Source organism: Thamnophis sirtalis, unplaced genomic scaffold (assembly GCF_051295495.1).
Source record: "Thamnophis sirtalis isolate CommonGarterSnake01/CBP01778 unplaced genomic scaffold, rThaSir2_p1.2 scaffold_1, whole genome shotgun sequence".
In the NCBI taxonomy this organism is placed as follows: Eukaryota; Metazoa; Chordata; class Lepidosauria; order Squamata; family Natricidae; genus Thamnophis; species Thamnophis sirtalis.
In genome coordinates, this window is record NW_028261381.1 from 134,480,516 (window position 1) to 134,610,424 (window position 129,909).

The window sequence follows — 129,909 nt, forward strand, 5'->3', positions numbered from 1 at the left end:
AACTTCTGTTGACTTCCGGCTGCCTGCAATTTGCCAGTTCAAATCTCACCAGGCTCAAGGTTGACTCAGCCTTCCATCCTTCCAAGATCGATAAAATGAGGACCCAGATAGTTGAGGGCAATATGCTGACTTTGTAAACTGCTTAGAGAGGCTGTAAAGCACTGTGAAGGGGTACTTAAGTCTAAATGCTATTGCTATATTTACCCACCATGCTCAATGCTCAGAAACTATTAAAATATTTCATCCATTATTTGAAGACTTCCAGTGAAGAGGAACCACCTTTGCACAGAACTGACTGACAGCTGCTGCTATAAGGAAATTCTTTCTGTTATCTAACCTGAATCTACTGGGTTGTAGTTTAAACCACCTGATTCAACAGTTGACGCAAAATTCCAAGGCAGAATAGAATGGGTTGATTACTTACTATGATCTGCACTCTATGTTGTTCATAAAGTACTATATATACTATGTTCTTGGCTCATGTTCAACTAGGACACCCAGATCCTTTTTACATAATCTAAACCATAAAACATACCAGCTCTCAACCAGCTCTCCCTTCATCCAATATCATGATGGTTAACCTATGGCACACGTGCCATAGGTGGCATGCAGAACCCTCTCTGTGGGCACGCCAGCCATCGCCCCAGCCCAGCTCCACTGCGCATGTGTGCACGCCTCCTTCTGGCCAGCTGGTCTTCAGGTCTCTGCCACCCATGCATGGTGGTGGTGTGCATGTGGGGGATACGCACATGTATGAACAGAGGGTGCGGCATTCACATTGCATTTTGGGACCTTGCATAGGGCCCCCGCACCCAGTTTTGGCTTCCAGGTTGATCCAGGAGGCTTTCCAGGCCCAAAACGGGGTGTGGGGGAACACACATACGTTAGGGTGACCAGACTTCCCGCATTTGGCAGGACAGGCATGCTTTTTCATAATTTTTCCTGCATCCCGGGCCATTCTCAAAAGATCCCCCTGTCTGTTAAGAACAAAGCCCACGGTGGGGAAGCTGCTTGCTTGTGTGCCTGGGATTCTTTGGGGTGTGTGTGTGTAATTGTCTCCAGCTGAAGGAGCGGAAGCGGGAGAAACGAAGCTCGGAGAAGCCAGGGAAAAGATGCAAACCCCCCCCCCAAAAAAAACTTCCTGCATGAGTTAAAGTATAGCCTCGGGATGCCTTCATATGGAATCTCCCCCCTTCCTCTCGGCTTTGACCTAGGGAGATCCCAGGCGCTCCCGCCACCCAGCTGGAAAGGAGGAAAATTGCAGGGTTGGGGAGAATCAGTGAGCTGGAGAAGGCTGTGGGTGTCTCCGCCATACACTCAGGCACCAGCCCTGCTGCTGCTGCTACTGGGCGGGAGCGCAGGGGTGGCGTCCAGCCAACCTGCTGGAAGCCTGGCAACTGACAATGGCAATCCGTCTTGCTTTCCCACTCCGCTCCTCTTTCCCAACGCAAAGGTAGACAGACGGAGAGATAAGGCAGAAGAAGGGAGGGCAGCCAATGCCTCGACTGACAAAAGGCATGTCCTCCGCACCCTTAGCAGGACCAGTCCAATCTGCCCCGCCTGTCCCCGCCAGTGCAGCTCCTGGCGCAATCAGGCTGCAATCAGCGGCTGTCCCTGCTGCAATCCGCGCCGTCTGCCGCATCAGCCGGAATCTAATTCAAGAGATCTTAATCTTATAACACGGGGCGATTGATGATAGTTTGAGCGGGCGCGGCCAGCGCAAACTACCGTCAGTCGCCCCACGCTCATCAAAACAGGTCCGGGGAGAGTAGGTGTTGGGCAGGAAGGCTGGCGGCTCCCGGGCCACTCGCCGCTAGGTGGAAAGCCAGGGAAAAGATGCACATGCTCAGAGGCCAGGGTGACGCTTGCAAAGGAGAGATGCAAGAGGCGCTGGGATTAGTTAGAATCAGATGAAGCTTGGCTTTGGAAAGGTGGGGGGGCACAAGCGAAAGTGAAAGCCCCAGACAGTGACGCAATCAAGAAGAGTTTTGCAGTGTTCCACGGCCTTCCCCCCTCAGGAAAGGAGGGTTGGGATCACAGGCACCTGACTCTATTCGCTTTGGGTGTGCATCATAATGTTGTAAGCCGCCCGGAGTTACCTGTGTGTGAGGTGGGATGCCCTATGCATTTGCGTATGTGCGCTGGAGAGAGAGTGAAAAAGAGAGGGAGAAATAATTATATTTATTAGATAGATCAGTGTTTCTCCACCTTGGAGACTTGAAAGAATTCTGGGAGTTGAAGTCCACATACTTTCAAGTCTTCAAGGTGGAGAAATACTGAGGTAGATGATAATGAGATGAGGGAGGGGCAGGGAGAGAGAGAGAGGGAGAGAGAGAGAGCATAACTAGATAGACAGATAGGCAGGCAGATAGACGGATGGATAGAGAGAAAGAGAGAGAGGTAGGCAGTCAGATAGACGGATGGAGAGAGAGAGGGGGAAAGAGGGAGAGGGATACCATAACTAGATAGACAGATAGGCAGGCAGATAGACAGACAGACGGATGGATGGATAGAGAGAGAGAGGATATGTATAATTAAGGTGACCAGACGTCCCTAGCGAGGCCGCGGGCTGGCAGTAACCGCCGCGGCCTAGCTCCCTCCCCCCCCCCGGGTCAATGGTGTCCCTCTTTACCAATCTGAAAATCTGGTCACCTTAACATACGTCCATGCCCCATTTTGGCTTCCAGGTTGGTGCAGGAGGCTTTTCAGGCCCAAAACGGGGTGCTGGGGCAGTGCAAGGTGCCACAGTGGTTAGAGTGCAGTATTGCAGGCTACTTCAACTGACTGCTAGCTGCAGTTCAGCAGTTCAAATCTCACCGGCTCAAGGTTGACTCAGCCTTTCATCCTTCTGAGATGGGTAAAATGAGGACCCAGATTGTTGGGGGCAATATGCTGACTTTGCAAACCGCTTAGCGAGAGCTGTAAAAGCACTATGAAGCTGAATATAAGTCTAAGTACTATTGCTATTCTCCAGAATAGCAGAAAGTCCCCAGAAAAGGGGAAGCTAGCACTGAAAGCACAAGCTGGTTGGTACCTGCTGAGAGGATTCCTTGTGGTTCCTGGGGACTGGCTGAAAAAGGTCCGTGCTGAATTCAAAGCAGGATTTTGGCACGGAGCATTTGAAACACAGGGCATTTGCAACCAACCCCTCCTTCTCAAACCAGGAGGAGACTTTTTAACTCCGGGGACAGGCTCCAAACACCCTATGTTCTAAACCAGTGGTAGTCAACCTGGTCCCTACCGCCCACTAGGGGCATTCCAGCTTTCATGGTGGGCGGTAGAGGTTTGATGTAATCTGTTTTATAAATTTTATAAAATAAAGTTACTTCCCTACTTTATAAATCACCATCACTGTGGAACCGGTGGGCGGTTAGAAAGTTTTACTACCAACAGAGATACAAAAGTGGGCGGTAGGTATAAAAAGGTTGACTACCCCTGCTCTAAACATTCCATGCTTCAAACACTATTTATAAAATCCTGGTTGGATTTTGGATGGAGCTTTCCAGGAAGCCCCTTTGAGAGAAAGAGGGTTGCCTGCTGGAGGGATTCAGCTCCACACAGGACTGAGTCCCCCCGTGGCGCGACAAAACCACGGTCCACTAAAGCGCGCCCGATTAAAGCGCGTACCTGACGTCATCAGCAGCGCGACAAATACGACCACGGAGAAAAAAGGGCGCTTTAAAAAGTGCTTTTAAAGCAAGCCGATTCACATTAAGGTAAGGGTTAGGGTTAGGGTTAGGTTAAGGGTTAGGGTTAGGTTTAGCGTTAGGTTAAGGGTTAGGTTTAGGGTTAGGTTTAGGGTTAGGTTAAGGGTTAGGTTTAGGGTTAGGTTTAGGGTTAGGTTTCGGGGGGGTTAGGTTTAGGTTTACGCGTTAATTTTAGCTTTACCGCTCACAGCGTGCTTTTTCGTCACGCTGTGATGACGTCAGGTACGCAGTTTCGTCGAGCGCGCTTTAGTCGACCGCGGTTTTGTGGTGGAACCGAGTCCCCCTAGCAGGCAATTCTTTGGCTCCGTTCATTTAGTGACCCAAAAGATCACTTAACAACCTCAACCGGAATGACATCAAATGACACCTTGTTTAATGACGGCTTTGGTCAATGACTGAAGATTCAGATCTTAATTGTGGTCGTAAGTGAAAGACTATTCTGTATCAAGTGATATGCAATAATTTTCCAAGGATTACTAAAATGAATAAACAAGAAAACAAGACCAGAAACTCAACTAAATTGACTAAAGCTGCTCTATATAAACTTGATGATATGGATTTGAGAGAATGCTTATCCAATTTGCTGATGATACAAAGTTAGGAGGATTGGTTAATAATTGGCAAGGTGGAGGGGGGACAATGAGCAGAAGGAAATATAATGAAATATAATACGTAGAAATATAAAATCATGCAACTATGTTAGAACAACAAAAGAAACATACAGAACGAGGATAATCTTCTCAAGGGTTGAACATGTGAGAAGGATTTAGTTGCACAGCAACACCTTGAAGAACATCAAGAGTATCACACAATTCAGATTGTGGAAAGTACTTATCCCACTCTATCCTGCCTTAGTCAGACTTCACAGAGTATTGTGTTCCTTTCTGCACACCCCTGTTTTAAAAGGGGCATTGATAACCTGGAGTAACTCCAAAGAAGGCCTACCATGATGACTAGAAATCTACAAGGAGGAGTTAAAAGACTAGGTATGTTTAGATTGCAGAAAAGAAGATTGAGAGGAGATAGCTTTCTTCAAACAATTGAAGGACTATCAAAATATAGAGGATTTGAGCTTATTCTCACTTCTAGAATGAATGGGATGAAACTTCAAGGAAATAGGTGCAGATTAGATATTAGGAAAAACTTCTTGATAGTCATATCTATCAATCAGTGGAATAGTTTAACTCACAGAATGTTTTCTTCACTGGATGTTTTCAAACAAAGGATGGATAGTCATTTATCAGGGATGATGTAGTGAATCCTGCACTAGTTTGGGATAGGTTGGACTTGATGACCTCTTGGGTCATTTCCAGTTTAATTGTTCAATGATTCAATGATTTGAAGGGGTGGGAAGTAGCAGAAAATGTATACTATGCTTATATTAAGTGGAACTAATTTTACTAGGTTGAAAGTTGTTAGAAGCTAAATCAAGTAGTATTTCTCCATAATAGCATTGTGTTAATATTTCAAGGTTGCTTCCAGATAACATTAATTGATGCTACCCTAGCAAAGCCAACTTTTTTCAACAAATTCACAATATTCAGCTGTTTGGAAATGACCATTTTTCTCCCTTTGTACATTTGTTTGATCATTTGTACATTTGTTTCAGAATATGCCAATTCTGGAGTGACAAATGCTTTCACATTGATGTCTACAAACCTTGCACACCTTCATTCCTGGCCCTCCTGAACACTTTCTTTTATTTCCTGTATATGAAGTACAGCAGCAGTTAGTTGAATCATTGTATTCCTTGAGTTGGAAAAGAAAGATTTAGGCCATCATCCAAAACATTGCTTAGTGCAGAAGTCAAAATTAAAGCAATAGCAGATTTATTTATAGAGATAGTTGTGACAGTATTCTTTTATCATCAGAAACTTTAGCTCAAGGAAGAAGAACTTGCAGCCTATGGGACTATTTTGCTTGTATGTCTTCTCCCATTTGACTCAACACAGCTAAAAAGCTTTTCATTGCTGTTCTGATTCTTCTTATATATGGTTCTGAGTACTGCCAAAGCATAGGAGAATATAGTATATTAGTTTTTTTCCTCAGAGATTTTTCTTGCCTTGTTATGTAGCCAATCCTTTATGTAGTTCAATAATCAATCCAGCTTTTGTTCGCTTAATGCATTTTTTTTAAAGGAAAGAAATGGATTTGAATTCATCTGCCAGGTTGGGATGGAGGGGACGACATATTATTATTTCATCACTTTAAAAAATGCTTTGAAATTTTGTGAAAATTCTCGTTCTCAAAGTAGCTCAATAACCTATTAAATGTTTTCTTTTTATCTTGCAGGCTAAGTGGTGGAATTTTTAACTGAACAGTTATAATCCAAAGAATGGGAATCTCGGATCGTCTCTCTTGCTCTCCACCTATGAAAGCCATGAAAAACACATAAACTCCTGTGCTTTTCCTTCCCAGTTGAGTCAGCCAGTATTAACAATGAGCATTGGCTATAATCGTAACTGCAGCTTTTATGAGAAACTAGATGCAAAATTGTTTCCTTCTTTCTACAGCATCCTGATGATTATCAGCATTCCTACTAATCTATTATCACTTTACATTTCCTACTGTCAAATCAAGAAAAAAAATGAGTTGGGCATTTATCTCTTCTGTTTATCATTATCCGACCTATTATACACAATGACACTACCATTATGGATTTATTATGCTCAAAACGGGGATGACTGGACCTTCTCCCTACAGCTTTGCAGGTTATCTGCTTTTCTTCAATACCTAAATTATTACACCAGCTCAGGATTTCTTACCTGCATCTCCCTGGATAGGTACTTAGCCATAGTTCATCCTTTGAGGTTCCAGACTTTGCGATCAAGAAGATTTGCCCTGCTGATGTCCTTTTTAGTTTGGGCTTTTGAAATAATGTCAAACTTCCAGATTTTATATAGAACTAACTTCTTCTATGAACTTTCAAATAAAACCATACATATTTCTTGCTATGACACATATCCTCTACAAAAATGGCAAGCTTACTTCAATTTTTACCGCATCTGTGTGGGGCATGCATTCCCATTAGCTGTCATGATCTTCTGCTACCTCAAAATATACCAGGCTGTGAAGCATAATCAAGCAACTCAAGACTGTGACAAAAAGAAAATCAATCATTTATTACTAGGCATCATCATAACCTTTTTTCTTTGCTTTACACCATATCACATCGTCCTATTTCTGCGCAGTATCTTGGAGCCAGGTAGCTGCAAATTTGTTAAGTATCTATTTGTACCGTATAGAATTACAACAGCCTTGACAAGCATAAATTGTATAGCCGACCCAATTCTTTACTGTTTTGTGAATGAAACTGGAAGAGCAGATATCTGGAACATACTCAAATGCAGTTTTTTTGTCAGCCAGACAGAAGCACAGCAATCCAGTGTTTCACAAAACAAAACCATAAAAGCTTCAGAATCTGCAGAATTCTTATAATCCAAGAGTAAGTGGCTTGCGGTCTTCCAAGTGTTGCTGATCTACACTGGGAGATATGATTCACCAACATGTGGAGTATCGAACGGTTTCTGTCCTCAATATATCTTTAATGTTGCATTCTGCCAAAATAAAATGCAAGGGAAGTTTTATTTGTCCTGACATCAACCAAGAGCCAGATCCATCTTCAGATCAACACAGGGACTGCTTATGAGGATTTGCCGCACATTTTTTTTAAATTATTGAGTTCTGCATTTTTTTTCCCCTTTGTTTTTCTGTCAGGAAGAAGGAATCTAAATACGAAGAAAGCCCCATTCCATCACCCATTTTGTTAGAAACCATTGTATAAATTGTAAACCCAGGCTATAGCTTTGGAATGGACTTATGGTTTGCATTTTTTTATGCTGTGAAACTAAATTATTTGGCTTTGAGAAAGGCTGGTTTAGATCTTGCGCTACATCATTGTGTTAAAAAAATTATGGAATTAAATTGAAAGATATTCCAGTATTCAACTATTTTGAGGCATAATTGGCTTTTCCAACAAAGGGACCTCCAGACATTGTGGACTACAATTTTGCCTATGCTTTCAAATTAAATTCCCTTCATTTCAATATTTTAATATTTTTTTAAAGAATGCCTTGTCAGGTATGTAGATTTCAATATGCAAAATGGCAATGAGCCATATCTGCCTCTCTAAAGACATGCTGGTAATGTCACTGAAGGATCAATTCCTAAATGCACAACTTTTTGAAAAACTTTTATATGTACATTTCAAACAACCATGCTATAGTACCCAAGGAGGGTAGCTCTATAATGCTGTCACAAGAGTGAGTGGAGAAGATAGGGACTGCTCACTAATCCTTACTTTCTGAGATCTATACATGCAAGAGCAACAGACAGCTAGAGGGAGGGGCAGAAAAATTGGGGGAGGGGGTACTTAGATTGCAAAAAATACAGTATATAATTATGTTCAAAAATTATAATTAATACATTCCCAGCTCCAGAAACTCTACAGCACTCAAATCCCTATGTTGTTCTAGATCAGCCAATTTTACCATTTTCTAGAAAAAATAGGAGTTATCTTTGTCAAAGAGGGCAAGTTGTTCTAAAGTAAGGGACCCTCACAAAAGTTGCTTGTTTTAGAATCCCCCTGTCACATTGCACCTCTTGATAGGTGGAGTCCTTCAGGAGGATTTCTATGTGCTCCTGGATTCGAATTTATGGGATAAGGTAAAGGTAAAGGTTCTCCTCGCACAAATGTGTATGTGTTAGGGGGCAATGCTCATCTCCGTTTCAAAGCCAAAGAGCCAGTGCTGTCCAAAGACATCTCCATGGTCATGTGACCAGCATGACTAAATGCTAAAGGTGCATGGAACACTGTTACTTTCCCACCAAAGGTGGTGCCTATTTTTCTACTTGCATTTTTACATGCTTTCAAACTGCTAGGTTGGCAGAAGCTGGGACAAATGACGGGAGCTCACTCCATTATACGGCCCTAGGGATTCAAATCTCCAAACCGGCGACCTTTCTGATCAACAAGCTCAACATCTTAATTACTGAGCCACCGTGTCCCATTTATGGAATTGGTGATCTCAGAGATACCCTGAGTCATATAAGTCATATAGATAATAGCCAGCACTTTGAGTAACATTTTGAAACATATCAGTAGCGAGTGCAAATTCGACTATCCAGTAAGAATACAGGGCTACTGTACAGACAAGAAGCTAGGATGAGGACAGAAACAAGATGAGAAATGCCTCTAGTACTGGCAGTAGAAGATTAGTAAATTGTTGGGTCTCAGTTCCTTCTCCCACAGAGTTATCACTCTGTACAATTAGTACACTGGTACTACTAAAACCATTTTCATCTTTCTCTCCTCCCTTCATGTCACCTGTAGCAAGATTCTCCAGCTTATTTCTCTTCCCTTGCAATAGCAGCTGCTTGCAGAAAAATGGACACTAATCACTGTTTTTAAAATCTGGCAAAGTTGCCATGGCCAAATATGAGTAGGACAGAGAGTGGGTGTCTGAGAAGGGTACCCAAAGGGGGGCAATTTTCAAGTTGCTCAAGTGATAAGTACCCAAGTACACAGGTTCCTCAAGTGACAAGTTGTTCAAATGGTGGCGTAGAAATGTTCCACACCAGTAATGTATCATTTCAACTATTTCTGAACTCAGTTCTACTGGTGTTTTGTAACCCAAAGTGATAGGAAGAACAGTAAATCTATCTACCAATCATCACTGATAAACCTCTGCCCCAAGTTATCTCATCTGAAAGATCGCTGTGGTGGATGAATCTCCCAGCTATTATCCAATCTGTTATTCTGTCAGCTGAGATATTCTTGGCCAAAGGTTAATCAGTCATCTAGCAGACTGCTAGATAGGTTTACCATTCTTTTTTGTCATTTGGACTAGGAGGACTGACCAGCAAACCTCTTGTCAATTTCATCCCAGTTCCCAGATATCTCAAATATTGGGAGAAATGCTGACAGAAAGTGGCTCTAACAGTAGGAGGTATCCCTTGGAGTATACAAAATTGTGTTAGAATAGGCAGAATGATTCTGCCTTTCTGCGTTGACACAAAGGGACAATCATGTGAAAGCAACTGTCATATTATCCATGTACAGAGAATGAAATTCTTGAATTATCCTGTGGCACATATAGGACCTAACCTGCCAGAGTTGCAAAACACAAGTGTGTCATGGTTCTGAATAATGGGCCCAATCAATTCCAGATTCTGAGGCGGTTGATTTTCTCAAAGATCCATTTTATTGGGTACCTGATATCGGCATGTTCAAATGTGAAACCAACTCTAAATATTTCCTGTGTTTTTTTATAATAAAAGGAATTGATATCACCCACACAACCCTAGTGTCACTCATCACGTTAACCAACCAGTAGCTGGCAGGCTGCTCAGCTACTCCCTCCGGCCGTTATACGCTCTCATTGAGGTGACCTTGATTTCCATGGGCCTCATCATTGTTGTGTCTGGCACCTGGGAAGAAATTATTCCACACCCCATAGTTCCCCCTCACCTCATATGTATGGCAACTAAAAAATGAAGAAAAAAAAACATGGCTTCACCTAAAGTCATTTTGAGAGTTGACAGAGTGTTTTCAAACATATAAATGGGTCAGAGTGTTTGGGACTCTCAGAACATTTTTTTGTAAAAAGACATCTGCAGGCCCTTTTCTAATGAAAAGTGAATCACATCTAGACTTTACATCGGAAGGATTTATCCTGAAAAAATAAGCAGACATGCCAACGGTCCAAGATGAAATGGCTGCCAAGGGCAGCCAGCAATGAATGGAATTGGGAGGGGGGATTATGCTTGCAGCAGAGTGCACTGTCCAACTGGAATGGAGCATTAGAGTTGTTTTGCAGAAGTGGAAATACCACTTTTGAAATAGAGCAACAAATGATGGGTGGAGCTGCCTTCCCAACAGGTCAGAGCAGGTTGATTACATTACTGTCTTTGACAATTGTTTAATGAGGAGTCCTTGACGCTTTGTGAGCTTCGAGATTTCATTACCTGACTGGGTAATATCATCAGTGCCTGTAAGTGCGGGGTTTGCTCCCTGTTTACATAGAGTAGCTTGCCCTGCCTGTATAATTTAATGAGTAATTAATTTAATTTAAATTAATGTAACTTAATGAACTTAGTATAATTAGTTTAATGGTTGGACGAGGCTTCTCTCTACCAAGATTAGGAGGATATTTGAATAACCCTAAGTCATTTAGAAAGGATAAAATAATCTAACTTTCAAGGTAGCAGCTTAGGTATGTACACGTATTTTTGATGTATAAAAAAGTAATGCTTTGGGAAATTTTGATTGATTCTAAGAAATTTTGGCTTCAAATTGGAGCAATGTTCTGAATTTTCCTCTTATGTTTCAGTAGAATACTTCTTTACATTTCTCATAATTAAAATAAAATTAAAACATTATATAAAATACAATGATAGATATCAACACAGATGGTTTGAAAGATGGAATAGACAAATTCAGAAAACATAAAACAATTCAAACCATTAGTAATTTACTTAGGATTAGAATAGAAATGGCTGAACTATCTCCTCAGGCAACATAGATATTCTGGGCTATTTATTTTTTTATTTATTCATTTATTTATTTACATTTTATTAATTTATTTAAAATTTAATATCACCTAAGATACTAAAATTCACACAAAACTATCCTTTGTTTCTCTTTATCCCAATTAAATCTATAAAACCCCATTCATTTAAAATGAGGAGAAATTTCCTTGCCCTCAGTTAAAATCCCTGTTAATAAAGTCCTGCTCAGGTCTGATAAATGTTTCTCTCTAAAGGAGCCCAAATCCTTGGTCAGGCAACACTGGGAGCTGTAAAGGAGCTAGAAATCAGTTTCAAAGAAACTGTAGATGAACTTTTCAGTCTGAATTCCACTATTTCCTTGGAATCTAAAAAGCTACGAGAGTTGATTTATAAATTGCACACTAGGATAGACAGGCATCTGAAAGTAATAGTTAGATTTTTACTTGGGTATGGCAGCTTGAAACTGGAACAAGTATTTAATTAATGTACACTTCTATAAAGCTCACTAAGTGCTTACAGGTAGTCCTTAGGTTATGACCACTCCTTCAGCAACTGTTCAAACTTATGACAGTGATGAACAAGAAGGGTTTATGACCAGTCCTCAAATTCCAGCTGTTGAAGCATCCCATGGTCATGTATTGATGCTTAGGTGCTTAGCAACTGGATGGTTGCAGCAACTCATGATCATGTGGTTATCATTTGTGACCTTCTCTGTGAGCTTCCTATGAGCAAAGGCAATGGGAAAGCCAGCAGAAGTCACTTCAGGGAGTTGCTCTGTTGCTTTTTCTTCCAAAGAATTTCTGGGTGGCAGGGCGAATGTGGAACCTGGGTACCCTGCCCACATTTATGCTGGGAGAAAGCATCCCATCTGCCCTCATTTGGAAGCTGACAGAAAGTCGCAAGTAACAGTCATGTAAGTCCTCACTTAACCACCCACAAATCCTGCGAGTACCATAACTGGTACAGTTATGTGGCATCACACTATTAAGCAAAGGTTACCTATACAATTCCCACAGCAAAGCTTGAGAATCACCAAACCTGATTAAGGAAGGGACGAAGGAAAGAAAGTCTATGTTCTTGTGGTTACTGGTAGTCTTCGTTTATTTATGTTGTAACCATTTGCAGTTAAAGATGAAAAACTAACCTTGTAACCAAACCTCATATTTACAACTTTGCAAGCTTGTAAACAAAGGAAAACCAAAATAAGATCATAGTGCCACTCATGGTTCCAATTAACAATAACTTAATGACTGAGTTATTGGCCGAAATTGTGGTTGATAAATAGCAATAGCACTTAGACTTCACAGAGTTTTACAGCCTTCTCTAAGTGGTTTACAGAGTCAGCATATTGCATATCCTCATTTTATCTACCTTGGAAGGATGGAAGGCTGAATCAACCTTCAGCCGGTGAGACTCAAACTCCTGAACTGCTAGTAACCGGCAGTCAGCAGAAGTAGCCTGCAGAACTGCATTCTAACCAGAGGTGGGTTGCTCCTGATTCGGGCTGGATTGGGTGAACCAGTAGTGACGGCAGTGAGAGACTCTGCCTACCCACTCGAATGCTTCTGCGCATGCGTGAGCACAAGTGAAACGGTAGCGCTGGGATTTGCAACCCATCTCTGATTCTAACCACTGCACTACCATGGCTCCTGAGGACTATCTCTATTTGCACAGAGGATTTACTTCATTAGTATTTTTATGCCTATTATTGTTACAGCCTGTGAGAACTACTTTGAAACAGGAAGAACAAACTCTAAATTTCTTCTAGATGAAGAAAAAAAATTGCTTCCTTTGATCTGATTGAAATGAAACCAGTTTTATTTGCACTGCAGAAAAGGTTTCTCTAACCTTTGTAGAAAGTCTCAAAATGTTATTGTTTCCCATGCACTCAACCTCTATAATGTCACGTTAAAAAAAATTAATCTCATCGTATTACTATGCTTCAGATATTTTAAGTTGATTGACAACTCATGAAGGAAGTTTACCTGGAAAGGACAATCTCTAGTTTTTCTTTATTCGAAATTATATCTGTCATATGACAGAACAAATAACTCGTTTGATTTTCAGCTTTAGTATCCAATAAACAATTTTACTTCTATTGCTTTACAAATTCAAGTATGCCAAATATATATGACAATACATACATATGGGATTCATCACGCATCCGAAAGCTTGGAAGACTAAACGACTGGTCCTGATGATTAATCCCGGATTGGATGCTGCTATGTTATAGTTGCCTGTTTTATTATTTTCTTTGTTCAGTCAAGACAGGAAACCAAAAGCGTTGATAAGACTTAAATATGGCAATTATTCATTTAGTGGGACTGACTGACTCTCCTTTTTCAAGACCAGGTGTACTGGAGAGGATGATTTGCAGACTTCTGATAACGTTTTGGAACATTGATGGCTAAGGCAGAGCCAATAGAGAATTAACTTTTACTTCATGAAAGATGCTGGCAGGAAAACTTTAAAATGTTGCTAAGTGTGTTCTCATCTTAAATAACATTTCTGGGATAGTAGGCTGATTAAAAGGTAATAAAATCCATTTTCAGTTTTGAAGCCTTGGAAGGCATTCAACAGAACATAAATCTGTCTGTTGGCAGTGAAGAAATTGTCCTAGGGAAATTACAGATGCTTTCCTAGAATGCCGATGTCAAGACTGTTCAGAGAGATACAGAGAACAATTTGTTGTGTCAGAAGTAAATAATTAACTTGCAGGGAATGGCCTCTTTTGTATTGAAAGTGTAAGGAACCATAATTCTTTGCCTTGTCGGGGAACGAGGATTAATTAATACGAACATTTTTCTGTTGCACAATTTGGTCAGTTTGTTTTACTTTAACAGCTTGCCCCTTATCAGAGTGCATGTCAAGAATATGTGATTTAGCCGGAGTTTCTCCATAGGCCTTAATGAAATTGGTAGGTCTGTCTTTGTAATTTTGTAACACTTCCAAGTACTAGTAGAACGGATTCCTGTTCCTGTTCCAGTTCCTAAAAATTTGGAGAGATGCTGCCAAGGTGGGTTTTTTCCTTTTATTATTATCTACTTGTATGGAATTGGTATGAGGCAGTTTTCTTGCAGCAATAAGAAGAAAAGAATACAGTATTATCACTTATTCCCAGAGTGTGTGTGCCTAAGGATTTGGTATGCTAGAATAGTTAAATTTTAGATTAGGTTAAGAAACACTAATCCATATACTGTTTTCACAATAGCCAAATTAATATTTTGGTGTGTGTGTGTGTGTGTTTGTGTGTGTGTGTGTGTGTGTGTGTATGAGAGATAAGTTTCAAAAAACTAATTGTCTAACTTATCTTGATTCAACGCTTTAAGATTTCTATTAAAGATATCCATATATAGGAGCAATAGTTTTTAAAATAAATGACCATTCATATATCATCAGCAGAAGCAATGTTAAGTCATGTCGAGATACAAGATTGTGGTCTATAGATAGGAGAGGTGACTGACCAGCTTAAAGACCCTGGATTTGCCAGCAGAGAAGGTCAACTGTCTGTACTCCAGCAGTTTGAACCCTAGCTCCATCACTCACCTCAGCTTCTGCCAACCTAAAAATAAGACCTATACCAAAAATAAGCCCTAGCATGTTTTTCCATATGCGCCTAATAAGCCCTCCCCCCACAAAACCCCTATTTAAGAGATTGTTCTGACAGCCACTGCCCAATCCGTCTGGTTGTTTGTGGTGCGGCCGTGAAATGGGAGATGGAGCTACCCCATGTGCCCAGCATTAGCTTACCTCAGTGCCCCTGCAGCCAGGCTAGCCATGCCCCAATAACTGCCTGGCAGTGGCAGCACCAGCAGTCATGTGCAGCAGGAGCTGTGACCACTGGCCCATGCTTTGTTTCTTGTGGCCGCAATGGAGTAGGCGGCCAAGTGGCGCACTGTTGCCACAGCTGTGAGGCAAAACAGATGTCGGGACATAGTTGGCCTGGCTATGGGAGCCCTGATGTAAGCCAGTGGGTGGTGGGTGGGGATGATCCACCAACCCCCCCCCCCTCCACCCTTGTCTCATGGCTGCAGCACCAGTGTGTTGCTCAGCTTCCTGCTCCATTGGTGCTGCAAGCAAGCAGAAGAAGTGGACTGGTGGCCACACAGGGTCCTGCTGGATGGGGTTGCTGGAGCCACTGCCAAGAGCAAAGGCAGATATCAGGGCCCTGATGTCTTGGTTGTGGGGCTCTGAGTTAAGCTGGTGTGGGGCTCCACCCCTCTGCCTCATGGCAGCAGCACTGGCGTGCGGCGCATCCTCCTATCTTGCTGCAAGCAAGCAGACCAATTGGGTGTCATGTACAGGGGGGGAATAAGACACCCCCCCCATCAAAGAAAATAAGCTCTACTGCTTATTTTGGGCCCAAAAAGAAAATAAGCCCCAATATTATTTTGGGGGAAACATGGGTAGCAATTTGAAAGCATGCAAATACAAATAGATAAATAGGTACCACTTCCATGGGACTAATGGTGGAAGCTAGAAACCAACTGGCACCTGACCAGCCCAAATGCAAGACTGAAAACCAGCAAAGAAAAAAAAACTTGGATAATGCTGACTTTCCCGCAGAATACCATTAGCTGCCGGAGCTCATTTACCCCCTGTGGTGCACCCTGGATAGCGTGCGAGCATAAAATGAACGAACTAGCAATCTTAGGCAGCCAAACTACTACTTTGTAATAATATTGTGGACTCTTGGCTTTCACATACCAATGCCGTATGCTAAATAAATAAATAAATGTGATAGATACAGAGTAGCATAAAATTGTGTTTATTAATTAGACATGTATATTTCAAAGTTCTATAATTTACAATTCATAAATGTCAAATCTATTAATGTTTTATCCAAATATCACAAACAACACATAGTAACATAAAAACAGCACAAATTAGAGTTCAAAATAAATTATTATAATTTGCAATTCACAAAAAATCCAAATCTCTTAATTATTCATTTAAGGTAGTCATAAATAACTTCAGATAAATGCCTGCACAACTGAAACAACAAACACATACATTAAATTAATGTCTAAATTGCCCTGGAAAAACTTGACTTCCATTCGTTAAACACAGCATCACTCTCCTACATTTAGCTCAGTTCAATTCAGAATAAATAAGCTGTTGTTATATGGCTCCCAGGTTATGTTCATGATCTACCTGGGTTTTCCAAGTATGTGTGACTAGAGAAGACAGGACAAACAGCCCTGGTCAACAGCCAGGAAATAATTAGAGAGGCACACAAATCATTTTCAACTGAACACTCGTACTTTGCAGGTTCTTTGTAGACCCACTGAATTTAAAGTAACAGCAACACTTTACTGGTTACATTGCACACTTGCTGTTTCTCTCACAGAACACACTCATTCAAGGTTGAAAGGTGGGTCCTTGATGCTCTCTGAGCTTGGTTGTTTTCTTGCAGATGTTTCATTACCAAAAGTAGGTAAAATCACCAGCACTGATTATGCTACTTAGTTTGGGTAACAAATAGCAAAGCTCAGAGAGCATCAAGGAGCTCTCCATACTGAGAAAGAATGGGGGACAGAGAGCACTTATATACAATACAATAGCAGAGTTGGAAAGGACCTTGGAGGTCTTCTAGTCCAACCCCCTGCGTAGGCAGGAAACCCTATACCATTCCAGACATATGGCTATCCCACATCTTCTTAAAGACTTCCAGTGTTGGGGCATTCACAACTTCTGGAGGCAAGCTGTTCCACTTATTAATTGTTCTGTCAGGACATTTCTCCTCAGTTCTAAGTTGCTTCTCTCCTTGATCAGTTTCCACCCATTGCTTCTTGTTCTACCTTCAGGTGCCTTGGAGAATAGCTTGACTCCCTCTTCTTTGTGGCAACCCCTGAGATATTGGAACACTGCTATCATGTCTCCCCTACTCCTTCTTTTCATTAAACTAGACATACCCAGTTCCTGCAACCGTTCTTCATATGTTTTAGTCTCCAGTCCCCTAATCATCTTTGTTGCTCTTCTCTGCACTCTTTCTAGAGTCTCCACATCTTTTCTACATCGTGTCAACCAAAACTGAATGCAGTATTCCAAGTGTGGCCTTATCAAGGCATTATAAAGTGGTATTAACACTTCACGTGATCTTGATTCTATCCCTCTGTTTATGCAGCCTAGAACTGTGTTGGCTTTTTTGGCAGCCGCTGAACACTGCTGGCTCATATTTAAATGGTTGTTCTCTAGGACTCCAAGATCCCTCTCACAGTTACTACTATTGAGCAAGGTACCACCTATACTGTACCTGTGCATTTCGTTATTCTTGCCTAAATGTAGAACCTTACTCTTTTCACCATTGAATTTCATTTTATTAGATAGTGCTCGATGTTCAAGTTTGTCAAGATCCTTCTGTATCTTAAGCCTATCCTCTGAAGTGTTGGCTATTCCTGCCAGCTTGGTGTCATCTGCAAATTTGTTGAGTTCCCCATTTATTCCCTCATCCAAATAATTGATGAAGATGTTGAAGAGTACTGGGCCTAAAACAGAGCCTTGGGGTACTCCACTGCTTCACAGTGCTTTACAGCCCCCTCTAAGCAGTTTACAGAGTCAGCATATTGGCCCCAACAATGTGGGTCCTCATTTTACTGACCTTAGAAGGATGGAAGGCTGAGTCCATCTTCAGCCGGTGAGAATCGAACTACTGGCAGTCGGTAGAATTAGCCTGCAATACTGCATTCTAATCACTGGGTCATCACAGCATAGATAGATGATAGATAGATAGATAGATAGATAGATAGATAGATAGATAGATAGATAGATAGATAGATAGATAGATAGATAGATAGATAGATTTTAATTTGTGATTTTTTAAAAATTAATTGATGTAATTCTGTAATATTAATATAAGCTTGATATCCCAGAAATAACAATGCTAAAAGCCAGTCTATTTTTTAAAGAAAACTGAACATTTAAATTTAGTGATCATAGCAACATGAATTAAACATAGTATTTTTATTTTATATTTATTTATCATACTTATAAGTAATACTTATATAATATATATATATATATATATATATATATATATATATATATATATATATATATATATATATATATATATATATATATATATATATATATATATATATATATTACTACTAACTAATATACCAAGTGACTCTGAATCTGTACTATATCACTTGTATCTCCATAAACTCTCTTCTCCGTTTGTTTTTCTGCAATGTAGCTCAGGAAGCTTTTAAGCACTTCTTTCACTAGAGGGCAGCTTAATATTTGACTATAACATGAGATTATGAAAATATTACTACGGAAAATGGAATGGCATAGTCTCTTGATTGCAGTAGTTAAACTATATTTTCCTGAAGAGGTATGTCCATAAGGCCTCAAATATACTTAAAGAAATAAACAAACATTAACTTTTATGAATCCACATTAGAGTAAAAGAGGCATGTAGATCTTAGATCTTCAGCAAACTGTCATTTATATTTTAATGCATTGTTATTATAGTTCAATTTCATGGATATGAAGTGATGCTCTGAAGACTTTCTGTCTTGATTGACAAAGGAACAGAGCTAATTTAATTCTTATACATCTTGATAGGAGGATAGAATGGGGGATCACCATACTGCTCAAATACCAAGAACAAAAAGTCTTGTGTCAACACTGTAAAAATAACAACAGTTTGTATCATTCTATTATTCCCAGAATTCCTGATGGAGTGACTTACATGGCTGGAAGCAGACTTCCAGACTGCACTTTGACCAAGTATTTATTTATTTGGCTTCTGTAAAGATTACAACAAACTCAGGGGACAAAATGTAAACATACAAACAAATAGGACAGGTAGACTCGAACAGATAGTGAGGACTGAAGAAAGAAAAATTGCAACCAGCCTGACTTTCATAAAAGACCTATATATTGCACAGGTCAGAATGAGGGCTGGGAAAATATCTACCCCTCACATCCTCATCATAAACTTTTAAACTCCTCCTCTTGGGATGCCGCTATAGGATTTTGCATGCCAAAATAACTAGACACAGAAATAATTTCTTCCCCTGTGCCATCACATCAATTTCTTCCCTGTGAACACGTAATTCTCACAGTACTGTGGCTGTACTATTATTATGTTTCCTTCTTATTATGTTCTTTCCTCCCCCCCCCCCAATTCTTTTATTAGTATTAGGATGGTGATCACTCTTCCTTTGCAGGTACAATGACAGTGTACAAGTCCTTGTGTTTCTAATCACATTTGGCCAAATAAAGTATTCTATTATTTATTGTCACAGGTAACCTTCCATTGTTGTGACTGCATGTCTTGCATCCTTTGGAAATCCCAGCTCTGATCACACCAAGAATTTCTACTAACATATACAATGCAAAAATTGCCCTAGATATCTTTAATGTAGGGATAAACACCCATTCTGTAGCAAAAGATTGAATGTGAGGAAAAGATATGACAGGGATGCATCAATGGAATTAGCCTGAAATAGTTCTTTCTTTGGAAATGGAGGGCTGGTTGTTGGTTTTGTGTGTGTGTGTGTGTCTCAAAATCAACTGGTGGGTTAAACTATTTTAACTTTTAATTACTATCAAGATTTATATCTTAGAATAACAGACTTGAAAGCCATCTAGTCCAACTCCCTACTCAAGGAGGAGACCCTATACCATTTCTAACAAGTGACTGTCCAGTCTCTTCTTGAAAGTCTCCAGTGATGGAGCGCCTACAACTTCTGAAGGGAAGCTGTTCCATTGGTTGATTGTTCTCACTGTCAGAAAATTTATCCTTATTTCTAGGTTGAATCTCTCTGATTAATTCCCATTCATTTTTTTCCTTTTCTGGCCTTCGGGTGCTTTGGAAAATAGGTTGTCCCTCTCCTCTCTGTGACGTTGTATTTGAGAATACAATGAAAACTTATTCCAGCAACTTGCCACTTACCGTAATTTCAGAAGCACACACACGTGGGAGTATAGGGTCACATACAGCCCGAGGGATGGTCACCCTTCCTCCATCGTCTTAATGTTCCTTTATTTAGACTTCCAGTTTTATAATAATGTGTAAGTAGTCATTCATTTCAAATCCCTTTTAAGATGTGATTCCTCAAATGATAATTATGAAGCTTGATTAAAGGAAAAAATGGTTAGCACTACCAACCAGCCAAAAGGTAGAAAATATGCCTGCTTAATATTCCATGCCATGCTCCTTAGAAGGAAATATAACCTTGTGACCACTCAGCCTAGCAATGCAAATCCAATTAATGTTAAGCAGAATAAATTAAAACATTTTTTACCAGAGAGCAGCTTAGCATCATGCTAGGAAAGGTATTATATTATTTGTCAGCCTAATTAGACCTCATACTTCTAACAGGCATAAGATCCATAAATGGGACCTTTGACATATAACATTGATCTAGGGTTTAGATAAGTCTCTTTCAAAGTTCAAACCATGCAGAGTTTTTCTCTGCTTAGAAGTGCAAGATTTAGAAAAGTAATTACAGCTAGCCCCTGATCATATTGATTTAATAGAGCATATAAAAACACATTTTAGTACCATGAGATAGGATATCTATCATGGAAGAGATATAGACACACCAGTCAAGAAACTAAGCAGAAACTATTTTATTTTCCTTAAACAAGAAGACTAAAGCAGCAGGAAATCATTGCATCTACCTGCATATATAATAAACATCATTGCCACATACTGGTTAAAGTATGTAATTTCATTATTCAGGTAGTAATTTTTCAAAGCCCTTTAGTATCACAAGATGTCTGGCTTAAATCTGGCACCTTTAAGCAAAAAAATATTCCATTTAGGATAGATATACTGTATATCCTGCCAACTTTCGGAAGGAAGGAAGGAAGGAAGGAAGGAAGGAAGGAAGGAAGGAAGGAAGGAAGGAAGGAAGGAAGGAAGGAAGTTAATAACATATAGAGCAGTTTAATGCTTAATGACTAAAGATTCAGTTCTATTGTTTAAGTGGACAATTCCAGTGAGAATTTTTTTAAAATACAGCTGCCAGATCTCTTCTGCACAAACTGCTGTGGACTATATACAGTACAGATACTAATATATCACCTGCACCGGCTCTAATTTAACACTTGCACAGAAGTTCTGTTCACCACTCAGGAGTAGGCATAGTTAATAATAAAGTTAGAAGATAGGCCAAATCCTCTGATTTTACTCCCACTATTATGTGTATCTGTTTAGCTTTTTCCGTGACCACATTATTCACACAACTCTGTTTTTCAGGAAGATTCTCTGTTCATATACTTTTTTTACAGTTTCCACATTGTATATCTTCTACTTTTAAGCTACTAATAACTTTACTGCAGATTTGAAGTATATTCCTATATTATTTGTCTTCTGGAAAAAAGAAATTGATGATATTTAATGTTTTCCACAATACTATATGTCGCATTTGTGGTATTCCACTAGGTTGGAAATCATTAGATAAGAAACTGGTGTTTAGTCATAATAAAACTAGGCAGCATGATACCAGTATGATGGCATCTAGAATGGCTTGATAACAATTAGGAAATGAGTCCACTGTATAGCTTTTGAATTAAAGCTCAGTATTAGTTTCTAATTTTCGTGTTCTTTAATAATTAAATCCGTCTACAAATTAGTTAATAGTGTCAGTTATTCTATATTATGGAATCCATTTCTGGATTCCATTTTATGGAATCAAATAAAACATTCTTTGAATTTGGAGGCAGATATCAGATTTATGCTGATGAGTAACTGGGAATGATGAGATTAAAAACTATGCGGAATAGACAATGGACTCATTTGAATATCTGTGGAGTTGCAAATATTGATTTTCATCAGCATTCTTGGGCTATTTTTCAAAAACCTTATGTAGTCTCTGTCAAGACCATTAAATCTAGACTGATCTCCAAAGTAGTTCTTATGGATATCTGCATGGTTCACAAACTGGACATGAGCAACCGTGTGAGGGAGCAGCAAAAAAAAGCAAATAAGGTCATTATCTGCCTCAACAGAAATACAGTGTAAACATCAAATATCATTTGTATCTACTCTACAGCGGGTAGATCATGCCTAGTATACCACAACTGGTTTTGGACACCACATTTGGAAACAATATTGACATACTGAAATGTTAACCAAGATAATAAGAGAGCTGGAAGAAAAAAATTATCAGAAACTCTTGGAGCTATTAGATATGTTTAATATCTGATGGCTCCAAGAATATGGACTTATTATAGCTCTCTTCAAGTAATGCAAGGGTAGTCATGTAGGCAGATCTCAAAGTTATTTCAGAACAGACAACATGAAATTATAAGAAATAGAGGAAGACATCCTAATAGTAAGAAATGTTCAGCTACAGAACAGTCTACCTCAGGCAAGGGGGCTTCTCCTTTGTTCAATGATTTTAAACAGAAATCTGATAATCAAGATTACACTAAAGGGAGGTGTGATGGCAAAAAATGTAGGAACCTCTGATCTAAGGATTTCATGAACACTGCTGCACTTGAAAGCACCACTTTTTGACTCCTGACCTAGGAAGAACTTAGGGAAGGGCAGGCCTACTCTTCTTCAAATTCTTTTAATTTAAACATCCTAATTCCACAAGGCTTTAGGGGGAGTCCCAGGGGTGAAATTCAGCAGGTTCTGGAGAACCAGTAGCGGAAATTTTGAGTAGTTCGGAGAACTGGCAAATACCACCTCTGGCTGGCCCCAGAATGGGGTGGGAATGGAGATTTTGCAGTATTCTTTCTCTGCCATGCCCACCAAGCCACGCCCACAGAACCAGTAGTTTAAAAAATGAATTTCACTACTCAGCAGTCCTATCTCACCAATTACTTTCTGGTCTTGTAAGGACAAATGGGTTTAATTCTGAACAAATTTTAAAGATTTTAAAACCAAAAATTATTTAACTGAACTGCAATGGGCAGAATTTCTGGAAGGAGGTAACCAAGTATTGAGCTTTATCCTAAATTTACCCTGCTAAATATGAAGCTTAGTGACCTGGAATTACAGGAGTAGAGTAGCAAAATCACATCGTCTGACATTGTGCTCTTTTGGGAATCTCTGAGCTTTAAGTCTATTTTTAAATCTTATGTGAATAGGTCAACAAAAGAGCATATTTGACTATAAGTGTTGGGAGACAAAGAAATGTACCAACTGCAATTGCAGAAGCTAAACTGCTCACATAAATAATTCTCCTCAATAGCTTTTACTGGTAATGAAAAAAGTGGCACATCTTTTTTTTTTAAAAAAAAAAGCATGCACTACATATGATTTAGCCTCTAATGTCTCGTAGTTATTTTGTGAATGAATCAATCACTGTGAGATTGTTGTCTCCAGGGTAACTTTCAAAATAAATGGTAATATCATGAAAATAAATGATCATTTGTCTTTCAGTATTCGCACATGTGCTCCACATTTAAATAAGGGCAATTGGTCCAATGGAATGTAGCAGGGTCTTGTCCGCCTCAGCACATCTGTCATACTAATGGGTGTATTTTGTCATTTTCATAAGGCTGAACGCGGGAAGTGGGGGAGATGAAGAGCAAGCAACTCTTGCTGTGATCTACATCCTTTCATGGACAATAATACTTCCTTCCTGACTTGCTTGACAGATCTGTCCTATTTTACAGGCAGCCCTCTTAACTCAAACAGCTATTTATTATCAACAGCAGCTACATAATAGGCTATAGGAACCTACTTGGAAAAGCTTGTCTATATACTTTGAAAAGCTTGTCTACATAGACAACATGCTATTGTAGGACCTAATAATGTCAGACTCAACATTAAAGATTCACTTGTCCACATTCCAATAAAATACTGCAAACTTTTAGTAGTTAGCACAAATTTAACATCAGAATGGAACAGCAGAGTATAATGAGCAGGAATCATGTGGGGGCAGGATCTGAATTGATGAAAGCAGCCATGCCCTTATCAGGATTGTGCACCTATGCGCAAACAGTTTTTAGCTCCTACAAATGCCACTGATCCCCCAAAAAAACACTGACACTGACCTTAGAAGGTTATTCTCAAAGAAAGGAACTTGCACCAGAGGATCCAATGTATAATTAAGAACTTCCAAGAAATTAAAATGTCATGCATATTATATATTATTAGAGACAGACAGACAGACAGAGACAGACAGACAGACACACACACACATACACATACATACATACAGTCAGACAGATATCACTTAAATTATCACACTGAATACATTACTGTTTAGAGTGTAATTTAGAATGTTGGGATGTATTAATCCTGACTTTGTGAGAATTACGGGTAGATTAGATTATTCTCTAATCAATCTGCAATACACCTGGCACCTAAAATTATTTCATCTGTTCTTCTATAGGTACTATTTTGATAAACTGCATTCCAATGGTCATTATTAGTGATGACTAAGACTCTATCTAGGCACGTTTTCTGTGGATATTTTTCAGCTTGTGCAAACTCAGAGTATGGCTAATATTTTAGCAAGAAATTGGATGCGCTTTAAAAAAACTGGACAATATTTGGCAGCAGTCTTGAAAACTGGATCCAAGGACACTAAATTAAATCATATGAAGGTGACAAAATCTCAGAAGGTAACATGATACCAAATTCTCATGATAGGGAACTTAATATACTAGGGCTATACTGCAGGTTTGTACTAATATGAGGAAAAAGAAAACATTTGGAATGGCAATCCACAATTTTTCACGTATATGACATAAGGAACAACAGGATGAACTTGAAATGTCAGCTGTTATTAAATGAATCTCTTGTTTGACATATTGGAAGCGAAAGGCATTAGCTGCTCAAAGGATATAGATATCCATGGGATGACCAGACATGGAAATCCAGTTGAATCCATCTGGGTAAAAATTAAAAGATGGGAAAAGAACAGGAATATTATGTGTTATATTTTAAACCATCAAGCCTGGCAGAATAGTGGGATGGTACTTTAATAATTCAGATTGTTAAAAGTTTAGCAGTAATAGGATACTACTCTATTTGATGGAAGCCCAACTCTGCTTAAATGAAATATCTAAGTTCTTGACTTGTTCTGTTGACAGTTTCATCTTCCCCAAAGCAGAAGAATGCATCTTAATCTGATCACTGGGAATAGAATAAGATGGCTGACGAGATGAAACTAGTAAAAATCCATGGTTGAAATTGAACATATCATCTTGGGATTTATGATACTGAGGAAGGAGAAAGTTGAGTACAATTTCAGAAGAGGAAGTTATGTGGCAATGATGCAAAGATACAGATCTCTTACAAGTAAATTTACTGCAAAAACTAAGAAAGGCATTTCAGTGATGGCTAAAAAGAAATCAAACTCTGAAATTCTTGTGTTTCTTTCTCCTGCTGCATGGCATAACAATCTCAAGGTTTTCTTTTCCTTTTCCATTTTTTAAAAATATAAAAATATTTTTAAACTCTATCAAATCAAAATAGTTATTATAAAAGCACTAAGAGCAGCCCCATTGGGATTTCCAGCCAAGCAAGTGACTAAGAATTCAGGCACCCATAGAGAAACAGGGAGACTGCATTTGAAGTAGATAAGCAAGCCTGCTAATAATGCAATTCTTTGAGGAAAGGGGCTTCAATTACACCTGGGAAGTTGACAAAACCATCTTCTGTAATGATTTGCCACAAGTTAATTGATACATTGTGCAATCCCTACAAAATGTTGCATTGCTTCATTTGTGAGTCAATAAGCTCTGAGAAGAAAAACTGTGTGTGTGTGGGTTTGTGTGTATATGTATACACATACACCTGCATCAATAGTGGGATAAAAATTTTTTACTACCAATTATGTGGGAGTGGCTTGGTGGGTGTGGCTTAGTGGAAGTGGCTTGGTGGGCATGGCAGGGGAAAGATGCTATAAAATTTCCATTCCCTCCCCACTCCAAGGGAAGGTTACTGCAAAATCCCCATTCCCTCAGCTGGGACTTGGGTGTCAGAGAATAGATGGGGGTGGGGCCAGTCAGAGGTGGTATTATCGGTTCTCTGCAAAATTTCTGCTACCAGCTCTCCAGAACTGGTCAGAACCTGCTGAATACCACCGCTGACCTGCATGTACAACATCCACACATACAGAGAGTTATAGTATTGAAAAATTGCACTTCTACATTCTTATTTTGTTCAGATGTGATATTTTTCTTGGATGATCCTCTACTATCTTCCAAAAAGACATTCTGCTTATCTACCTATACAACTTTCAATATCAGAGAATAATACAGGACTGCATATCTAGTTTACAAAGACTTCTCTATTTAAAGTGTTATTTTTGTCTGAAGATGTCCTCTCTCTGAACTCTGATTTAAAGTGATCATTAATGGTTTGGACTTGGACAAAAAATTAAATAAACTCTTAGGTCATTTGATCAAAGTTTCCCTATTATAGAAATATATAAGATATTTCTAATTAATAGCAAACAATTATGTCTAAATTTACACACACACACACATTTATCCATAAAAATCAAGGTCATTTTTATCTTTCTTTTTCTGATGAACTTCTCTTTCCTGGTAATATATCCACAATCACCCTAGAAAAATAGATATTCTCAAGAATATATAAAAACTAACACATTCATTTTTCACAATAGTATTGCATCATTCTATCTTAACCATTCTTTTTCTCTTTCAAAATTAAACTTTAGATAAAATGACTGAATCCTTATTTCTTCAGTGGCTGCTTCAGATTGATTTTCTATCATCTGAAGTAGAAATTCAATTGTTCTCTTGTGATCCCATTTTACCCATTATGCTAGCAAAGCTTAGATTTTCAGGTTATCCATTTTGCCTGAAAGGTCAATAACGTGCTCTAGAGAAAGTGTGAAATGGTTATATGGTTTCCTACAGTGCTCTTATTGCAAAATATATGGTCTCTGGTATCTGTGATTAGTTCCACTGTCCATATCTTACAATCAGAATGATACAACTCTGCTGAGAAGAATTTATAAATCTGATTTAGTACCCTATTGAATAGACAAAGACAAGGAGATAGTAAAAAAAAGAGTAATGCATAATATATAGAACCCCCAAAGTCACAATGAGAAGCATATGGCTATGGCTCCTATCTCTGACATGCACATAATATAAAATGAGGGTGATCATTAAAACACAATGGAGAAAAACACCAACTTCTCTACTCTATCCCTCACCCACAAAGTCAACATTCTGTTTTAATGGTTCTTCCAAACAATGCACCCTCTACATCAGGGGTGTCAAGCTGCCATCATCACAATGATATCACATGGCATTTCGTGACTTTTTCCCCCTTCACTACACAGGGTATGGGCATGGCTAGCATGTGATGCATCCATCCCCAGAGCTGCAAGTTTGATAGCACTGCTGGAGATGGATTTTGAAAACACAACAGGAACTTTAATTCCTTCTGATATAAGGAAAATATATTTATGTAATTTGCAATAGTCTCCTTGAGAACAAAAGCAAACAGTTTTTTCTATTATTTCAACAGCAAACAGTTTTCTGGTCCTGGATCAGTCAAGATTCAGTCTTTCAACAAGGCATAATATAATGCTATGTAATAATCCGATATTTTATGTACTAATCTAAAACTTACATATTGAAACCAAAATACTGATCTCCATATAAAAAAATTGACCACATTATCAGTACTTATAGGGAGGCTTTCTCTGGATAGCTATAGCAGAAGCATGGGTAGTCAAAACAGGTAGAGTTTAGTAATATACATAAATATAAATCTAGAATGTTTTAAAATAATATAGAAAGGAAATTCTGTGCGAGCTCCTATTGGAACCAGAGCTATTCATTTCAGGCTTCTTCCTGATACCAAGACTTTTAGTCCAAGATTTTAGAGATTAAAGAAGAACTGCCTTAAACTGCCTTAAAGTACTGCAGGCCACTTCAGCTGACTGTTATCTGCAGTTCAGCGGTTCAAATCTCACTGACTCAAGGTTGACTCAGCCTTCCATCCTTCCGAGGTGGGTGAAATGAGGACCCAGACTGTGGGGGCGATATGCTGACTCTGTAAACCGCTTAGAGAGGCCTGAAAGCCCTATGAAGCGGTATATAAGTCTAACTGCTATTGCTATTGCTATTGCTATGGGGCTGCCCTTGAAGAGTATTCGGCGACTTCAGCTAGTCCAGAATGCGGCCGCGCGAGCGATTGTGGGTGCACCTCCTTTCACCCACATAACACCTATCCTCCGCGAGCTGCACTGGCTACCTGTCGACCTCCGGGTACGCTTCAAGGTGCTACTTGCCACCCATAAAGCCCTCCATGGTAGTGGATCTGGATACTTGAGAGACTGCCTACTGCCAATTACCTCCACACGACCTATTAGATCTCACCGGTTAGGCCTCCTCCGAGTCCCATCTGCCGGTCAATGTCGACTGGCAACTACGTGGAGGAGAGCCTTCTCGGTGGCATCTCCGACCCTGTGGAACGATCTCCCTGTGGAAATTCGTACCCTCACCACCCTCCAGACCTTCCGCACAGCCCTCAGAACCTGGCTATCCCGTCAGGCCTGGGGTTAAGACTACAACCCGCCCGAATAGTATGAATGTTGTGTTTTAATTATGTATTTGTCTTATACGTTAAAAGTTTGTCTCCCCCCACCTTTTTAAGTTGTAAGCCGCCCTGAGTCCCCCCAGGGAAAAGGCGGCATATAAATAAACTTTAAATCTAAATCTAAAATCTATTGCTAAACAACAAAAACAACAACAAAATATCTTGGTTGACACCTAGTATGCTGGCAGTAACCCGTACCAACCTTCAGCGCCAGTCAATGATATTTGTGATACATTTTTAAATGTTCAGTTGTAGGTGTGACCTGCTTTGTGGGAATGGCTTGCCGGCCATGTGACTGGGTGGGCATGGCCAACTTGTAAAAACTCACTTAACAATGCTCTTGCTTAGCAACCAAAATGTTGGCTCAGAAACTCTGGCATTTGAAGTACGCAAGTCTTAAAGCTGTCAAGTTACAAGACCCCTACACCCCTAACCCTTTAGAAAAAAAACCCAGGGGTGTTCAAACTTTACAGCTTTAAGACTTGTGGACTTCAACTCCTGGAATTTTTTCTCTCACTCTTCATCTTGATGATGTATGGACGGGTGGGGAGAGAGAGCTGGAACTGGTTATAAATGGCACTGTAGATTTGTGGAACCTCTTCTATAGAAGAGGTTAGAACTGGCAGGAACCCACGCTTGCTTTTGAAGTATACCAACTTAACTCCAATTAGTGAAAATCTGAACACATGGGGCAACTTTCACATTGTAGGTCAGTTAATAATATAGATAATTTATTAACATGAATTTTGAATATAAATGACAACTTATGATTTTTCTTTTCCAAAGAATTATTATATTAATGGTAGTATAGACCTGAATATAATACATCAAAGAATAAAGTAATATCTTATTAATATAGCGTATCAGATAGATATAGATTAAACCAGGGGTCCCCAATCCCTGGTCCGTAGACCGGCACTGGTTCGCAGCATGCCAGAAACTGTGCCACACAAACAAGCAAAGCACCATCCACAGGATGCAGGCAGCACGCAAAATCACACCCCCTCCAGGTGGACCAACCTTTCTCCATGGAACCTGTCACTGGTGCCCAAAGGTTTGGTGGCTGCTGAATTAGATACCTAGAGATGATTAGAGAGAGAGGGAGGGAGGGGGAGAGAATGAGATTGAGAAACGTCTGTGGAAGCCTAGAAGCTACTTTATGTTGAGTAAAATCTTAAATTCATCTAGTAACATCTGCATTTATTGCCTAAGACTCTCCAAGGGTTTGTACAAAAGAACAGCAGATGGTCAACCTTGGGTAAAGTCAGAAGCTAAGCAGGATCAAACTTGGTTAGTAACTGAATAGTATTCCTTTGGTTTTATTCATTTGCTAGTCCTCTTGGATTATATCAGAGATCCACCTTTCAGTCATTCTGTTATATTTAGCTAGATAACCTGGGGCATTATATGTTTAATCAAAAATCCTTCCAATTTTGGTGGCATGATAAGATATTTTAAATTTCTATTTGTGTTTCAAGCTTCCATATAACAGGATTGTCCTATGATGTGTACCAAATGTATAAATGTTTTGTTCTTTTTCATATACAGTATATACATTATTTTAAATCAGTATCCATGCACCCATTATTTCCTAAATAATTCTGTCAACTTTGGGATGAGAAGAAATGGATCCATCCAGGCGTTCACTAGGGCTGACATGATAGCAGTGTTCCAATATCTCAGGGGCCACAAAGAAGAGGGAGTCAAACTATTCCAGTTGCAGCTGAATTATAAGAATGTTCTTGAGGAATGTATGTTTATTGCATTTCTCAAAGGTAGTATTCCCCCAAATACTATTAGAACAATTAGTCAAGCAGAAAATCTACCATTCTTCTATTTATCTTCAGTCAAAGGAGACTAACATATTGGATATGCGTACCTTCTCCTAAATCCTTGGTACCTGAAGAACTAGGATTTTAGAAGTGGGAAATTAGATGAATTTCTACCTCAGCCTATGTGTGCCTGCTAGACTGGAGGAAGACATAATTATATTATAATGCAATCAGTGCCTTATAGTCTTTCAGACCAAGCTGTCATGAAGGATAGCAGATTAACAATTCATAATCCTATCCATCTCAGAATATTTTATGCTACTCTATACACTCCATCACCCTCTCTTCATTGAATGCTCAAATCATAAATAAAAGCATTAAAATTCTATTGTACTATCACTTCATCTAGGTTAGAAGGTAAAGCTGAATTGTGGAGTTTTGTTGCACATGATAAATAGACTAGGAAGAGGAGAGAGGGGGGAGAGAGGGAGAGGGAGAGGGAGGAAGGAGGGAGGGAGGGAGAGAGAGAGAGAGAGAGACCCATAATATCTTCCTAAACAAGGCCAGATTCAAAAAGACAATGCTAAAAACAACAATACTTTCCACATATAATCTGACTATAAGATAAGATTATTTTAGGGAATAAAAACTCTTATTAGAGTGCAAGATCTATGAGGTCAAAACAAAAATTTAAATTTGTATTATGGAAACTGGTTGGCTTTGTTGTTCCACATTACCTGGTCATACCTTTGCTGATATACTCATGATTTTCCACATCATTATATCAATAATGTATAGTTCCTTCCAATTTGCAAGATATAATTTTTAAATTAATCAATAGAGCAATAGATTTCAATGAACTTGTTACTAAAATCATGGTAATGTTCTGGAGCGATTAGGGTGTTTAGGAGTGAGACTTCTCTTTTCTGTATGATTGGTTCCCATAGTTGATTGGAAATAAGAAATCCTACGTAGGATTCTTCACATCTCTCCACTTCTTTTTAAGAGATACAAGAAGCAGCTAAGCAAGGTCATTTGTTAGCATAGGGTCGGCTATCATTAATACTCTGATGATACTTAGCTTTACATCTTGACATCTGGCTGGACTGGCAAGCTCCAGATCATATTACTGAAATGACACCATTTTATGGGACCCAGGAAATATGCTTTCTCTGTTCCCATATCTATCCTAGGAAATAGTATCCATCACAAGGTCCTCTTAGTGTTATATGTGGTGCCACTAAGTAACAGAATAATGGAATAGATATGATTTGTACCTCCCAATCTCATTCATGGTTGATTTCTATTGTTTTAACCCTTTTCTTTCCACCCAAAAAACTATTTCCATTTCAAAAATAAACATAATTTAATCTATTAAATACTAATACTAATACAAAATAATTTGAATAAATATAAGAGATGGGGCCCTTCCTACAATGAAGCCAAAAGTACTTAAGATTTGATAAATCTATCAGCTGCCTATCTTCATCTTATTTGAAGCTTCCTAGCAACTTCCATAACTGGGGAGGGGGGCATTTGGAAGGGGAGGTGTAAAAGAATGCTGTAGGAAATTGGGAAGTATGGACACTGACAGGAACCAGAGGTGCCAAATGGAGCCGTCTTCCTGCCTTCAAGGATGCCGACTCTGGGAAAGGAATTTAATACAGTGCCGGAGGCACCAGGTTCCCAAAACATTGTAACAGAACTTGATTGGACTATTCTTCCAGTGGGGAGGGGGTTGGATTTTTGCATGTTTTTTCTTCAGAGCTTGCCTCATTCACACTGCATTCAGCATCTTTCGTAAAAGTACCTTTTTTTCTAACATCTATGGAGTCAACGATCATTCTTTCCTAGGGATTAGTTGTGGCAGTATGATAAGGAAAATAGTATTGGGTAGCTTGTCAAGACCATAGAAGCTTAACATTAACGCAAGAAGGTTAGGAGGGTGAAATAAACAAAAGATATGAAAAATGTAGAAGAGAATTAGTGAGGTATATTTCAGGGCTCATCACCTTTTCAGATCCTGAATACCAATGCACCCAAATTCCCTCCAAATTCACCACAAATCTTATAAAATTGCTAAATCTCATGAGACTTTAGTAACAAACCTTAAAATCTTGCACAATAATGGAGAAATCCTATGAAATTTTGGATGATATTTTGATTACTTTCAATGAGGTCCCACATAGCAGAATCTTGTGACATGAGCATGAGAAACTTAAAATCACACAAGATTTGGAAATATTGAAAAATTAGAGCCATTTATTCCCATCCAAAGTAGGCACATAGTTGCAGGCAATAGCTTCTCTTAAGTACCAAGCAGGGAAGAAGAATGTAGCTGAAAAAATGACCCTCAAAAAGTAACATGGGAACCACTTATCCCTGTGATCCAATTCAGTCATGCTCCATCGTGTAAAATGGATTCCTCTCAGGAAAATCTTTCAAAAGCTTAGGAATTAAAAATTATCTAGTGGGACAAAGATGCAATGAATAAATATTATGGTATGTGTGCTTTAAAGAGTATTACCTTATTTGCAAATCACATTTTCTTCACTTTCTGATGGCTTTACTTTCTAAACACTGAGCCACAGAGTACCAATATACAGTTCAACATGATCCTTCTCCAGTGCTCTCAAAACATTCTGCTGATTCTGGTGAACTTCTACTACCAATCAAATTGTTTTGATTTTCAGCTTTTAAGAAAAGTATAGCATAGAGCTGCTGTTTTTACATTAAATTTTAGTTTCAACAAATTATAATCCTCTTCTTACAAGAGTTCATTTAGTGACCATTCAAAGTTACAATAGGTCTGGAAAAAGTGACTTATGACCGTTTTTCACACTTACGACCATTACAGCATCACTATGGTCACATGAACAAAATTCAGACACTTGGTAACTGGTTCATATTTATGATGGCTGCAGTGTCCTGTGATCAGCTTTTGCAATCTCCTGACAAGCAAAGTCGATGGGGAAGCCAGAATCACTTAACCACCATGCTATTAACTTAATAAATGCAATGATTCACTATGAACAACTGTGACAAGAAAAGTTGTAAAATCATGCAAATGTTTCAACATACATTTTGGGGCTCGGTTGTGGTCGTAACTCAAGAACTACAATACCTGTATATGAAAGTGAGGGTAAATTAAAAAGAAAACATGTAATGATCCAACCAGCAGCTTTTTAACTGGCTGTTGTTGTTTTTTTAATCTATTGTACAGGAAAATCAAATTATTCTCATGTAGTCCTGAATAAGTCCAAGTTTTCAGCATAACCAATTTTCTCCTGATAACTACATCACCTTTATAGGATAACCTAATCTATTTGAGGTATCGCGTTCTTAGCTTAATTGCATTACTGTAAAATATAAACAGTACATAGCAGAGCCTAGGAGAAAACAGGTGATTCAGATCTCAGTGGGCAGTTTTTTAAAGTAGGAATCATAAGTATCTAAGCTGGGAGAGGGGGTTGTCATATAGTTGACAATCGGACAAAACATCAGCAATATCTTTGATGGCTGGGATACTATATACCAAGGTGGTGCAGTGGTTAGAGTGCTGTACTGCAGCCACTTCAGCTGACTGTTATCTGCAGTTCGGCGGTTCAAATCTCACCGGCTCAAGGTTGACTCAGCCTTCCATCCTTCCGAGGTGGGTAAAATGAGGACCCGGATTGTTGTTGGGGGCAATATGCTGACTCTATAAACTGCTTAGAGAGGGCTGAAAGCCCTATGAAGCGGTATATAAGTCTAACTGCTATTGCTATATACATGTCCTCTCATGCTATGGCAAGGTTTGGAAGCACCCATATTTGGCCATAGACTCCAACAACTTCAATCTTGCTCAAGAATTCTGAGAATTGTATAATAGCAATAGCACTTAGACTTATATACTGCTTCATAGTGCTTTTCAGCCCTCTCTAAGCAGTTTACAGAGTTAGCATATTGCCTCCAACAACCTGGGTCCTCATTTTACCAACCTCAGAAGGATGGATGGTTGAGTCAACCTTGAGCCTGGTGAGATTCAATCTGCCAAACTGCTGGCAGCCAGTAATCAGCAGTAGTACTGCAGTCTAACCACTGTGCCTCCGTGGCTTGTAAAACTCATTGACTGGTATTTGGAAAATAGTTTTGTTCTTAGCCAACCAACCTAAATATCTGTTTCTTGCCAATAACTCCATGCCACTTTGAACATAACTTATAATACCTCAAAGAGCTATACCTTGCCCATGAAAATGACAAATTACCCTTTGTAATCAAAATGTGCAGAGCAAAGCAAACCTTGAAGATTAGGAGAATGTTTTAGTGGTGTTCCAATTGTGTTTCTGAAGAGGCAGAAATTCTGGTGAGGAATTATCTGCTGTCTGGATTTATTCTATATAGATGCAATTTCCGAAATCAATGTGCACAGTTAAAAGGATCTGCACAAAACATCACTTTTTAAAGATGGTTTAAATCTAGTTACAACTTGGGACTAATGTTTATTTTCTTTTTGTATCTCATTCATATTATTATTTTTTGTTAATTAAAGGCATATTTTATCTAAACTTTCTGAGTTCATTATTGTACCACTTCTTCCCATCATCAATTTACTCTTTATATCATTTTTCTTGATGGAAGAGATCACAATTTATTTATTTGTTTCTTTGTTTATCTGTCAAATTTCAGGACTTACCAAAATGAGTCTGGCTGGTATCAAAAGTCTGGAAAAAAGAAGTACTATCCATGCAATTATAGCAGTGGGGGGAAACTCCAAAACATTACATACCTCAATATGTAAGGCTGTGTTGTTGTCTAGCAGTTCTTTAGATTTATGCATTACTGACTTTCGTATGTTCTCTTTTTTTCTTTTCCCTTTTTAGGAAAAAAGAGAGCTAAGAAAAATTATTCCTGGCTGTTGGTAAGATTTTTTAAAATTTTAATATTTTTATGGTTTCATTGGAGTTTGTATTTTAAGGGTCTTTAATTACAAAAATGTGCTATTGTAACTGGGGTTTTTTTTTTCTTTTATGTTTGGGTGTGTAGTTTCTACCAGGATGGTGTAGAAATGTTATAAACATACTCTCTTGTACTTGAAAAATTTGATATCATTAAATGTTAGAAAGACATAACTCAATATTTCTTTGTTAGCTCAGCAAATACAATGTTGACCAAAGAGATACTCTTGCATTGGATATTGTCTACCTGCCATTAAAATTTGTATTATGTCTTTTAAAAAACACAAAGATTTATTTAATTTCCTTCAAATATTTACCCAACCATCCTTGGTTCATAGCAGAACTGATCCACTGGCTCTGTTAGGTAAGCTCCCCGTTGGGAGAGCGAGTGCATTCAGAGAAGCGTTGTGAGAGTTGTGTTGGAGAACACACAAACCAGCATACAGAGACACTGCAGTTTAAATGGGCTTTTACTTTCGTGGAAATAGAGGTATCAGAGTCCATCAAACAGTCCAAGTCATACATGGATAAGACAGTCAGTCATCAATGTCTTTCAGTTAAGGGATAATCCAAATAACATAGTCCATAATCATACAAACAGTCTGGTACTCAAAGTTTGCTAGCAGTTGCAAAACTTACAATAGCTCACGGCACTTTCTAACAGCCAGCTTCCAAAACACTCAGATCAGATCAGCCCAACATCTAACAAACAGAGAGCTAACAGTCATTCTGGCTCCCTCTTATGGCCGATTGAGGAAAACAGCAACCAATCACATTTTACAGTATGATTTAAAGAAACAGGTATAGCATTGTTACATGGTTTATATATTGCCAACCCAACCGTTAGATTATATTCCTAGCAGGCACCATCACCAATATCAAGAAAACTCAGGCACAGCAGAAAATGAATGTTCTCAATGCCAAATAGTTTTCCTGGAAGATTACACTTAAGTTTTCAGAAGCAAGTGATCTCACATGCTTCATAGATGAAGGGAAAGTGCACATCCCAGGGAAAGCTGAATGCACATATTAGCTGAATACCTGGATCTGCACAAAATATATCCTTCGGCAGCAATTCAGATGAAGATTTTTAAAAAATTCAAAAATAGAAACAGTTCAAAGGTGACAGAAAGCACTGTTTGACTTTTTAAAGAGAATTTTTATTGAATAATTATTTAACAAGATAAAAGCAGTACAAATATTAGGAAACTATATAAAGAAATTGAAGGGGACAGTGAATAAGAAAACAGAAATAGAAATAAATTATAAAGAAGTAGCTCCCAATCTTTTTTTCTGTGCTTATAAATCCATTTATATTTTACCCCAAGATTGCATCATAATTTCCATCTTTCCATAAGTGACTCTTTCTAATACTCAGATTCATCAATCACAAATTCTTCATCTCTCTCCCCCCCCCCCCGGTCTCTCTCTATTTTTTTCTCACTTGCATATGTGATACAATGGTGGGTTGCAGACGGTACACCCCAGTACGGGCGTACCGGAGCCTGCCTGGAGCACCGGGTACCATTCGGATCGTCCGCTCCAGAGAGCTCACCCGCCCACTTACCTGTCTTTAAACTCTTCAGTACTTCCGCGCACGCATATGGCACATACAGTACCTGCGTGATGCTCTGCCGAGCAGCTGGAGAATCGCAGAGGCTTGTGGAGTCATCGCTGGACAGTAAGACGCATGCACGTGTGGGCACTTGCTGCACGCATTCATGTGGAGGTTGCAACGGGATCCGGAACCCACCACGATGTGATAGTTTATTCCAACCTTTAGCTGTTAACTACATGGCCTATGTTCCAGATACTACCCTTTGGGGGAGCCAGCAAAATAAATCCAAAAGAATCAGTAGGAGAAGGCAACAGAGTGTGGGAAATAGTTGCTCTTCCTGTTGCATGCCTTATTCTGTATTTTTATGCAACACTTATTTTTTTTGTCTGATTTCCCTTCCAGGGCTATTATGTATATGTAAACATCTCAAAAGAAAGAGGGGTCCTGCTTTCCGGCACCAAACGCCGAAAAAGGAGAGCTTTGCTTGCATACTTTGCATACCTGTGGGCACTCATCTGAGACACAACCCAAAAGAGGAGCTGCCCAGGGAACATGCACATGCAGAAAAATGAACTTCTGGTTTCCGGCACATGCATAAGTGCTGGCTAACAAGTCTTCTGGTTACTGCCATGCATGCAGATGTGCCAATCAGCTGGCCAGTGTGCATGCTCAAACCAGAAAATGGAAGACCAGCTCTTCCTGTTTCTGGCACTGCCACATGCACAAAGGATAGCTGATCATCATGTGCCCATGCGTGCCAGAAACCCAGAAGAAGAATGGGTGATGCCACATGTGCTAGGCAACATGGCTCCACGTGCCACTTTGGGCACGCGTGTCATAGGTTCACTATCATGGTTCTAGATGCTGCCAAGCCATGGATGGAATACTATATATGAACTAACAAATTATCATTTACTGGAATGCAGACACCAATATTTTCTAGCCCTGTCTGCTATAGAATGCTCTCTGCTCCTCCAAGTAGGTAGGTCCGAAACAGAAAAGAAAGCTGGAACATAGCAACCAGGAGGTTGGGCTCTTGGCCATATGCTCCCAAATTAAGAGGAAAATTATCTATAGAAGCAAAGATACTGAATGGGATCACTTTTAATGGATAGTTCTCAGACTGTTAAAGATTGAGATTGAGAAGGTCAGGAGGTACATAGCCAGCTTCAAGCTTCTTCATTAGCAATAAAAAGATTTGTTAGCTTGCAGGAAGGTAGTTAGAAAGAAGACACAGAAGCATCTGCACCATTGTCCCTTGGGATATATTACTGTTCATTTGCCAGAATTCTTACAATCCTTATCCCTTCCTTCTCAATGACATTTGCTAAAGGGATCACGGGAATTATGCTGGTAAAAGAATCACTTCTGTTTCAGCTAGATGCCAAATAGATTCATTTTTTAAGAAAATGGCTCTCCTTATAGCCTCATGTTATGACAGAACTGTGAATTGCACACAATGGACAAAATAACATTTCTCAGCTAACTTTCATCGCAGTGTGTGATTTGAAGAAGAATAAGATGAGCACTAAAATAATCATTCATATTTTCAAATACTTACTTTGAATATTTCATTCTTCATCTTAAAAACCAAGAGTTTTTTCCACCTTAAAATTTAGAGCAAAGTTATAAAAGGAAATGAGTGAGGGTAAATACTGTATTCATATCTACTACTATTTTAGTGGTTTTGATTCTAATTGCTTTGCTATAAGAATTCCACCTATTTCCTTTTTTTTTCAAAAGAAATTTTTATCAGCTGTGGTTTGATCTGAAATGTCAGTTACTATGGCAACCACATTTACTTCTTTGAATGCTTAATTTTAGGGAATTCAAAAAAAGTTCATCTTTCCTGTCAAGAAGTAATCTAATCCTGAATATAACTATAGTGTCATTTTGGATTGAGATGTATTTCTAGTTTTACTTGATTCTATCACTTTACGCTAGAAATAAAATTAACTCTTTGCTTTTTCTCTTGTATAAACTCATTCAAAAACTCAACAATTAGAAGCAGAAAATGAAATGTCCTGCTCAATTATCACATATTATTTTAAAACTTTGTTATTCTTTACTGTAACATCACTATCTGGAGAATGTTTATTGTGAAATTCAAAGACTTTCGCTTTAATAATTAAGTTTCAAATGTATACAATTCTATGTATACTTTAAAAAAAAGTAAATTTAGCTAAAATCAGCTGAGCTTACTAGTTGAATAAATATAAGGCTGCTACTTGAAGTCTTTTATTTTCTAAGTGGCAAAAATATCAAATGACCTCATAACACTCAGCTAAGAATGCAAAAAGATGAATTCTGAATGCAAGAATATTTTTTTAAAAAGTTGCATACCAATTCCTGTTTGCTATTTTTATAGCAGGATTGTGTTAAATTGGGAATTGGTAAGAAATCTTATCAAGGAAGAATCACTAATAGAATGTGTGTTTTTCAATACAGTTTTTCTTCAATTGCTCTCCCTTGTCTTGGGAGATATAAAATATCTGTTCTGGATGAGGTCAAAGACCTATGCAAGCCAGAATCCTATTTCCTAAAGTAACCAAGCAAAATAACCATCTTTCCAGAAGAGAGCACATTTTATAGGCAGAAAGCTCCAAGTTTAGATAAAAATACATACACAAAAAGTGTTGATTTGGTCCAGTGATTATGGCAGTGGTCTACCACTGGGGACATCCAGGTTCTGAAGCCACCTTAGGAACAAAGCCAGCTAGGTGATCTTGGGCCTGTTCCTCTCTTTCAATCCTAGGAAGGAGACAATGGCAACTCACTGCTAGATAATGTGTCAAGAAAAAAAATCATGACTAATCCCATGCAGTTGTCAGGAGTCCAACCTCTCTTAAAGGCACACTTATAAACAAAAAAGTTATAGTTAATGTCAAAGATATCTGCTCAAGACATTGGAAAACAATTGTCAAAGTAAATAGACCATACTGAACAATATGAGCCAGTAGTTCAATTTATCAATCTAAGACAATGATAGCAATCTGAAGATGGGCTTCAGTAGACCGCCTGCATTAGAGGCAGAAAGTCAATCTAATGCAGTGGTGGGTTCCTACAGGTTTTGCCGAACCAGTAATGGTTTGGCAGCCTGGATTGCTAGAACCGGCATTGACCCAGGACCTCCACGCCAAGTGGCACCATAGGCGCTGCCATCTTGTTTTTTCTGTGCATGGACACAATAATTTTTATTGTACTGCGCATGTGCGCACATTGCACATCAAGTGCATGTGCACGGCACACCCAAAAGCAATAGTGACGGCCAGAACCCAGCCCAGTCCAATCCCTAGTACTTGAAACTTTTTAAAAAAGGCATGTGCCAAAGTGGCAATCATCTTTAACTGAGATCCCAAAGGGTCACTGCCAGCTGGAAATCTGGTCTGGGTTATGGTAAAGTATCAGTTAAAACAATTTCATATTATGCATTATTTTTATAGTGCTATTAATGCACATTTTTCTCTCTTCAGCTTTTGCATAAAAGGATATAGTATTTAGAAAACTCTAAAGTGGCAGTCTCCAACCTTTCTGGCATTAGAGACCGGTTTCATGGAAGATCATTTTTCCATGGATTGGGGCGAGATGGTTTCACATGCAACCTAGATCCCACGCATGTGCTGATGAAGCTTCGCTTGCTCACCCACCACTTGTGCTCACCCACCACTTGTTGTCACCCACCAATTCATACTGGTTCATGCCCTAGGATTGTGGTCCCCAGCTGTAAACAATTGAAACTGATACTTCAGGATCAACTGTCCATCTGTGTGTGTGTGTGTGTGTGTGTGTGTGTGTGTGTGTGTGTGTGTGTGTGTGTTCCAACATAACTCTGGAACGCCTTGAGCAATTTCAACCAAACCTGGTACATAATGACTTTCTCTCTGGAAACAAATATTGTGGGGGTAAGACACGCCTAGCACCCCTTGGGGTTTGTGTTCTGTTAAGATACAGCCTGTTGTGCCTTAAAATGGCTTCTACCATACTGGTGTAAAATTGATTCTATTGTACAGCGTAGTGCAGTTGCCATGGTAATGGCTTCACAGTACTCCACAAGGGGGCTCCCTCTGGTAAGGGGGAAAATCCAACATTACAAATTACATTTGGTCCGGGATTATTTTTGAGGACAAATGCATGGATTAGGATAAATAAATACCCTAGCAATGCCAGGTTATCAGCTAGTTGTGAATAAAAATAGGACAAGAGATTGGAAATCTGCAAATCTGCACCTCTAGCAAGGAAGCATTCAAACTCTTATGCCTTACAGTTCAAATATTTAAGAGCTGGTATTTTGCTGTTGAAAATATTTATCTGTGGAAACATGTTAAGATGGGAGCCTACAGCAATTATTAAATGTTATTCTAATTTGAAAAGTATAAGATTAGCAGGAGAGAATCTTTTACAATCTATAACAATAAACACACAATGTAGCTTAATCAGCAGCAAATCACATATTGCTTCCAATCAAAAAAATATGTTTCTAAGGAGGGAAATTGACACAGCAGGAGTTGTGCATGTGCTCTAATTTTATATATTCATTTGATTTGAAGATTGCAAATTATTCCCCCAGGAAAATCAAACACTCCAATTAAAGTGCTAACAGTCAATCTGTCCCAGAATGCAAAAGGTAAATGTGTCAACTTGCAATGTTATAGTCTTAATCGCCTACTCCCTGCCCTCTGTCCCCACAATACTTTTTTAGTTCCAGAGTCACTTATTACTAGGGTTGTACATAGGCAATTTAACTCACCTTGAAACCAGATTAAATGATTAGAGAGAAAAATAGCCTGTATTATCCTACATTGGCACTCAAATCACTCAGACTGAGATCTGCATTAGCTGGAAACTCTTTATAACCTAAAATCTTTAAATCTATTTTAGTGAGTCATCAAGAATTGACCAAGAAAATAAGCCAGAATGATTTTGACATTCTATCTCAAGTTTAATAATTCAGCATCTGAAAATAAGAAAAATTATGTTGTTCAGATATAAGAAAAACGGGGAAATTATGTGGTCCAACCACAAGCTTTATTTGATTATGCTAAGTTCTGTAATAAAACTACATTTCTGTAATTGAACATAATTAAAAGCTCATAAAATTAGAAGCCTTGTTTTCTTAGCAAAGAGAGCAATGTCCTCATCTTAATGCAAATGCATTTCCACTAAAAATCTTTTTTATTGTGTAATGAACCCCACTGTATCTTTCACTAATGTCAAATAAAAATCAGAATAGAATAGAGAGTTGGAAGGGACCTTGGAGGTCTTCTAGTCCAATCCCCTGCTCAGGCAGGAAACCCTATACCATTTCAGACAAATGTTTGTCCAATCTTTTCTTTAAAACTTCTAGTGTTGGAGTATTCATAACTACTGAAGGCAAGTTGTTCCACTGCTTAATTGTACTAACTATCAGCAAATTTCTTCTTAGTTCTAGATTCCTTCTCTCCTTGATTACAATGGAAGGTAGTTTCCTTCCATTGCTTTTTGTCCTGCCTTCAGGTGCTTTGGAGATTAGCTTAAGAGCCAAGGTGGCGCAGTGGTTAAATGCAGCACTGCAGGCTACTGCTAGATCAGCAGGTCAGCGGTTCAAATCTCACCGGCTCAGGGTTGACTCAGCCTTCCATCCTTCCGAGGTGGGTAAAATGAGGACCCAGATTGTTGGGGGCAATATGCTGACTCTCTGTAAACCGCTTAGAGAGGCCTGAAAGGCCTATGAAGTGGTATATAAGTCCACTGCTATTGATTCCCTCTTCTTTGTGGCAACCCCTGAGATATCGGAACACTTCTATCATGTCACCCCTAGTTCTTCTTTGCATTAAACTAGACACACGCAATTCTAGCAACCGTTCTTCATATGTTTTAGTCTCCAGCCCCTAATCATCTTTATTTCTTGGGGAGAAGATTGAACACTAGCATGTAGCACAAGTGCTAATTAGGACATGCAATGGGAAATAGCTGTTCCCTTGCTTACCTGAGTTTCTTAATAAAACTATTGCTCTCTAATGTGAGAGGAATAAAATTTAATAATTGTATGCACTGCTTTGTTTATCAGGGATTCAGATCATGTTTAGCTCCAGGCAGCTCATCTCTCGATTGTTGCTGGTTGCAGCTATGTCAAAAATTACAAGAAGATAAATGAGCAAATTAATGCATCATCATTGACTGTATGTGCTTAATGTGCATTTGATGATGTAGGATTAATTCATGAAAATCAATACTTTTTATTGATTTTCTTATAAGAGCTGTAATGCCTTGTTCTGTTTCTATCCCACGTAGAATATTTTTCTGCAAAGGAACTTTGATTTACAAGGCAATAAACATTCTTCTTTAAATGTTTTCAAAAATCATTATAAATGTGTGTTTTCAGATTTCACCTGTGTTTTGTGGATTTACTTTGATCAGACTTTATTCTAAATAAAGTATTATAATAAAATAAAGCAAACCAGAGAAAGATTTTTGGGTACAGATAAATGGACCATTTTTATTTATTTCTTTGGGGAGGGGATAAATTTGATCTTATTGTATTGTTTAAATTTAAGGTGAGAAAGGTACCAAGGAGAGCTCCAAAATGTTTTCTCACTAGCAGCGATAAAAGTGGTTTTTTAAACATTCTAAATCAGATAGTTTTCATTCTTACCATGAAATGTTTTGCATTCAATCAGATTTCATTTCATATTAAACACTTGTTAATAACAAGATATTTTGTCCACATAACTAAAATTGTTTCCATATTTGAAATGTTTAATAGTGTTAACAGATGGCACCTATTAGCATTTACAGTGAAAAGTTATCACATTTGGTAATATGTCATGAATGTGTAATTAAACAGTTGGTAGAGAGCCTCTAGAAACAAAAGTAATTGTCATTCCACATGAATACAGAAGTTAAAATAAAGTCTAGTGGTAACATTAACTCTCTGGTAGCTTAAAGCCATCATCTTTACTTAGCAGAAAATAATTTAAAAAAAGTTCTTCTAGACCCATATAGATTCTATAGGGCATTCTTAGAAAATAAAATGATGAATGACCAGCAAAATATAACAGATTTCAATACTAAAAATATAAGATGTATGTTAAACACAGTATTACTGTTTTTTTAAAAAACTGCTTTATAAAACTATATCACCAAGTATAAAAAAATTAAAAAATATATTATGTAAAAGTACTACATGAAAATACCACCGTTGTAGAATATCATAAAATACATACCTAAGAAAGATACATTTCATCATTTTGATTAGTTAAAAATACTGCCTTTTCTTACACATTTTTCAGAGCCCGGTTCTTCATGTCTGGAATAATGTTATCTTTCCAATTCCTCAATATAATAAATTTGTTATACTGATTAAAGAACATTGTTTTGTACCTCATTGCAAACAAAAGACATGATATGGCTTTTTAAAAACTGTTTCTGCAGTTTCAAGTTAGAAAAAGAGCAGTATATGGGCAGACCACAATCCAATAATAATGACATGGAAAGGTCAGAGAAAGAAATGAGATGGACATTAAATCAAAATCTATTAAATGAAAAAGAATTTCAGTAATATATAGAAAAAGAATTGAACTTTTTAAAAAAGAGAATAAGAAGGAGGACACATCCCTACAGAATGTATGGGATACCAGGAAGGCATATACTAGAGGACTAGTAATGACTTATCTAAGAAAAGGAAACAGACAAAACAGACAAACATGAAAGAAGATGGAAGAGGAACACAGGAGACTAGAAATAGAACTACAAAGAAACCCACAAAATGCTAAAATTAAAAATTTGATGGACCTAGAAAAACATAAATAGAATTTAATGGAAAACAAAGAAGTGTCAAATAAAGTAAAAGCCATAAGACAAAATTTCTTTGAAAATGCAAAAAAACAAGATGATGGTTGGCATACAAGATGAAAAAAGAGAAAGAAAGAAAATCATAAATCAATTATCAGACTAAGAAGGGAATATTTGTTATCAAAAGGAAGAAAAGGAAGAAATAGTAGAAAAATATTATAAGGAATTATACCAGCAAGACACAGTGGTAGATGAAAAGATAAAACAGTATGTAGAGAAGGCAGAAATACCTAAGATTCCAGAAAATTTTTAAAAGGCACTAGAATAACAACGATGGAAGTAATAGAAGCAATAAAAAGACAAAAAAAAGGGAAAACACCAGGTCTGGATGGATTACCAGCAGAATTTTACAAAACACTACAAGATGTGCTAAGCAACATGATGCTAGAAGTATTCAATGAGCTGTTATTGAAAGCAAAAAATATCAGATTCTTGGTTGGAAGTTTATATAATTCTTATCCCAAAAGAAGAAACAGACTTGCAGCAAATAAAGAACTACAGACCAATTTCTTTATTAAACATGGATTATAAAATATTTGCATCGATAATGGCAGAAAGAATTAAAAGCCTGTTAAGTGAATTTATACACTCTGATCAAAATGTTTTTTTTACCCAAGAGACAAATTAGAGATAATATGCTATAATATATTCAATATACTGTATATATTCAATGCATTAGAATATTACGAAGTACATTCCGGGGAATAAATGGCATTGTTATTTTTGGATGCGCAGAAAGCTTTTGATAATGTAACTTGGCAATTTATGATAATGCAACTGCAAATGATACATTTTGGGGAGGGATTCATAAATATGGTTAAAACTATCTATAAAGAACAACTGGCTAATGTGATGATAAATGGAGTTATGACAGAAAAAGTGCCAATTAGAAAAGGGACTAGGCAAGGGTGCCTGCTACCTCCACTATTATTCATATTGACACTAGAAATTTTGAACGGAAAGATAAGGCAAGTTAAAGATATAAAAGGAATGAAAGTTAAAAATAGAATATAAATTGCAAGCATTTGCAGATGACTTGGTATTTATTATTGAAGATCCAATAGAAACAGGTCCAAAACTACTAGAACAAATAGAAGAGTATGGAGGAGTGGCAAGATTGAAAATTAATAAAGATAAAACAAAAAATTTAGTGAAAAACATAACAGAGAAAACAGAAAAGAGAAATAATGGAGAAATTAGATATTCAAATAGTAAAAAAGTGAAATATTTGGGAATACGGTTGACTTCCAGATGCATAACTATTAAGGAAGATAATTATTATAAACTAAGAAATCAAATTGAAATGAATATAGAAAAATGGAAAATCTTACAGCTATCACTAATGGGAAGAATAGCAGTAATTAAGATGAATTTATTACCAAGAATATTATTTTTATTCCAAACAATATTGATAAAACTGGGAAAAAAGTACTTCGAAAAACTAAATAAAATAATAGGAAAATATATTTGGCAAGGAAAGAAAGAGAGAATTAATATAAGAATGTTACAAGATTCAAGGATTAGAAGTGGATTTGGTATACCAAGTTGGGAATTATACTATCAAGCAGCAGCTCTAATGTGGATAAAAAATGGATATTATTAAGAAATTCAAGGTTATTATCCTTGCAGGGACATGATATGCAACTGGGTTGCCATGCATTTTTGTGGTATGGGAAAAATAGAATACATGGTTATTTTCAGAGACACTATGTAAGAAATGGTTTATATGCAGTATGGGAAAAAGTAAAAGAAAAGCACTATATGGAAGTACCAATGTGGTTTTCAACGGTGGAAGCTTTGACACATCCAAATATAATTAGTATGAAAAATATTATTAGGTACAAAGATATACTAACAGCACAGGGAAAACTAAAACAGAAGAAAGAATTAGAAGAACAAGGGATTGATATAGGATGGTTTAAACAAATGCAAATACAAACAAGATATGAGAAAGATGTTGAACAGTATGGTTTTAATATGGAAAATTCAGGAATAGATAGGATACCCATGGGAACAGATGAAAAAATGATTTAAAAATCATACAGTTATCTACTTAGAATAAATTTAGAGGAAGAAGAGGTTAAAGAAACAATGATAAGATGGGCAGAAAACTTTGGATATACAGTAGAACTAGAAAAATGGCAACAACTATGGGAAATGAACTATAAATTGACAATAGCGACAGCATACAAAGAGAATTTATATAAAATGTTTTATAGATGGCACATGACACCTGAAAGATTAGTAAAAATGTTTAAGGATAAATCAGCTAAATGTTGGAAATGTCACCAATTTCTAGGATATCATATGTGGTGGATGAGTAGGGACGCAAAAAGTTATTGAGTTAAAATACAAACATGGTTAGAGAAAATGATACATCAACCATAGAGTTTAAGCCAGAGGTATTTTTATTGGATATTCTACCAGAGAAATATAGTAAGGAAGATTAATATTTGATTGTACAAATAATAACAGCAGCTAGAATTGTATTTGCACAAAATTGGAAAGCAGACAAAATCCCATCGGAAGGAAAAGTAATAAAGAAGATATTAGACTGGGCAGAAATGAACATGTTGACATTGAGAATGAAGGACAAAGAGGAATCTGTGTACTACAGCACATCGGGGCGATTTTATGAGTGGCTTGAAAAAAGATACAAATAGAAAGAAAAAGGAACAAAACCTGAAATAAATATCTCAGATGACACATGATTAAATTAGGGGGAGGGAAAATATAAAAATGTAAATATACAGGCGGCAAAATGATATGAATTGACAAATGTTAAATAGTAATTTTAAGAATGTATATCAAAGAATGAATTTGAAAGGAAAAATAAAAAAACGTTTTACAACGAAACTGCAGGACCAGCAACAATCAATCATACCTGATTAACAACTCTGTTGAGTAGTCTTAGAATTATTTTGCTAGAGAGCACAATGGGGAGCTGGATGACATGAACAACTAGATTCTTTAAAAATCAGCTAATTACAAAGCTATATATTAGTGTAATTCTAGTATTCGTTTTTCAGGTTTAAATTTTGAAATGAAAACTTTTTCAGGGAAGGATTTTTTAAAGAAACAATCAGTATTAAAAGGTTGAAATGTGTTTATCAAGATCACTTTTCACTGCCAGTAAGATCTTTCACTGCAATGAAAATTATGCTGAAATGCAATTATTGTCATATTTCTTGTGCTAAGTGAAAAGCTCTCTCTATATAATATTCCTTCTCTCCCCTCCCCCCAAAAAATAAATAAATATCAAAGGCAAATATTTTAACATCTAGGCAGAAAAATAATCAGAAGTAAGAAAGATTGGCATGGTAAAACTCTTGATGATTATAATTGAATATTAATTACTGGATTTGATATTATATTAAGCCAGCAGAAACAGGCACCTGAGGAAACTGGTTAAAGTGCAGTATTGCAGGAAAACCCTGCCTACAGCCTGGAGTTTATGCCTAACCAGGCTTAAGGTTGACTCAGCCTTCTATCCTTCTGAGGTTTGTAAAATAAGAACTCAGATTGTAGATGGCAAGATGCAAATAACGCTTCTACATTTTAAACTATCCGGAGAGTGCTGTAAAATGCTATGGAGCAATATATATGCCTAAATGCCATTGCTATCATTTAGTATCTATGCAAATCTAGAATTTGCAAACAAAGCTCTGATGATAATCAAGAAAATGGCAGTCTTTTCCAGTTAGGCAACCTACAGATGTGGTCAATTACAAGTCCCATTACTCAGCAAACAACATATTTGGAAAATTAATGACAATAGTAAAGGTGCTTTCTCAAAAGGCAACTGGACTTTCTTTGTTTTTCCTTGAAGACTTTTCACTTCTCATCCAAGAAGCTTCTTCAGTTCAGTTCTTCAGACTGAATGACCTGGATAACTGATGACCTTCAGACTGGATGACCTGGATTATTCTTTATGTTAATTGGGCATGTCTGAACAAGAAGTTCAGTGTTGTGCATTACATCATGGAGGTGCAATTTAGAATCTCCATAGACAGTTATTGTGATCCATTTGCCATGTAGGTTGCTAAGATGAGAAACACCCTGTCAATGTTGCACAACTTATACAGGTTAAACCCAAAGTTGCAGTTACTCACCTTGGTTTAAATAATCTCTCATTTATTATAGAGTCCTATGCAGAGTTTGTTTCCCCAAATAAGAGCTTACAGTGGCATGGTTAAAACAATAAAACTCATGAGATGGTAAATTAGACAAAATTCTCTCTAAAGAATTCTGGCTGCAAGATTACATTTTAAATGGCTTTCAGGCTGCTATTGTAGTACAGAAATGGGACTTTAAGGCTTACAGGAATGCTAAATAATTAAAAGCCATCAATGCCATTTACTAATGACTATTTGCAATGGAGTGGAGAAAGGAAGATTTGAATGCTTCCACTTAAAATAAAACATAAAATAAAAATAACATATTCATATTATTATAAACACTATAATACCATTTTCAACATTCCAAATTTTTACCCAAATTTTGTTTTCTTCAAGCAAATTTTCAAAATCTCTATTGTAACACACACATACACACGCGCGCGCAAGCACACACTTAGAAAGAAACATTGGGCAAGGTTTGACATTTGAAGGATTTAAATATCTCATTTGAAAGTTCCCTAATGTGGACTTGAGGTTCACAAACTCACTTCTAAATAAAAAGGATGTTGTTGCTTCAAAATTATCATAAATGTTTTTGCTGTTTTAGACTGCAGCTTAACCAGCGGGTGAAATTCAAATTTTTTTACTGCCGGTTTTGTGGGCATGGATTGTGGGCGTGGCCGGGAAAGGATACTGCAAAATTTCCATTACCTCCTTACTCCCAGGGGAAGGATATTGCAAAATCCCCATTCCCAGAAACAAAAATCAGTGAAAGAATATAACAAAACTCAAAAATAATAATGAGTAAAATAAGAGGGTTAAGAATGGTGAAATCCAAATGAAATACAATAGAAGGGGAAATAATATAAGGTGAGCGGTATCGATTGATGATTGCTATTATAAAGAACAGGGAGTTCTTTGTATTGTATAAATGTGGTGTACATCTAATTTTTGTGTGTGTGCATTTTACATGTTTGTTAATAAAAATCTTTTTAAAAAATCCTCATTCCCACCCCACTCTGGAACCAGCCAGAGGTGATATTTGCCGGTTCTCCAAATTACTGGTCATAACCTGCTGAATTTTACCCCTGAGCTTAACTATACAAAGAACATTAATTCAAGTAATTTCCACACCACCAATATTTTCATTCCACAAACCTCAAACAATTCACAAGCAATCTGAAAACCACAAAGTCACTGTTGCCTGGCCTTTCATTCTCCTCTAAGGAAGCAGACAAGTATTAACCTGGTGCTTTGCATGCCAGCTCTTTCACTGTTGAAGAGAAAAGTAATTAGGGCTGCCATATATGGGCTGCAAAATTCCAGGTGAGTAACAGTTGGAAGGAAACAATTTTCTTTTTATTGCCAGTGCATGGTTGTAGAGTTTTATCAATTTTACCACTGCTGTTAGCAATAGCAGTAGCACTTAGACTGATATACTGCCCCATTGTGCTTTACAGCACTCTCTAAGTGGTTTGCAGAGTCAGCATATTGCCCCCAACAATCTGCATCCACCTTTTACCAACCTCGGAAGATGGAAGGCTGAGTCAACCTTCAGCAGGTCAGGATCGAAGGAATTGAACTCCTGGCAATGTGAGCAGCGTTAGCCTACAATACTGCATTCTAACCACTGTGTCATCATGGCTCTTCAGTAGCTTAGGCTGAAGCAGATCTGCAAAGCAACCAAACTAACATTTCCCTTATAAGATCTGAATTTTGGAAGCCAGAAGAAGGAGTGGAATAAGAATAAGAATGTAGTCTTTTTCAAAAAGATTTTATCTTGCAGCCATTTCCAATGCATTGTAACTGACTTGCTGAGATCATAGACAAAGCTGCCTGCAAACAGTGCATAATCCTCCTGTGGAAGTGCTCTAAAAATACATTCACTCCTTAGGTTGAATGAACAAGCTGAGCCAGCAGGTTGTATGCAGTGCTTGGGATTCCTTTTTAAAATTGTCAGGTTCCTCTTCCAGGCATAATTTCTGGAACTTAGCAGTGCTGATTCTGCTGGCTGCTTATAAGAATGAGCCTAAATGAACCTTTAAGGGGGCCTTAGTGCTCTCTGAGGTTGGTTGCTGTCTTGCAGACATTGTATGTGGATGATTGGTTTAAACTTCCAACTTTAACCTGTGGTTAAATTGCAGTTTCCATCTTCTCGTGGACAATGCAAAAGAAAGTTAGATGAGGGAGGAACATTCAAACACAGTACATATATGGACATCCATCAATATTCTAATTAGTAGACAGCATAGCATAAGTAGCTAGTCTTGTTATTTTATATTATTTGCTTTAAAATGTTGGTTTCTTGAATGATAGAAAACTCAAGGAAGGAAGGAAGGAAGGAAGGAAGGAAGGAAGGAAGGAAGGAAGGAAGGAAGGAAGGAAGGAAGGAAGGAAGGAAGGAAGGAAGGAAGGTTCTATGCTCTCTATAATTTTGGATTGCAAATTGGTAGGAAAGTCAGAGAGGACTCAAGATTCTTCCTAGCATTCAATTATTAGTGACAAATGGTATATACCAAGTCAATCTTTGAAATGGCCAAGAATTCTCTAACTATGGGAATCCCTCTTTTTATATAAATTGTTATCTCATCAATCTTTTTTTTAATATTTCAGATTCTTTTATTTGAAGTGTGCCCCATTGCTATAAATTCACATAAGATCTGTCATCCAGACTGAAAACTAAATTGCTCCTCCAGATGTCATGCACAACACTGAACTTCTTGTTCAGACATGTCCAATTAACATAAAGAATGGCTCCTAAAAATAAAATAAAAAAACCACTTAGATGTGGTAGAATACAGTGTTACACATAAAAATGTGACACTTTGAAGATCAATTGTCCTAATTTTCAAATAGATTTCAGCATCCATATTGGCAAGCTCAATATAATTATTTTTAAAAAGAAAATACTGAATTAAGTAGCTCAAAAGAGAGCAATCTGGTGCAGACTTTTGTTCCTACATTCAAAGAGTCATTAATCTTCATACAGAAAGGTTGGTCTAAAATTGTATAATTTATGACATTGTTTGATCCTTCCCCTTTGTAAACATTAGACTTAGTTTCAGATCCGGGAAATAGCTCCAATATAATATAATTTGAGAATACAACAATCTCATTTAAAAAATAATAATAGAAAGGATGTGGACTTCGTTTTTCCATTTCATCTGCTTGTAAAAACACAGTATGAACACAGTATTCAAAAGATACAATGAAAGCTCCATAATCTTACAGCACATGGACAGCCTCAACATACTTTCAACTGAAAAACTGAGAGCATCCTAGACTAAATTAAATTGAAAACTTCTACAATTCCAAGAAGTCTAGAACTCCTATATATTCCTCCAACAATTTTTCTACAAGTAGATCCATTCAGACAAATCAGCCAACAATAAATATATAGAGATAGACCACATTTATAACCATACAAAAGAAACAATAAAAACAGTAATCCTAACAATAAAAACAAAGTAGAAAAGAAACAGACCAGAACACATCTTATCCAACATCCAGATAAACAGGGATTAATACCAGACAAACAACCAAGAATAAATCAATACCCTAATCAAAGAACTACCAATGACAAAATCAATCCACATGAACACTAGCAGGGCAAGCTAATATATATATAAACAGGGAGAAAACTCCATACTCACGTACACTGATGATATTATCTAGTCAGATAATGAAATATCTGGAAATGTATGTACAAATAAGGTCAAGGAATGCTAAGAACTTTACAGTTCAACTCTTAGCTATAAATATTCTATTGGAATATTTTACTGTACTGTATGTATTTATCTTAATTTAAATGTCAATAACATTTAGATCTCTTATTTTTATTTACACTTCCTACTTCTTTATCTTGAGTTCAACCTACAGTTAGTCCTCAACATGAGCACAGTCAACACCAGAATTTCCATTGCTAATATATATGTTATTAATTAGGTGACACAGCTATCCATAATTTGAGTATTTTGACACAAAAGTCCAGAAATATTTTTGCCTGAGACACAAAATAATAAGTATCATTCTGAATAAGTGGTACCAATCTAGAAAAACTGCTGATCTGAACAATTGTAGATGTCTGGGATCATTTTTAAAGGAATTTAGCTAAAATATTTACATTGTAATAATGAATGAGTATAAGACTCCCCCTCCCCCAAAGGAGACTGAAAATTTGGGTGTGTCTTATACTCCGAATGTAACTTTTTCAAAGCTTTTTTCAGCCCTAATGAGGTGCTAATGAGAGAAGCAATCTTCTGTGCTTTGCCTGTTTTTCTCATTGCTTCTCTCTCCAACGATCAGCTGTGCTTTAGAAGTTGTTTTTTATCCCCAACTAGGGGATAAAAGCGTGCACATGCTCAAAACCAGCAAATTTATGTGCTGAAGTTGACCAGATGAAGGACGCTAGCCAGATGAATACCTAGTAGGCAGACGTTTTTTCCTATTTACCTCTCCAAAAACTAAGGTGCGTCTTATACTCTGAAAAATATGGTATTCATTTAGCTGGCTATGTAGACATTGCCTAATTGAAGAAGTTAAATAAGAACCAAATCAAAGTGGGGGGGGGGGTGAGAGAGATTATAAATCATTTTTGTTCAGCAGCTTAATCTAGAGAAGAAAAGGCTACAGTATTGATGAGTGCTTACAGTAGCAAATCAGGTCATGTTAAAACCCAGACATGAAATATACTGCATTATTAATGGCAATGTCTTTCTCTTGTTCTTTCCCTGCTGTGATAGGATGGCTTAAAGAAACCTTATGAAAATAATAGGAAATTGTGACAAATTGCTGTTCAGACCCACAACATTTTCTTTCCTTATGGATAGCAGGATGGAGTCACAGACTTTCTTCGATGTCATGTCCTAAAGTTCATCCATCATTAACACAAATTGGAATTTTCAGCACAAACAATCCAGCCGAAGAAAAGTATTTTTAGGTCCTATTACTTACTCAATAAGAAAAGTTTAAAGCAAATACAGATGCAATTTGCAACTGTTTAAAGTTCCTATCTTAATTAAGAGTGTGAACCTGTGCCTCCCCAGAGCTCCTCCACAAATTTGGTAATCTATCATGTGACTTTTTTAATACAGTTCCCCCGATTTTTATGAAGAAGAGACATCAGCCAACTTATATACAGTTGGTGACTTTCCTTCATAATTTGTGCAATTTAATGAGAATCTGGTCATGGTCATAATACACCCAGGCAAATGAGCTTTAATAATCTGTGTCTGTGACAAAAAGCCACTTGAAGATACTAGAAACATTTGAAATGTGGATTTACAGGCGGCTGTTATGTATAAATTAGGTTGACAAAATCAGAAATGAGGAGGTGATAAAGCGCCTGGGAAAGCCAAGTGAAATTATCTAAACCATAAAAAAGTGAGAGTTAGAATATTTTGCCCATGTGATGTGACACCCAGAAAAAAACAGCATACTTCACTTAATCCTCCAAGGAAAGATTGAAGGCAGAAGTCCAGGCAGAAGAAGAGGTCCAGACAGAAGAACATCATGGCTTCAAAATCTAAGGCACCGATTTGTACAAATCTGAAAAGCACTTTTTCATGTAGCTGTTGATAAAAATAGGATGGCCAATATGATCGCCAACATGCAATGATGGATATGGCACAAGAAGAATAATCTCCTATGGTATCTGCAATTTCTGATTCTCAAAAACTCCATGGAAATAGATTTCTATACTTAAAACCTGTTAGATGTGGTGGACATTTTTTGTATATTTTAGAAGGCATTATGGTTAAACTTCAGTTATTGTGGATTTAAATAAGCCCTGTGAACAGATCTGACCCTATTGATTATTATTTATCTATTTTTATGAATTTTATTGAAAAAATATTAAATTTGGAGACTGCCCATTTCACTGATAGAGTGACTGAATTTTCCTTTTAATCCCTTATTAATATGTGTGTTATTTGGTACAACTTTTTTTCCTTTACTCACATTTCTAATCTCTTTCACCATCCAAAGATCACTTTCAGCATTTTGACCATAAACAGATTTGATAATTTATTCCTAATTTACATTTTTGATCACATCTAATCTACATTTGTAAACAGATATTAGTATCCATGCTATTGTATGGAAGTATGTGGTCTTCCAGTATTTTCTAGTATGCTAGATTTTATACCGTTCTTAATATAAAAACAATCACTGGCCATCACTGCTCTCCCCTGATTTCTCTATTAAAAAGACTCAATTTTTCCCTATATGTAACAAACTATATCATGTATGCATTGAGACCCCTGATTATGCCTGTTTAGTTGGCATTACATGAACATCAGAGTGCATTTGTGATAATGCTACCTTGCAGGGGTATCCACAAGGAAGTTCAAAAAAGTCAAGATGGGGGTATGATGTGTGCAAAATGTGTAAAAGGGGAGAGGGACAGAGCTTCTTAAAATCACCTCTGCCATGACTTTATGACCATCTTCAATTGATATCACTGCAACATTTTCTGAGAAAGAGCAGCCTTTATGAAGATGCTACCTTGAATCTCCAACTCTTTCTTTTCATCAGCTTACCTGAGTTGTAATCTTATGAGAGAGAACAATATTTCTATTCATTTTCCTTACACGCCACACTTAATTTTATGCCCTTCTACTTTTGTTCCTCAGAGAATTGCTGTAACATCTGGATCATTTCCTGTTCACCAAGCCACAACCTTTTAGTGATATTGATGACACATGGATATTAAAGTTCAAAAGGTAAACAGATGGGATCTAGCTATGAAAACATTAGAGAGAAGAAAAACAACAGGGAAGATTATTATCTTCTACAAAGTCTTTGTTGTAGTTTTATCTCTTATTGAAAAATGTTACGTTATAATTATTTTTAAAGAATAATAGCAGAAGCCATTGAGATGCTAACAAGTGTTTTTAGGATTTAGAATTCATGTTTTTTAAATTCTAAAATGCTTTTTGCAAGCATCATGAAAGAAAAAAAAGACAAAATAAGGGAAAACATCAAGAGTTTTTAAAGAAAAAGCAGTTGTTAGTAAATAGTTCAGGGGGGAGACTGTTTATATGCCCAATCCTCTCTACTATTATGCTTTGATAAACATCAGCTAATATCAATCCCCACATCAAGATCTCTGCGTTATTCAGTAAAATGTGACTTATGAACACCAATCTTCTGGGTTTGGAAAAAATTCAACACTCATTCAAGTCATAAATATGATGATAACAATGGCAACCTCATCTTCAAACGATTGAAGATGAGGTTGAAACTAGGTTTAAAAAATTTTTTATCCTGAAGTAGGTTTTATCCCCTCCTAAAATTCAAACAATCATCCTTAGCAGTCATGGACATTCCATATTTAACACATTGTTCTGATTAAGGGCAGTTCTAGCATTAAAAGCATGAGACAAGTTCAGTAGCTTTTAGGGAAGAATGTTCAGGTTGTTCCTCCTAAACTCCAGATATTGCTGTATACTGAAAAGAAGAAGAGAGATTCATCTAAATTAGTATACACATGTGGCATGGTAAAGAACACCATTGCATTAACCGTGCATGGAATGTGTTCAGGAACAACTACTTTACCTAAGGGAATAAGACATCTTGCACCAGCTTTGCATCAGATCCGAACATAATCCCCATTTATACCAAACCATGAATTTATTCCATTGGGCTTGGTGAATAATGAATGTATAGAAATGTGTAAAGTTGCATATAAACATCAACATTGGAATATATTTCTGAATGAGCCATGTATCTACATCTGTCTTGTTCTACATACTGAAGTTCACTTCCATGCCATGTTCTTCCCTTACTAGGTGGGAACATAAATTTTCTCATTGATCCTGGGAGTTAGTAAAGGATGGGCTGAAAGATGGTATATACTATTGCATATTTTGTTAGGCATTTATTGTCTCTTAAAGGGAGAGACAGAGAATTATCAGTGACATGTGGCAGAAAGTTTGGTACATATACAGCAATCTTATTCCAACAATGTTATCCTGGCATATGAGGGGGGAAAGTCCTTTTTGTGCTTTAGCTATGTGTGTGAAAATGATGCTCACTTTAAAATGCAAGCAACACTGGTATTTCATGCTGCAAATTCCAGAACACCACAGGGCTGTACACCAGACTGGTACTCTACAATAAATCCCAGAAGCATAACATTACAAAAAAAAAGTTTCTGCCATGCCCATGAAGCCACCAGAAGTCATGTTTAATTCAACCAAGTTTTTATCTTTATTTTCCTAAAATGTTACACAACGTTCCAAGTTTGAAAGATCAGGCATTTAAAATTAAAATATCAGATTCCTATGAGCAAATTAGATTAGTCTGTACTCTCTGTACCATATAAAATTGCATGTTAAATTAATTCCCAGTCTCTGCTTATGCAGGCCAACTGGGCAGCATTAGCAGCAATCTTAGTTCTCTAAATCCACAGATTTCAAGTATTGTAAAGAAGGGCTGCCTTTTTTTAAGTGTGCATCGGAAGTGACATCACTCTGCATTTTTAATATATGAATTTACACAGCATTACTCTTTTATCTGGCACATTCTGAACCACATGACTTCAGGTTGCTTGCCCAAAAATGTCAATCTAACAGCCAATCATCCCATTCTGGCCACAAAGTTTTCTGCATCCTGTTCCAAGGGTCTCCTATGTGGTACATTGCAACATCTTCACTCAACAGAAATATGAATCTGCTTCATGTGTTCCTTTAAACTGAAAGCCACCATGCGCTATGGTGAACACAAGTAGGTCAATCCATTTTCATATACATGGCACCAGGACTAAATTTTCATCTAAGTCAAATATAGCTTGTATGCATATCTATGTGTGTGAGAAAGGTTTTCATCATAATTCAAATTATGATAGTATTTTTTTTAAAAAAAACCTTCCATTGCAAATACACGCTATAGAACATGATGGTTCTCATATCCTACTTTTAGGGTGCCTATTAAGTATATTAGGAATATAATCTAATGGTTGGGTTGGCAATATATAAATCATATAACAATGTTGTACATGTTTCTTTAAATCATACTGTAAAATGAGGATTGGTTGCTCCTCAATCGGCCATAATAGGGAGCCAGAATGACTGTTAGCTCTCTGTTAGATGCTGGGTTGATCTGATCTGAGTGTTTTGGAAGCTGGCTGTTAGAAAGTGCCGTGAGCTATTGTAAGTTTTGCAACTGCTAGCAAACTTTGAGTACTGAATTGATTATATGATACTGGACTATGTTATTTGGATTATCCTTTAACTGAGTCGTTGATGACTTACTGTCTTATCCGTGTATGACTTGGACTGTTTGATGGATTCTGATACCTCTATTTCCACGAAAGTAAAAGCCTATTTAAACTGCATTGTCTCTGTATGCTGGTTTGTTTGTTCTCCAACAGAATTCTCACAACGCTTCTCTGAACGTACTTATTCTTCCAACGGGGAACTTACCTAACATTGGTTATGGGCCCAGAGTGTACCAGATGTAGGTAAAGGAGAGTTGGTGTTGATACGCAATACTGCATACAGACAGCTATTTATTTTAGTGATTGTACTATCCTGGAGAAGATGGCGAGTGACCCATCAACAAGTCAGATGATGATAACCCAGTTGGATGGAACAAACTATGTTTCCTGGTTTATGAAATGCAGTCTACTCCTGCATAGGGAAGGTTTATGGGATGCTGTACAGAATCCACTGGATGTAACTGCTTGGAATCTAGATAATGATGATGATGCCAAGAAGATAGCAAATTTTCAGCGATTCAATGAATGGGCGTTGTGTATAATTGGTCTAACACTGAATGACCAACAATTAGTTCATAATCATGGAGAAAATTTTGCTGCAAGATGTTGAGAGAATTTGAAGAGGATTTATGTACGTGACACATACATCTTACACCAAACTGTTTAGGACACATCTTCTGAAAGGTGGAGATATGTTAGGTCATTTAACCTTTATGAAAGGGGTTTTTCAGGAGCTACATGAAAAAGAACTAATTTTCTCTGAGCTACATCAAGTTTATATCATACTCTCCTCACTGGATGAAAGTTATGATGTTTTTGTATCTTCTCTTGAAGTCCTAACCCGAAATGAACTAACATTGACTGACATTACCGCACGACTGAGAAGAGTCAAGAAGAAGGATGGAGAGGGAACAACTGAGAGAGAAACCACCACAACATGAGGCGTCACCTTCTACTACCTATACTGTTCGAAAATGTTATTCTTATGGGGCTAAGGGACATTATAGCTAGGTTCTGTAAAAAGGCAAAACAATAGAATGCCGGAAGAGCTAGAAAAAAATCTAATGTCAACTTAGCTATGTCTACTTTGGCTATGTCTAGCAATGCACCAGTAAACCATGATTTGTGGGTTGTTGATAGTGGAGCATCACAGTGCATTGCTAGAGATAGAAAAAGGTTTGCAAAAATGACCACGAGCAAGGAACATGTATTTTTGGCAAATGGATGGGACGTGAGGGCGTCTGGTAATGGTAATGCATGTTGTTCATTCCTAAATGAGCAGCTACCAATGTTATATGTACCTAACCTGAAATTCAACTTACTATCAGTTAGGGCTCCGGTTAACATTGGCTATGTGGTAACCTTTAGAGGAGACATCTGTATTATTGAAAAGGAGGGTAACAGAGTTACTGCTATTTTAAATAACAGCTTATCGTAATGTTAAACCCCATGATGAATGCATACATTTACTACATAGACGCATGGGGCACATTAATTTCAAGATGCTGCAACAAACTGTTAAGTTGGCAGAAGGAGTAAAACTAAAACCATGTAGTAAATATTTAAACTGCAATGTTTGCAATCAGGAGAAAAGCAAAGTTACTCCAGCAAACAGACTGAATGGTTTTAGAACGAAGGAACCTCTGGAGGTTGTTTTTGCTGATTTAATAGGACCTTTAAAGCCCAGTTTGGAGGTGCCTGTTATGTTTTGAGTATCATGGATCATTTTTCTAGATACGGTTTCTGTTACTTAATGAAAAACAAAACAGAAACATTTCAGAATTTCTTTAATTGGCTGAGGTTTGCGGAAAGAAAGATAAAAGCCAAGGTTATTACTGCAGTTACTGATAATGGGATGGAGTTTACCAATTATAAATTCCAAACAATGTTAAAAGCAGCTGGAATCGAGCACAAACATTCTGCACCTTATAGGCCACAACATAACTCGTTTGTAGAACGAAGGGGGCAAACATTACAGGCCATGGCTCGAACTATGATAGCTGATTCAGGTTTGCTGGAAACACTGTGGGCTGAAGCTAAGATGTGTAGTAACCATGTTTTAAATAATGTGGTGAATACAACAACCAGTGAATTGCCACTCACTAGGTGGCATGGCAGAAAACCAGGTTTGAGTTACCTACATACATTCGGAGCTCCAGCATGGGTGCATATACCATCATAAGTGAGACTGAAAGGGCAACATAGAGCTCGACAGTTATTTTTTGTAGGATATGAGGCTAACCATAGATCATTTAGGTTTTGGGAGAAGGGCACAGCTAAGATTTACTGTAGTGCTAGTGCTAAGTTTATAGAACATGTGGGGTGGAATAAATTAAAAACAAATGATAATGTAATTATCAACACCCAAGTAGTCCCTAATGATGAGGTAGTAAAACCAGTAATTAAAGAAATTAAGGAAGAAGTACAGTTGCAGGCAGAACAAGGGCAGGTTATACAGGAGAGTCCACTGGTGAATCCTGAAATACTTAGACATTCAACCTGTGTAACGAGACCACCTGACAGGTATCAGGCGTCTATAGCATGTCAGGCAAATAAGATTCCTGCTAATTACCAAGTATTAACTCTATATGCAACTGAGGAACAGAAAGCTTGGAAAAATGCAAGGAAAAAGAATTAAACTCATTGCAATGGTTAGAGGTGTATGAAAACGTAAAGTTACCACCAGGTAAACATGCCATTGGTTGTAAATGGATTTTCAAACTTAAAAATAGTGTAGATGGGACTGTAACCCATAAAGCCAGGTTAGTTGCACAAGGGTTTGCTCAGTCAGCCAATGACTATGATGAGGTCTTTGCACCTAGTTTAAAGGCTACAATGTTACATGCAGCATTAGTGTGGGTAGCTAAGAATGAATATATAGTTAATCACTTAGATGTAAAGACAGCCTATCTTCATGCACCATTGCAACATACTATATATTTACAGAAGCCTGCAGGAAACTGATAGTAAAACTGATTGCTGGAGATTGAAAAAGAGTCTGTATGGCTTGAAGCAATCAAGATATGAATGAAATCAATGTATTGTTAAAGAGTTAACTAAGATGGGTTTTAAAGCTGGCATGGCTGATCCATGTTTGTTTAAAAAAGAAAGTAATGGTGTGATTTCCTTGTTGCTATTGTTCACTGATGACATATCAGTAATCACTAAAACTAAGCAAGAAGCTATGGGGATTGTAACACTGTTAAGGACGCAGTTTAGTATAAAACATCTCGGTGAGATTAGGCAATATCTTGGTTTACAAATAGATAAAACTAGGGGAGGATACAAAATCTCACAAATTGAGAAGATTAACCAGCTACTCAGAATGTTTAGGATGGAACTGTGTAAACCAGCTAAAACTTCAATGGGTCAGGAATTTAGCCATGATGATGTAAAAAGCCCTGTGTTTGATAAAGGTATTTATCAATCATTAATTGGTAGCTTATCGTATCTGAATAATTGGTCAAGGCCCGACATAGCATATAGTGTAAATCAATTAGCCAGGTTTAATGCTGAACCTACTGAAAGGCACTGGCAAGCTGCTAAGAAGATATTAAGATATCTTAAGCAAATGATGCATTATGCATTGTATTTTCGAACCTAAGAATGATCTGAGCTTAACTGCATATGCTGATGCAAGTTTTGCTACAGATGTGTCTATATGGAAATCAACATCAGGGTTTGTTGTATTCCTGGGAAAGGCACTAATTGGATGGGGATCTATTAGACAAAAACATTTGAGTCTATCGACTATGGAGGCTGAGTTCTCATGTTTGTCATTATTATGTAGAGATTTGATTTGTTATAAACAACTCCTACTTGATATGGGGATTGACATACGAGAATCTATTGTTGTTTACGAAGACAATCAAGCAGCAATTCAGATGGTATCCAATCTTGCTGTAAAAACTAGATCAAAACACACTGATATCAGATATCTGAATGTACGGCAAAGTGTGAATAGTAAATTAGTTTCACTGGAGTATTGTATGTCTGAAGATAACATCACAGATCATTTTACTAAGGCCCAAGGTAATGTAAAGCATAAACATAGTTGCGAGGAATAGAGATTAAGATTGTAAAATTTATATATTGTGCTACCCAAAGGGGAGAATGTTAGGAATATAATCTAACGGTTGGGTTGGCAATATATAAATCATATAACAATGTTGTACCTGTTTCTTTAAATCAAACTGTAAAATGAGGATTGGTTGCTCCTCAATCGGCCATAATAGGGAGCCAGAATGACTGTTAGCTCTCTGTTTGTTAGATGCTGGGCTGATCTGATCTGAGTGTTTTGGAAGCTGGCTGTTAGAAAGTGCCGTGAGCTATTGTAAGTTTTGCAACTGCTAGCAAACTTTGAGTACTGAACTAATTATGTGATACTGGACTATGTTATTTGGATTATCCCTTAACTGAAAGACGTTGATGACTGACTGTCTTATCCGTATATGACTTGGACTGTTTGATGGACTCTGATACCTCTATTTCCACAAAAGTAAAAGCCTATTTAAACTGCAGTGTCTCTGTAGGCTAGTTTGTGTGTTCTCCAACACAACTCTTACAACGCTTCTCTGAACGTACTCTCTCTCCCAACAAGGAGCTTACCTAACAAAGCATCTGGTTTGTAAAAGCAGAAACTGTATGTTGGACTAACTGGGCTTCTGGATTCACACAGAGAATATAATAAACTCCCAAATGTTAGTAGCTGCTGGGAATAGAAGCCCATTTCTTCCAGTCTTCAACTGCATGCTAAATTCATTATTTTCTATACCTGGAACAGAAGACATTATATTCCATCTCTTCTCCCATTTTCTGCACACTCTCCTGCATAGAATTATTTGACACCGATGATGATCAGATTACGATTTACACAAAGTAGAATTTAAATTATGTGTAATGTAGCTGTTGGGTAATTTAAAAGCATTTCTTCCCCCGTTAGCAGCATTGTGGTTTTCATACAATTTTCTTCTTTGTTCCAAATGTTCTTTCTCAGTGTGAGCCAAGATGGAGAACAGCATGAGCCTTGATGGTGGAAACTCTCTTCCATTATTTATTAGCTGCAGCTTTCCTTAACTTGCAACCTTTGGTATTATGGAACATACTGTCCAATACCCACATACTGAAAGTTCATTTTAGCTTCAGAGAATGGGACTTTTATTTTAACCAGTCAAGTGGATAATACATTTTTAAAAGGATCTTCAGTTACATCTTTTCCCCAAGATGATGAAGATGGTATATATGTGTCTCTCTCAGTTCATCTTTTATTTTTCTGATAATCATTGTGCAAACTTGGAAATTCCCAAGACAATCAGTAAGCTCCATAGTTGAAGAAGGATTTGATTCTGGGGCTACATCTTCACGGTTTTATGGATTAGTCAGGAATAGTAAAGAAAGAAGGAGTTAAAGATTTCTTTAACTATAGACTGGTGCAAACAACTGAGATGTTTGAAATGACAGCATTACAAATACACTCTCCATAAATTGTGTTGGGCTGAACATATGAAAGCAGGGAAATTAAAAAGTGCAGCAATGGCTTTGGCATCCTTTAAAAACATTACAAATAGTATTTGGGGAACTCTATAGTATTTACAGATGTTCTCTGAATGGTAGCTGAAGGATGCTAATGTATGTCAATTTGCATGTGTATTCTAAGAAAATTTCCATTCAAGCATTCACCAAGAACTAATTTCTTTTTAAGAGAGAGAGAGAGAGAGAGAGAGAGAGAGAGAGAGAGAGAGAGAGAGAGAGAGAGAGAGAGAGAGAGAGAGAGAGAGAGAGAGAGAGAGAGAGAGAGAGAGAGAGAGAGAGAGAGAGAGAGAGAGAGAGAGAGAGAGAGAGAGAGATCCAAGCATTATAATTCTAAGTAATCAACTCTGTTCTACATTTTCATTTAACATCTGCTTTGAAATCTGAAACAATTTTGTGCTTTCCACATTTATTAATGGAAAGAACAACAAACACATAAGTGATAGTGTTTTCTTATTTGGTATAACACTAAAAGTGAATTTGCTCAGTTTCTGTGGAGAGAAGGATCAAATAAGAAAAAAAATTAAAGAAAGGTATTTAAAAATAAGTGATTAAAGACTTCACAATATGAAGTTATTAATCGCACTTAAAGCTCTAAGCACTTAAAATAGTTAATCAAACATTACCACCAGTTTCCTTTTTACTATCCTGGAATTTTGGACAGCTGTCTTTCTCTTACATTAAGCTTAACCACCAATAGGGTCACAAAGCCCTGAGGTTTGGAAGTTGCCCCACCCTTTACTATACATTGTATATGACATGTCTTTTTTAATGAATTTCTGCTACAGAGAATAGCAAACTGTTGACATCATGCAAGGTTTCACTTTCTATTTTTAGCGTATTACAGTGTTAAAACTGAAGCTGCTTCAGAAATAGAAAGTATGATCGCAATTTCTTTTAAAAAAGAACTTCACTGGTTATTGACCCAAGCACAAGTTTATATTTTCCTTTCTAAGACTCTGCAGTTGCTTAAATTGTGAAGTTTCCCCTACCCCGGCATAGTATTAGTTTATAAGATGAATTTCTTCCTAAGGCAGAAGTTTTTCATCATTTTTCCCTTTTTCATTTTACATGACAAATATTCACAATGAGCTGTTTCTACGTTTTCTTTTCTTGTTTCCAAAAAAGACATTATGTTGTCTTTACTGATAATATCCCAGCATCCAGATACTTTTCTTGTGCATAAAAACATTTTAATTTGGGGAGCAGGGATCACTGAAGGCTCATTGATTTTTCAAAACATAAAATGAGGAAACACTCATACTTGGATCTTATGCCAAAACAGAAACACTGCCTTAAAGTTGACAGTTCAGCCTCTTATTTTACTTTTCAATCAAAAGTATTCAACAGTGAGAGAAAGAACTTGAAATCCACTGGAAAGACTCATGCCGGCTCCATTGCCTCCTTTCCAAAATGGTCTTCTAATGTGTCTGTCTTTGCTCTCACACATTCCTGCCACGCTGTTCACCTTTCCAATTGCATTACCATCTTCCTTTGGAATTTCCCCCCCTTGTACATATACAGTGTAGGCTGACACTGTCAATACTCCACCTTCAGATGCCATTCTCCAGTGTATTATCTGTGATTTCTTTTGGCAGAGCAACCTTCGGTCATTATGGCACAGTGAAATATTCTAGGATGCTATGCAATTCAGACTGAACTAGGTCTGTATAAGGCACGTGTCTTGATACGTACATTTATAGATCATGTACATATATAAAAGACTAACACTGGCTCATTAGAGTCAAAGAATGATCTACATTTAATTCCTGTCTTCAAGTAATGATTTATTTTCGTGTTCCCTTTCTTTGGTTTCAGTGGGTAGCACGCCATTCTCCAAGTCCATATGTTGTTCAATACAATTGGTAAGAATGGCAGTACTGGAGTGTTCCGAGTGACACACCTTCTCCAAGTCGTCGTCCTCCTCCTCTTTCTTCTCCTCCTCATCCAAGGAGTAGTGCCGTAAGGTCTCATAGATTTTCCGCACATCTTCTGGGATACTTTTTTTCAGGTCTTTGTTTTTCCTTTTGGTCAGCTTGGATGAAGAACCAAACTTGTTGATGATGTTGTCCTCAGACGCCCCCTGCCCATGTTTGCTCAATTGCTCTGATCCTTTAAGGCGCAGATTGTTAGGCTTGTTGTTGATGCTTTCCTGAGATGAAGCCTTGAAATGGCTGTTGCCCAAAGCAGCAAAGACACAACGTTTCTCTGGTGACAGCATATCCAGGGAGTGGGCTCTCTGGTCCAGACCTAAACGCCTGCGCTCCATGCTCCGAATGGTGGCTGCCCGCTGAAGTTTGTCGTGGATCTCCACACTCAGCCGCCGCCGTGTTTCCCTGAACTCTGCTGTCACATTGGCTTTCCATTCTGCCGCATGGGCTTTTATTTCACCAACCTGTCACAGAAAACCAAAAATAATAGAGGAAGATTCAGAATAAATTCAAAAAATGATATTACTTAAACAGATGTTTATAAAAAGGATTATCCTCTGAAATTTAGATGGCCCGACCATTGTTGACATTTCATGAACCTTTTCCCATCCACTGGGCCAGCCTCATGTTGTATTGGTGGTGACTATCATTGTGTTGACTTTGGTTGTATTGCATATTCTCTACTTTTTTTAGTCCTGTTGATCATTTTTCATTTTAATCCTATATTAGTTGCTCGGAGTTGCAAGTTGGCAGTCATTTAAACTGATTAAGTAAAGAAGCAGACAATTGCTCCTCCAATTGCAAATTGAATTAATGAACAATTAGTGGGATCAGGCATTCATTTGATTTTCAAAGGCTGAGTATTTTTATTTGTTATTCAGTTTTCTGAATACACAGTAATTTCCTCTATAATAAACAAATATTTCTATATTACATTAATAGTATGTAAAGTAATGGGGAATAAAAAATAAAAGCACCTAAATTAAAATAAAAACCTTCCGCTTCACCACCTAAATTGTATTTAATTTTAGCTCTGTGTGCGTCTGTGTGTGAATCTATTAATATTCACTATATCTGGACTATGAATACTTAGACTCAAGCTCTAATCTCTTAGTGACAAAAGCTGACTTTGGGCCAGTCACTCTCTCTCAGCTCCAGAGTGGGATGTCAAACATCTAAGTTGGATCTGAGTTGGTATTATTCATACACACAAAGAAACATATATTTTTATTCGGATTCAAATAAATATAGGCCATAGAGAATTATATTGTCCATCTTGGCTCTCCTTTAGTACAAAGCTGGTTGAAAGTCTAACAACTGACTAATTCTGTAAAGCCAATTTTCCCATTTATATGTTTTTCCCATAAACATATAATCACTTTTTCACAAGTCCATGCTCAGTGTATGTTAAATTCTTTACACTGAAACCACTCTAATTTAAGAAACATAAACAGTTTTAATCTTTAATTGACTTGAAAGAACTTGGTCTACAATAATAATAATAACTAGGCAACAAAGAATTGCAAGAACATAACCCATAACAAATGTACTCTCAATTTTATTACATCGCTAACATAAAAAGGATCACAGCCAATTGTTTCATGAAGATTCTCTATAGTCTCCAAGAGACTCTAAAGAGAATTTTTACTGCATTTTAGGTCATAACAAATATATTTAACACTCCTCAAAACCTGAGGCAATTGATTGGGCAATATAGGATCATTCTATTTTCTTTTCCAAAATTATATTTTATTCTTCAGATTTAGTTTTTGATATTTTTTTACATTGGCAATCATGGGTTTTAATTCAACAAAGATAATATCTTACAGACACAATTCTCCTGAAGTTTCAGAGTCTGTAAAGTCATGAAAGTCAAACAATAATATATAAGAAGTCTTCTAAATCTTAAGTATTTCCATTCAGCCTTTCTTTGTAAATTATAGTCCTTTTGTAAAATCTGAAAAATTTAAATATACCATTACTTAATAGCTGATTGAGAGTTATAACTTCATATTTAGTTGGTTTTTTTTTAAAAAAAAACAATTCATCAGCTTTTAAAAAACAAGAATTACTCCAATGTAGCAAATTCTAATAAAGTAATTCTAATAAAATTCTAATAAAATACAAATAAAGGGACATGGTGGCTCAGTGGCTAAGACACTGAGCTTGTCGATCAGAAAGGTCGGCAATTCAGTGGTTCGAATCCCTAGTGCCGCATAACAGAGTGAGCTCTCGTTACTTGTCACAGCTTCTGCCATCTAACAGTTCAAAAGCATGTAAAAACACAAGTAGAAAAATAGAAACCACCTTTGGTGGGAAGGTAACAGAATTCTGTCTGCCTTCAGCATTTAGCCATGCTGGCCACATGCCCATGGAAATGTCTTTGGACAGTGCTGGCTCTTCGGCTTAGAAACGGAGATGAGCACTGTCCCTAGAGCCAGAAATGGCTAGCACGTATGTGCAGGGGAATCTTTACCTTTACCTTAGCAATCTCTCATGAGATGAAAAAAATATGAATTTATAATTCAATTAAATTCCATTAGAATTTGTCTATCCAATTAATGACAATTTCTGAGTGCAGCTTTTACTATTCAAAATTAGATATGACTTTCAGCCCATAATCTTCTTTATAAAGTTTTAAAAAACAACTAATTGTTTTAATGTTGTTTTTACATTTATTTGGATTATCTCTGTTTTCTTTTCTTTTTTAAGATATTGTATTTTCCCCAAATTTGTTATGTATTGAGTACTGATACAGTAAATTTCAAACCCGAAAGCAGAAATAACATGACACAAAACATCCTGTCATGTAAGCTACTTGCTAATAGTTACCTCCTCTTTAGTCTTCTTTGAAATAACTCGCAGCCAGTCTCCAATCATGCTGAGGACAGCAGCAAAATATGCAAGGCCCACAAGGATCCAGAACCATACCAAGGGTTTGTACCACTCCCGGTAAGGGATTTCCGCATTTCCTCCTAAGGTGGTAAGACAACAATGATAACAATGATGATGGCAACAACAACTAGAAGAACACACATTTAGATCAGTGGTGGGTTCCGGATCCCATCGCAACCAGTATATTGCAAAGGGGCCGGACATCCACCATGGAGACGTGCACTGCATGCGCATGCACACCTACTGCCCTGCGACGTTCCAACTGCTCAGCAGAGGTCAAGCAGGTGCCATATGCTGCACGTGCATGCGCAAATGGCCCAGTTAGCTCAAATACAGGTAAGGAATGAGGGCGGACGGGTGGGCCCTCCAAAGCACTGTTCTGGTATGGTGGCCACTACTCCCAGCTGCCACTGGTATGCCCGTACCACCCTGAACCCACCACTGATTTAGATATGTAGATGCAAAACATATCTCAAAAGCGAAGCTACACTTTTTCATTTCCATGTTCCCAATCCCAATCCACGTTATTTTCAATATTTGAGCAAGACCCTTCACTAACTCACCTCAGTATGCATGTTCACATATCCACAGGTGGATATGGTTCATGCCATCCTGACAGCACATACAAATATTTAGCATATTGATTTATAATTTGCTTATTGGTAAGAGATAAGAAATGGGAAGAGGAGACATTTCATTGAAATATCAGAGAAGGTGAAAAGTTACTGAAGTTGCATGCACTTGTCTTGAAGGAAGAGGCAGTCATGTCTTTCTATGTCTTTTTCTTTGCACTTTTTCTTTTTAATTCTGCTTTGTATTGATTGTTTACCTTGGTATTTATAAACTTTAATAAAATTATTACAAAAAATGAATAATAAATGATCAGAATAAGTTCACTGTTTTAACACATTTGTTACAAAAGCTTTTTGCTAATGAATATATAAGTTTTCAGCTATCAATATATTCACATTATTTATAGCTAAATGTTCAGACTCATTAAGCTGCAAAGGAAATTCCACCTTTTTTGTGATAATTTTCATTTTTTTAATAGAATACAAACTAGTTATCAACACAAATTTGGACAACCTGGAACTACGCCACCTATGGTGTGACCTAAGCATAGTACACAAAATTGTCTGCTACAATGTCCTACCTGTCAACAACTACTTCAGCTTCAACCTCAATAATAGGTGGGCAAACAATAGATACAAACTCAAGGTAAACTGCTCCAAACTTGATTGCAGAAAATACAACTTCAGCAACAGAGTAGTAAACACCTGGAATTTTCTACCTGACTCCATTGTTACATTCACAAATCTCCACAGCTTCAACCTCAAACTGTCTACTGAGGACCTCATCCCATTCCTAAGAAGTCTGTAAAGGGGCGTGCATAAGCCCACCAGCATGCTTACCATCCCTGTCCTACTGTCCCCATTTATTCATACTCATTTCCTTTGTTTATGTCCATGTTGATTCTTGTTATCTTGTACATGTTTGACAAACCAAATAAATAAATAAAAATAAACAATGTTTTGCAGCGTGTGTTCTCTCTAAAGCCATGTCCCCCCAAAATGCTATTTGCAGTACAGTCCTATTGTTTAAGGACAATAAGTTTTGCTCACTGGAAAGGAGTGCTTATAGTGTTGCGTTTATTCACCAGGGAGCAAGTCCCTTTGAATTGAATGAGCCCAACTGCTACTTTGGAGGTTCTGCACAGTATCTTAGCTGTTCCTAGCAATACATTCTTCTGGACAAGGAGCTCTGATGCTGTTCCTGGAACCACTCTCTAAGTTCAGATATCCCAGTCCCAAGTGACCTTACCACCCTGGAATCCCTTGGCCCTTTAAACATTATCTCAATTCCTCCTTCAGATACTTCTCCAGCTTCTCATACTTCTTCCTGATCTTGCTGTCACTTAGCATTACTACATCTATTCTACTCTATATCAATTTCAGATTCTTATCAAGAAAACTTGGAATTTGTTTTTATGTGAGTGAGTGAGTGAGAGTGTGTGTGTGTGTGAGTGTGTATGTCTGTGTGTGTACTGTTAATGTCACTTATTTAAATACAGCTGGACAGAGAACTCAATTTTATTTTTATAATGTTGTTTTGTCTTCCATCTTCTACTTCCCTGACCTTCTGCATTTTTACAGCCTGTTAGCAATTTGAAACATTGCAATGAATTTTTTAAGGTGCATTCTAAGTAGCCTGCATATGAGCATGCTTATAATGATTTAAGAGTCACATACAAATCCAAGCACATAAAAGGTTGGCAAAGACTCAAGTATGGCTTCTGATTTCAATTATCTTTCAACAGATGTATGGTTATGGCTTTACAGCTGTCAAGGTATAACAAAGGGCAAGCAGCTGTGCCCTTGTTTCTATCAGCTGATGATGTTCTTCTGATCATGTATCACAAGTCCCAGGGGAGAATCACTAAACAGTTAAGCGTGATCTGTTGCACAGAATAAGCAGACATTATAAAATAAATGCTACTACTTTCCAGTTAAACCAGTGCAATATTTTTGTGTTCAATTGACAGTTTTCTTCCCTGCTGCCCACAAATTAACAGGACAAATTCCTTTCCAAACTGATAAACATAAAGAAGTTGACTCTGGTATAAATTTGAAAATGTCAATGATCTACTGTGGGAGTATATAGCCCAAGGCTCAAAAGCCACATCTAATCCCTGAAAGCTTTAGATGAGGTTCTTCAAAAGCTACCATCATACTGTACATAGCAGTTAAGACAATAGAGGGAAATTATACAATATTTGCTCGGGGAACAATCAAGATTATTTATTTTCATTATACTTAAATGTAAATGAAATGAAATCAAATTTAGTTTTTGTATTGCTTTCTCCAACCGGGCCATCAAGATAGTTCATACTTTATAAACAGCATTTTTAAAGGGAAGATGGAACTATTCTTCATTATGTTTCTGAATCACTATTTTAATCATTAATTTCATCAGTGCTTAAATTATTTTGCCATGGGCCAGTATTATTCTGTATCTCAGACAGCAGAGTCACTTTCTCGAATTTCAGATCACCATAAATACATGGGTACCATATTATTTCTATGTCTCCTTCAGAATCCTACAAATGAGATGTTGTGCAGGATAGGAGATGTAGTTTTCTTCCTTGTTTTCTAAGTAAAAGTGAATAGCATCTTGTTGGGAAAGGGGAAAGGAGTTTCTCCAAAGTCCATAGCTTTAAACAGAAATGCTGCAAATGAAAAATAATTCCACCACAGAGTTTGCTTATTTTATGATTTTTGTAGTTGATTGCCTTCACTCCTGTCACAAGCAGTTACCTTGACTCCAGTCACATTTAGCCCAGACTTCATTTAAATTCATTGCCTTGTCTGGCCTTAGTAAACAAAGAAAAAGGGGATAGGAAATGCCTACAAATATCTCATGTGGAATCATTCAGGTAATAAGTTGGATCTTCTAAAGCAGATCGCAAAAAGATATATTTGTGAACAGTATCAAAAATGTGATAAAATTTTGAGAAATCAACACAAATGTGTCAAGAAACACATTTTGTCAGATCAATCTTTTCTCAGTTTTTGATTGGATTTCTAGGGCAGGACATTCCCTAAATGAGGAGGGGGTAGCTACTGTCAACCATGAGATTCTGCAGACATCAAAAGAGACTATCCATAGAAACCACATGAGAGACATGTTGATGCAGCTGGGCCCAAAAGGCCCATGTCTTTCTTAAGGATCTTGTTTGTGGTTCACTCAAGACTCTAATTACACACACGTAGTAAAAGGGCATCCAGAATAAAGGTGCTAGATTTGATTATACTGAAGTGGCATTTGTTCCAAAGTGGCATCCGTGGCAGGAAACCGAATTGTAAACCGTAATCGATGCTTCTCTGAGCAAACAGGGGTCTTCTTCCACAGGAAAGGAGGCTGTTGTTTGCTCCTGCTCAAGAAACCTTCTCCCATTCTATTTTAGAGCATTTTACCTGGGTATACCTGTGGATGACTTATGGAGAGACTAGATCAAGAAAGCACAACCTTCCGGTTCTTCTTAATCTCTTAATAGTTTTTGATACCATTGACCATTCTCCAAGGGACTGGAGCGGGAGAATACTGCCTAGACACCTCCACTAAATGGAATGCCTCAGGGAGCTTTCTTCTCTTTCTTCTTTCTAATTTCAAGATAAGGTACCTGTCAGCCTGGAGTTCGATATAATCAATATGCCAATGATATCTACTTACACATTCTGTTCTCAGCTGAAAAGTGATTGATGGTGAAAGTACAATCCAATGCTTAGAAACCGTCAGGGTTTGGATTGAGAGGAACAGGCTCTGACTGGACTTCTCCAAAACCAAGTGGCTTTGGATTTGTAAACCTAACCATTTCAGGAAAATGTCATCTTTGTGTCTGAACAGAATTGTACTCTCCTGCTCCAAGGTCGCACACAACTTGCAGGCTCTCTAGACTCATACTTGCGCTTTGCTGAGCAAGTGGCATTGGTGACTAGAAGGGCTTCTGCTCAAGTACAGTTGCAACTATTCCTAGAGTGGCAACCCTTGATGACAGTCATTCATGCATTTGTAACCTCTTCTCCTCAAGGGTGTCCTTGAAGATCATTTAAAAGCTTTAGTTGATATAAAATAATGCAGGCCATGCAACTGTCTTTGTGAGCCAATTTAAATCTGTAGTTACAGAAATGGCTAAATATCTATGTGAACTAATTGTTATTGCTTGAAGATGTAGCTCTTTGCTCACTGGGAAGAATTACAAATCAACAGAATAAAGAACATCCTTACAAAACCTGCACAACTATGGGTTCCGATTATGGCCTGTGATCATTTACTGCTCCCAAGCAATGTGCCAGAGATTTGAAAGCCCAACTAAATCAATCTGCCCAACCCAAGAATGTATTCCTGAATAATCAAGTCAGGTTTCAGGCCAACAAATAACTGTTTCTAAACTGTAAAGAGAACTAACATTAGCATATTTTATTATCCTCATAACAGCTGTTCTCAGGGGCAAATATAAAAAAATCTCTGACAAGTTGAAATCATGCCCTTATGGAGAAGGATTTCTGGAACTCATGTATCTTGTTATATTGAATCTTCTATCATCTCTTATATTGTGCCTTCTATAAGGACATTTAACTCTTTACCAGGAAAGCAATCAGACAATTATTATTCATTTTATGTACAATTACTTTTATTAGACTGCTATAATTTTGCTTATTTGTAAAACTAGACACTCCCCTATCTCCTCAATGACCCAGATACAATTTTATAGCCATTTTATTTTATTTGAAATAGAATTTGTGTAATTGTTTTCATTACTACTTGGTTAACTTGCAGAATTCTGTCCAGTAGCCATTAAAGACTACCACGACTTCTGAATTGTCTAATATTTGGTTGGAAGAAGTAGGTGGGGAAAAGAAGAATAGTGATGTCTTCCCTTACCATGTTCTGCCATTTATTTTACTCCTTGGATTTCCCATAGTTACTTAAACAGATCTAGATTAATGCTGATCATCTATGGATGCCATGAATGAATGACTTTAGTCCAATATTTCATGTTATAGTCCCTCTTTATACTATTTAATCAAACCACTGTCATTTCAGCCTCATCCTGAGCTGCAAATAAAAATCAGTTGCATGAGTTTTCATAGAGCCCTTTTCCTCTCAGAGGTAAAAGATCACCTATTGAACAGGATCACTGAACATGATCTCATAAAAGTATAAAGCTATCCAAGTCCAAACTCTTGTGTGACATTTGAAAAGGGAATGTTCATCTTGCAACTTTCTCAATTATCCGGTCAATTATAACTTTATACAAGAAAAATCAATGGGAATCTATATGTCTTACCTCACACTGAGCAAGGAAGGCAGTACACCTGTCCACATTCCTATTTTATGTTTCAAATAGGACCGCTAGTGATTGGCATCAAATAGCTACAGGGCCTTGGATGGGGACTGATATGGGACCATCAATCATAGGTTGATGATTAGGATCTATCAGCTAACTCAACTTTCTTTCAACCAATTTCATTGGATTTAAGTACCATGACAATAAAGATTATACTTATACTGTTGAGTTACCTAACACAACCTAATAAATCGATTGGGATACTTGGTTCTTATACTGGAGCAGGGCACTGGTGATTTAATCTAGTTAGTGGCATTGCAAGAGAGCCTATATCATATTCTTTAGGCAAAGCCTCTCCTTCCATAATTTTGGGAGGAATAAATGAGCAAATTTAGCAGTCACAGGTCATTCAACTTTACATATGCACAACTGTAAATCTCTTCCAGTATTTCATCCTTAGAGATTGGTTTTCCAGGCTGAACACAATTTTTGTCTGTCTCTCTGTCTGTCTGCTGTCTTTATTATTGCAGACAGGAGGCAAGTCATATATACAGAAGTGTGTTCCTTATACAGTACACAAAAATCAACTCCTTTATATAGGTGTATACACCAAAGTTTATGTTCTCCTGTTTTTCCTAGTCCATGGAAATTGACCTTCATTTTGATGGTCAAAAGGCACCATATCTTTATTGAGCAAATAGCATTCTTTAACATGAGACTTCTGGTTCTTATGTTAACAGCCTTATTTCTTACAGAAGATATGGATGTTTGCTTCTGAAAAGTCCTTTTACTGTTGATATTTGGAATCTCGCTCATAATGAGTAATCTAGCTAGTATTTACTAGCATTTCACTGGGAAGAAAGAGAGAACTTGAATGTATACAATGTCCCCAGTACAACAGTCAAAAGACCAAGGATATTTGTTAATATTTTTTTATTATTTCCCACCTTCAATGTTGGGACAGTAACCAAAAGGACAGTTAGTGGCACTCATGGGCAACCCAGTGAAAGAAATGTAAACTAAATGGCAATAGAAATAAAACAATTAGAATAATTTCTGATTCAAAATTGAATTATATCATATTCTATCCAATATGTTGTTTTCAATACAGAAACCCGCAATAGCACAAATGTAATTCCCCTTCCCCTGTCATTTTTTTTTACTTCTTACTGGCTAGAAAAAAATAATTTAAAAACAATTATATGGCTTCAGTTTCCAGTTTGAAAGCATACACCTTCACTTAATTGGCAAAAGCACATATTTATAGGTTAATATTGTAGTTTTCATGCCTACAAATTTAACATGTTATTTGTAAGCTAGGTAAGCTAGGTAAGATTTGTCTCTTGATAAATGGTACATACAGTAGTTCTCTGCAATTAATCAATCAAGCAATTGACGGAATGTCTCACCTGCCACAAAATCCCCAAAACCAACTGTGGTCAGAGTGACAACGACAAAATAAAAGGAGTCCAGGGCTGACCATTCTTCAATATATTTGAAACTGACGGCTGGAATGGTGACAAAAACAACGCATCCGGCCAGGATGAAAAGAATGGTAGAGATCACACGAATCTTTGTCTGACTCACTTGTTTCTTCTGGAAAAAGAAAATGATCATCATTTGTGGGTTTCAAGGCACTGGTTTCAGAAACGGACACAAAATAAATTGCTGCCTGGCAATATCATATTAAAAATCATCAAACGAATTGCAAACGGACTATAAACATGAGAAATATGCAATATAAGTTTTAATCTCACAACTGTGTATATCAAATCACAATATTTCCCCCCACTGTCAAACTTCCTAGTAGTAAAGTTTGCAATATTCCAAAGAGAAGAATGAGTGGCTACTAACCTTAAATTTTACAAAAGCGTGACAATTGCTTTTTAAGAAAGAATAGAAGCAGAAGTAGAAAAAGAATAATAGAAATGGAAGTATATTGTGTGTGTGTGTGTGTGTGTGTGTGTATTTGAATCAAAGTATGATAAAATGATTAGTCATTTGTGATTTCATGCTTCAGAAAAGAATGAGCTTTCAAACAGTATGCATGCATCATTTAGTCTGCATTGCAGAAATATGCACTTTAGATTCAAAACAGGGCAGCAATTCACCTGGATGGGACCTACAGAAAAAATATAGTGTGGCTCATCAAGGCATGGGGACAACTTGCTTTTCTTCATTGAAATGCTTTACATAACATAAGGGCCAGTATCCCCCACAGTGCCTGAACAGAAATCTAGTTCCTACACATGACACATAATGGCACATCTGCATCTCTGCAAAAAGTCACATAGTTTGCAAAGTTTTATAAGGCTGCTTCAAAAGGGTACTTCACATCTATATTCATCAAACCATTCATTCAACCATACCTCTGAAATCTACACCAAATGAACAGCCAACCTCACATCAAAAAGGGCTTCGTGTTCATCCCTAAAGGCAGAACACCACAGCCATCCTATAGCTCCATTATCAATTGCAGGTTGATAATTTTATTATTCACCAAGGGAGTTGCATACCCTGCCCTTGAATGATTAAAATAATACAGTTATCCCCAACAGCATAGAAGTTTATCCCGCACAGTATAGAAGTTAAAAGGTAAAGATTCCCCTCACACATATGTGCTAGTCTCGGGATGGTGAACCTGTGGCACGTAGAGTCATTTGTCAGGGCATATGAGACATTGCCCTGTCAGCTGGCCAGCTGAGTTCAGCCTTTTTTAAAGCCATTTTTTGCCCTCACCAGGCTCCAGAGGCTTTATAGGAGCCTGGGGAGGGCAAAAAGAGTCTTCCCTCCCCGGAGGCCCTCCGGAGGCTTCAGGAGCTTTCCTGAAGCCTCCAGAGCACAAAAAACTGGCCCTATGGGCAAACCGGAAGTTCGTGAACGGACTTCTGGTTTGCTCGTAGGGTCAGTTTAAGCCCTTCCCTGAAGCCTCCTGAAGGTCCCTGAAGCCTCCAGAGGGCCTCCAGGGGGTGGGGGAGGCTGTTTTCACCCTTCCCAGGCTCCTATAAAGCCTCTGGAGCCTAGGGAGCGGGGGGGAAAGCATGCAAAAAATGGGGGGAGCACCTCTCATGTGTGCATGCACACTGGGGGGGGTCACACGTTGCATTATGGGTGTGGCATGCCAACACATGACTCCCCTGCACTCCCCCCCTCTTATGGCATGCGAGCCAAAAAAGGTTCGCCATCGCTGTGCTAGTCATTTCCAACTCTAGGGGGCAGTGATCATCTCCATTTCAAAACCGAAGAGCCAGCGCTGTCCAAAGATGTCTCCATGGCCACGTGGCTGGCATGACTAAACACTGAAGGCACATGGAGCGCTGTTACCTTACTACCAATAGTGGTTCCTAATTTTCTACTTGCATTTTTTACGTGCTTTAGAACTGCTAGGTTGGCAGAAGCTGGGACAAGTTATGGGAGCTCACTCCATTATGCAGCACTAGGGATTTGAACCACTGAACTGCCAAAGTTTCTGATCGAAAAGCTCAATGCCTTAGCCACTGAGCTGCCGTGTCTCCTGTATAGAAGTGAGTCATCAATATATTAGCATAAAACTAAAGGATTTCTCCTTAATCAGTGTAGGACTCAAGAAAGCAGGCAAAAGCTGTTTTCAAGAAAGCGGCTTTTGGCCACCCCAGCGCTATGTCTGACATAGAGGCAGGACGTCTCTATGTCAGACACAGCAGCGGGACAGTCAAAAGCCGCTTTCAAGAAAGAGGACAAAAGCCACTTTCAAGAAAGCGGCTTTTGGCCACCCCAGCGCTATGTCTGACATAGAGGCAGGACGTCTCTATGTCAGACATAGCAGCGGGACAGTCAAAAGCCGCTTTCAAGAAAGAGGACAAAAGCCACTTTCAAGAAAGCGGCTTTTGGCCACCCCGGCGCTATGTCCAACATAGAGGCGGGACATCTCTATGTTAGACATAGCGGCGGGGTAGCCAAAAGCCACTATCTTTCTTTTTGTCTCACCAGCCATAAACCTCACCGCACGTCACTGATAGAAACATACATCCATGCATGGAGAAGATGCTTCAAATGTGACATATTCAATTGAGGAGATCCGAACAAGTGAAACAAGCGCAGAATCCAATCTGGGTTGGTGACTTGGACCAGAGATTTAGTCTCATGCTAGAGCTCATTCTCAGGGAATTTCTCTCTAACAGAATGAATAGTCTAGAACAGGAGTGTCAAACTCGTGGCCTGTCGGCCAGATGTGTCATGTGCTCCCCCACCCCCACCCGGTTTAGCAACTGGGGGGAGTTCCAATACATCACGTGATACTGCCATGATGACATGAGTTTGACACCCCTGGTCTAGAACATTCTGATAGAGAGAAGTTCCCTGAGGATGGGTTCCAGCACAAGTCTGAAAGCTCAGAAGACTAAACCTCTGGTCCCAGTCACCAACCCAAAATGGACTTCACACTGCTGGGGAATTCTGCAAGTTGAAGTCCACACATCTTCAGCTGACCAAGGAAGCAATGAGGAACACTGCTTAGACTGTACAGTTTAGGGAAAGCTAAATAGAGATTATATAGTAATCTCTAGTTTTTTTTATTGATTACTATCTTTCCTGCCTTTTCCTCTCATAAACCCTTGGCTGCTCATACATAATAGCAGATGAAGTAAATAATTTTTTAAGGGCTCATATAATTTCAGGTTGGAGGTAGAGTGAAGGTAAACTGCAGTAATTTGCATGACTGAAGACTATTTCAGATAAAATCTTCCTGCACAAAGAAAATCTGCATTCAAAGAGAAAAATATTAAACTAGTTTTACACCTTAGAATGCTACGTCATTTTAAGGGTATCAAAAGAAAGAAAAATTCAGAATTTATCAATTGGATGATTCCCATCTGCTGATCGAAGCACTTTAGAGAGTGAGTACCGTATTTTCACCCATATAACCCGCCCACGCAAATAACCCGCCCACGCATATAACCCGCGGGTTTTCCGGATCGTGTAAAATATCTTCCGTATACCCCGCCCACGCATATAACCCGCCCACGCATATAACCCGCCCACGCATATAACCCGCGATGAGTAAGAGAGAAGGGAAACAGCTGAGATGGGGGGGAAGAAACGGAGAAACAAGCCTGCGCAAGCTGGGGAAGAGGAAAGGAACGGAGGAGAAGGAAACAGCTGAGATCGGGGTGGGGGAAGAAACGGAGAAACAAGCCTGCGCAAGCTGGGGAAGAGGAAAGGAACGGAGGAGAAGGAAACAGCTGAGATCGGGGTGGGGGAAGAAACGGAGAAACAAGCCTGCGCAAGCTGGGGAAGAGGAAAGGAACGGAGGAGAAGGAAACAGCTGAGATCGGGGTGGGGGAAGAAACGGAGAAACAAGCCTGCGCAAGCTGGGGAAGAGGAAAGGAACGGAGGAGAAGGAAACAGCTGAGATCGGGGTGGGGGAAGAAACGGAGAAACAAGCCTGTGCAAGCCTCCGATCGTGTAAAATATCTTCCGTATACCCCGCCCACGCATATAACCCGCAGGGGGGCGCTGTGCATGTAAAAACCGCATATAACCCGCGGGTTATATGGGTGAAAATACGGTAGTTTTCACTTCCACTGCAATTAATATGAACTGGGATGACGCTAGATTAAATCGTTAAACACACACACACACACACACACACACACACACTGTTCAGGGATAACAAGTTGCACAGAATAAATTAACTCCCTTCCTGATCTAAATCTCAGCTTCTTCTGTAAAGTTATCAAACAATATCAAACAAAAGATACGAATTGAGTTAATTGCGAAGAGAATCATCCCTTAGGAGTCAAGAAATATGCCAAAGAAAGAAGAAGGAAGTGACAAAGTAGCTTTTTAACAGCATGTATATGTTATATTCAATTTAAGGTTACCTGGCAGCCTATTGGGCTTGTCAGAGATACTTGGAAGGAATGCCCTCCGGCAAAACACAGAACTGCTGATGTTCTATTGCAACTTACATATTCATTATTTTTTCCTGAAAGTCCCTCAGCACTACCTAGCTAAGAAATCTGTAACTTTTATAACAATGCTTTTCCTAAATTGTGAAAATACATCTATGAGACAGGCGGCATCATTGGGTCCCAGTAAGCCACATTTTTAAGAAGCACAGATGCTTTGCCGTTAAGCTTCGGAATTAAAAGAGGAAAAAGCGGGGGAATAAACAGCTCAGTCTTACTCGAAAGACTTTTTCGACTCGTGCAATGCTCTTCCCAAAGATGGTTCCAAGCTGGTCACCTATGCCAGCTAGCAGAAAGCCAAAAAGCGGGATCCCAAAGATGGCATACAAAATACAGAAAATTTTTCCGCCTTCTGTGCTTGGGGCAATATTTCCATAACCTGTTGAGAAAAAAGAAATTGGTTGTGAGCTCTCTCTTTTCTGAAGATTGTGAGGAGGAGAAAAGAATGGCGCTAAACAGGAGTGGAAATATTCAAGCCAATTCTTTTGCACTTACCAAAGACCCACAGCTTCTCAAAGCAGTATCAGAACCCTGTAACTTGCATATGCCAACCACCCCCCTTTCCGAAGATTCCTGTGCCCTTCCCTTTGAACCCACTGCCATAATTTGTCAGCCAACTGCCTAAAATGATGGTGTAATGTCTTGGTGATTTCTAACAGAAATCCAAATGAATAAAACATGCTACGTTTCTGGAGAATCTCAGTGTAGCTATATTGGGAAAATAGAATAACAGAATTAGAAGGGACCTTGGAGGTCTTCTAATCCAACTCCCTGCTTAGGCAGGAAACTCTACACCACTTCAGACAAATGGTTATCCAATATCTTCTTAAAAACTTGTTGGAGCATTCACAACTTCTGGAGGCAAGTTGTTCCGTTCTAGAAATTTCTGTCAGGAAATTTCTCCTTAGTTCTAGGTTGCTTCTCTTCTTCATTAGTTTCCACCCATTGCTTCTTGTCCTGCCCTCAGAAGCTTTGGAGAATAGCTTGACTCCCTCTTCTTTGTGATACCCCTGAGATATTGGAACAGGGCTATCATGTCACCCCTGGTCCTTCTTTTCATTAAACTAGACATGCCCAGTTCCTGCAACCGTTCCTCATATGTTTTAGCCTCCAGTCCCCTTTGTTGCTCTTCTCTGCACTCTTTCTAATCTTCATATCATTTTTACATCATGTAGACCAAAACTAGATGCAGTAGTCCAAGTGTGGCCTTACCAAGGCATTATAAAGTGGTATTAACACTTCATGTGATCTTGATTCTATCCAGAGGTGGGTTGCTATCGGTTTGCACCAGTTTGGGTGAACTGGTAGTGGAAGTTGGGACTGGATTGCCAAACCGGTAGGGATGGCAGGCTTGCCATGCCCCTGAACCAGTTCCCCAGTCACTGCTACTGTTCCTGACTTGGTTTTTAATCATTTTTTCATGCACAGCCTGACTTTTACATGTGCAGCATGTAGGAAGCGAACTGGCAGCAACGCCAGCTGATTCTATCCCTCTGTTTATGCAGCCTAGAACTGTGTTGGCTTTTTTGGCAGCTGCTGAACACTGCTGGCTTGTAGTTAAATGGTTGTCTACTAGGATTCCAAGATCCCTCTCACAGTTACTACTGTTGAGCAAGGTACCACATATACTGTACCTGTGCATTTTGTTTTTCTTGCCTAAATATAGAACCTTACTTTTTTCACCATAGAATTTCATTTTGTTAGATAGCACCCAATGTTCAAGTCTGTCAAGATCCTTCTGTATCGTAAGCCTGTCTTCTGGAGTGTTGGCCATTCCTGCCAGCTTGGTGTCAGCTGCAAATTTGATGAATTCCCCCTCTATCCCCTTGTCCAAATCATATAATCTAGCTAAAAGCAATGCCGACTTTTAGCTGAGGAATTTGAAGAGTTTAGATATACCTATGTTAAAAATACCATTTTTGAAAAACACTGCTATAACCCTTTAACCAACAGGTGCCATTAAAAAACAGAAAAATATATGATTTTATAATGCATTGCTATTTATTTCTCCGTGACTTCATAATGCATTGCTGTTCATTTCTATGACTTCATAACACACTGCTCAGACCATCATTGTTATTTTTTTAAGTAAAACCACAACTATCTGAAACTAACTTAATCCTGTCTTAGGACATGGTATTATGGAAATTCAAGCATCAACTTGCCATGTGATACAATAGAAGCCAAGATTAAACATGGGATGTATATTAACTGCTTCATATTTCCCCCACCTTATTCAGGCCAGGAATTTGACTATTACAATTATAAGTAGGCATACTTTATTTAATTATTTGTTTTGCCAACAATTTAAGTGAAATATATTAATCCTTGTACCTTGTGCTTTTATTTCATTTTCATATATTTTCAGTTTATCTTTACTAATAAGCTTTTAAGCACATTTAAGATGCACAGTATAGCTATTCACTTCAGAAGACTAAGTGAAGGGGGAAAGGGGGATTATAGACTATGTCCCTGCTGACAAAATAAAGCAGATTGGGATTTGTGTGTCTGAGTCTATGGTTAATGAGCTATATGGTAAAAGTTCTAGCACTTCATAATGATATACTTACAACAATGGATTCATAAATGTTTAATACCACTTGGAACTTCAACAGAAGATGGAACTTAGCTTGCTATAAAATAATAGTAATGGCTGGTAGCTTTTTAAGAATTCACATTCAATAAGCAAAATTAAAGCAAAACATTCACAGCAAATTGTGAATAGGCTAAACAGGTGGTACAAGTTGAACTGTTAAATATGAGACAACACATATCTTTAAATTCAAGATTTGGATTTAATGTTAGGTTGCGCTCTTTAAAAAGTATAAGCTGTAATCAATATTTTATAACTTAAAATATGTACTGTAATCTGTAAAGAATCCCCTAGCTAGCTATTATTAAAGATTGGTTGCCTATGTTTGGTTTGGAAATATAAGCACTGAACTTGCAAATGCTATAATAATATCCAGAAATGATTTTGCAGATATAGCATCCATCATTATTCTCTAGTAGCATTTGGGGGGTGGGGAGTAACGGAGATGTGTATAAAAATTAGACTTGGTGTATTTGGGTTTCAAAAATCTAGATGACCAAGTAGATGGCAGCAAAGAAACTGAAAACAGTGACTCTCTTCTGCCACTTATAGTCAACTAGAATTTTGATAGCATATGCCTAGCCAAGCTCAACATCTATCTTCCGCACAGGTGTAACATACATTACAAGTAGAGTTAAGAATCATTATCTTTTATGTTATATGTTACTCAGCAAGGCAAACTCAGACATTCATGGGTTTTAAGAGGAAAATAAGTGACAGACAATAATTAGAAGCTATTTCAATTTTTATAAATATTTTGAGGCAATCACCACTGAGCTCTATGGAAGGGATTTCAGAAATATGTCATTTAATATTTTGATTGATTTTTTTGTTTGGTTTTTAGAATTTTATTCTTATATTTGATTCTTTTTCTTTCCTCTCTCTCCCCCTTTTTTTTCTTCTTACAGTACTTGATTATGTTTTGGAACAATGACAAACAAAAGTCATAGCAATATTAATATCATGCTGAGAATTGTATAGAGATCTTTAGTTATTTATTGAGATTATATAATAAATTTAGTCATTTGCATTTAGTTTATTAATTATAAATCTGATTATAATTGTTTTGGTCCAGTATTGGTTGCCACAATATAAAAACATGTTGAGACTCTGGAAAGAGTGCAGAGAACAACAGATGCTTAGGGGTTGGATACTAAAACATATAAAGGTTGCAGAGATTGGATAATTCTAGTCTAGTGAAAAGAAGGTCTAAAGGTGACATGATAACAATATTCCAATATTTGGGGGGCTGCCACAAAGAAGAGAGGGTCATTCTATTTTCCAAAACACCAGAAGGCAAGTCAAGAGGCAATATATGGGAACTAATCAAGGACAGAAACAACCTACAACTAAGGAGAAATTTCTTGACCGTGAGAACAATTAACCAATGAAATGACTTGCCTTCAGAGGTTATGAGTGCTCTATCACTGGAGGTTTTTAAGAAGAAACTGCCAAACCATTTGCCTGAAATGGTATAGGGTCACCTGTTTGAGCAGGGGTTTTGACTAGAAGACCTCCCTTCCAACCCCTTTTTTGGATTTTTTTTTAATGATTATTTTTCATTTTTATTTTTTTACAGTAACAGAATACTTTTATTCTGTTTTGTAAATCCTAGATTTATTTACTGTATTTATGTTATTGCTTATCCATGACATTTCTTTCTATCTTTTTCCTTCTTTCATGTAACAATTTATTCTGTTTCTTCAATGCTTTGATAAATACAATATTAATGAGGAAGGAAGGAAGGAAGGAAGGAAAGTTCTATGCTCTCTATAATTTTGGATTGCAAATTTGTTGGAAAGACAGAGAGGATTCAAGATTCTTCCTAGCATTCCATTATTAGTGACAAATTAGGAAGGATGCCAGAACTGTATTAATAAAAGGAATTTTCTAATGTACCATATTACCATTGTTCTGCATCATAGAGAACTGTAAGGAAGCAATTAGCATGTTGTTCAGGCATTATTCTGCTATCTGAAAAATAATGACCTGTGTGGCAGTTCTGCATTTGAGGAGGGGTGAGGTATCTCTTTGCTTAACTGTGATCCAAGGAACATTCCAGTGAATTGAACTGGCAGATGGTAGAGAGCCTATCCAAAGCCTCCCAAATCTATTTCTTCAGCAACCTTGTTCAGACCTCATACTTTTCCCTTTCAGTTTGAGCCCATTTTCCCTTTTATATGATGTTTATTATTAGTAACCCCTTACTGTTAGTTAGTTCGCTTAAGTTATCCAATCTTTATCCTTTAAAAAAAAATCATATTTAGATTAGATTTTTTTTTTTTTTTTAGATTTGTTTATTTATAGGCCGCCCTTTTCCCTGAGGGGACTCAGGGCGGCTTACAATCAAAAAAAGGAAGGGGAGTGTGGGACAATACGAAAAAAGAAATGTGCACAAAGTAAATTAGACAATAAAACTCAACACTCACTCAGCATTCGGGAGGGGCGAAATAAAATTATCCCCAGGCCTGACGGGTTAGCCAGTTCTTGAGGGCTGTGCGGAAGGCCTGGACGGTGGTGAGGGTACGAATCTCCACGGGGAGATTGTTCCATAGTGTCGGAGCCGCAACAGAGAAGGCTCTCCTCCGAGTAGTCGCCAGTCGGCACTGACTGGCGGATGGAATACGGAGGAGGCCAACTCTATGCGATCTGATGGGACGCAGGGAGGTAATTGGCAGAAGGCGGTCTCTCAAATAGCCAGATCCACTACCATGGAGCGCTTTATAGGTGGTGAGTAGGACCTTGAAGTGCACCCGGAGACCAACAGGTAGCCAGTGCAGCTCACGGAGGATCGGTGTTATGTGGGCGAACCGTGGTGCGCCCACGATCACTCGCGCGGCCGCATTCTGGACTAGCTGTAGTCTTCGGATGCTCTTCAAGGGCAGCCCCATGTAGAGCACATTACAGTATTCCAGCCTAGAGATCACAAGGGCTCGAGTGACTGTTGTGAGGGCCTCCCGATTCAGGTAGGGCCGCAACTGGCGCACCAGGCGAACCTGGGCAAATGCCCCCCTGGTCACAGCTGAGATATGGTGGTCAAAAGTTAGCTGTGAATCCAGGAGGACTCCCAAGTTGCGGGCCCTTTCTGAGGGGTTTAAATTTTGTCCCCCCAGCCTGAGTGATGGTATGGTGGTCAAATTTTTGGGAGGGAAACACAACAGCCACTCGGTCTTGTCTGGGTTGAGTATCAGCTTGTTTGCTCTCATCCAGTCTTTAACGGCTTCCAGTCCCCGGTTCATCACGTCCACCGCTTCATTGAGTTGGCACGGGGTGGACAGATACAACTGTGTATCGTCCGCATATTGGTGATATTTTTATTTAGATCTAACTTAAATAGCCCAGCCACATTATTGAGTTTGCTGTCCAACGCACATCAACACAGCTGCATAACTTTTCAAAATTAAAATCCGCACTCATCGCAAGTTAGTGAAAGTCCCTTCTTTTTTACAATTTAGCTTATGTGAGAAAGTCTGGTGCCATTTAATCTTTTTTAGGACTTAATTATATGCAATGATAATAAACTTTTGAATTCCTCCCCACCCCAACACACACAATTGGGGTGCTCTTCCTTATCAAAGGAAGATCCAAATTTGCAACCGGGACAGACAGGACTATTGCACAGATAATTCCGTAAGCTTTGCTCCAATACGGGTTGAAGTCAGTTATTTCTAAATTCCTCTATAATTATAATATGTGAATGACTTTGCTGTTACCCTGGGTGCAGCTGGTTGATCACTGTAGGAACCAGATGTTCAGCTTGATAGACTTTTGCTCCAACCCAGCTGGGTGCTTCTTACATTTACTTGCTTAGGAAGCCTGCAGCTCCAGATCTGGGATGTTTATTCATCATTAAATCTGTCAGTTGGGAGAATGCCTCTCCTGCACTTCAAATGGAGTCCCCCATTCACTGGTAGATGTGCCTTTGCTTTTACATGTTAAATCACTTGAAATAGGGGTGTGCCTGCATGCACTCTTTTTTAAGAGACAATTTCCCCCCCACCATTTAAGTATAACTATTCTAAAATTCCAAAAATCTGCCAATGAACAAGGTTCTAATTTGACTGGTGAGGAACGCCCCCCCAAAAAACAACTTTTATCAAATGAAATGGCTAAACAGCATCATGTAACAGCAGCTTTTCTGTATCTCAAATGAACAACGGTTCAGTTCTAGTTCCAGAACAATCAGTTGCTAGTCTTAAATAGTGGGGCTGAATTATAAGAGCCATTTCACCAGTAAATGCTAGCATTTTTTCCTCCAGTTTGATAAACAGAGCAAACAGAAGGCAGCTTTGGCTTTGTAAAAAAAAAAAAAAAAAGCTGCTTTCTATTATTTCCAAAGGTAAACTAAGCAATATGACTTGTGTGCATGTGTGTTAAGTACGTACTTATACACAAAACAGAATGAAGGCTTGCAGTAACCTCTGCTGACTGTTCTGATTCCATTTGAAGAAATACAGCATAGGTAACAACTAAGGCAGCTGACAGTCAAATAAACCTACTTTTTAAAAAAAATCATTGTCAGCTGAGTCACTTCCATTATTCTTTCAAGCCATGTGTTGCATTATGCCATGTCCTTGGAAATCTCCTTACTTTGCCCTCTTTGGCTACTGGCTATTATTCAATGTTGGTTGATACATCTGTTAAAATATTCTATAGTTTTATTCCTGATTAATTCATTTTATTTGGGGTGATGCCTTTTATTGATTGAGTTAGACTCTGTGGTTGGGCTCCATACTTCAAACCTCCTCTGAAAGTAGTAGTTGATAGGCTATATACAGTAAATCACATTTTGCCCATATTTGGTCATACCAAGACAGAATCATTCAGAAATATACATTATAAATATGCATAAATAGATACCTATAGTAGTAATGACAGTTCCTGCAAAGAAAAAGGCACTTCCAAGGTCCCAGTGGCTACTGCTATTAGAAGAATCTCCAACAGGGTTGACTCCTGCACTGGTAGCATTCATAACCCGCTACAAAAAAAAAAAGATTAAAAGCAAATTGAGAGCAGAATATATTGTAAATGAACAAAATATCTTGTTTTCCAAATGCAAAATTGATGGTGCCAATGCTTTTCTCTAAAGTTCAGGCAATTAAAAAAAAACCCATTGTCTACTACTTGGCCTCTCTGATACAAGATGTCCCCCACTTTTCTACATGCAAAGTCATATTCCTCTCTCACTGAGTCAAAGCTTCTCCCAGAGTCCATTGAAGTTGTGTAGCTGTAACTCTTTTAAGTATAAAATAAAATAGATTCTTTCAAACATCATGGGTACTCAGTAATACACTGATTTACATGGGTACATCCCAAGAAGATGCAACATGCTGCATTTTGCAAGATGCAGAAGCCAAAGAAAAGAACTTACCTGTGTAAGTATTAAGATGCAAAATACTCTGTGTATCTTCTTATGTCAACCTTCCTATTCAAAGTTTCTCTAATATGATGACCTTCACCATTGTTAAGATTATAAACTTTAATATACCCAGCTGTCTCTAAGTTCATAGACCATGCTGGAAGGAATTTTTGGAATCTGTAATTTGCAAATCACTTTTAACAAAAGTGGGTGAAACCATCTCTTCATACATGGCAAATTTTGCATCTTTTGAAATATTCATTCCCCACAATATATCACACATAACTTTTTTACCAGCATTTTGTACCATGATACAAAAATTAATTCTGCTCTAACTTTTCAGCTTTTATATGCAACACAGAATTATTTGCTCCATTTTCTCTCTCAGCTACTTTGATACTTTGATTTTCACTTGTTTGCCATGTGATCTAACATTTACTGAAAATAGTTCAATCTTGGTATACAACACAGCTTCATGAAAATGCATGTGCATTTATGTCCTTAATCAACACACATCTTCAATCACCAGCAGCATCTTATACTTATATAAAAGCATAATATATCATACTTTTATCTATAACTACAATAAAAATAAAGGAAATGTTATGTATTCTTACCATACTCTGTTCAGCATTTCCAACACATTCAATTTAATCATCACACATAGTTTCTTTCTTCCATATAACATTCTTATTACATTCAACATAGTCATGTAAAACATTCCATAATTCAAAACTCTTTGCTCCCTCATCCACATTCTTTGCACAGCACAGTGTTGCACTTTTCAAATTTTGCTAACTACTGCCTCTCATCCCCTGCAAGCATAATTCTGTCAACTTTCTTACGATACATAACAAATAGGTATAATTTTGCATTCATTCTTGCTTCCTTGTCATGTATTTAGGAAAGCAATCCAGATACTCCAGAGACTATCTTGCAGGTCAATATATTATTGACTGCTTCCCAACTACAAGTATATATAATATTCTAATGTGCATTCAGGATTCAAGAAACAGGAATCTGGGATTCCCAAGAGATTTTTTTTTATACTTGAATGTAGAAATACAATAGATTAATAAGTCTTGTGCCACATGCATGCCAGTTATATATTCTCTTTGAGTGCTAACTTGAACTTTCAAATTAACATTTTCAAACAGCCTAGAGCATTTTCTCTAGTCACTGTTGCCTTTCCAGGAGTGCCCACATTGCCAAAATGGAGGGTGAAACATGATAACTTTATGTTCAACCCTTTTTGACATGACTAGCATTCTTTGCGTGCACAAAACGAGACAGGGCTTCACTCACACACTCTTGTGCACCGAATTTGGACATTGTTGCTCTTCTCTCTAGATGTCCCTGCTATCTAGGCTTTTCTCCCTTGGGCTTCTGATTTCTAAGCCACTATCTTCTGCATGGGCCTCAGTAATCTAGAAAACTCAAATTCTCCAAAAGCTTTTTTTGTCATGGAAACAATCCATGAAGAGTGCATAATCTGCTTAAGATCTTCTTTCTTTTCTATATAGGATGTTGTTTTGTTTCAGTGCAGTACATCCCTCCTTTGGAAAATAAATGCAATGCTAACATCCCCTTTATATTGCTGTTTTGTACTTGTAATCATATTTTTCATTCACACACACACACACACACACAAACACACACACACACACAAACATACACACATGCTGGAGACACAGTTTGTAAGAACATGTTTTGAAAAATGAAAATAACAAACCAGACCTGTAAAAATCCTATATCAGAAGACAACTTATGCAATAAAGAAAATCATCTTTCTTTGTGGCCAATTAATTGCCCACATTACTTCTGTTGGTGTGAAAACAAGTAAACAAGTGGTGACCTATTAAAGCTGTGCACAATTTAATGGCATATTGCATTTAGTTATCACCAAGTGACATTTATGAGATTACTGGCTGGTATAAAAAATTGGTTAACAAATACATAATAGAAAAAGCTGCCAACAGAAGTTTTTTCATTGTCTTCAAATTTAGCTCCACATGCACCATATTTCATTAATCTAGACAAGAGTTTATGATTTCTATTGAAATTTGTAAAAAAAAAAGAATGAATCAAGAGTTATATTATTACCAATTATATTTCAAAAGCTTATGTAACAGACATTTCGGGTTGCACCTTAACTTTCCTATGACATTAGCAATGCAATTTATTTTTTATCTTGTTTTTCTTTTTGCCAGGAGCTGCCATAAAGCTCTTCTCCCAGGCCAAGAATTTTGCACTTTTATCTTTTCTTGCTAAATGTTTTTTATATTCGTTTCACAAATGGATTCTCATGCATGAAATGAACAAGGAATCCATGTAGCAATTGTGGTACCATGTTAAGATGAAATGGCAATGGCATACAACGTGTCTCGCTCAGCAAAGATAACTAATCCCACCAGAAAAGAGAGCACATTGATGGTTTTATTAAGGGCTTCTAATAAGTACATGTGTTGGGCAGGATATTAGCAACAGATGATCAAAATTCCAACTTGACTGTAGGAAGTAAATGAACTAAGAGAATCAAAAGATTTGTCCAGGAAAAAGTAGGGAATTGGAAAAATTATTTACCTACATACCCTGCTAATGTTTCAGTAGCTATGGTTCCAAGTTACTGAAAGAAACTGTCACTGCAGCACATGAAAACTGAAAATAATGCCAAAATGTATGTTTATCTAGGGAGCATTTGCATTTATATAAAGTGAAGTACTGAAGTTTTCAGATACTGGAAGGAAACATGAGATTGTCCTGTGTAGAATTTTCTCACTCTTATCTCAAGAAGAGATTGGACTGCCATTTGTCAGAAATGGTGTAGGGTCTCCTGCTTGGGCTAGATGACCTACAAGGTCCCTTCCAACTCTGTTAATCTGTTAAGATTTGTTAAGAATACACAAAGAGCTCAACAACTGTAGGGAAGACTTACTGATTAGCAAGACCCCAGCATGAGCACAAATGAGAATGTACAAAATCTATTCTGGAATATTTTTCTTCTTGGTTCATCTTTACTGAACTAAGAGAACTATGCTAAAATCTGACCTGCTATTTATGGGAACAGTTCAATGAATGTTCATTAGCAGATTCAAAGGAATTTTATACTGACTTTCTGAGGACCATTAACAGGTAGAACTGAACAATGAAAGTAAACTCCAGGATGTGAAGAAAACTCTTACTTAAATGGAACAATAAATGCATGACTTTACATCATCATCATGTGAGGAAAATGTTCTTCCATCTCTTAACTTTATTCTTTTAAACTTGTTTTTCTCAGGCAGACTGTACCTGGTACAATGGTGAATGTTGCTATGACCATTACAAAGAGACCCTAATTTTTAAAATCCGTATCGATATAAATAGCAAAGTGTGTCAGGGTTCCAAATAGCATCCAAAAGTAAATCAGAGACCAAGGCAAAGTATTGCTCCAAGTTCCAATTTATTAAGACAGCCATGCTGGCATATTTGGAAAAACCCGAATCTGAAAGCTTCCCAGTTTCCCCCACTCAGTTGAAAGTTCAAGATTTTGCCCCCACACCCACAAGTCTGTCACATGGCCCAATCTTCCACTGCCATGCTGGCAGTTCCACCCATCCAGTTCCCGTCAGGTGCAAAGGTGCAAAGACAAAGGATGACCTTGGCATTCTAGAAAGAATTTTTTTATGGCTACATAGCATCTAACTCCATACAATCTCCCCTCCCATTTTCCCACAATAGAAAATGCACAGTAGGATAATAGAAAGTATGGCAGGCCAAAGATCCAAAGAAAAGATGGCTGCAGGACTGACAAAGTGACTAGTTCTTTAAGTCCTATTCATCCCACACATTTCACCAAGATGGCCAGTTTAGGGGTCATTTGATATGTAGAATCTCTGCTTCTTTTCTACTTTTAGCAGCTACTCTCATTTGCCTCTTTACTTGTCCAAAATCCATTCCAGAAACTTGCGCTTTCTGACATTTTACTTTTCCAAAAACAGTAACCACGGGGGCCCTTAAAATGCCTTAGGACAAAAGTGAATTCCCCTGAGCTGAAGCTTGTTTAGAATACCTGACTTTTACAATGAAGCAGCCTTCCTTTTCGTTAGCAAAAAGATCATTCTTTAACATACTGCAGTGAAAGGACAGGATAAAATGCCCCACGCTTGGCCCAAAGCGGAATCACAATATGGTATACAGCTCAGGCTACAATAATGCAAGGGGAGTTGGGGGGGGGGGAATCAGGAACAATTATCCAGAAAGGTCATTGGCTTTATAGCTGGATAGGATCAAGCTGAGCCTCGCTAGACATTTGTTCTGGCTTTCATTGGATTCCAGCCCTAAGCAAGGGGCTTACTCAGTGGCCTAAATGGCTTTTTCCAATTGTGTGACTTTAAGATGTTATGCTCAGGTATCTTGGATATCCACATTAAGGATACATCTTTCTCCAATTTGTTATTTTTAGTCAAAGTTTCTATCTCCTGAGTCAGTATAGACAGGCAACTCTTATGGGAAATGACTGTTTTGCCCAAGACATCTGAACCCATAGGGACATCAACATAAGCCAATACTTTAGCAGCAGCAGCAGTAGCATTTTCTAATCTAGAAACTCCCAATTGCTATATAGGAAACATTTTAAGATTACCATATCTCCAAACTTCCTGGAGATGTCCATTTCATAGCCTCTATTGGTTAGGAACAGACAATAGGGATGTCTTATTTGCTTTAATTAAGGCTAGAACAATCTGTAGGCAGTCTCACTTTACCATATATCCCCCAATATCCTCCTGTTTTCTGTGTCTTTCTAACATCCTTCACTGTCTCAATTCTCTATGATCTCTTTCTGTTTTTTAGTTTATAATGTTACTTTCCATCTTCTCTTTTATTCAGGGGACAAAATGAATAGATATGCCCCTGTAAGCCATTTTAAGCTCTCAAAGAATGGAAAAAGGTCAGACAACCATCTATCTAAAATGTCTTCTTTCAGGAAATTCAAAACCAGTATTTTAAAATATTCTCAGTTTTCATTCTCTTTCTTCTTTTCTTTCTCTTTGTCTGTCTCTATGTGTGTGTGAGAGAGAGACAGACAGACAGACAGACAGAAAGATTAGAGAGGGAGGGAGGGAGAGAGAGAGGGAGAGATGAGAGAGGGATAAAGAGATGAGAGAGACTGACAGATATAGAGATAGAGACAGACAGACACACACACACAAACAAACAGAGAGAAAAATAAGAGAGAGAGAGAGAGAGAGAGAGACAGAGACAGAGACAGGGACAGAGACAGAAACAGAGATAGACAGAGAGATCTTGCTTTTCCTTTCTCATCTTCATCTCTTCTTTCTCAATATGTCATCTACTGCCTTCTGGTGCAACTTTCAGAAGATGTTATAGAGTTGGGGACAATGCCACTAAGATAGTTTTTATTAATTTTTATAGCTGTCCAAAAAGAAACTCAGGCTTATTAACCATGATAATTATTTCTAATAGCTAGTAAGAATATAGCAGAAATGCCTCTAACTGAGGATCTTTTGCAGACTCTGAATGGCTTAGGGTAGAATGTTCTTGTCACTTCTTTATTGCAAGGGTTATATTCACCCATTCTCTGGAAGGAAAAAATAAGTACACACAAACTGAATATATGTTCAGTTTAAACTGAACATTTCCCTTTTAAACCAAATGTTCAACTGAGTTAAGAAAGAAAATTATAGATTGCCTTTAACAGAAAATGTAAGACATGTATTGCAGGCAAATGCAATGTACATTACTCAGTATGAAGTCATTTTGCAGGCTTTATTTCCTACTGTAAGCATCATTAAAGGTAACTAAAATGCTGACATATAATAATTGCACTTAAGCTATTGTAAAGGCTATGTCATATTCCTCTTTTGGCAGCAAACTCAAGTCTGATGATTTCGCTCAGTAGACCAAATGTCACTCAGAGGACCAATTAAATAACAATCCAGACTGCAGCATTGTTTAGTATAGATTAGAAACAAGTAAACAAACATTGGAAGTATTTCTTCACAATTTAAAATAGGGTGAAATATATACCTACAGTATATATTATTTATGAAATATATACATTTCATTCTTCTTTTCTCTATATATAAAACACTCCTTTTAATTAATATGTCTTTGTTTTCATCAACATGTATTTGAGATTTTTTTGTGTTTTGGTTTTGTACTGACCTAATGAGCAGTAACTGTAATCAACTTTAATTCAGAAATTAAGGTCCTCATAGCAAGATGACGAAATATATTTTATACGATCTGAATGTTGCTGTCAGATCATAATTGCCTTAGATTGCTTCTCATGTGCTGAATTCAGAACCAGAGATTAAACTGGAAGTTTTTATTCAGTTGAATCTCTGTAGACTTTTTAATCCCTGTTTAAGAGCCACCTAAAAAGATAACTGCAAATTTAGGAATCAATCATGTATTGCTAGACACATTAAGCTAGTTACATTCAGAGTGGGTATTCTGACCTATTAGCTTCAGAGCCTCAAAAGAGGCAGTGTTCTTTGATAGTAATATATGGTCATTCTGCTAACCCTTTTTCTTTTTTTTTCTTTTAGCTTCAAATTTACATCCATAAAAGTGAAATAGCTTGTGAAGCTGCATGTATACAGTAATTTATTTATTCCATTTATACAGTTGCCTATCTCACAGAACGTAACTCTGGGTGACTTACATTTAGGAACTCCTAGTCAAATTATATGTTTCAATTAATTCTTAAGAGAAAAGAAGCTTATGCAACCTGTGTACATGGTGTAAAACGAAATACCAACTATTTCTACAAACATGAAAGCATACTATTTAGGTGCAATTGTTTACAGATTCAGAATTAGAAAACAACAAACATGACAGGTGAGAAATTTGGACACCTTTACAGTAATATATCCTTGGTCAGAAATAACAGTTTCCCAACATTTCCTGTAATCTTTCTACTTCTGGTTCTGGATCATTTTCTCCATCTACAGAACTTTTTCCCTATTTGCATAACTTTTCTGACACAAAAATATTCTTAGGCTTTTCTGCATGTTTGAGATCTCCCCATAGATATTCAGTACTATTCAAATCTAGGGACTATGAAGGCCATTCTAAAGTATTTCTTTTTTCTTTTCTGTAAGCCCTTCATTGTTAATTTAGAGGTATGTTTCATATCAGTGCCTTGCTGATTTTTTTTGACTAGATTGCTATTTTATATCCTATGATACAGGTATAAAACCCAAGATTTTTAGATTTTATAATTTTCCTAATAAAGCAGCTCAACAGAGCAATGTATATCCTAAAGACAAAGCTAGAGAGTCATCTTCAAGAATATATGAACCTAGCTTCCTTCATTGATCTGGGAGTTGGACTTAATGGTCTAAATAGTCCTTTCAACTCAACAATTCTTGGACAAAAGTATAGCTTCACCCTATTGTACTATCCACATGTAGTCAGCCTTATACAATTTCCAGTATTCTTTTTCTCAGCCATGTATAGTTGCTCACTCAAAAAACCTGCTCTATCTATCACTGCAGGAGACATAGGATTCTGCCAGTTGATGAAAAGGGAAAGATCTATCCTACGTGCTTTTTTTCCTCAGGACATCCTGATGCAGATAATTTTCCAAGCCAAAGAAAGCATGTGGATTTAGCATCCAAGATAATTTTCTGCTTGCCTTTTCCATATTCTCTCTCTTTGCCAGACCCATATGCACCTCCTAACAAGTTGCACAGAATTCAAAAGGAATCTTCAGTCTCAAATGGTTAGGTAGCCATATTAAACAACATTTACTGGAGACACCATCCCTTCTCTTAAAATCAAAAACAGAGACTTCAGAGCTCCTTCTCATAGCAACAAAACAGAAGAGGGAGAAAAACATGCAGCACAGGAAACTTTTTTTAAAATTATACCTTATTTAGATTTTTAAAAGCAATTTTCCCAATATGTGGTATCCGTTCTGATGTCCTCACCTTAATCAATGCCTCCAACTCCTGCTGGGATACACAGTTGTTCTCTTGGAGGAATTCTGCTTTATCATTGGCAATTCTGATTTTTTGACTGCTTTCTTCTGGCTGTTCCAAAGCACGAAACACAAGACCTCCTGTGACCAGATAGGCCACTACCACAAAAAAAATGGCTACCACTGTTTTCCACTTCATGACTGTCTGCAAACCCTGTGAGGGGGTTTCCATACTGGCAATCACAGTTGCCCGAGGAGATGAAATAGAGAGTCGTGGTGCTGGATGGGGTATATTAGTCTTATTGGTCACAGGAACACAACCTGAGGGAACAGTTGCCGGCACAATCACTGGAATAGAAAAAAAATTGCTGTTAAAATCCTGCTGTTAAATCTGTATATGGTATCCTGACTTTTTCTGTAGCTGCGTTACACTGAATCACAATAATGGTTCAATAATTTCCCACACTGCCGGGTAGCTTTATCCAAACTTGAAATGTTTGCTAGCCTAATTAAAGACTGAACGTGCCAAATCCTATATTTAAATAATTGGTTGTGTCTCAAAATTATAACCTTTTTATATTTTCAGCTGCTGCTGTATAAACATAGTTATTGCTAACGATAATAGCTTTTCAAGTTCATGGGAAATCCTCCATGTTAATTCCTACACAATATGAAGCAGAGTAGGTAGCTTCAGTACCTCCATAATAAATCCTTGGTATGGATAATGCCTATGGTTTGGCATTAGAGAGTTAATTAACATTTTCTGTGGAAACTTTAACTGGATGCAAGGTTTTCAAATGGGAATTGGGCTAGAGAATCTACACCTGCACACACGTACTACTTCTCTGATTGAAATTCCACCTCCTGGGAAATGGCAATTAATCACCAAAGATGGGGAGTGACCATAGCTCAAACTGTTTTCCCATAAATTAAGAGACGATTTTCTAATTAACTGTTGGCTAAAAAATAATGAAAAGTGCCAAAATGTTGTTTCTATCACAGACTTGGAATAAATGCCGTAGATCAGAAGCCAAAATTCTTAAAGCTGCTCTTCTTTTGCCCTCAAATGCTAGCATGGTACAATAGTTAAGAATAAGCAAAAATATTTGTATTCAGCTGCCCTCTCAAGTTCACCCTGCCCCAAAGTGAAAATATAGGAGGTTAAATATTTTATAAATTCTAGTACTCATGTAGCTGGTTCTTCAATTTAAAGTAAACAAGAGATAAACAGCTGAGGTCTACAAAATCTTTTTAACTATTCTGAATACAAAACAACACATTTCAAGCTCAAACTTCTTTCGAAATCATTCAAAACAGCCCATTCCATCCAAAGAACAGCTGTTATGGACTTTCCAATCCCAAAATGGGTTGTTTTGAATTTGAAATGACATGAATATGAAAAATTTATATATCCCTACTTAGGTTTATGAAGCTTACTTTTGTCTCTGCCTATTTCTCTATTTTCAGAAAGACTGAAATAATATGCACAGATATATGGAGATGATGGGGAATAAGGAGCAACCTGGTTGTCTTACTGAATGGAGATTCTACTGTTTGTTTCAATTGGAAAAATTATATTCATGAAAATGATTCAAATTAATGAAAATTAAAATATTTTATTCAATATGTTAAGACAGAAACTATGTTTATCTACAGTCTGAATAATGATATTCCTTCAGAACTAGAAATAAAATAGTCTCATAAATCTAAATTTAATTTTGTGCATGTTGGATCACATTCCTAATCCATGGCAGATTACAGCTCATTGACCAATGATCCTCCCTCTCAGTAACTATTCCTCAGTTACTTGTAATAAAAGAAAATAGTACTCGTTATTCTTGAATTCCATTTAAGTCTTTGTATCTTGAAAATAAACAAATGAAGTCAGCTTTGGTATTTATTTATATACAGGCATAGCAGGCCTGTCTTCCTCATACAGTAGAGTGATTACTAAGCATATCATGTGAGCTGAATTGTGGAAATAACCAGTAAAAAACAAATGCTCCAATCTGTTAAAAAATATTCCAAACAATCTATCTTTATTCCCAAAAGTATAAATTGTATAACCAATCTTACAATAGGTAAATGAGTTGGACCGAAAGATATTTCCATTGCTAAATTTTGTGGCTGTTTGTTGATATGAAATAAATAATGTAAAACATTATTCAAACATATTACTTAGACTTCACCCTTACTAATAATTAGTACTCAGTAAAATATCCTAATCATGTAAGTAGTACTGTATCAACATTTATGAATTTTGGGCATATCATAGCAAAACCTGACATGAGAAACACTTTTCATCCATAGAAAATTGCAACCAATTGTAAGCAACGTGTAAGCCCAACAAGAATGGAAGCAGACAACAAATTCTGCCCTTGGCAGCTTTAGGTTGGGCTCTAAAAAAACTTCTGCCATTCTGTGTCAACAATATTGAACTATATGAACTACTCTAAAGCAATTCCCTAGATTCTACATATCAGTAACATCAAGAAGCAGAATGTTATCCACTGGAAAGTTCACTATTGGGTATGCTTGGATAGATTAGCAAGTAACCAAGTATCTAAATTAAGTTATCCCTCTCTTGGGAGAGGTATAATCATCATAAATAGCAAATTCAGTCTCCACAAAGTACTTATTATAAGATCTACACACAGTTCACATGGGCACAGCTGCAAGCTCAAAGAACTTTCTAGAGATGTTATAATGTAGGTGTTTTTTCCCCCTCTGTATTATTCTGTTATGGTCACTATTTTTTTCCCCTTTTTCTTAGCATTATGAAGAAAATGCTGGGATAATGAAGCATTCCAGACAAAGTTTGCCTCCATGAAAAGAGCTACCCCATACATGGTTGTATTCAATATGAGCCCTCTAGACTGCTTGTAGGATCCCAGGAAAGGACTTTTTTATTTTATTAATTTATCTAAATTATTGGCCATCCAATTCCAGTGGGCTCATGTTTAAGGAACTTCCAAGGGCTAATACCTAAACATCTCTGTGATTCTTTCCTCTTCTAATTAAGACTATTGCATGGCCCTAACTGGCACACAGAACTTGTGCTTTCCATTTTTTCTGAGTCCAAAAAAATAGATTTTCATTAGCCTCATTTCTGGAAAAGGTCTCTTAAGAATCTGCTTTTCCAGTACAGCTTTCTCTACTTTGAGTATGTTTGTTAAGCCTTCGTGAAATAGGTTTTAAGCTCTCTCATTAAACATGGTAACAAATCTCAGTTTATGCAACACACACTTTAAATTAGCAGATTGTTATGCCTCAAAGGAGACTTTGCCAGGTGTTATGCCACAGATGATATCACTGGAGAGAGGTATGTTCCTGTTTGTTTAGAGAGAATGCTCTATTGAAACATTAAGGAGCCAGAAACAAGCCATTTGAAATGTCAGTTTCTGTAGCCTTATCAGCTTAGTTCATTTTAGTTTGGGTGTTTAGAAATTATTTATCTACCTAAAGTAAGTAAAATAATACATTCATAAAAATAATCATATATTATTATTTTCCTTTAGGACACCTGCTACAGAATGCCCAACTAAAATTCTAATTTCCTTGGGCCCTTGAGATATTAGTGGATCACAAGCTGACTACACCTCAGTAATGTCAGTTCCAGCTAAAAGTGGGAAATATACAGGTAGTCTTTGACTTATGACCACAATTGAGCCCAACATTTCTGTTGCTAAGAAGACAGCTGTTAAATAAATATTGCCCAATTTTATTATCTTTCTTGCCACAATTGTTCAGTGAATCACTGCAGTTGTTAAGTTGGGAACATGTTGTTAAGTGAATCTGACTTCTCCATCTGTTTGTCATATTCTTTAGTATTAAGTTAGTTCAGTGCACTCCAGATGTGCTGTTACTATTTCTCAGCATTCATAACTAGCATGGTCATATCAACTGGAATTGATATGAAAGATATTCCCAATATACAGGGCGGGGCATAACCTTTTCCTAGGGGGTCACAGCAACACTTGTAATAACAACACAAATAATTCATACACCATTCGAAAGCCCATCAAAAACTGAGTTTATTGACACGATTTAATAGTCAGTATGACCACCATTAGCCCTTCGAACAGCATTCAAACGAGGTGGATAAGAACACAACAAATCTTCAAACAGTCATTATTTTGCAATTCTAGGGCGGGGCATAACCTTTTCCTAGGGGGTCACAGCAAGATCGACAGCAGTTTACAACTTCCGCGACACCTCATTTTAAAGCCCATAAAAAACTGAATTGAATGAGCTATTAAATGTTAAATTTGCTTTAAGAATGGCTGGAAAATTCGATTTGGAAGAACAAAGGCTCATTGACAGAATAAAATGCATTGCCTTTCGAGAGGCACCTCGTTTGAATGCTGTTCGAAGGGCTAATGGTGGTCATACTGACTATTAAATCGTGTCAATAAACTCAGTTTTTGATGGGCTTTCGAATGGTGTATGAATTATTTGTGTTGTTATTACAAGTGTTGCTGTGACCCCCTAGGAAAAGGTTATGCCCCGCCCTGTACCTGAAGAGCACCAGGTTGTGGGAGATTATTCTAGGCAATCAAAACTTTCTCAAGTACTTTGAGCAGGCTGATATTGCTGAAACTACAGTATAGCCTCTTCTGGCTGTGATTTTTTTATTTATTTACAGAAACCTGATCTAGGTTGGCATAGTGGTTCTCTCTAACTTGAAAATTGCCAGTGTCTGCCTCACCAGCTTTATTCCTAAAACAATCTATCCGAATGGGTTGCTGTATGGATCGGATTAGAAGAAACTCTCTATATATATGAACTTGAATTCTCAGGGAACTGCTGACATAGAAACAGTACTCAATACATGAAATAATATGTATGAAAAAAGTAAAATAATAAAATAAAAATACATAAAATAGAAAAGAACCAGACACTAAAAACTTAAAGGGATGCAATTTGGTTAGCTTAGCTTTTTAACTGATGCTGAAAAAGAAAGGTGCTAATGCCCTCTTGTCTTAGCTCCATTTCCACTGTCATTATGTTTGCAAATTGATAGTTAAAGATCCAATTAAAATGCCCACTACAGAATCAAATCTGCTTTAAAAAAAATTACTGAGTTGTGACAATAGGAAATGCAACAAGTTATCTCATAGAATGTCCTGACTCTAGAATAATTGCACTGCAGACTAAGGTATATCTGAAGGCAGTCGGGAGAAACTTTTTCTTTCTGCCAAGATGAGATCATTTGCACTTTAATAGCCCCATAACAGTGAGAAGATGCAGTTCATCTAGATAAACTAAAAGAACAGCTGCTCCATTTCCCTGAAGTGAATTCTCTAATGCAGTGTTAGCACTGCTAAATTCAGTAATATGCCAGCACTTTGCAACAAATACTGCTATAAGTACCAATACATTTGGTTAACTTTCTCTCTGAAAATAAGCAATCCTGAACCCCAAATGTGCAAATTATGTTTTATTACTAATCCACCTGAGCAAGGAATGGAAGTTCCAAATGATGTAAGAATCTGGAACTTTAAATGCCAAAGTCCTCTACGTGTTCTCTGCCACAAACACCTTGTACAAAATGACCAAGAAGCATTTGATTTTTTCAGGCAACATTAAAACTGGGACTTGAGGGCTCAGCTTAGTGGACCCGAGACCTGTTCAAGCACAATTCTTGTTATTTTGCATGGAAGCAAGCCTAACCAAGTTTCTAGATCCAACCAATAATTTTCAGAGTCCCAAAACCTTCCACAGATTCTGGATTGATAATTATACATTAATATATAGACTTGATTGCTGCATCTTGCTAAACCATGGTCTCTTAAGCATTTGTTGTTGTTAGTTGCAAAGTTGTGTCCGACTCATCACGATCCCATGGACAATGTTCCTCCAGGCCTTCCTGTCCTCTACCATCCTCTGGAGTCCATTTAAGCTCATGCCTACTGCTTCAGTGACTCCATACAGCCACCTCATTCTCTGTTGTCCCCTTCTTCTCTTGCCCACAATCTTTCCCAGCATTAGGTTCTTCTCCAGTGAGTCCTTCCTTCTCATTAAGTGGCCAAAGTATTTGAGTTTCATTTTCAGGATCTGCCCTTCTAAAGAGCAGTCAGGGTTGAACTCCTCTATGACTGACCAGTTTGATCACCTTGCAGTCCAAGGGACACGCAGGAGTCTTCTCCAGCACCATAGTTCAAAGGCCTCAACTCTTTGGTGCTCAGCCTTTCTTATGGTCCAATTTTCATAGCCATACATTGCAACTGGGAAAACCATAGCCTAGAGTACTTTCATTGGCAGGGTGATGTCTCTGCTTTTTAGTATGCTGTCTAGATTTGCTTAAGCATGGTTTGTCAAATAAATCAAAACTGGCTTATTTTGCCCATTACATTATGTCAAACTGAAATACACCACAGTGTGGCTTAATGTTTATATGACTTAGTCATGATGATGAGCAAGCTTTGACAAGCTATCTAAAAGGTAAGTAGGTATACAGCCACTGCTCTCTTAGTAGTTACCCATTTAGCAACCGTTCACAAATATGACAGTAATTTAAAAAAAAAAATTCTAACTAATGCATCCATGTATGACCAAATTTCAGCCATCTGATGACAAAAGCCATCAATATGAAAATATTAAGGTCTGGTCAGTTTCAGGCATCATTCCAATCAACCAATTAAGGTCACAGAGCAGAGCCTGTCAACTTGAGGTTAACACTTTTTAGACAATCAGCTCAGGAAGCGATAGCTTTTTAAAGCAATCTCTCTTACCTATGAGGAGACTATAAAAAGAAAAATGGGTCAGGCACAGGACACCGTATGAGAAAATTTATCTGAATGAGATGGCAGCAAGCAATAATCTTTACAGTGTCATTCTCTCGCTCTTTCTTTCACTGAGCAACCTTTCTGCTTCTAATTTAAGGAATACATTGTGGTGACTAAATGAATGGTGCAGTGGCCTAGCGGTGGAGCTCTCGCCTCACAATGAGGAGGCTGTGAGTTTGATCCTAGGTAGAGGCACTTATTTCTCTCTCTGGGCACAATGAGAATATATCTGCTGAATATAGCTCTGCATTGGCGACAGGAAGGGCATCCAGCCAGTAAATACTCAGCTCCATTCAGTTGTCCAGATTCTACCCCACAAGGGTTTATGGGGTTGTTAAAAGATTATGATGATTGTGGTCACTAAATGAGGACAGGATGCCAAGTATCTATTTAAATAATGGGAAGAGGAGAGGAAAAAACCTTTTCCATTTGATTTAAATACCAAAAATCCAAAATAACAGTTCGAGTTTTATGACAGGGCCTCTTTTGTCTATCTATGCATTTCGTTATCACCCTCCCCCCTGAGAACATACTCAGTGACTCTACAGCTAGCTAAGTATTTCCTAATAATTTTAACGTTTCAAAATGATCATTTTCATTCCCCAAAAGATAGTATCATGTAAGGTCTGGATAAACTTATGTAACAAAGATACTTTTTTTTATATGATTCTTCTCTTTGGAGTCAAGAGACCCATGTGGCAACAAAACTTAAATGTCACATCAGTCAAGTGTTATTTCAGATGAGTACTTTAAATTGTCACATGAAAACGATGTTTTGGTGAACTATTTCTGTACTTTATCATCTAGTATCTCATAAAAATACTTTGGTTTAATTTTTGTACAGCTGTCGTAGCTATAATTGAAACACCAGGAATTAATATTTCTTGGACTAAAACAGGCCCTAATTAGCTTGAAATCGAGAAAAAAACGTTTTACAGATTTTTAAAATTGTTTTTGTGGAAATCAGTAACTCAAACAATAACAGTAAGCAAGGAGATACTGTAGAAGGATGGATATACAGACAGATAGGCAGGCAAGCAGATAGCCTTTGTATCATAAAAAACACAGGCGAATTCATTACTACATATCTGTCTGAAGTGTGAAGTATCATGCATAAGAAAATAAGCATTTCTGACAGAACTTTCATACCACTCAGTTTGGATCAAAATCACCAGTCTCAATGGAGATACTCAAATGAGAAGAGACCAAATAGTACATATGCATGTTCCAGCCTTTAACGTTTTTAATCTAGTTTAAGTTTTAGTCCTATTCCTTCTCTTATTCAACAGAACACTCCCAATTATATGGAAATCCAAGAAGAGCCAGATTTTTTTTTTAAAAAAAAAAACACCACCTCTTCCATCTGTCAGTTGTCAAAAGCAGCTACTCAAATGTCTCTGTAAATGCACAGATAGGACATGAAGCTGCTACCCCCTTCGGTGCACAACAGCTGGTACTCAATAGGCCTAAAGGTGCAGAGAATGAAGTGATTATACCAAATAATCATTAAATTCTGACTCCATGTCATCCATACATAAAATATGGTTGTTATGATAACTCCTTATATGCTTAACTATGCCCATTAGAAGCAAGTCGTTTTATTATTCCTAACGATTTTTTCAAAGTTCATGACTGATCAATCAGCTACATTTGTATGCAACAAAAATAATATTAAAAAAAAACATAACAAAGTGCTTTTAATATTAGTTTTCTGAAAACACAGTTCTGGAGGTAAAATTCATGAAATGTATTTCTGAAGAGTAAGTTAACAGATTTCTTAATATAAGGACAAATCAACAACAATGCACACATTTAGAACCACAGCAAAGATGCAGTAGCTTTCCTGAAATTAAGCCGAACAGGCTAAATAAGGTCCTAAAAAGATGACCAAATACAGCATTGAATGTCATGGTAGGAAAATGATGGATGATGAATGGATTACAAAATTTTCATCAAAGTTCTTTATCAGTGTTTGCTCTTCTAAAAATATTATCTAATTATTTACCCCTTGCATTTTAATAGGTTTTCTAGGGATAAGAAAATATTCCATCTATTTCTTATCTATTTTTACACACCCTATTATCAGACCTGTCCCTGAAAACGATGTCATGTTCCCAACTTTACAATTTAAGAAAGATTCGGATGAAACAGCTTCAGAGAAGATCAGCAAGGATAATCAAAGAACAGAAAATCTAAGCCCTGCAAGAGAAAGATTTAGCCTTAAGAAAAAGCAACCTAGGAGAATTTAATGGCAAACTTTACATGGCTGAATAAGTATCATACAAAAGACCTGTCTTCTCTCAATATACAGAGAAATATAGAACAAATATATCAATTTAGAACAATGCTTTAAGTAACAGAATTTAATGTTAGCAAAAACTTTGTAAGAACAAATTGGAACCATGTACCAATGGATGTTCTACCAATGGAGGACAAACACTTGTCAGAAATGCTTTAATTCAGATTCAAATGCAAATAAGAGAATCACCTTGCAGCAAGATGTGCAAACAAATTTAATAAACAAAAAATATTTAACAGGGAATTGGACTTACTAACTTAACTAGCCATTTCTATAATTCCTTTTAGCTCTTCCTATAAAGTATTGGTCACAATATCCCCCTCTACAGCCCAGAAATAGTATTTTGATAATAGGTGACATAATTATTTCCTTAAATTCAGAAAGCACCAGATTAAGAGCTTTCCATAAATCTGTCATAGCAAAATGTGTAACAATGAGTTGCCAAGGACAACAGCAGCAATATTCCTTCCTTCCTTCAATTTATATGGCCACCCACTTGCAGAGCAACTCTGGATGGCTAGGAGAAATAAAATAAATGTAACAATAAAAAAACCAAATCCAGTATACCATATTGGGAATAAAAAATGACATCAGACACACACACACACACACACACACACACACACACACACCATGGATTCATGTGTCTTCCTAGCCCAGTACTAGTTTTAAAAGGCTAATGGCATGCTTGGGACCAGCCAGATCTTTTTTGGAGGGGGGCAGGATGGAAATAGCACATGCACTGTAATAGAGAAGGCACACTTTGGAGTACCATCAGATGACACTATTGACAACTTAACGTGGTCCATGTCAAGCACCTCTGAACTTGTAGGATGGTCAAGGATAACTGGAGACAGACAGACAGATAGACACAGAGAGAGACAGAGACGCAGAGAGACAGAAACATAGACAGAGAGACACAGAGAAAGAGAGACAGACAGAGGCAGACAGAGAGACAGGGAGACACAGAAACAGAGACACAGAGAGACAGAGGTAGAAAGACAGAGACAGAGAAACACAGAGAGAGACAGAGACAGAGAGAGACAGAGACAGAAACAGAGAGACAGAGATAAAGACAGAGAGAGACAGAACCAGAGACAGAGACACAGAGAGACAGAAGTAGAGAGACTGGGACAGAGAGAGAGAGAGAGAAACAGAGAGAGACAGACAGAGAGACAGAGAGACAGAGAGAGACAGAACCAGAGACAGAGGCACAGAGAGACAGAGACAGAGAGACAGAAACAGAAACAGAGAGAGACAGAGAGAGAGACAGACAGAGAGACAGACAGACAGAGACAGACACAGGCAGAAACAGAGAGAGAGACAGAGACAAAAGACAGAGAAGGAGACAGACAAAGACAGAGAGAGACAGAGACAGAGAGAAAGACAGATAGAGAAACAGAGAGAGCAAGAGAGACCCTCAAATAACCTTACTACAAGCAAAACAAAGAAGCTGTAAGGCTTGCTCAGGTGGACGTTTTACATGTGTCACTTGAGAGAGCAACAAATGACAGACTGCTACAAGGGCAGACTACATTATAGCACAAATTGCTACTAAACGTCTGCATGCTAAAGCAGGAACTGCTCCTTTTTCTCCCTTTTCTTCTACTGCACTTCATTGAGCTGGCAGGTCTTGCCAGCCTAGAGAAAGACTACAGCACCTTGGAGAGCACTTTCTGAAAATCTGACATGCTTCTGGGTGAACACAGGAACGGCACTGCATAGAAGTCATGAAGAAATGATAACACCAGCATTATGTGAGGCTGCTGGTCTCCAAATTCTAAGGCTTTTGCAATACTATACCAATTGTATATGAATGGCTATAGGCCAATCACATGTTCCATTAAATGCATACTAGCATTTAAGTTAGAGTTTTTATATATATCTTGGCCTGTCAGGAGAGGGAAGGACATACCATCCAGTTTATGATTGCTAATCCAATTCTAGATTTACACTCCTGAGAAAAATCAGCATATGCCAAAGATTACAATGGTGTGCTTTCATTGCAAAGCGAATTGATTTTTGAAGATAATTAAAATATTATCTTAAAGAACTTAAGAACTTAAAGAACTTAAAAGTTTAAGTTCTCTGTTACAGTGTGATTCCAATCTGTAACCCTAATTTCAGGGTTAGAGATATATTTTGCACACATATGAAGCTTCTACAGTTTGAAATAATGTTCTTAACACAATGTGTATTTTAGCTCACCATATTTTTTTGAAGACCGATTAATTTGCAGGCCACCAAGCAGAGTTTCTGCTAAAAACAAGTAATGGTGCCTGTTTGTTGTATTCCAGTTTCAATAATCTTTGGATTGCTTGCAATCCCAGTGATTATGCCTCTAATCCTGGCAGTAAAGCACAGCCATAAAGATTTAAATCAAAGGAATTTGAACATGCTGAAAATGTTAGCCATATGGTTGGCTTTACTTCACTGACTTTTTAATTCTGAGATATCATTGGCTTCTTTGCATCTTAAATTGTCTAAGTTTAGAGGGTTTGTTTTTCTTTTCTTTGTTTCAGGCCCCTATTCAGTATGAGGTCTCAACAGGTGGCTACATCTAGCCAATTTGGGCTGATTTTGAAAGATAATAAACAGTACCAGAACCTAGTTAATACTTGAATGGGAGACCACCAAAAACTCCCACAGCTAAGGCCTGTGGAACTTGAATGGGTCCATATGATATAAAGAGTGAAGCTTGATTTAGAGCCAATCTTGGCAACTTTAAGCCTGGCAGACTTCAACTCCCAGAATTCCCCAGCCAGCTGGATGGGGAATTCTGGGAGTTGAACTCTGCTAGTCTTAAAGTTGCCAAGGTTGGAGACCTTTGATTTGGAGGATATTTTAATTAAATATGAAAAATACTTGTATACACTCTTTGAACAATAACAAAGAATTAGCTTTAATAACAGAGTAGGCAGTATTTTTCCCACCTGCTCATTGAGCAGATACATAACAATTTACAATTTGTTACTATTTGCCAATAATACTAGAATGCCAACAATTTTCAATAAGAGTGCTGGAAAACACCAAAGCCCAAGAGGTTCTGTTCAAAATTGCTGATTTCTTGCAAGGAGTAGAAATCAACTATCTTCAAAGAGAGTCTCTGGGAAGAAGCTTCATTTGTTTCTTCTTTTCTCGCAATGAGCCTATTCAAAGACACTGGGAAGGAGGTAGAGATGCGAAGACAAATTAAAGTGGGCAAACTTGTAGGAGGAAAGCTGTGTTAGTTCACAGTTTGCAAAACAATCGGAAAGTTTCTGGTAGCACGTTATCCAACTTTTCCAATTTTATAAAAAGATATAAGCTTTTGCAAGCCACAGTTCAAAAAGGTGTTATCAGACTCCTGTTGGGCAAGTCAGTCCATATGCACATACACACACTATCTGACTCAGCGATCTAGGGATGTTCAGTGCCAAATGAGGTTGTCCATCTTTTGAAATACTTAATGATATAACACATAGATACATAAAAGCTGCCATTGGTAACCAAAAAAAGACTCCCTCCAGAAATACTGCTTTCTCACAAAGATGATGAGTTGTACTAGTAGGAAATGAGAAATAATTACATTTCCTTTGAGAACTTTTTCATAGTATCACAAAAGAGAGAGAGGTGGAGGGAGAGATGGTAATTAAGGGTAAGATTGGAACACGGAAACCATTGAGAGATTTAGCTCTCTCTTAGGCATGAAAAGCAGCTAAATGATTTTAGGCTGGTGTCATCCCTGCCTCAACTTGAACCTTTAAACAAGAATGATCCTTAACTCCGTTTGTTGAGAAATGTATAGTTTACTAAAGGTCAAGTGAAAGACAATAGAGCAAACTGAAATTTGCATGCCAAAATCCCCAAGTGTAATTTTCTCCCTGTTAGGTACTTCCCATTGCTGGCCCCCATTGCCCAATCAATTTCAAAGATGTTTTCAGAAGGGTCACTTTCAGTGTGAGTTAGTATGCAGTCTGACCTTGAAGCCATGTCTCAGGGAGATATAGCTCCTTCCCTCCCCTCTATGGGGAAAATAGAAGCAAGAGCATTACATGCACCACCTTCAGTTCTACAAAATAAATCCATTGTTTAAATCTAATAATAATAATAATATGTTCTTAAGATCAATTTCATTTGCCTGATCAGTTTTATTAATTACTTAATAAATCTGCAATAATGCTCCAGAATAAATTTAGAAAAGGTACTTTAAATTGTAAACACTTTAAAGCAGCTGTATAATCCCTGGGAAAGGCATGGCTGCATTAACAAGTTGCAGACAGGATACATTTATGCTCTTGTGCATTTAGGGTGTTAAATCCAAAGCTGGGTACAGCCTATTAGTTCATCAAAATGTTCGACCACCCACACTTTAGATGAAATAAATCCTACACTTTGTATTCTTTTTCAGTTCTTGAAATTTCAAACATTTGCATTTTTTAAAACACAAAATTGCTTTATAAAGACACAAATCAAGCTCTGATATTCCAACATCCAAACTGAGTGTCAGGCACAATATAAGATGATGATGGTGGATAATTGATGATTGTTGACTGATGATGATGATGATCATCATCATATAGCTTTATATGTTTCCAGCATCTTCAAAACTGGCAAGAACTGAGTTGTTCAAACACAAATCAAGATCCACGCCCTGAATCATTGCAGTATCTTAAATCTTCAAAAAATACCTGGTCTCAAACAGAGTTTTTTCCCCCCTTTCTATTTGAAGAGTCTTTTTAGTAGAGCAATTTGTTCTTTTCGTGTATTGATACTGGTGTCATAGCTTCTGCCAGTTCACGTCCACAGAGCAACAATGTTAAATAAGCTGAGCTATAGCTTCTTGAAATCTGAATAAAGTGGGGCCAGTTATAGATGTTGTGTTGCTTGCCAAGTAGTTCTACAATTTTTCTACATCAGCACAAGCCATCAGGGAACATATTTTGCAGCCATTCAGTGAATCTGATTCCACTGCTCCACACAAGAGAACAAACAGTTTAGCACGTACAACAACCAGCTTCCGTAGGATTTTGGTTTCAAGAACACGACTTTTGTGCAACAGCTTGTTTATACTTGGGGCTCCAGATGCCAGTCACTGCAGTAAGAATACCTCACAACCTTTCATAAACTAATTAAATGCAGCTATTACTGGATCCACCATAGCAGTGACAATGAAACTTTGCTAAGTCAAACAAACGAATGACATTGGTAGGTTTCTTTCCCTTTCTAATTGCTTTTCTTAAAAAATAATCTATAAAGGCTTTCTCCAAACCAGCACTTTCCAAATAGGCTGTGATTACCCTGAGCAAATGACAATCCCGATGTAGAATTTGGGATGTTTTGGAGTTGGGAAAAGCGAGTTTGAAAAAATAGTTTTTGAGACCTTCTTACAAATTAATCTAAGGAAAGATTTATGAGCCCATCTCATGGAAAACATACTAGAGCTCAAGTCTGTTATTTTTACTGGAATAGCATTGAGAGTCTTCAAGGAATGTTAGAGGGAAATTAGCAAATAGCACTTTAAAAAAGTATTTCCGATATCTCTTCATAAGACTTGCAGAGTTTTCTGCTTACCTTCCCAGAAGAGTCGACGTCTGAGTCAGTTCTTCTGGGATATGAGCTCTACACAGCTCCCGTAAGTCAGAGTGTTTTATACCTATGGCATAGAAGAGTCCTGTGGGATGGCATCACTATAGTAGTGCCACTTGTTGCTTCATGACTTTTTTTTTCTTTTTCCAAGATTCCCTCCTCCAAACTTTGCTTTTATCCAAATGTAGACAAGGGATTAATAGAACAGAATAAGGTCCAAAACTGTGATTAATAAATGGGCAACTTGATGGAGTTATTCACAACTCTTGTAGAGAGATAAATTTCAAGTAAGAGAATGAGCAATTTACTCCGCAGTTGTTCAAGTTTAAAAAAGCTAACACACCAACTTGATTATTTGCAAGAAATTGTTCCACTCCATACAAACGCCAGACATATGAACATTTTGGGATTTATCCATTACATTAAACCTTTAGCCTCACTGCTACGGAAGAGGCAAGAGGGAAAAACAGGTCCACAGTTGCAGAAAATAAATAATAGAAGATTTTATAGAAGGCAGTAATATCCATGGCATTTGAACTAGTTGGTCCTTTACTCAGATTACAAAGAGGTCTTGCTTGGCACCCGCTACCAATTCTATACTTCAATTTCTACCCCCAAAGTAGAATTCCCAGTAAGGAAGGGTAATTCACTTTGAATTATTTGTAAACAACAGATGCACAGTTATTCTGACATGGTCAATGTGTTATTTCTCTCATTTATTTCTGTGACCTGAGACCTCATGAGTAACAAAATAAAAATGTAAAAATTGGCCTGCTTCTTTTGGCACGGCAACAAATACATGAGATCTGGAACTACCTTACAAGTAATTTAGCATCAAGAGTCATGAAGGGAAAAAGTGAAGAAATCTAACACTGAGATCACCAGCGATCTCACTGACCATGCTGATATCTTGGGCATTTTTTCAGGTTGCCTTGCTTATTATGCTGGACCTGACACATTGTTCAGACTGAACACCCTCTATACTACAATCCTCAGGCTCTACTGATGTAGTCAAGTACTGTTGAAGGCCTGCCAGGTTTTTTATTATTGCTCACAATCAGGCATACCGGATTTCTGAGGGATCTGTTCAAGGTTTAGTTTTAGAGCTATAAAACTAACTTAAGAATATTGCATTGCATATGACAGTGAATATAATACTGACAAATATGTGCATACATGTAAAAGGAAATGAGTATGTGACAGAGTATCTTCCAATTGATAACAATTCAGCTCTTCTTCAAATGTGTACAATATTCCACTTTCTTGTTCTTCTTTGCAGAAACAAAGTAAACAATATATATTTCAGATGCTGTCTAAGTTTGGTTAAAAATTAGTGCCCAGTGTGGATTATTCAAATCCAAGGATGGTGGCCATGCAAAGGGACACATTTATTATTTCAACAACAGGTGTGGATTGTCAGCTGCTCAAATGGTATCACAAATGTTTTGGAATTGCACCCAAGATGTATATTACTATTGTTATTATCTTTGCTTTCTTTTTGCCACAATTGTTCTACTTATATTTACAAGTTATATTTTGTGATTTTCTCCAGTTCTTTCTCTTCTCTTCTTCTGTGCCTGGGCATTGCAATGTCCAGGAAATAAATGATTTTGTCTTTCTTAATAACATTATTAAGTCTGAGGTATGGTGTGGCAGATGCTTGTCAGTTTGAATTCTAAAGTCCCAGAGCACTTTAGCTTCTTTATTTTCTATTATTTTGTGTTCCCACAGTTCTTGCTTGCAGACCATGGCATTTCTTGAAGATATCCCAGGGTACCATTGTTGTCACTTTGTAGGGTCATTGTTTATAGTCAGCCTGTGTGATCTTCTTGTAGTGGCTAACTAGGTGATCCATTGTTTCTTCAATTTCTCTGCAGAGATGCCATTTGCTGTCTGTTGCTATCATCACAATTCTGGCTTTATCTGCATTTGCTCTTAAGGCTTAGTCTTGCGCAGCCAGAATAGCTGTCTGTTTCTTCAACTTTCCTACTCTTAGCCATCGTGAGGCCTTGCTGCATGTAGGGTTGTTTTTTTTAATGTACTGACCATGTAATACTTTGTCTTGCCATTCCTCTTTTCTATTCTTCATCTGGTCCTTTTTATAGGCCAGTTTAGTCTGTCTGATATTCAATTCTAGTTTCAATGCATCTATTTCACTATCCTTAGTTATTCTTCCAATTACCCTTTTTCTTATTCAATTGTCTTATGTACGTGCAACTTTCCTGTCACCTTTGATCCTTGATAAATAGGCTCTGTCAAGATCGCTGCATGGATGAAGAACATGACTGTTGGTGTTTTTCTGCCCTTCCTATCCAGGGTTTCTAATTCAACTTGAATGAACTTTTTCAGCTGTATATCTAATTAGCCAGATGTAAATCACCTTGATTGTATCTCCACCACTCAGTTTGGACTTTAAGATCTTCTTCACTCTCGTTAAGTATTTACTAAAATTCTTCTTGACATTAGTATGCTTGACATCAGTATGCTTGATGTCACTAGCTTGAAAGATGCACACATATTTGTAGTGATCATCTCTTGATGTTATTTTCATGGGGTATCTTGATTCCCTCAATTTACACACACACACACACACACACACACACACACACACCGTTGATGTTGAGTGTGATGCATTTGGTCCAGTCCAAACTCCATTGTAATATCTTGGCTGTACATATATTCAGACAGTGTTGAGCAGTTATTCCATTTCAGATGTTTTTCTATGTAAAGGAGATGGGACAGCCATGTAAAGGAGGTTGGAAAGTCATGTAAAGAAGGTGGGATAGCTTGCAATCTATTTTTGATCTTTGGTAGTCATGACTTAACTTGTTCAGTATTGTTGATAGAGAAATCAATGCAATGACAAACAGCAATAACTACTTTCCAAACTGTGTTGCTGTTAAGACATTTTTCCCTGTGCCACAGATGTGTCCATTGTGCAGTTCCCATACTGGTACACAAATCTATATCTTCTCCACTCAGGAGCTACTAAAATTCTGTTCATTGGATGTATATCAGCTCCCAACTCAGCACTAGTGCAGGCCTCTTTTTTCCCAAACCTGCCTTATTTCTTAGTTATCAATTCTTATCTCATGTGGGCATTCTGATTAGATTTTTAATAAACTTCCTTGGATGTAAGGAGACATGAATGAAAATAGGTTAGTTCTGAGGTAATTTCTAGCAAATGCAACTGTAACTTGAGAGCATTGATTAATTATGGGGACAAAACAGAAAATATTTCTTATATATTATAATCATGTTCCTGTCCTAATTGGGCATGATTTTACCAAGAAAAGGGGGATTGGATGCTAGTGAATGTAGTGTTGCTCCTTGGTTCACATAACTTCTCTTTACAGTAATTCACTGGACCAGCTGCAGTATCTCTATCATCTCAAAGTCTGATGTAATTCTGTGACATCTCCAGGCAGGATTTTTTTTTTAAAAACCTTCAGGAGTGAGGTTTAATGGACCAATGATCTGATCTAGTTTAAGACAGTTTCTTTCATTTTATGCATGTGGCTGGTGTTATTATCATTGTGTTCAGTAGGTTGTATGGGACTTTCTATCATAAACTAGTTTTCTGTGAAAATGGTAATGCTTTATGGATGAATGTATATCCAGTCCTATATAAGGCTTCCCCAAAACAAAAGGAAATATACAATAATGAACTATTGTACTTGGTGCTGCTGGTGAATGAGTAAACCGGTTTTTCAATCCCAATAACTTTTTTTAAAGCTGAAGACTCATTCTCCCCAACAAATAACTGGTGTTACCATAGCAACCTTATGTATCTTATATTCTCAGAATATACAACCAAACCTTTTACAGAAATCCAAAACATCAAATCAGGGATGGAGAATTCTCAAATTAAACTTAGAAAAATATTTTTCTCTACATTTCAGTCAATTGATTTAAGAATTTTCCCTTTCTTACCTTGGAACATCCCTATTTCTATTCATGTCAATTGTGTAAAAGTGTAACTGTCATCAGCTAATATTTTATATGTCATGTCTGGAGGACCATTCCCAATGACATTGAGAAAAACACAGATTTGTTACCCAATATATACAAAAAGTTTGTGAGATGGGCAGCTATATACGATAAATTTCAGAAATAAATACATGTTCATTCTGGAACTCAATAAAAGCTGAATGATTACATTTCATGAGTATCACATTCCATTTACATACAGTATGTCTCTGGGCAAAAAAATGAAACAGCTAATAATTAATTTAAAATATTTAACATGAGCATATATCTTGCAATTATTGAACATTAAAACTGAAAATATCTTAAACATTTTGTGGATGTATCAAACAACCTATGATTTGCCATATTAAAATAGTAACGAGAGACCATCCAGAGAATTAGATACATCTAATTGCATCTTGCAGAAATTTTATAACACACAGTCAGAAAACTAGAGTAGCTGAGTCCATAAAATATCAACATTCAGGGTTGTTCATTCTATTTGGGTGTTTTAACATCATATCAGAAATGCAATATGACTTGCCTTGCTCCATCTATCGAGGGATACCAAATCAGATTAACAGTTGGTAATTATGTTTGATGTTATCCCAATGTATCTGATATGATTTACTATCCCATAATTGTGACTATCTAAATGTACTGAACATAGACAAGTAAACCAATTTGGTACATTTTTTTAAAATCAGAAGCTCAGTCTTCTTACTCTAAGAAAACTCCTGTAATTGCTCATATTCAAATGATTTGTGGAGTTTGAGATTTTAAACACACATTAGATTGAAAAATTATAACTGTAATTATGTAACTACTTTCAAAATTAAATGTATGCTGTTGTCAATATATCATATTAAAATGCATAGCACTGGACCCCAATACACCCATATGTAGAACAAACCCATTGTAGTTAATTAGAACTTACAGTACATCATATTGATTTCAAGTTAATATTAAATTTAGGGCTAGTAATCCAAGCATTTAAAAAAAAATAGTCAGCATAAGTTTGTATTAAACATTGAATTCTTTTAAATCCAGTGTTCTTTTTACAAATGCAACATTTACTTCCTTTTGACACGAAACTGAGATTCTGCCACGGAAAATGGGGAGTACCCTCTTCTGATCCCCTGCATCTTTTCTAACAGTTTTCATAAATAATCCCTGCTCCAAGTTGCCTAGAACAGTTTTCTAGAGGCTCAGACAAGGGGGGGGGGGGGAGAGAATAGCATAAATTGTTTCTGCTATCCTACCAATGATTCTCTGTGAACAAATTATTATCTTAGTCATATAAAAGATGTCTCAATCATGCAGTAAAAAAAATAAAAGCAGCTCTTTTTCTTCTGTGCTACTGCAAGAGCATTAGATCACCTTAGGCTGAAAACAGAGCTTTCTGCTGCAACTCCATCAACAATGAACTCAAGCCAGAATCGGGTGCCCATGAGGGTTTGGTCTGACATCTGCCGGTATAAGAAGCAAGTTCTAAACCATTATTGTGACTCTGAACTGACCCATTCATTTGTCTCAGAACATCTGGTCTTCTCCAGAGAAGGCAATGGGCATAACTCAAAACTATTTAAAGGTAACACCATGAATGAACACACCATGAACACACACACACACACAACCCTCTACTTCCTATATTTTTTTCAAGATGTTATTTAAGATAGTGTCTGAGAGATATGGCTCAGATCACTGGTGACAACTGGCTACAGATCTATTTAATTAGTTCTGCTTTTATGTGGCAGACATTTAAATCTTACAGAGTTCTCAGGTGAATTGACAGAAAAGTGGCAAAATATCATTACTCCTATATGAAAGAAACGTAACGTTGTTTGCATTTCGTGTTAGCAGAAGAACTTCATTTATATGGCCTGCTTTTTTAAAATTACTTCATAACTAAATACATGATATCATCATAGATATGAGAATTGACTCAGTCACACATTAGGGAAATAATCATATTATAGGAATATTTACTTACTATCTCAACTTTTTAGTGCAATTGGAATCCACCACTTGTTGAGCTTGAGAAGCCCTACTATTCAAAACTGATTAATTGGTCTTTGGCGGAACGGAGGACATCACTTCCACCAACAATGTTTAGAGATGATATACTTCATTTTATTTATTTTGCAACAACAAAATATAGCAAATGAAAACAACAAATTCCCTTGTGTCCCTTACCACCCCCTCCCAATAATGATGTTAGAATCAGCATCAGTTTCATCATCTCTTAAGGTGAAAATAAGTTACTATGAAACTAGAAACAAATGTACTTTCTTTGTCTATTTCAAATTCAGGTATCTGGAATATTTATATGGTTCAGTTCTTTTGCTACGAAATCCATTGCTATGTCTGAAGACAACACAAAATTGGGTATTTTGTCCATTTCAGCATATTGACAAGTTAAACAAAGGGTGAGAAAGGAATGGTAAAAAAAGAAAGGGAGCCAAGCCCAGTCTTTCGAAAAACATATAAATCTGTCAGTCTTCCTAGGACTGCAAAGATCTTAGCATCTGCTGTTGCTGTTGTTAAAATCCTAGACATTCATCCTAGTCTGAATCATGAAGCGATCCTTACGCATCCACAGAGATAATGTCTACCACTTTCTGCAGGAAAAAAAAAAAAAACCAAAATATACATTTAAGCTAAAAACAAGCATTTGTGTTAAGTGTGCATGCACAGGCATGGAAACTCTTGTGTTTTAAACAACTCCCAACTGTTTTACAGAGCAGAACCCAGGAGAGAGGCACACATCAGCCTCCTATGTATTTATCCCTCCACTTTTTTTTTCATTTCCTCTTAAGCTCAAAATTAAGGCCACTCATCCACCAAGCTTGGAAAGAGCTACTCCATTGTTAAGAGGGGTGAAAAACATTTTGACTGCCTAGTCTCCCCTAAGCATTGTTATTTCATCAGGGCACCCCAATGGGAGTCCACTGCAGTCAGATTTCATCCCGTCTAGCTGCCAAGAGACATTTGTCATTGAGGAACCAAGAATGGCTCTTCTCTCTGTCTATCTACTGCTCTGTTTACTGGAGACAAAGATCACCAGAAGTGACAAAGAAGCCAGCATCAAGATAAAAGAACCTCCCTCCCACCAGACCTTTTATCCCAAGACAAGTCTATAACAGAGGACTAAAAATAGTATTGGGGAGGGGGGGGAGAGAAGTGATGTCACATTTTTGTTTTTTGTTTTGCTTTTTCCAGTTAGACAAGTTTTTCCCTCTCCACCTCCCCACCCCTCAACCCTGCAGTCCCCAAGACTGTAGTAACACTGACCACCTTCCGAGACAAGGGGGAGGAAAGGGCAGAGCTCCAATTAACAACAAAGCTTTTCCCCAAATCTCAGCCAAATCTCTCTTCTCTCAGGCATCAGATGGGTGGGTTAATAACAAGCACAAATACAGCTGCGAAGGCGGGCAGCGAGAAACGCTGCATGTATTTACTTATTTATTTATTTGTTTACTGGAAAAAAAGTGAAAAAGCAACACCAACCTTGAGGATCCCAGTTCACCTGTTTTCTTGGAGTCTCGATTGGAAATTTCATTGCTTCCTTTGCACAAGGAGAAGGGAAGGATTAAATAAATTCCCAATTTTCCCCCTGCCTCAGAGCTGCAGCCAACAAACAAATTAATTTCGGGTCAGAGGGAAGACGGCGCCTTTCAAGAGAGGAAGGGAAAAATAAAGTAGTGGTTGCCAGCCGAAGATAAAATGCACGTGAAAACGGGGAAGGGAAGCAGGGAGTGTAGTTCTGAAGAGCAAGTGGCAACGGTGGCAAATGCCCAAGTGAGCTTTGGAATAAGTGAGAAGGGCCAAAATAACCCGGGAGAAAAAGAGGGGAGTCTGATTCAAGGCGCTTCCTGGTTTTATATGGGCTCCAAGAGCCGGGTCCTCCTGTCCTTTTGCAGATGCTCCTCGGTTGCCCACTGCAGCATTACACATTGGGCTGGCGGCGCACACGTGAACGCGTCGTTCAGCCAGATGCAGAGCCGTGAGTGCCCGGGAATCGCGCCAGTCAGCCACTCAGGCGAGCTTCGCCTGCCAGCCAGGCTGCTGTGGGCTGCTGAGACATCTGGAGAACGCGTGGAACAAGCTCATCTCCGCCCCACCATCACCACCACCCGACCCCGCAGTTGCTAGAGAGGAACCGAGAAGCCGTGCACGACGCGCGAGAACGGGCAGAGAGCTTGGAACCGGGGAAAAGAAAAGAAAAAAGTCATCCGCTCGCCGAAGGGAGTTGCAGCCGCATGGCTTGTGGGAGGGCGCAGGAGCTCATCCTATATGAATGCAGCGGCGGCGGCAGGAGGAGGAGGAAGCGCGAACTAGGCGGAGAAGGAAATACAGATTCGCCCGCTTCTTCGCCTTTGGTCCAGCAGCTCTCCAGAGTTCCTCGGACGGGCCCCGCCTGGCAGAGGAAAAAGGGGCTGCCAAGAAGGGGCCGGAGCGTCCGCGGCCTCGGGAGCCAAAGGGGAAAGAGGGTGGCGCTCCGGTTGTATTATTGGGGTGGGGGGCGTCGATGGTGGCTGGCTACTTACTGGCTCGCTTTCTCGCCTGGAGGAGGAGATTGCATTGCGGTGTTGTTAGGTGGAGTTTTGCAGCGGAGACGCGCTTGGCTGGGTTGGAGAAGCGGTCTTAGCAGCGATACCACTTCGGGGCTGGGGGTGGCGGCGGGGTGGGGGAAAGGCGGGGGACAGAGCTCGGAAGGGGTCCCCTGCCACAAACTCGATGCGTATGAAGCCAAGACCAGCTAAAGGACTGGCAACTGTGATTTCACATTGTTGTGTAAATAATAATAGTAGTGGTAGCAGTAGGAAGAGACTGAGATGAGATCTAGGACGGAGCGGTCGAGAACTTTACAACTATTGCTCGATGCGGATATCGGCTGTGTGTTCTCACGGTACAATGAACCACGAAGTAGACACACGTTTTGGCGTGGTGGTCCAGACGGATGACGCCATGCTCCTCTTTCCTCCACCCTGTAGTGGTGGCGCAAACAAATAAGCTAAAAGCCCACGAGGTGCGAAGTCTAACATAGTTTGTTAGAAGTCTAACGTAGCTGCGGAGAAGGTGTGAAGGGTGACATCGGTTAGAAGGTGGAACAAAGAAAGAGCTTGAAGCGAAGCTAAATGAACTCCCCTGAGCTTCCTGGAGCCAAATTTCGAAAGAGCACTCAATGGTTTCATGTAAATACAGAAATAGGAAAAAAATAGGTAAAGTCATATATGAAAGTAGGACCTAGTTGTTGCATCTCCCTGAAAATTGGTGCTGTAGAAATTCGGTTTTCCCTGAGATAATGCTCGATTTGCAAGAGTTAATTTAGTGACCATTCAAAACTACAACACCACTGAAAAAATTGACTTATGACCATTTTTCACAGTTACGACCTTTGCAGCATCCCCACAACCATGTGATCAAAATTCAGATGCTTGGCAGTTGGTTCATATTTATGACTGCTGCTGTGTCCCAAAGTCATGTGATCAACTTTTGTGACTTTCCAACAAGCAAAGTCAATGGGGAAACCAGATTCATTCATTTAAGAATCAGGGTACTAACTTATCAACTGCAATGATTCACTTAACAACTATGGCAAAAAGGTCGTGAAATGGGGCAAAATTCATTTAACAAATGTCTCACACAATAACATAAATTTTGGGCTCCATTGTGGTTGTAAATCGAGGACTCCCTGTACTTGCATAGCCCTTACTTGGAAGTAAATGTCAGTAGGGCCCAGGTAAATGTGCATAACATTGCAAAATTATTTATCATGGTTAATTTGCTACATTGGTCTATTTCCCTCCACATTCTTTTAATCCCTTTTTCAAACAAAAACAGTAGATAGATTTTAAAAGGTTTTGAAACATGTTTTATACACTTCAACCTGACCAGTTGCAAGCTTTTTAAAGCACATTTGTCCATTGTCGTAACACAGGTCAAGAATAAGGTAAATGAAAGGTCACCTTGGTTAGGATGGAATCACAAGTCTCAAGAGGAGCATTGAGGAAGCCTCTGATACATTTTGACAATTAGGTGGCCTTGCAAATCTATTGGAGAGCCAGTTTGATCTTTTAGCCCAATGCATCAGGCTATAAACTGGGAGAATGTGAGTTCTAATCCTGCCTTAGGCATAAAGCCACTGGGGTGACTTTGGGCCAGTCACTTTCTTTCAGTCCTAAGAAGTTGGCAATGGCAAACCACTTCTGAAAAATCTTGCCAAGAAAACTGCACGGACCTGCCAAGACAGTCTTGCAAGAATCTAATATCTGAATGGAAGTTCAGTTTCAGTTTCAGTTTGATTTTATTTGTAGGCCGCCCTTTTCCCTGAGGGGACTCAGGGCGGCTCACAGAAACCAGGGAGAGGGGAATACAATACAATACAATACTAAGACAACAACACATAATAAAATAATACGCAACATGCATACAACATTCGGGCGGGGTAATGGTCCTTATCCCCAGGCCTGACGGGCGAGCCAGTTCTTCAAGGCTGTGCGGAAGGCCTGGACGGTGGTGAGGGTACGGATCTCTACGGGGAGCTCGTTCCAAAGGGTCGGGGCCACTACTGAAAAGGCCCTCCTCCTTGTGGTTGCCAGCCGGCATTGGCTGGCCGATGGAATGCGGAGGAGGCCTAACCTATGAGATCTTATAGGCCGTAGGGAGGTAATTGGCAGAAGGCGGTCTCTCAAGTATCCAGATCCACTGCCATGTAGGGCTTTATGGGTGGTCAATAGCACCTTGAAGCGCATCCGGAGATCGACAGGTAGCCAGCGCAGCTCGCGGAGGATAGGTGTAATGCGGGTGAATCGGGGTGCACCCGCGATCACTCGCGCGGCCGCGTTCTGTACTAGCTGAAGTCGCCGGATGTTCCTCAAGGGCAGCCCCATGTAGAGCACATTGCAGTATTCCAGCCTAGAGATCACGAGGGCCCGAGTGACTGTTGTGAGAGCCTCCCGGTTCAGGTAGGGTCGCAACTGGCGCACCAGGCGTACCTGGGCGAATGCCCCCCTGGTCACAGCCGCTATATGATGGTCGAATGACAGCTGTGGATCCAGGAGGACTCCCAAGTTGCGAACCCTCTCTGAGGGGTGTAAAATTTGACCCCCCAGCCTGAGTGTTGGATTAATAGCCGAATTTTTGGGAGGAAAACACAACAGCCACTCGGTCTTTTCTGGGTTGAGCACAAGCTTGTTAATCCTCATCCAGTCCGTGACGGCTTCAAGTCCCCGGTCCATTACGTCAACCGCTTCATTGATTTGGCACGGGGCGGACAGATACAATTGAGTATCGTCCGCATATTGATGGTATCTAATCCCGTGCCTACGGATGATCTCTCCCAGCGGTTTCATGTAAATGTTAAATAGTAGGGGGGATAAGACCGAACCCTGCGGCACCCCATATTTTAGGGGCCTTGGGGACGATCTCTGCCCTCCCACTAACACCGACTGCGACCTGTCCGAGAGGTAGGAGGAGAACCACCGTAACACGGTGCCTCCCACTCCCACCTCCCGCAGAAGGTGGGGGAAACCAAATCTATTAGTAGTAATAGTAAGTAGAAATGAGAATTTGTAGAACATTTAATTTAAAAATTAAGGAGCTATCTAAATTTTTACCCTTAAAAAATGTTTCTTGCTATCACATTTCCCACCCATTAAGAATTTTAAAACAGTAAATGTTTGTCTGCTCTCCTTTTCTTTCCAAGTTCCACTATTGTTCATTCTGCCTTTTTCCTTCCACTTTGGGACTAGCTTCTGGTCAAAGACAGATTGGCACCAAGGTGTCCCCAAGGGAGATCAGCTGGTACTAAAGTCACAACAATCTTCTGGGGCTACATTTGCCAGACAGAAAAATGAGACAGTCTTGAGTTCCTTTGAGACTCTGTAGTTGCTTAGCCTTGTCTGCAATTTATGCCTCAAAGGTTCATTTTCTTTCTTTGCACAGGTTGAATATGCACATGTAAATGGGGAACCTCAAAAGAAAATTGTGTGAGTGTTCAAAGTATACAAGTGGGAATTGCAATAAAATGTTTCTGGGTAGCACTTTTTTATTTTAAGTTGGCTGTTACCTTGATTACACCATTGTATTCTCCATTCACCCATGTTTTCCATTTCACCCTCCATCAACACTGTTAGGTATAGTCTTCATATAACTGCCTTTTAGGAAATAGAAAAGAGATCCTATCTAAAGATGATTTACTCCTATTTTTTAATGTTTGTCTTGCACCCTTTGCAAATATTCCCTGAACCATACTGACATTTCCTTCTTGTACATCGATGGGTTGTTTTAGCTGTATAAGGAGAAGCACTCAATGTAATTGATGTATATAAAGAGAGTATTACTGGTTCAGTGCTAGCTAGATAACTGGTTCATGTAGGAATAAAGAGACAAAATAAATTGTATATATATGCTAAATAAGTCCAAGGAGAGGTCTTAAAAATATACCTTTATATAGTCATTCTTATGCATAAACCACTGGTGCCTACTTTGAATATTTTAATGACAGCTGTGTTACTCATCCTGAATATAAATTACTGTTTGGCCAGACATTGTTCAATTTGTATTAGAAATATTTGTAATATGCAAAATTTGTAGGACAATATTTGAACTCTAACCCTAACTAAATAATTATCGAGTGCAGGACAGAAGGTACTGATGCAGACTGTTGATTTGAATTGCTTGGGTAATTAATTAGGTAATTCTCCTTTGCCTTATTTCTGCAAGTTTCCTTGGTATCTATCTGTTTTCTTTCAACGTGTTTAGTCAGTGAACTAAGATGTTTTATATAATTTGTGAGCATATTAAAATAAAAGCTTGTATCTTTTGAATCATTGTCTAAGCTGATGTTAATATTAACTGTTCTTGAGTTAATAACTATTTTACACTTAAGTGCAATAGAGTCCATAAACGTATCTACATATTGATCCCAAGATATCTGGATTTTTCTATCTTAGCAAATAGGCATATGTGAATTTAGGCATATAGTGAGAGATACACTGAATAGGATACAACTACAGAAAGTTCAAACAAAAATCCCCTTAATACTTCAGCTTATTGATGTTAATTAATTAGCCATGTTATAAGTATAAATCCCAGAGTGGGTGACTGATGTCTCATTTGAATCAGTTGCTTGACAATTTAGACTTGAGACAGACATGCTGTGGAATGACCAATTCATAAATGTCAACCTTTGCAGTAAAATGTTATTTTATATCAGGATGCTATCTTCAAAGACACAGGATACAAGAAGAAACAAAAATGTTAAGCTTATCTTACCCAGGACTCTGAAATGTGTGCAAATTTTGCATACTGAGGAGGAGGGGGGAGGAGGAGGAGGAGGAGGAGGAGGAGGTGACACAATGATAGCACAATTTAAAGTGGCAGTTTGTTGATTTTGTGAGGTGAAAATATACTCCTGAAATTATAGTTATATTGTAGAAAAACTCATATATGTTTATCAATGTCTGTTTCTCCCTTTTAATTACGGCCTCCATATTAGCCAGTTTGTGGTAGACAATGGGAAAAAGATTTGTTAGGTGAGAGACTGAATTGCTAACAGTAATGTAGGAAACAACAATTAATGGAAGGAATGATTTATGAGTTTGTTCTATAAGACTTAAAGATAACATTATGGTTCCAGGACAAAGAGTGTTTTCTTCTGAATAGAGAAAAATGCCATTGAAATCTAAAGAGGTTGTTGGCTTTACAATCACACAGATTCAATGTAATGGAAAACATAATTATATTAGATGCTTTAGTCACAGTACAATATATTTGACTGCAGTTGAAAAGAGAATCCAAGCTTATCCTTTCCTTAAATTAAGCTGAGGAAGTGATATTCCAAAATTAGGCCCATTTAGCAATGGGTCCTCAAAAGATTTCTTGTAAATCATCCTTGTTTCCACCTTAATCATGGACAGTATTATACTATTATTTCTAGATGAACATTTCTAGCTGTAGCATTATCTTGCTTGAGTAGTAGAGCAGCTATTAATGGGACAAAAGTCCAAAATTCTTCATGCAAATTGCTGTCTATATTACTACCAGCAAGATAATTCAGGAATATAGTCATGGAAGCAAAATAGAAACATGGGAAGCCATTGTACAGTGAGATACCCAATTCAGCAAGGTTTACTCCTTAGGCATACAGTGGGACTAGGTATAGCCATTAGAACTCTTGAGTATGGCCTTCAAATAATTCTCAAACTTGTTACTCAATTATAATTTTTCAATAATAAAGAAGAATGATACTAAATACATAATTAAAACAAATTATTTTTAATTAGATTTAAATATAGAATAGAACCTTGTTCAAATTCAAATCCTGTTAATATGATAGAAATTAGCTTCTTCTAGTCTATTTTTTCCAATTTTCCAATCTAATTTGCAATTCTGGCCTTTTCTTGTAATATCCCTTTGAACTAGATCTAATCCTGTTTAATTGGTTGAGATAAACTGGGTACAGCGGTATGCTGGGGCAAATAAAGCATCTCTTTTCATTTTATATAAGGAAACCAAATTTAGATTTTATCACCACACAACTCATCTTGCCTCCAATTAGTACAAGTTGGCTGTTGTTCTTTGAGGTTTAAGACAAGAATGTATTTCTCTTAATGTATTTGAGGATACCAAATACAAAATTTGGCACTCTCAGGGTGGGGGAAACATCTTTTATTGCTGAGCTATGAAAAACATGGTATTTTAGACTTCTTCAGTTGTTCTGAAACTGACATGGAAGACTGTGAAGATGCATAATATATGTATCCTTACTTTGCACTTGATAGGGGGTAGAGAGAGACACTTTAGGAGGGGGAGTGTTAATTTTTATTTAATATTCTCTTGGCTGTCAAGGCTGCATACATGGGAGGGTTCTCCTAATTCTAATTTTGCAACTGAAATTGGTTGGGAGATGAAAAACTAACTGACTTACTGAGTCACATAGTAAGTTTCATGATCAAGTGAGGTCTTGAATCTGGATTTCTCTAATCCCAGTTCTACAATTTAACAACTATACTACACTGTAGTGTAATTTACCAGACATTAATCAAACGCTTATTTAATCCTGCCACTATTTTGTCAACAGATAAGAGGCAATTAGTTTTCACTTAATATGCAGACATGAGGTTCATTCTACAGAATTAATTGACTAATATATTCAACAATGAACATGTACAATTGCTACAAATTTGGTTATAGGGAATTTTACGATTCGCATTACTTAACCAGAAATAGTTGACGTATATTATTCAAAATATCCAAAGAATAAACCTTGTAGCTGTCCAATGTCCTGAAACAGTCCAAAAGCTAGTATTTATTCAATGAGTTTTCATACTGAAATTAGCTAGGCAAAAAGTTCCAAGTTTCTCTACAGAGTATTATCTGGATGGAATATATTTCGCTTAACATGAAACCAGCATATAGCTAGTGAACAAATATTTAGGTAATTATGAACATATATCAAGACTATTGAAAATAAAATAAAGTTTACTTTTTGAAATGTGTCAGTAAGAATATAGTTTGGTACTTGTGCAAAATGACACAATAAGTTTTCTTAACAACTTGCAGTACAATCTCATCCCTTCATAAGGTAAATACTGAGCAAAAAGGATTGTAGAATGAAAAAGTCCAAATAAACAGATTAGCATTTTTTGCACATAGACTGACTAAAATTTGGGACAAGCACATCAGGGATGTAGTATCCTCTAATAATTTCCATAGAACTCTACAGTTTGTAGTTGTTATTAAATGTTAACAAACCCATTCTATCATAAGCTTCTAGAGCCTCTATCTACTTTTGTCAAGGAGGTTCATATCATAAAAACTTATGTCAAAATGAATGGGCTATGTTTTAATGCTCATGGATGTTTTGGTGTGTTTGTTGCAATAATTCACTGAATAATTTCCTGTTCTTCATCTTATGTCCTCTAATAACATAGCTTCTCCTAAAATCTCCTTGTGTGATATTTCAGAAAACACTATAATGCATTTACATTCAGATTGTACCTTAAAACATTTATTTCTCCAAGTCCTGTTTGAATTTGTATCAAAGGATATCCTATAAACCAAACTTGTAAGTCAAAGGGGTATAGAATCACAACAATGTACAGCATTGGTTTGGAGAAGGGCGTTCCCTCTTTTCTCTGCTGCTTTTTCTCTAGTGGACATATTCACTACAGAAAGCAACAGTCTACAATATAGCTGCATAGGTTAATCATAGCTATTTTGTTATGGGACCTGTGTTAGTCTGGCAAAAAAATCAGAATTCTGATAGATTTCAGACCAACAAATCGTCATGGCCTGCTCTCATTCAGATGAGTTTGAGACAGGGGATCTGCTCCAGGAAAGCTGGTTGGATCTCAGCCTAAGGAACCTTTAAGCACTTGAGGTTGATCCAGCTGGTGGATCCACCTGGAACAGTTGCCTTTACTCTCAAAAGGATAAGGAATTGGAACTGGAAAGATTGCCCAGCTCCAGAGCCTGCCATCTGCAACAGAGAGCAGAGCAATGATGTTCGGCATGTCTTGAACCCTAAGAATGTTTCCAGCTTTGATTGGATTCACCAGCATGGACACTATTTAGGAGCAACTTCTAACCTACTCTGTTCGTTGAGAACAACTGCTCTGCTTACCAGAACCTCTGCTGTTGCCTAAACTCTTGCCCATAAAAACTCTGTTCTTTTGCATTCAGACCAACTGAGCCCTTTCTGGGTGGTTAAACGATAAATAAATAAATAAAAATGCTACGTGCCTAAAGCTTCCATTTCATTACAACATGGAATCTCTCTGGTTCAGCAAGCCTTTGTCTTTTTTATGTCCAAAGTACCTACAATATCACAAAATGTGCTATATGTACATGTACATTTTGGCCTTGGTATTTACAGGTTCCCTGCTCTATTTTTGGAGAAGAATGTTTAGATCTAGAGTTATTAAAACATGCTATAATTAAGAATGTGTTCACTTGCAATGAGAAATCAGAGGAATGTATTTTTAAATTTAAAGGAATGCAAATGAATCACACCATAAATTTATTGATTTTGTAGCGCCACAAAGGGCTATTTTTTTAAAATCCAGGCTATTACTTTGTGATTTAAAACATTCAAAACATGCAATCATTCTTTGGGGACATACATTTGCCTAATGGTTAATTAAAAAACAAGCTTTTGCATATGGAACATAAGGCTAGAGTCATATTGCACAAGACATAAACTCAGAATTTTTGGCTTGGATAACTAAAATGAAACTCACAACTTCTTGATTGGTTCTCATAATGCTGCTAATTAGCACTGGTGTTATTTAATGCCTGGCATTTCAAATAGAAATAAAGTATAGCAGAAATTTCTCAAATCCTTAACTCCACTCTGATATACTTACAGGAAATAGCAAAAGAAAATGGAAAAATAATCTACTTCAATGGGAAATCCAGAGGCAAATAGAGGTTTTTATATTCCACTCACTGAGGTCTATAATAGATTACTGCCATTTTCACTCAGCTTCCAAATTCTGGGACATCGGATTCTTCCCAATAATTTATAATTATCTCCAGATATTAGAAAAGTTAAGTCAATTTTGTGGCAAATAATTGGCTTCCTTGACCTTGTGTGTTATTTGTAGGAATGCATATTAATAGTGTATACAGTTTTAATTTATTGTAAAATAAAGATATTAGTACAATAGTTCAAGGTAAGATTATAATTAATTCATTAGCTTGCTTTTGAGCAAATAACATGGATAACACATTCAACTTTCCGTTTCTTCGATAAGTAAACTAAGATTAATCTAAAAACCATTCCATACATGCGTTCATTGACTTTGAAAAGAGTCAAATAAATGAAAGGCATTAAAGAAGCTGCTATTCAAGCTACTGTCATTCTGCTGAAAAACGTTATGTGTGAGTGGACCAGAATTCTGGAACAAGTGAAATTCTAATGAATAGGGGCTATTGACAGAAAGGAAGAAGTAGAACTTAGTACATTCCTTAGGTAATAGAGATACGTTGCCCAGTAACAAGGGAATAGTCAGGGACTTTTTTTAAAAAAGCACTGTGTGAATGAAACTAGGCCTCTGTTCATTTGTGAAATGTCAATCAACCATATCACTAACTTGCTCTTAGTAAATTAAAATAACAGTAAGACAAAACCATTATTAGAATTATAGAACCAATAAAACCACTTGAATTCTATAGAATTCTTCATTTATTTTACCTCTATATTAAATGCAAAGTAACTGTTTAGGCCAAATGTTGGCATAACTGCTACCCAACAGAGGAATCGTAACCTAAAGGCTCTGATTGTTAGGATGTAGCAATACAGGCAGATAGATCTATTATGAAACTATTCCAACAAAACTCCAACATCACTTTGCTAATGGAATTGATAAAAATAGGGAGGGGACATGATGGGGTAACACATAGTGTAAATGCATGCCATCTATAACTTCCTTACCCATGATACATCTAAATGCATGCCATCTAGAACTTCCTTACCCATGATACATCTATGATGAAAATCACCATGTGAAGATAGTATATTTGCTACCTTATTGAGATCAAAGGGGGAAGAATTCTTTCTACACCTCACACAAAATGTGCTAGTTGTTCATCTCCGTTTCAAAGCCAAAGAGCCAGTGCTGTCCGAAGAAGTCTCCGTAGTCAAGTGGCCGGCATGACTAAATGCCGAAGGTGCACGGAGCGCTGTTACCTTCCCACCAAAGGTGGTCCCTATTTTTCTACTTGCATTTTTACATGCTTTCGAACTGCTAGGTTGGCAGAAGCTGTGACAAGTAATGGGAGCTCACTCTGTTATGCGGCACTAGGGATTCAAACTGCTGAACTGCCAACCTTCTGAGAGCCACCACCTCCCATAAAGGAGATTCTCTGAAAATTACTTCTTTGATGAAAGAAGGCTGAAAGTGATAGAATGAGCAAAGTAAATAATTGATGAGCTCTATTAAAGTTTCAACTTTACGGATCAGGAGCATCACAATGTATATTTTTCTACCAGGTTTTTAAACATACTTTAATTATATGTATTTTAATAGATCTTGTTGTATTTAATATTTTACATTGTTTTATTTTTGTAAGTTACA

General features: G+C 37.8%; 2 protein-coding genes and 1 long non-coding RNA gene across 3 annotated transcripts; 2 read left to right on the forward strand and 1 right to left on the reverse strand.

Annotated features, from left to right (window-relative positions):
- The first annotated feature begins 6,008 nt into the window (after window positions 1-6,008).
- Window positions 6,009-7,752, forward strand: GPR65 (G protein-coupled receptor 65). The gene has a single exon (XM_014064190.2). The coding sequence runs from the start codon at window positions 6,147-6,149 to the stop codon at window positions 7,143-7,145; it is 999 nt and encodes a 332-aa protein (XP_013919665.2). The 5' UTR covers window positions 6,009-6,146; the 3' UTR covers window positions 7,146-7,752.
- Window positions 7,753-13,994: 6,242 nt separating this feature from the next.
- Window positions 13,995-98,083, forward strand: LOC148049740 (uncharacterized). The gene is made up of 4 exons (XR_015697986.1): window positions 13,995-14,232; window positions 35,363-35,400; window positions 55,576-55,665; window positions 97,664-98,083. It is a non-coding gene; the product is annotated as an uncharacterized LOC148049740 (long non-coding RNA).
- Window positions 65,361-118,469, reverse strand: KCNK10 (potassium two pore domain channel subfamily K member 10). The gene is made up of 7 exons (XM_014064194.2): window positions 118,331-118,469; window positions 96,207-96,544; window positions 87,768-87,885; window positions 80,533-80,693; window positions 75,776-75,962; window positions 68,456-68,598; window positions 65,361-66,087 (listed from the first exon to the last, which is right to left on the reverse strand). The coding sequence occupies exons 1-7, from the start codon at window positions 118,380-118,382 to the stop codon at window positions 65,455-65,457; spliced, it is 1,632 nt and encodes a 543-aa protein (XP_013919669.2). The 5' UTR covers window positions 118,383-118,469; the 3' UTR covers window positions 65,361-65,454.
- Window positions 118,470-129,909: the final 11,440 nt, after the last annotated feature.

What these genes read in the sequence shown, in the direction of transcription:
- GPR65 (XM_014064190.2), top strand. Translation starts at nt 6,147, where the DNA reads ATGAGCATTGGCTATAATCGTAACTGCAGCTTTTATGAGAAACTAGAT.
- KCNK10 (XM_014064194.2), bottom strand. Translation starts at nt 118,382, where the DNA reads ATGAAATTTCCAATCGAGACTCCAAGAAAACAGGTGAACTGGGATCCT. An exon ending in AACTGTCATTACTACTATAG is followed by an intron (nt 80,694 to 87,767) that starts GTATCTATTTAT and finishes TTTTCTCAACAG; the next exon opens with GTTATGGAAATATTGCCCCA. An exon ending in TTTTGGGGATTTTGTGGCAG is followed by an intron (nt 68,599 to 75,775) that starts GTGAGACATTCC and finishes TTACCACCTTAG; the next exon opens with GAGGAAATGCGGAAATCCCT.